General features: G+C 44.9%; 7 protein-coding genes across 26 annotated transcripts in view; 1 reads left to right on the forward strand and 6 right to left on the reverse strand.

Annotated features, from left to right (window-relative positions):
- Positions 1–8,498, reverse strand: part of TSPAN15 (tetraspanin 15) — a 20,124-nt gene extending 11,626 nt beyond the window's left edge. Inside the window, exons 1-2 of the mRNA XM_074924314.1 lie at positions 8,396–8,498; positions 2,868–3,053 (exon numbers count right to left, since the gene is read on the reverse strand). Coding sequence (XP_074780415.1) covers positions 2,868–3,053; positions 8,396–8,491 — 282 coding nt within the window. The 5' untranslated portion in view covers positions 8,492–8,498. The remainder of the gene's footprint in view (positions 1–2,867; positions 3,054–8,395) is intronic.
- A 6,165-nt stretch (positions 8,499–14,663) lies between these two features.
- TACR2 (tachykinin receptor 2) lies at positions 14,664–24,413 on the forward strand. The gene is made up of 5 exons (XM_074924323.1): positions 14,664–15,067; positions 18,532–18,726; positions 21,941–22,097; positions 22,726–22,922; positions 24,218–24,413. The coding sequence occupies exons 1-5, from the start codon at positions 14,664–14,666 to the stop codon at positions 24,411–24,413; spliced, it is 1,149 nt and encodes a 382-aa protein (XP_074780424.1).
- Positions 24,414–26,885: 2,472 nt separating this feature from the next.
- Positions 26,886–75,788, reverse strand: LOC141968932 (hexokinase-1). Of its 11 annotated transcripts, XM_074924194.1 has the most exons (19): positions 75,472–75,788; positions 72,803–72,911; positions 57,859–58,021; positions 52,835–52,983; positions 47,795–47,914; positions 44,998–45,093; positions 43,620–43,719; positions 43,345–43,528; positions 42,976–43,131; positions 40,922–41,155; positions 39,105–39,409; positions 38,400–38,548; positions 38,184–38,303; positions 37,530–37,625; positions 36,523–36,622; positions 34,041–34,224; positions 31,787–31,942; positions 30,842–31,075; positions 26,886–30,106 (listed from the first exon to the last, which is right to left on the reverse strand). In XM_074924194.1, the coding sequence occupies exons 2-19, from the start codon at positions 72,866–72,868 to the stop codon at positions 29,962–29,964; spliced, it is 2,757 nt and encodes a 918-aa protein (XP_074780295.1). In that variant the 5' UTR covers positions 72,869–72,911; positions 75,472–75,788; the 3' UTR covers positions 26,886–29,961. The 11 variants fall into 11 exon arrangements, with proteins under 11 accessions (XP_074780295.1, XP_074780300.1, XP_074780298.1 ...); XM_074924199.1 differs by lacking the exons at positions 72,803–72,911; positions 75,472–75,788 and adding an exon at positions 64,994–65,132 and having other exon boundaries at positions 26,886–30,097; XM_074924197.1 differs by lacking the exons at positions 72,803–72,911; positions 75,472–75,788 and adding an exon at positions 64,994–65,131 and having other exon boundaries at positions 38,187–38,303.
- Positions 75,789–79,292: 3,504 nt separating this feature from the next.
- Positions 79,293–101,940, reverse strand: LOC141968933 (hexokinase HKDC1-like). 8 transcript variants are annotated; one of them, XM_074924207.1, is made up of 18 exons: positions 101,341–101,940; positions 97,304–97,466; positions 94,713–94,861; positions 94,503–94,622; positions 93,605–93,700; positions 92,124–92,223; positions 91,304–91,487; positions 90,580–90,735; positions 89,577–89,810; positions 88,610–88,914; positions 88,157–88,305; positions 87,949–88,068; positions 86,169–86,264; positions 85,978–86,077; positions 84,799–84,982; positions 83,945–84,100; positions 82,956–83,189; positions 79,293–82,307 (listed from the first exon to the last, which is right to left on the reverse strand). In XM_074924207.1, exons 1-18 carry the CDS (start codon positions 101,401–101,403, stop codon positions 82,172–82,174), a joined length of 2,745 nt encoding a protein of 914 aa, XP_074780308.1. In that variant the 5' UTR covers positions 101,404–101,940; the 3' UTR covers positions 79,293–82,171. The 8 variants fall into 8 exon arrangements, with proteins under 8 accessions (XP_074780308.1, XP_074780307.1, XP_074780310.1 ...); XM_074924206.1 differs by having other exon boundaries at positions 79,293–82,316; XM_074924209.1 differs by lacking the exon at positions 94,503–94,622 and having other exon boundaries at positions 79,293–82,316.
- Positions 101,941–107,239: 5,299 nt separating this feature from the next.
- On the reverse strand, positions 107,240–126,098 carry SUPV3L1 (Suv3 like RNA helicase). Of its 3 annotated transcripts, XM_074924259.1 has the most exons (15): positions 125,827–126,098; positions 120,528–120,605; positions 120,153–120,260; positions 118,412–118,526; positions 117,765–117,933; positions 116,162–116,273; positions 115,797–115,874; positions 114,595–114,686; positions 113,559–113,739; positions 113,077–113,170; positions 112,167–112,386; positions 111,731–111,811; positions 110,066–110,242; positions 108,438–108,586; positions 107,240–108,055 (listed from the first exon to the last, which is right to left on the reverse strand). In XM_074924259.1, the coding sequence occupies exons 1-15, from the start codon at positions 126,083–126,085 to the stop codon at positions 107,560–107,562; spliced, it is 2,409 nt and encodes an 802-aa protein (XP_074780360.1). In that variant the 5' UTR covers positions 126,086–126,098; the 3' UTR covers positions 107,240–107,559. The 3 variants fall into 3 exon arrangements, with proteins under 3 accessions (XP_074780360.1, XP_074780361.1, XP_074780362.1); XM_074924260.1 differs by lacking the exon at positions 125,827–126,098 and having other exon boundaries at positions 120,202–120,260; positions 120,528–120,600; XM_074924261.1 differs by lacking the exons at positions 118,412–118,526; positions 120,153–120,260; positions 120,528–120,605; positions 125,827–126,098 and having other exon boundaries at positions 117,776–117,926.
- Positions 126,099–126,252: 154 nt separating this feature from the next.
- On the reverse strand, positions 126,253–139,466 carry VPS26A (VPS26 retromer complex component A). Its single transcript, XM_074924318.1, has 9 exons — positions 139,352–139,466; positions 136,039–136,188; positions 134,267–134,342; positions 131,907–132,063; positions 131,269–131,433; positions 130,698–130,804; positions 129,571–129,639; positions 128,863–129,005; positions 126,253–128,011 (listed from the first exon to the last, which is right to left on the reverse strand). The coding sequence occupies exons 1-9, from the start codon at positions 139,352–139,354 to the stop codon at positions 127,898–127,900; spliced, it is 984 nt and encodes a 327-aa protein (XP_074780419.1). The 5' UTR covers positions 139,355–139,466; the 3' UTR covers positions 126,253–127,897.
- A 663-nt stretch (positions 139,467–140,129) lies between these two features.
- Positions 140,130–142,272, reverse strand: part of SRGN (serglycin) — a 2,940-nt gene continuing 797 nt past the window's right edge. The window contains exons 2-3 of the mRNA XM_074924317.1: positions 140,655–140,802; positions 140,130–140,478 (exon numbers count right to left, since the gene is read on the reverse strand). Coding sequence (XP_074780418.1) covers positions 140,265–140,478; positions 140,655–140,802 — 362 coding nt within the window. The 3' untranslated portion in view covers positions 140,130–140,264. The remainder of the gene's footprint in view (positions 140,479–140,654; positions 140,803–142,272) is intronic.

A 142,272-nucleotide genomic window follows, 5' to 3' on the forward strand; every position in this document is an offset into this window, starting at 1 on the left:
CAGTGTTAAATCAAAGCTGAATTCTGGGCTTGGTACCTTTTCACAGAATCACAGAATTGTTAGGTTGGAAAAGACCTTGAAGATCATCCAGTCCAACCATCAACCTAACAATGACAGTTCCCAACTACCTCCAACAGCTCCCTGGGCAGCCCATTCCAATGCCTAACAACCTGTTCTGTAAAGAAATGCTTCCTAATATCCAGTCTAAACTTTCCCTGGTGCAACTTGAGGCCATTCCCTCTTGTCCTGTCACGCATCACTTGGCCAAAGAGACTCATCCCCCCTCTCTGCCCCCTCCTGGCAGGGAGTTGCAGAGGGCCAGGAGGTCTCCCCTCAGCCTCCTCTTCTCCAGACTGAACCCCCCCAGTTCCCCCAGCCGCTCCCCAGCAGACCTGTGCTCCAGACCCTGCCCCAGCTCTGTTGCCCTTCTCTGGCCACGCTCGAGTCATTCAATGGCCTTTTTGGGGTGAGGGGCCCAAAACTGAACCCACTCAGCGAGGGGCGGCCTCACCAGTGCCGAGCCCAGGGCTCAGATCCCTTCCCTGTCCCTGCTGGCCACGCCAGTGCTGACACAAGCCAGGATGCCATTGGCCTCCTTGGCCCCCTGGGCACACTGCTGGCTCATTCTCAATCCCCCCAGCCCCTCTCTGACTGACAGCTCTCCAGCCACTCCTCCCCAGGCCTGTAGCCCTGCTGGGGGTTGTTGTGGCCCAAGGGCAGCCCCCGGCATTTGCCCTCAATGAAACTCCCCCAGTTGGGCTCAGCCCATGGCTCCAGCCTGTCCAGGTCTCTCTGCAGAGCCTCCCTGCCCTCGAGCAGATCAACACTCCCACCCAACCGGGTGTCATCTGCAAACTGACTGAGGGTGCACTCGATCCCCTCGTCCAGATCATCAATAAAGATGTTAAACAGGAGTGGCACCAAAACCCAGCCCTGGGGGACACCACTCGTGACCGGCCACCAACTGGATTTAACTCCCTTCACCACAACTCTCTGGGCCCGGCCATCCGCCAGTTTTTTACCCAGTGAAGCGTGTGCCCATCCAAGCTGCGAGCAGCCAGTTCTGCCAGCAGAATGCTGTGGGAATTGGTGTCAAAGGCTTTACTGAAGTCAAGATAAACAACAGCCTTTCCCTCATCCAATGAGCAGGTCGTCCTCTTGTAGAACGAGATCAGGTTTGTCAAGCAGGTCCTGCCTTTTAGTGTGTTTCTTCAAAAGAGGGAACAGAGCAGTACTGCGTTACCGAGCCAGCTGAGCGCCGAGGCTGCGTGGTGGGCACTAACAGGATTTACTATGCTCAGTGGTAAGAAAAACTACACCTGCCAGCTCTCATTTTATTTATTATTCGCCTGTGTAGAATATATATATGCTCACACACACGACTATAACATATGCATCTGTGACTACTTATCAAAGCCCATGCAAAATATGAATAATATGAAGAAATCCATAGCAACACCACAAGATAGCTGTGACGTGCCAGTACTCGAAATGTTTTTCCAGCCCAAAGGATTCTTTAGGCATAAAAGATGGCTCTTACACGAATTTAGGTCTGCTTCTTAGCAATTAACTTCATCAGGAGTGAAGTTTTATGATCCCTCATCTGAAAATGATCTCTAATGCTCCACCCTGAAAGATGGTTTAATTTCCACGCTCTCAATACCCGGTATCAGTGTCACAAACTCACTGGACAGATGTCTTTTCTCCCGCTAAATCTGGAACCAGCCCGAGAAGCAGACATCAGGGACTTTCTCCATTTAAATACTCTACCAGGTTTGCTACCACAATGGGAACAGAAAATGTCCTCGGCATCAGATGAGGACGCACCACCATGCTCAGAGTGAAAGAAGGCACCACCGCCTAAGGACAGACTCTTAGTAAAATTCCAGTCTAATTTTAAAATCACAGTTACGTCTTGCTTTGGCCTACGTAACATACCATGTATTTACCATTTCTTTACATTGGCCTGACATGAGGGTGAAAATTGTTTTCATGCTTTACTTTCAATTAGTCGTATATGCAACTTCCATCTGCAACTACAGGAATTTCCCTAAAATTTCCCCTTTCAGAGGCACCAGAGAGAAAAACCTGTGTCCTCATCATTTCATTTTCCCTTGAAGCCCTGCAGTGCTGTACAGCTAACATCACAACACACATCCCTCCACCACCCCCTGACACTCCACATCCCCACCCAGGGCAGACAGACCCCAGCCACCGCAGCCTGACAGACGCCAGCCTGGCCTGGGGTTTCTTTTTCTAGCGGCTTCCTCAGGGTTGAAACAAGGAACATTTGGAGAATCATCTCTGCACTTAATGTCCCAGCAAGCAGGTTCGCAGCTGTAGGAAAGCCCCCGGTAGTGAGCGGGGGAAGCTGCAGGCAGTCGGCCTTTTCCTTCAGCAGCACTGTTTCCTCTTCTCCAACACAGTTCCCCTGAGCAGGGCACAGGCCCATGCTATGGCCAGACTAGAGAAAAAGCAGGCACCGCAGTGCCAGGCTAGCATCAAATTGTATGCCAACAGCTGAGTTTGCACAAGATCCATGCCAGCTGATAATAACTCACATTCCTGGTTGTTTTCCACACAGCCCTTAACTACTGGAACGCTGGTTTTCTCAGCGCCGGGCTCTGACCCACGCCTGTCCTGTCGCCGGCAAGACAAAATACTGCTGCTCCCTGATGGAGGGACATCCACAGACCACAGTTAGGGGACTGCTGCCATAAAGCAGTTTCAGATTTAATTACAATCAAAAAAGCAACTTTATTAAACAATTTTTCAACGCAGACATAGTTATGGGTTTGAATTCAGGTGACGCTGGAAAGCAAAAGCAACGAGCCTTAAAAATTAAGAAGAAAACCCACAACACTTACTGCTTGAAGAAGGCATAAATTGTCTCTTAAAGAAGCCAGCACACCCACAAAAGATACCAGGAACATTATAATGCCCAAAAGTATTAAAATGATTGCTGGGGCTAAAAAGGCACTTTCTAGAGTTTTGTACTTCTGTCTTTCAACTTCTGCATAAATCCCAACAGCGAGGACAAGGGCTCCGATCACCTGAAACAGAAAAAGAGAAGAGCACAGATGTTACTCTTTCTCCCAGTAAACACAGAGATGACATTTTGTGAGTATACATAAACCTGAGACTACTCCCTTCAGAATTAAAACAATGAGATACTAAAATAAGCAGTATGGATTAAAAAAAAAAAAAAAACACAAAACCTTAAGGACTAAAGCAGAAAAGAGCTGAGTTAGAGAAAACCCTCAGATTTGTTCATTTCAAAAATATATTTAATGACGTATTAACATTCTGGGAGTTAAACAAATTGAAACATACATCACTGGTTGAAAAGTAATTTATTATTCATCTGAGATCACGTACATTACATACACTAACAAATGCCACAGCATTAATGTTCCTCCTTCGCATGTCTGTCCATCCTTCCCTCTGTGTATGTATGAATACATATATACATGTGCCTCTAACATAACAGAATTTCTAAGCCGATCTTCAACCAACAGCTTATATGGCCCTTCATATCCATTCCTATTGTATTTAGGCTCAGTAAATACAGCCAGGTGTATCCTATACCTCCACTCCTGTCACCAGGGAAATGCACTGGATTTAAAAAAAAAAACACAAACCAAAAAATGCAAGTTTGAATTTACAGCACTTTCTTGAGCAACTACCAGATAAAGCTGACAAGTGAAGCAAGAAGTGATGCATTCATTTAACAAGGCAAAGATATTTCAATCAAAATGATTACAGCTACATACATTTGGTATTAAACCTATGGTGTGCTGCAAGTCGATTTGAATTACGCTGAATTTGGAAAAAATCAAAATAAAAAAATAGCCCACAACGTTTAATCATGAAAATTGTAGTGGAGAAACTTTACTTCCAACTCCAACAGCCAGGCAGATCCTCAGGGAAGAGCCCAGATTCAAATCAATCATTTTGGCAAGCTGATGAAGGACATTCCCCTTTTCTGACCCAACGTTTCAGCAGTAACCCTGAGTCTGCTCCCGGCACACCAACAGTGAGGAGAGCACGTTTCTTAAATATGAGAAGCTTTTTGATCTCACACAGTATATCCCAGACAAAGGTCTAGACAGACAAACAACATACTTAGTTGCAAGACTGTGAGCCCAACGGTTGAAATATTTTTTAAATTATGGGATATCTTAAATAACAACTCCCTGGAAGTTCTTGATTTTCTACAGGTAAGAATAAAAACCCCAAAGGATGTTATATGAGGAACGGCACCAAGTTCTCATTCCAAAAAGAAAAATTTCAGAAGGGTTCACCCATAAAAATAAATATACTGAAGCTATTTAAAAAGCAACTTAAAAGTTGACATGATCAAATTCAGAGTAACCCTCCCTCTGACAAGTTCAGTAATTGTACTGATTACGGAAGGCAGAAGATAAAACACGGTGGACAAATAATGGGTACCCAAATTATCATTTATATGCTTCTACTGTAAAACTATTACTACGTGGCAAATTTGTCATGTTAGCTTTATTTAAAAAAAAAAAGAGTAATGAAGCATAAATCACTGTTCAAACAGAAGACAAACAAATCAGCTTTAAATTTTTAAACACATAAGAATAAAGAGTCTCAGAATCATACAAAACAATTACAGAATACAAAATTGGTGACTGTACATGTGTATGTGATTCAAAAGTTCTAATATTATTTTTATTTTTAAAAAATGAAAAAATAATTTTTAAAAAAGTAAACAAAAACCTGATACCTTTGTGTCGTGAATGCATTTACCCCGCTCAGAAAGCAGCAGATAATACTATCCTGCTAACACTAAAGCACTGTTAACAAGCTCAACATTTGCCTCGTGGAATCTTTGTTTAGAATTTATTTTTAAAAAAAACCCAAACCATTAGACATAAAACACAGGGATTAAATCTTGACGGGGATTATCTGAATTTCAAAAGCGTATCGTTTCAAGGCTAGAACATTTACTGAAATGTCTTTCTTAGCCAGTTTTCTCATTAAAACATTCAATTTGAGGGGGTCTTTAGTTTTAAAGATTTAAATGTGCCTGTGAGTAGAAAAACAAGACACATTCCCACTTTAAGAGCTTAAGATACACAGACACATAGAGAGGTACCGATACACACTTCTTCATCCTCTTCCACCTGCATTTTGCCCACACACCCTCCAAGACCGCTTCTAGCATTTTAAGTGTACAAGAAACTTCAGTCCTGCTTTTTGTTTTCTTGACACCAGCTTGGCCCACAAACAACCCCAGAATTCACCCCTCAAATTCTGACCCATTACAGCTTTTACTGTCCCAAGGACCAGGGTGGCCAACATCACATCCCAGGCAAATGACAGGATTCAAACCATCTTGTGACCCACGAGAGATAAACAGGGAGCTTCTCACCACTCCTCTGCTCCCTCTAGACGTGCATCAAGCTGCTTGCTCTGGAAGGCTTCAGGATACCCGACATTAAAACGATGTTGCTCCCCAAGAAGAGGGCTACAAAATACCTGCGTAATAAAACTTCCTTGAGCAATCCTACATTAACAGTTCTGCACACAGTGGCACGCAGAGGGCACGTGCCGCAGGGAGGCAGGAAGGCTTCACGCTGCACTTGGCAGCACCACTGCTATGCCGGGGAAAAGCATCAGCTAACAAAAAACTCAGACTGACATGCAGGCATCCCGAGTTTTATACAGGTCTTGAAGCATAAAAAACTACTGAGCAGAAAAAAGCCCACCTAAGTACACTGTTAAAATCTTCATTCCTTGCAAGCAGGATTTATGCTTTCTTTATCTTATATTTTTTTAAGCATTTAATAAAAATCTTTTAAACCTTTAATAGGGTTAAACCCATAGCAGCACTTTTTTAAAAAAAAAATTACTTATTTATATATTAGCACAAGCAGATGTGCTAATATAGCAATCATCCCACCCATGTCTCTTCTGTGGGACTGTGCTCTCCCTTCCTGTGACCAGGAGTGGAAACACAACTTTTACGTAGGTAGCCCACAAATATATATACTGTTTACATCCTGCATCCTTCATAACAGCTCCCAGTTTGGCAATTCATGCTGTGTCCGCAGGAAAAATCGACTGGTCTTGACTCACATTAATAAGTATCCACCAGTAAATACCACGGGCTTTCTCTGGGGCTTTTGCACGCACAGAAGCTGCATTCCCAAGAGAAAGGAAAAGCATTTATTTATAAATAGTGGTTTTAACCCTGTATTTACAATACTTATTCTTAAATAAAGTGCCTGTTCAACAACAGTGCCTTCTCTTTAAAATACTAGATGTTGTTTCAGCCAGGCAACAAAAATTACATTACAGACTCATTTACCAGCAAAACAGTCACCTGAAAAAGTTATAGCGAACAGAAATTTTTAAAAAAGCCCTGGGTGACATGGGAAGACACAGCAGCGACAGGGCCTGTAGCAAACGTCCCCTCCAGCACTCCCAGCAATGCTTTCATTTCCTTTCTGCTTTTGGATAAGGCTGATATTTAGTTCCTGGTGATTTTAAGCTCAAATCCAGTTGTTCATCACTCACAAATGTACCAGAGGAACAGCAACAGCAGAGAGGAAACTGAACGGTCTCAGCATCCTGTACGTCAAAGCCCCAAAAAGCAGCAAAAGGACACAAATTCCCCAAAATTTAAGCAAGCCAATACTCCACAGCCAAATTTCACTCCCATTTCCACCAATTTAAAGAAAAAAAAAAAAAAAAAAAAAGAAGTCAGTAAGACTAACACAGCTGAAAAAAGAATCAGGCCACTGATATTTATGGCTAATGAGATCTGCTTCACTAAGCTAGTATAAAAGAAAATTTCAAGAGAGGAACGCACGCGCCTTCCCTCAGACAATACAGCGTGTGTTGAGGCGGATGGCTGGGAGCACGCTGCCCAGTGCCAGCCCTCCCCAGAGTAAACGCCAGCACCCCCCATCCTTCCCTTCCCGCCGTCCCCATCTCACCCACCGCCCTCTCTCCCTCCCGGGGCAAACCACCTCCCTGGCAGAGCCAACAAAGGGAAACTCTTGATTATAAACAAGGGCAGAGCATTGAAAATCCAGAGCATGCAAATACAAAGAGTAAATGAAATCCTCAGGCTGCTTGAAAGCGGCTTTGTCCTCCAGAGACGCTCAGAGAAACGTTTCAGAAGGGCCCTTTTTCTGCTACCAGATTAATTTTTATATCGCACCAGCAAAGGCCCTTCCTGCCAACGGAAAACGCGGAGTAGACAACGTGCGCGGTCCTTAGTAAAGGACACGCTGGGAAAAAAAAAAAAAAAAAAAACGGTTTGAAAAATAACACAACAAATTTCCCTTTTCTGAAAATTTCACCTACAGAGTATCTGCTGTGGAGTAACGCAGGAAACTCCTCAGGGTCTGAACTCAAGGGTCTTCCTTGGTTGGTATGTCTGCTAAGAAAGGCAAAAGATATCCAGGATCCAAAAAAGTCTGAATTACACCCAAACACTGTGCACTGTAATTTTTGATCATTCTTAAATCATAGCTTTAATCGGACACCTACTGTCAAACCTGGTGGATCTAAACTCACACAGTGTGCCAAAAGCTTTGTGTTCCCACCTTGTAAATACCACATCTACTAAAAGAAGAAACACAGACCAGCAAAACAAAAGCTTCAGCGGTGTTTAAACTGAAAGAGCCAGAAAGAAACCCTGCCTAAGCATCTCATCCATCAGCACAGCCCGGAGCCAGCGCAGCCAGACAGCATCACCCCAGTATCCCGGAGCCTGAAAAAAATCACCTTTTAAAATCACAGTCCTTACGCTAAGCACTGACAGGTCCTTCCAGGCCGGGGGGTGCCTGGTCAGGATAAATGTGCCACATTTGAGAGGTCATCGGCACTAGCCTGGAGTCATCAGCGGGGACTTTATCACTTGCGGGAGACTGCACGTGGGTTTTATCGGACACCTGGCCGAGGACAGCAAGCGTGGCACGCCTGGAAGTTTGAAAGCTTCGAGGTGATGTCACCTAGCCAAGGCTTAGAAAAGGGAACTGTCCTATATACGGCCGGCTGGCTTTGTAGGGCAAAGGCTTTATTTGCCCAGCTCACCTCGGGGAGAAAGGGATTATTTTAATACACGCATAAATTAGTTTACCTGGTGAACTTTCAACCCGTACGAGTCCCCCATCCGCCAAAACCAGTCCGCCGGTCCCCAGGTCGCTACACCCACGGGCACAGGTGTGCCGGGCGCCGGGCTCGCCGCGGGAGCGTTCATCGCCGCCAACCCCCCCGCGCCTCGCCCTGGGGGGGCCCCGCAGCCCGGGACCCCCCGCACACCCCCGGGACCGCACAGTTGTGCACAGCCTGGGGCTGGGGGGGCGCACACACACACACACCCCCCCCACGCGTGGGCAGCCGCCGCCCTCACCCAGAAGGTGGTGGAGTAGGTGATGAGGGTGAGCTTGAGGCAGAGGTAGGAGAGCCGCCCGCAGTACCGCACTTGCTCCGCGTCCCCCGCCGCCATCCTCCTCCTCCCGCCCCGCAGCACCTGCCGCCGCCCGCCCTCCCCCGCTCCGCGCCCCTCCCCTCCGCTTCCCGGCGGCCTGTGCCCGGGGGAGGGAGCGGCCGCCCCGTCGGGCGGGACCGGGGCCGCCGCCGCTTCCGGGAGCGGGACCGGCCGGGGGGGCGTCACACGAGGGGGTGCCCAGGGCTGGCACAGCGCCCGGCGGAGAAACAGCACGGAGGGGGGAGAGAGACGTCGAAAAGCGAAGGGAAAGCGCTGAAATGCTCCCGGCTCCGGCTTTTTTCCTTTTTTTTTTTTTTGCTTTTTTTTCTTATTTCTTTCTTTCCCCTCGAAGTTTCCTTTGCAGATGCCAGGCTGCCGAGGGGCTCGTTCAGGACTAACCCCACAGCGGGAGACATCAGGAGAAAATACGGCGCTGCTCAACCAGCCACTGAACGCTGGTGCTGGAGCCCAGAGCGACACACTGAGCCATAAACCTCAGCAAGTGCCGTTTATTACAGCGTGAGCAACAACCCATAGAACCACACACTGCCTTGGGCTGGAAGGGACCTTAGAGATCCAGTCCAAACCCCCTGCCACGGGCAGGGCCACCTTCCACCAGCCCAGGTTGCCCAAAGCCCCGTCCAACCTGGCCTTGAGCTCTGCCAGGGAGGGGGCAGCCACAGCTTCTCTGGGAAACCTGTGCCAGGGCCTCACCCCCCTCACAGGGGAGAATTTCTTCCTTACATCTAATCTAAATCTGCCCTCTTTCAGTTTAAAACCCTTAGCGTTCATCCTACCCCTACACCCCCTGATGACGAGTCCCTCCCCCCTTTCCTGCAGCCCCTTTCAGCCCTGGGAGGCCGCTCTAAGGTCTCCCCGGAGCCTTCTCTCCTCCAGCTGAACCCCCCAACTCTCTCAGCCTGTCCTCACAGGGGGGGCTCCAGCCCCCCTGAGCATCTTTGTGGCCTCCTCTGGTCCTGCTTGAGCAGGTCCGTGTCCTTCTGCTGTTGGTGCCCCAGAGCTGGACCCAGCCCTGCAGGGGGGTCTCACAGAGCGGAGCAGAGGGGGAGAATCCCCCCCCTCGCCCTGCTGCCCACCCTGCTCTGGGTGCAGCCCAGCACACCGTTGCCTTTCTGGGCTACCAGCACACATTGCTGGCTCACAGGCAGTTTTCCATCCACCAACACCCCCAAGTCCTTCTCCTTGGGGCTGCCCCCCATCCACTGCTCACCCAGCCTGGGTTTGTGCTGGGGATTGCCCCGACCCATGGGCAGGACCTTGCCCTTGGCCTTGTTGAACTCCATGAAGTTTGCATAAATGCGAAGCTGCTGCTTGGCTGCTGGGTTTTTCAGTTAAGTGTATATAAACATTGCAAAGCAGAATCCCTATGCCCTACAGCAGCACAATTAAGCAATACCAGAGCATTTACCTTTCATTATAACACCCAGGCAATTACCCATGCAAAGAGGGTCCAGTCCTGCAAATAACACAGCTCAAGTACAACACTTAATGGACACATTGCACTGGCCCCATTTTCCGCCTGCGCCGATGTTTATCCACGTCCCGCTGCCACGACAGTGGGTCAGTGTTGCATCTTACAGAGCCATCATGAACTGCAAACGCCATTCATGCCTACGAGATGAAATAAACCCTTTCAAGCTGGCAACGCTGCACTCCTCTCCCACAAAGGACTATTTTCCCTGGGGAAAAAAGTCTCATTCAAAGTGGCAGACAACTGTCACAGAGTCGGTCGTTGCATCCTGGCCCAGAACAGAGACAGACGGCATTGAAAATCAGCATCTGGTATCAGAGAAGATGAAGTGCAGCAGCATTTATTCTTAAGTTATCTAGTAAAGAGACTGTGGAAAACCTCTGAGCTGTGTATGGAAAACTAAGTGGTCAGTCGCACATCATTTTGTCAGGTATGTACAACGTACCGGTAGTTCCTAGCAAAACCTCTTTAATAAAGCCTTAAAAATTTTCCTGGATAATTCTGTCATAAAAAGTGTCATTGCTCCTGCATGCAGTGCTAAACTCTGCTTCTGGGAAACAAATAATCCAGCCCAGGTCCCTGCCAGCGACAGAACAGCTCATCACCTCTGACATTTCTGACAATAATATATAATACAGTGTCCTAGAGCGTCCATCTTTTAAAATATCAACAGCTTCAGTTTGGAGACAAATTTGCAAACATTCCTGACACTTACCGATGGTGTGCAGGCTGGAAATCTCATTGCATATCATCTAAGAGCTGGGAATTAGGGTCTACCACATGTTCTTCGTGTCTCACAGGCACCGTTCACATCCAAACACATTCCTGCCACTTACGGTTTTTCCTTTTTTTGTGAATTTAACTAAATTAATAGTTTTGATTTGAGTTCCCTAACACCTTACCTTGTTGCTTGTGCTCTGATTTTCCACAAATAAAATTTCAGGGCACGACCAGCTGGATGGAGAAGCCAATTAAAAAGAGTGTCCATTTTCCTGTTGTCACTCTGAACTGAGCCAATACATCAAAACTGGTTCCTGTTATGAAACTGTATGAAAATAATTGAATAATCCTTTTCTTTTTCTGAATCTCAGACTGTCTAGACAATGAAATGGCAAGATTTCTGGACACAATTAGTATAGTTTATCAGCAAATGATGGTTTAAAGTAAGATATTATGAATTGCCTGTGAGGCTGAGGGTCCTTCTTGCTTGCATGCTCTCCACCTCAGCCCGATGCAGCACCAAGCTGCAGTTTTTCCAGCTGAGAGTTTGGCATCTCTGCCAGCACTGAGGCAGATTGTGCTTTACAGCATCTGCTCCTGAGAGCATCCAGTGACTCAGCTACTGGTGGTTTTGTTCATGTTAAGGATCAGCAACTTCCACATGTCTTCCCTCACCTCCAGGGCTGCCAAGGTTGTTGCAAGTGTGTAGGAGAAATGGTAGATCCCATGGACAGTATTCAAAAGCCACAGTCTGCAGAGCATTTAACCAGGGCTTTAGAAGATCTGCAGAAAAGGAAAGTGAACTTGCAGCCAGCCCTGCACCAAGGAGCGTCAGAAAGACCCAAAGCTTTTCAGAGCTACCAGCAGCATTTTTGCTGCTTTCCTCCAGCGCAAGCCTGGCTGCTGAAGCTGCAGTCTGGCTGCGTGTTGCCCCACCCAAGGTGGAGTTCATGGTCCTCACACCCCGCTCTCAGAGCTATTCCCCTGGACAATGGTCCTTCCTCCCAAAACAGTCCAGCATGCCATACAATTAAAGCCTCTACTGCCTCTATTACTTTGTATTATTTTTCCAAAATATAAAATGCACTTTATTCAGCCTTCCTGGCCTTCCAGACCCACAGCTTTTGTTTGCATCTCTCCCTCTTTGCTCAGGCCCGGGATCAGTGACTCAGCACGGTAACGTTTGGCCTTGAACAATCCTGCCCGTAATAAAAACAACAGTGAACCCAGCCATACCCAAACCCCCTGCTCTCAGGTAGTCCCCTTCCCTGGTATAACTCCAAAACAATTGGAGAGGTGGGTTTTGTCCATAGTCTCAGACAAGTGCAACTTTCCTGAGGAGTTTGGAGCCTGCCTTTTTGCAAAAAATCACTTGTTTGCAAGGCAAAAGGCCAATAGCCCACGCAACATGGCTGGCCAGGCTCCAGGAAGATAACCTCATCAATGCACAGCCAGCAAATGAAGAAAAGGTGTGGGTGTGGATAAAGGAAAGCAAGTCCCTGCTGACTGGTATGATGAAATGTTGACCAAAGGGTGGCTGCTCTCCGATTATCACCTGAGTAACAGAGCAGGGACCAGGGCAGATGTTTCTGAAGGCAGCAATGGTGCTTCCAAGGAAACGTGGGCAACCTGACCGTCTTCAAAGTCAGCCAAGAGAGGTTATAGTTTCACCACTGAAACATCAAAAAGTACAGTCCTCTTTCTAAGTGTTTGCTTATATTCTGCTTTCTATAACAAAGCCTGATAAAGCACTTTAGCTCTGCTCTCAGCTAGGCATACAGAGGTTTTTGCTCATATTCACCTCGGAATTTGAAATGATTTGAGAGAGATGAAAAAAATATGAAGAACACTATTAGCTGTGGAATTCATATTGCAAATCGTGAACAGCCTCCCTGGACTGTATACGGAAAGTGGAAGGTTCATAAGCTGTTTAACGAGGTGTCAGTGGAAGCCTGTCAAGAACAGCCTGGAGCAACTTTGCAGTGCACATGTGAAGATAGGCACAAGTGTATTTTTGCAGTTTCTGGGTAGGGAAGTGCGTGGAATTGCCTGCAGGGAAGTCCATCGTGAGGACAAAGAGATCTTACGTGTAGTACTACAGGTATTAATTGCTAAAAAACAACATTTGGGTAATACCGCATCAGAGAAGACCTGCTTTAAAGAATGGTTAGTTTGAAATTTAAAGTTAGTTTAAAGGTGGTTGGGTGGTGGGTTAACTGAAGGCTGCCTCCAGAATTAATGAAGCAAGGGATGAGTTCAGGCTGAGCTGGTGGAGAGGATCCTGCAGTGATAAATACTGCCCTGTTCCAGGGGAGCCTGGCCTGGCTGCAGCTCCAGCAGCTAGGGGAGCTGGAAAACTACTGCCGTGCCAGTACCACACGCACAGGGGGAGTTTTCTCTTTTATGTTACTTTCTGAATGCTGAAAACAGGTTTGAATGTCTGAAAACAGGTTTTAATACCTGAAATGCTTTCAGCTTCCAGCAGAGCAGGAACCAGCCGGTGCCAAGTACTCTTTGAAATCTCAGCCTCGACATGTTGCTTATGTTTATGTCCTTTACCGCAAAGCTGAGAGCGAGCCCGAGCAGCAGAGACGGCAGTCAGCAGCTCCCCTTTCCTGTGAGGAGCAGATATTCCTTCCTGCATGTGTGAGGTCAGTAAGTTTCTACAGGACATGTTGGGAAATGGGATGCAGAAGGAGGAATGCCCCTCGTTCAGCCCCTCAGCATCACGGAGCGTGAAGGCTGGGAGCTGAGGCTCCTCTGGATGTTTCTGTGCTAGAGCAGCTGAAGAAGGATTTCTGGAGCCCCAGATGAGATCCTGGGTGCCAGCTTTCCTACTGAAGCCTTATTAGAAGTCCCAGATCAGGTCTGGCCTTCACTAATGCCTCTCTCCTGGCATTATTTGCCAGCAACCCTTCAAGCACCAGCAGGACATGTTGCTATAATTTAAATAAATTAAATCATACCAAATCTACTAAATACGGCGGGTCGAGTTGTAATATATAAGGCAGTCACCATTAAGTAAAATATATTAAAAATGCAGAGAAGCTTCCAAAGAGTTGCAGAGAGCAAGACTACCTTGCTAAAATTGTGGTGAATATATTTTGTTTCTTTCTTGCTATGAGAGCTGGCAGGGAGGCAGGGGAGGGTCCTGGAAATGCAGGGATTGTGGGACTGGTAAACCTGGAAAAGTAGTTACCCTTGCATTTAACCCTGAAAAATCCTGATATAGCAGCATGTCCATTTCAGAGGTTATTTTAAAACAAATGGAGAGGTGGGGAAAAAAAAAATTAAAGTTGTTTCAAGTACCACTTTGCCATGTTTCATTTGATGTCAAATTGGTTGTTTAGCTTTTGCCTGCAAGAGACTCCACCTCCTTTCAACGTCCCCTTAAACCCTGTAGAGAATTTATCCCAGTACGGCTCCTGCCTTGCACTTAACGGTTACACAGGCAAAGAAAATCAAATGTCCTCAGTCCTGCTGCAGAGATTCAGATACCTGGTGCCTTGGAAAACTGCTGCCCTGAAAAAGAAGGATTTCCACTTGGACTGAAGTGTTTTCTGGCTTGATACTTCCATTTATATTTTCTTGACCCTAAAAATAATCTAAAGGAAGACATTGCCAGTCAGTGACCTGGAAAACACCTTCCTTCCCTCCCCCCCCTTTTTTTTCCCTTCATTTTTTCTTCCTTTTTTAGAGGAAAAAGAAACTCAAGCGGGAGAGTTGTTCTTTACTTTTTGCTCTTCAGGCACAGGTTAAAATGCCAGGCAAGGAGGAGGCCCTCGATATCACTCATCTCCTCCTGGAACTGCATTGCATCACTTGGAAAACAGGACGAGCGGACATGAGACATGTCATCCCGATGTCTTTTTAACAGCACTTAGTCATATGCATGGGGATTCATAACACCAGCATCCACTGCAAGAAAATGAGCAGATGACAGAAGATTTTATTTTACACTTAGCCGAAGGAAAAACCATGAGCACATTTTCCATTTTAAATGCTAGCAACGTTTCGCAGGCTGATTCCCCGGAGGACAGTGGCAATTGGACGGCAGTAACCCAGTTTACCCAGCCGGGATGGCAAATTGCTTTGTGGGCTATCACCTATTCCTTCATCGTTATCACATCCATCGTTGGCAACATCACCATCATCTGGATTATTCTTGCGCACAGGAGAATGAGGACTGCTACCAATTACTTTATCGTTAATTTGGCTCTTTCGGATTTGCTGATGTCCACTTTCAATACCATCTTCAATTTTATTTACGCCAGTCACAACGTCTGGTATTTTGGCGAGGAATTCTGCAGGTTTCAGAACTGGTTCCCCATCACCGCAATGTTTGTGAGCATTTACTCCATGACAGCTGTGGCTGCAGAGAGGTAAGAGGTGAATGGAGAAGATAAGGTCCGAAACATCCACTGTAAGTGATAAAAAAATTACTGCAATACTTTGTGCAATTGGCTCCCACCTACCGTGTCAAGTGCCTTATCAGCAAAGTGGGAGGAGTGCCAGGCAAATAGACTATGGGGTTAGACGCTAGTTATGGCACGAAAGGAAAGCTTCTCTGTTTTATCCCTGATCTGAGTCACACCCAAATCTGTAATGAGTGGAAATGGATGGTATTTTATTGTTCCCATGTTACTGGTAATAAATTGTTTCCCAGTCATCCTGCAAACTTTTTTTTTTTTTAAACCACAAGAAGGACCCTTCATTTGGACAGAGCTGGAGCAATCTGAATACACTGCAGGATGCTGAAAGTATCAGCATCCACAATCCCAGTTGTGAGTCCAGCAAACCACCAGGAACAGAGGGAAGCAGATCAGAAATGGCAGAGTCTGCTCCAATAGTTCACAAGAATGACTTATTCCAAGAGGGAGGAAAGTAATTACAGTGATTTATTTATTTTTTTTTTACTTCTGAGGTAATTTGGTGTTTTTATAATCTCTTTTCCATATGCCAAGTCTCTTTTACTCAAGCTTAAATTTGTGGAGTCTGTATGTGTCTACAGCTCATTGTTTAGTAGCATGACACTGTTTTTCTTTTTACTAGAAAGTAGCCAAAAGTCCATGGGAATGTCCTCTCGTAAAGGCAATGGTATGTAAAAGAGGTAGAGGAGCTTAAACTCCCTTTTAGGCTATCTGCCCTCTTCCCTTCACCTTCCTGTCTTCCCCCCATTTCTCCCAATCACTCCCTAGTGCTGGGAACATGTGTAACTTCTTCATCCTATGTCCCTGCTGCAACCCCACGGTGAAGGTCTTCCCCCGGGCAGCCAAAACCTGTGTCCAGAAATACCCGGCAGCTCGTTATCAAGCCCTCCTGTTGACTTTGCCGTTTCCTTCAGGTTTCCTCCATTCCTTATCGGGCGCACATATCCAAGAAGGGCCCTTCCAGCTCCCTCGGGAGCAGAGCCAGCGTCCCTCGGGATCTATCCAAAAAGCATTGCTCTGTGAGTCACTGGGTTTGCTCTCATAACTCCCACCCCTGCTCACAGCTCAGGTCACCCCGGCACACCCAGGGAAGCAAGTGATCAAAGGACAAATCAAAGCAGATAAACAAACTAGCAGGAGAAAGGTGGCTTTGCCTGTGTGCATGTAACGCCTGCTGAAACCCACCCCGGAGCTGGGCGGTGGCCCCTGTGGTCCCTGGAAGGATCACCAGGAGGCACAGGGATGAGCGATGTGTTTATCAGCCTGCAGTTGTCCACATGAAAGCAAATCCCTATTTAGAAGCAATGCCAGCTCAGTTTTAGACTCAAATACTCTTTTGCTCTTCCTGGCTTTAAATCAAGGGTTGTTTGTAAATGCTATTTTATAAGTGTGGTCTGCCAAAGAGTTGTTTGGGGGTTTTTTTAAATAAATCCATTTCAGTCTGTCCTCATGTCTCCCTACTCTCGTTCTTTGGGGACTTCTAGTGAAAGTACCTATACAGCCAAAATCTCTTTAGTCACATGGCACAGATCAGAAAGAAAACTTGGCATCTCATTGCTAACCATATTTAGCTATTCTTTGCTTAACCTTAAAATAGATCTTGACACTGTCTCCTGGAAACTCGCAGCTTCCATTTATTGTTATGAGAACTTGTGTCCACTCAGGCTCTGTTGTTTAACTTCGATAAAACAATGTCTTTTGAAGCAGTTTATTGTAAGGAAGGAGGCTAAAAAGTGACAGCTCTGTACATCATCTTTGTCTGCCGTGGAAAAGGCCCTGACAATATTGCTTACCATTGGGTTTAGGATCATTCTGCTTCCCCGTTTCAAGCTGCTCTGTGTGCCAGAGCAGCTGTTTCGACTGCACGCTTTCCACAGCTCTCCAGGCAGAAATGTAGAACTATCAGCTCAAGTTTCATACTCCAGTTGACAAAGTTGCCTAGGCCCTCTCTGGAAAATGTACAAGGGTGTTTGAAATTCAGCTTGTTTTGTCTGCGTGGGACAAGGACTGGAGGAAAGGTGCTGGGAGCATGGTCCCAGCATCCTAGGGCATCACCAGGAGCGGGGCACGGAGAGAGGGCACAGGCAGTCCTGCCACACAGCAAGAGCAGCCAGCAGATCTTAGCAGATTCAGTAAATCTCCCAACTTGCAGGAGTTTGTCTAGGAGCACGCCTCGTCCCAGGGGTACATCCCTGCCTGAGTGGGAAATCCTCCACCCAGCAGCCCCATAATACCTCCAGTATCTGCAGCACAGGCTGCTGCAGCAGCACAGCAGCTGGCACCACTTACACCCGGGACTTGCTGTTCACCAAGACAGATTGTCCATTTGGGCACTTCTGCAGGTAAAATTGTGGAGAATATTCACCACTTGATTCCTCCCTGGCCAGATTAGACCATTGTATGATACTGCCTACGACGAGCTAAAGAAAAGCAAGGTGACATAAAAAATTTATAGCTAAATAAGGCTCTGCTGCCATGCAGCTCTGGCTTACTTACTGTGCTGTCTGTCCTGCAGCCACAGCCGGGCAGCCTGGCCAAGAGACTGCACAGTTTGTCAGATTTTCGATATGAAAACCAGGAGGCAATTGGCATTTTCCACTCTATTTTGCCTTTGTAACAACCATGACAAAGAGTACGGAAAGCATGACAAGAAATGCATAATTGATTAGGTACTCATTACGATACCATGCATTTCTACACAGGGAACTTAAAACCAGAGTGCCCGGGCTTGCAAGTAATCTAATAGTCAGATGTGCCGTGAGGGCTCCGAGCAGGTGTGGGATGGAAGGGTCAGCCTTTCCCTTCCACTGCAAGCACAGTGCTCAAGCATTTACAGGCAGAGGTGGATGGCACAAGACTTTTCCACAGCTGAGAATCAGCGGAGAAAAAGTCAGGGTAAAGGATACTCATGACCCCAGTCTGCTGTTGTGTTAATATGGGTCATCAGAGGAGACTGACATAATTAGGGGGAAACAGTCTTTGAGGGGGTTTTGGTAGAGGAAGGAGAAAAGGGCACGGTATTAAACAGTGCATAACTCTAAGCTAATACAAACAGTTCACAGCATGAAATTTCAGATTGAAAACATAAAGCATTTGAAAAATTAATTTTTTAAAAAAAAGAAAGAAAAATTCAAAGCAAGTGGAATAGTTGCGAAGACCATATGCAGAAGGCATAGATGACTGCTTCCACTCACCAGAAGCATCCGTCCACATGGATTTAACATATTCTGCCCTAAGACTTGCAGTCGTTCTCTTCAGAAAGGATTTACTCCTTCTAATTATTTATAGCCTGGAACCTACCAAAATGTCTCTATAAATAAAGCCCACTATACAGCCCTGGTGAGTTTTTACACTTGCTGTATTTGTTGTATAGTTTAACAATGCAACTGTAAAAGCATTACCTATTTTTCTTGCAGGTACGTGGCAATAATTCATCCCTTCAAGCCCAGGCTCTCTGCTGGAAGCACCAGAGTCATCATAGGGATAATCTGGCTGGTGGCATTTGGGCTCGCCTTCCCACAGTGCTTCTACGCCGAGATCATGACGGACAACGGAACGACGAAATGCATCGTTGTCTGGCCTGATGACGTCGGATCCAAGCACCAGCTCACGTAAGAGAAACGAGAAAACTCCCAATCTGTGTAAAAATTAACTAGGAAATTCATTTCATCTCTAAACTGTCGGCTACAGGCAGTACTGGGAGAGAGGGCAGGGGGGAAACCACACAGCAGGGGAATACGGGTGTGGGGCAGCCCATCTAAGCTCAGCTTAAGCCAGCTGTGCAAAAAGCTACTGGGTGATCTCAGCTCAGGGTAAAGAAGGGTGGTGTGCCATCCTTCCCTGCTTTGAAAACTGGTCATAAAATCTAGGATCCCTAGATACAGGGCTCAGTGGATTTAAGAGAAACCAGTACAAAAAGTCTCTAAAGCAATAAATCTTGGTTCCAAAGATTTTGGATTTTCTCCCTCCATCAGGCAGGAAGAAACTGGGTATGTTTAATGCTGAGAAGCCACATAATTAGCTAAAAATTATGCTGCTCTTGGGAAGGGGGTGGGGTGGGGAAAAGGAGCATGTTTCAAACATCCTAAGGTTTTATAGACTGACTTATCTGGGCACACATCTGCGTTCCCAAAAGCGCCTAACCCTCACAGCAATTTCCTCCTGCTTTAATGCAAGATTGTTCAGACAGATGAAACAAGCCATACCCCGCATTTAGGGGATCTGCTGTGATTAATCATTATTCAAAGCACATGATACACAGAGCAGTCTGAGAAATTTATCAAGGAAAACATATTTATACAGAGTAGTAATGAAAGAACTGCGGAAAAGGAACAAATGGATTAATGAAATGGAAACAATTTTTCAAACCAAACCCAAGTGCTAAGCTCCCCGTATCCATTCTTCGCTGTGAATCTTTTTGCCCAGCTCCATGCACCAGGGACATTTTTCCCTTCTCAGTCTTCATCTCTGGTGGACAGCTGGATGCCTCCTATGGTTAGTTATTACCAAACTGTTTTTCACACTAATACATGCCAAGTTCCAGGAGCTTTATATAAGTTTGGCCAAGTTGCAGCATATTCAGCCTCTGGCGGGGTCAGTGGTCCCCAGTCTCCAGAGTAACCGAAGAGCAAAGGGTAATATCAGGCTCACATCATGTTGGGTGATCTTCCTCCCAGGGCCCTTTGGTTGGCCCCATGGCACATGCTGGGGAACACAGTGTGCCAGGCTCCTGTCGACTGAGAAGGAGGGATAGCAGATAATCACCTGTATACAAGTCACCGATGACTATTTTCATTCGGATGAAAAGCGTAAGGTTTTATTTCTCCCGCATCCACGGTTTGGGAAGGATTGAAACAAGTTTCCCAGCATGCTGACAAAACTTCTGTGGGCTGGAAAGGCTGGTCCTGAATGTGGCAAGTAACAGGGCAAGCTCCTTCTGGGATCCCCAGCTGAAGGGCAGCAGCTCCCAAACACAGTACATCCCTTCACCAGCTCGATCTCCCTGGACAGCCTCAGATTTGCAGGTGTCAGTAGCTCTCCTAGAAGTTGGAAGCAGTGCTCCCCAGAAATCTTGAGTGATGGGACCTCTGTTGGGACAGATGCCTGCAGTACAGACCAGGGAGGAAAAGCCACGTGTGGCCATTCATGTGCTAGTCCAAATACCAAGGAAAAGAAATATTAAGAAACTCAAAAAAAAATCCCAAAGAAATGGAGAACTAGGTTCCTCTGTTGACTGGGGGTCCTCCAAATCCTTCACAGTTGAGTAAAACCAGCCTTGAAGATTTCTAGACTTCAGAACAAAGGAAATTTATTTTCAGCAGGAAAAATCTGTACAATTATGATAGAAACACATGGAAAAAAACCCAAATTATGCACTACTGTGACTGCCAGTGCCTTGAGAAATACTGGATATGAAGGGGCTAAATTTGTAGAAGTTTAATCAAAATAAAGAACCTTAGCCACACAGAGGATTTTTTTTCTGATGACAGGTTAACTTTGCAGCGAAGTAGCAAAACTACAAGACTAAGTTTCTTTTTGCCATGTGCTCAAGCTTAGGCTCTCAGCATCTCCTCTTCCTCCCAGGATGGGATCTCTAAAAGGGCTTTGCCGCGCTTCACACGCGGTATTAGACCTTCAGAAGAGGCACCGCTCTGAGGACAATTGGGAAGGGTGGAAAACAGGCAGGGACAAACTTGCCACATTGCGCGAATACAATATTTTTCTACACGCAGTCACTGCTTTGATATTTGCAACCACCCCAAGGAGCAAACACCACCAAGCGCCCCAACACCCATTTTGACAGCGCTCTGACCTCCTCGCTAATGCGGCGAGTAACTCCAGCGCGTTGTCACCCTGAGAAAGATCATCTGTGCCCAGCCTTTTGTGGTCATTGCCAGCAGCGTGTGCCAGAGCCCTCCCGCCTAATCCTAGTTTTTACACTGTTTATATTAATTTGACAGCTGCTGTAACTGAGTGAGCAGGTTGCTCCCTCCCCATAAATGGTGGTTGCTTAAAATAATCAAACCCCAGCATGGGGGAATCAGCAAAAACTTGTGGGGTAGCATGGAAAGCTCAAAAGGGCTGAGCTAAAATACAGCCAAAGGAGATGCCAACACTTTCAGCTGAAGCAGTAACAAGCAGCCTGTTGGTGATATAGAATTGTGTATGCACAATTAAAATAGGAATATTTAGAAAAAAATAAATAGAAAAACACAAATAAAAACAGTCAGCAACACAAACACCGCAAAGACTACCACTCGCTGCATGCTATAACCAGGCAATATTCCTTCCTTGCTATCTGAGGAGTCTCCCCTGATGACTCTGTGCACCCTGTTAGCAGCCAGCTGTATTTTGCAGTCCATGATCCAGGTTTTTTCACTGTTGCCAAATTAAGCTGTGGGCACTATTACATTCGTCAAGTTACGCCGTACTTTTCAGAATATTCTTTTCCCATATCTGTGATTTAAAGGTTTGTATTTTTACAGTCACAAGTCTCAGATGTCTCTCTCTCTTGACTGCAGTGTGATAGCAAAGTTCAGCGCACGCGGTCATGGACTGTAACTCTCTGATAAAAGTTAAATGATATTACTCCCTCTTGAAAGAGCAGTGAACCCAGTCCAAGGACTAATCATCACAACACAAGAGAGATGAGCTTTTGCTGTTTACAGACATCCCTGTAACGATGTTTGTAGGCAAAATTTCTGCTCTTTATGCTTTGGGGTTGAAGTTAATGGGAGCCAGACGTACATGTCCAAAAGACAATTTCTGAAAGCGCCCTTCAAGAGACATACTGACTATGAAAATGTGCTTCTTGTTCTTTTTCAGGTATCACATTGCAGTGATCGTGTTGATTTATTTACTGCCTTTAATGGTGATGTTTGTTGCATACAGCATTATAGGAATTACTCTGTGGAGCAGTGCAGTTCCAGGCAACCACCTTAACAGAGTCCGCTATGAACACCAAGTTAATGCCAAAAAAAAGGTCAGAAGTGAAACTTAAAAATAATTACCCTCAGCACACCAGCCCTGCTAGCTCCAATTCCAAAACGGAGCTTGCATTTGATACAAAATCTTGTGGGATTGGGCATGAAAGATTGACAAAATATTTTAGGCTGGAGATAAAGGACATCACCCAGCAAGTATGAAAAAAATGGTGAACGACATGCACCAGCCAGCCTCCAGGGAAGAAAGTCTCACATCTGTAGGCAGCGGGCCAGTTCCCAGCAGTCCTTAGAGAGTAAAGCCTGGTGTCCAGTGAATCTGCACGTCACAGGATAGACCAGGGAAAACTCTGGACAGGGTGGAGAGGTTTCATCATAACAGCAGTTACCACATTTCCCTACCACATCTCTCTGATGTAGCTGGAAGCAGTTCCTCTGCAGAAAGTCCACTCAGTGCACTGGGAAACGATTTGCTCTAACTCTCCCCCCGTTCCCAGTTTCCATCATCAGGGCTGGCTTCCTTGCCATAACAGCCCAGGTCTACACACCATACAGAGTGCTCAGTAGGGCAAAACAGACCCCAGAAAAAAGCAGCACTGCCCATTCCCCCAGCAAGCTCAGATGATCGCCTGGGAACCCAGGAATAACATACTGGTTTTGTCTTCCTAGTTTGTGAAGACCATGGTGGTAGTTGTGATAATTTTTGCTGTCTGCTGGCTGCCCTATCACATATACTTCATCCTGGGGAGCTTCAAGGAAGACATCTACCAGCAGAAGTACATTCAGCAGGTTTATCTTGCAATCTTTCTCCTTGCCATGAGTTCGACAATGTACAACCCCATCATATACTGCTGTCTTAACCAAAGGTGAGTAGCATGCACATGTGTGCAGAGAGAAAACAAAAATCTCAGCCTGAGAAAGCATAAATCTCTGGAGGTGAGAACAACTCTGATTTTTCAACTGCAGTCCATAGGCTGAGCAGGAAAGTTAATTTATACTCTGTTAATAATGTGAGATGAGTCACGCTCTGCGAGTCAGATTTTAACTCAACCCTTAAAATTTTCTGCCTCTATCCTGGATAGAGTGCAAGCAGCAGGCGTATGATCAGTGCAGCCACATTTGCACCCATTCCCACACGCAGACTACCTTATTTCCAAGGAAAGAGGAAGGAATCTGTAATCCCTGCAAAGCATCTGCTGACCTAATGCTGCGCTGGCTCGGCCACCACCACCCACCCCAGCACAGCCCTGAGCCCCCCCCCGCAGACACTGGGAAGTAGGAGCAGCCCACGGGGGACTACGGAGAGTCCTGCCTGGGCACGCTGACATGAGTGAGCAGCTGGGAGAGCACAAACCCCATCGTGCCAAGAGATGTCCCTCTTGCTCTGCGCTGAGAACGGGCTGCACTCGGGACGCTGGTGTGGCAGGACGCTGAGTGTGGGGAGCTGCTCTGGCTGCCCTGCAGTTCTTCATGCCAAACCCTGCCTGCACATCCCGCTGCCAAACTTCTCCCTAACCCGCATCTCTCTTCAGCCTAGCTGCGTGCTGAGCCGAGCTTTAAGGGTATGGGCACACCTCCTCCAGCACCTCCAGTGCCGTTTCACTGGGACTCCACCAGCAAAACGCCTAACTCCGGAGTGATGCTCGGAGGCTCACCCCCTGGGAGCATTTCAAACAGCATCCCTCCCGTAAGCTCCCAGAAGAAGGCAGTTTTGCAGCCCATTCAGCCAATCTGCATTTAATGTGAAACACCCAAACACATCCCCCTCTTCCTCTCTCAGAAAACAGAAAGTTTCCTCCTTTAATTATTCATGTTTTTTTAAAAAGCTTCCAGTGAGTAAACACATGTATTTTCCTCAGAATCTCTGCTTCTCACAAATGCTGTTATCAGCATGGTCAGCACCATCTACTGAGCACATCAAACATCCTGCCATTTCACTGATCTTAGATATTTATTTAAAATACATGGAAATCTGATCATAAACTCCTATTGCTTCTCTCTCCATGGTTTTATATATTTAGCTTTTCATCTCACTCCTTTCATTTCAACAGAAACTTTTCATTTCCATAGTAATTCAGAGGTAGAACCAAGTCATGCACCTGCTCTTTCTCTGTGCAATTAAAAAGGTCGTTTTACCATTTGATTTTTCATACATTTACAGGTTTCGTTCTGGCTTCAAATTAGCCTTCCGGTGGTGTCCGTGCATAAAAGCAACTGAGAAAGACAAACTTAAACTTACATCCCCATCTCTTTACCAGACAACCCACAGGAAGTCAAGAACAACAAGTTTCAACACAGAAACTCAATTGAATGAGAAAGAGAAGACATCATTTACCCTCACCCAGCAAACGCTTTGATTTTCTCCTCCCGGTTCTGGCTCCATCTTAATACACCATTTCAAGGCAGCAGATTTGTAGAAGCCTGAGGCAGGTCTTTTTTTTCTGGAGCAACTGTTTCCTACGGGACTTTTTCAGATGCCATCAGCATCAAAAGCAGTCTGCTTATATCCACGTAGGTCCAAATTTCACCCAGCTATGGATGCAAGTTCAGCCCTCCCTTACACCAACAACTGCAATACAGAACAGAGGAATTTTGCCCATGAGGTCAGAAAAGTAGCAAAGCAGACCTGAGGCAGTGCCCATCAGTAGAATATCAATTATTCTCTTCCAGATAGTGATCTCCTGCTTTCTGTTCCACCAAGACACTTAAATGTGGAAAAGAGGTGATGGAGCAGAAAATCTGGGGCACATCTGGCCCAGTTTGGATGGACCCTCAGGGCTGTGTGGGCAGCTAAGTTCCATGGCTCAGCAGACCCAAGGCAGACAAGACCGTGTGGAGCAGAGCTTGTTTACAATAAAGGCAAATACTAATGTATCGAGACTGAAAAGCCTGCCCTGAAAATTTCCTTAATTATGGAATTTTCATGCCTGTAATTTCACCAGCACCATGTCTCATTAGTTCAAAGCGAGGAACGGTTCCTTAAGATGCTGTCATTGCATGGATTTCTATAACCTTGTACCAAAATACGATGTCATTTTCCTATTAAACTGTGCCCAAGTGATTCCTCCAACTTCACACAGTTAATTGTGGTGCTTAATTCAGAAGCGAGGCTCTCTGAAGAGTCAGTAGCAAGGTGTGGGATGCTCACTGGCTTGGTCAGAGCTCATGGGTCTAATCTGAATCCATATCCTTTACCTCCTCTTAGACCTAACCACAGTCTGACCCATCGCTGCCTTTTCCCAGCTGGTCCCTTCATCTTCCCTTTACAGACTTACCCTATATTTATCATCACTGTTCTTCTCAGATGTGAAAATAAAGGCTGAAATACATCATCTTCAAAGCCTGAGGTTTTGCATGGGCAGGCATGCAAAACAGGAGAAGCTGAAATATAAACATTATATAAAAGTAATACAGCATTTAATACTAGTGTGGTAAGTAGCACCTCACATCACCTTCACCTTTCATGACAGGTTTGTATACGATACCACAGAGCCATACCTTAACATAAAAAATGCTCCTACAATGTCGACAAGATCCAGTTATTTGAAATATTCTCCTTTGCTCTGTGAAAGCAAAAGTAGGAAGAGTTGCAAGGCTTAGATTCTGCAGTAAATTCAGACTGAAGATTTGTGGCTTGAACTGAAAGAGTACTCAGGGATATGATTTTCCTAAGTCTGTTTCAATACGGGAAGCAACAGATGTATCTTCCTTCTCCACTTAATCTTCTTCACCTCCTTGGCTGCTGTGGAAAAGGATTATGTTAAACAGAGGCCCAACAAACTTGTCTCGCTAACGGGACAACAGAGCACAGTGCTGTATGCCCTTCTTAAAACATTCATTATTCTAAATCATTACGGCAGGTAGTTTCTAGTCTAGATATTATCTATCTGGCCCTCTTAACTGGCCAGCCTGCTCTCCCCGAGCCTGCACTGCTGGGGTGCACGCAGGGCAGAGGGAGAGCAGTAAGAAGCCTTTACAGACAGCCACCACCAAGTCTTTCTTCTGAAGAGATTCAAAACGATTTGGGAGGGATGTTCTGCAAGGCACACACCTCTGGGATCAGGTTAGAGGTTGCAAGACTCTCGCTCCAAGGAACTGAAGGACACCTACACACGGAGTTCACTATTTCACGTCCACAAGCTGTACCTCTCCCACGCCCAGACAAGTGATTGTAAGACCTTTAAATCCTGTGGCTTTCTAATGCAGGTCTTTTTAGACCAAACAGGCCTAGCTCGAGCAGCCCATCTTCCCCTCACACCTTAGCGGCCAGCCAGAGCCCATTTCAGATGCCCAAGTGTCACACACGTGCTGGCAGTGCCTCCCCTGTGCAGTCCCTGACAGGCACTGATGTTTTCTGGCAGTTCAAGGCACGTTTCTGACAATTCAAGACATGCCTCTCTCTTATTTGAGTGCAGAAAGCAGAGGATGGTTTCTTCAGGTTGCAAGCAAAACTCTCCATGCCCTGGAGGACTCACATTGCAGATCCTGAGAAGCTTCTCCACCAGAAACAGCAACAGTTTAGAAAGCAGAGACGCTCTGAGCCCTTGTTAGGTACTAGAAGAAAAGGCATGCCAAGGCAGACTGCATTATTTCCTGTGATATATGAGGTTACAGGAGCACCGTGCTCCATAGTAAATGCATGCAATTCTTCATATAAATATAGACATGATTAAATATCATGCAGCAGTAAAACACCTCCAGGTCAGCAATAAATTCCTCCTCTGCACAGTTACTCTGAGCAGCAACAGAGCCCCTGCAGTCAGTAAAGAAAAACATTTGAATAATCTCATTTTTATGGCAAAGGAACGAACAAAAAGCACAGACCGGGGTTCAGAAGTTCAGAAACACTTTATTTTGCCTTCTGCTATTTTCTTAAGAAAACAAAACAAAACAAAGTCTGCTTGTTTTAAAACCCATTCAAAAGGCTTCTGAGAGAACCCCCAGAGGAGTAAGGAGCGGATGACATTACAACAGTGGTATGCAAATGGTCTTTTCCCCAGGAAATATAAGATTTTTGTGTTCATTTTGCAGTAATTACAGCTTAACAATTAAGAGGACTATGATTTTATTCACCAAGCCTAAAAGCTTTAAGTAAGACATCTCAGTCATTGCTTGGATAACATTGGAGACATTTCTTCAGACAGTTATAGCTTGTGATTCACTTGGAACAGTTTCCTAGGGGTAAGAATTAATCTGGAAATGGAAATCCCACCAGGTCTCCCTTTGGAAAAAAACTGCTGTGTCTTATCGAGTACATCACCTATGGTCCACAGTAGGAAAAGTTGCGCTGTTAGAAACACAAACTCACTCCCTATTTGTTATGAGCTGGATCCAATAAACAAAACGACCTATGCCAGCATCTCCAAAATTCACAGTCACCCTGAGACCAAGTTTAACTTCCACTTCTTGTTCATCCTCTATCCTGCACTGAGCCTAGCCCTCAAATGCTGAAGAGCTCCAACCCCAGGTCCCCAGGCACGGCTCACACCACCCCTACAGCACTGCCAACGGCAGGCATAAGACTTGCAAATCTTCAAGCAATTAAAATGCAATGTGTCCCCTGTGCCCGAAAAGTTTCTCACCTTCTTCTGTCTCCTATTTGGGGTCATAGCTGCACATCAAGGGTGTCAGAGACTATTCAAGCTGTAACGTAAAATGGGTTATTGGAGAAGCACAACTTTAGTGTATGCAAAAGGGGCTTTCATACACAACTCCAACACAGGATGTGCAAACCAGAGTTGTATGAGCACCTGACACTGCGATTCTGCAAACGTTAACCCTATGCACACAGGGAGCTTACGGACTCTGACACGCACCAGACTTCAGCGGGGACACAGCGGCTGTAACGTATCCATCGCTGTGTATCTGGCAAAGCCTAATATAATCACACTGGCTTTGGGGCAGTGGGCTGAGGTTTTCCTGCACTACAGATCCCCCTGCATGAGACAGGGCATGAGATGCACCCGGACAAGCTACATGCCCCCTAAGATTTGGGCGTTGTCAGCTCTGTGCCTCTGCTGAACTACATTAGGAAACACGAGGCATGGGGACCTGGGTGAAATCCACCCTGTTTGAATCTGACCCCGAATGCCCGGGAATAAAAACACACACACAAAACACAGGCACCACTGGGATTAGGTTGCAGCTCTCCCTACACAATAGCTCTTCCCAAAGCACTAAGCCACCAGCCAACAGCACCTCTTCCAGAAAGAACCACTAAACACCAGTTAACGCACATCAAAAAAGTTTAATATTTTCACAAGTATCACGTAACACTAGTATCGGAGCTACTAGTGTGCAAAGTAAAAAGACTCTCTACCTTTGCAAAACCAGTTAGGCATGCAATTTTTCAGGTAGACACACACTTAAAGCTGCAATGACTGTTTGTGACTCACATGTTACTTTACAACACTCACTCACAGTGCACCATAATGCATATTGAAATGTTATCGATAGGTAGGGCAATCCAAATCTTAAGAGGAGTGGAATGAGGACAAAGAGGAGTAGCCTGCAAATTTCCATCTACTTTCTGCAGGAAAAGGCAGCAGGGAAAACCATGCAGACATCTCAAATTCATTTTTGGTGGAAGAGTGGGAATCAAGGACTACTGTGTGGTCTCCCTCTTTGCAGAAAGTGGCATGACATGCAAACGTTATTCAACATTTGCCTTCGTAACTGCTTCTCAATTTAAGTAATGCAACTGGTATGCAAATATAATAATGGCATCGACTCGACAGAGGACAGGATACACCAAGTGTATATGATCTTATTTGTTGCTTTAGTCCTTGGAATAAGCTGGGTCTGATTTTGGCTTTGTGGTTTGTTTAGTTTATGCACCCGGGTCCTCAAAGGCAAGATGAAAATCAAACCCTCATATTCCTTTCTGATCACTAACTGTAGCTGAGTGTTTGTGTTTCAAGTGGCTGCTTAGCAGTATTAAAGATTAAAGCTTTGTGTGGAAGCAAATACCCATTTAAGGCGAGAGACGGAAGTATAGACATCCGAGTGACACTGTCTAGCTGCAGATTCAGTAGAAGGGCAGCTGCAGTGCCCTGATCTAGACTAACAAGAAGAGATAGAAAATATTTTTTATAAGAACTCTTAAACAGAAGAATACAGCACAGCCCGTGGAGGGACCATAAATCTACTGATTTCCCAGGTCTGGAGATTTGGATTACCCCAATCACCAACCACTTTGTTTTACTCTTTAGGGATTTCTTGCCAAAACGTGACAGATTTCACCCAGTAACACAACACTATTCACAGAAGCAATGGGAAATACCAGTGGAACCAGATTTGTGGGACAAGGGCGTTTACTTTTACCATGACAAAACAGGCATCAAGAAAGCAAGTCGTATTGTCAAGTCCCACTATAGAGTTACGTGCGTGCACAGTGCTGACACACCATAATGTTTTCACAATCGCTTTAGACGAAACAACAGCAGGTAGATATGCAGGAGGGAACTGTTGCTTCCCCTTCACTAAAAGCATCAACACCCAGTCTGGTGGTCAGCGTGCTGGCAGTGCGCTTAACAGGGATGCTGCAAAGAACACATTTGGTACGATGCAACGGTAGCTCTCAACGCACATCACTTGGGGGCAATTTTGTCTCAGACAACAACCGATTTTTGACAGCTGCAGAAATTATAGACTGATTTTTCCATGACCTACAGATGGGGAAGGTACCAACAAGGTGAATAAGAAACATGCAGATTGGGGTCCAGAAACAGGAGATATTATTAACAGCACACATTCTATCTTGTATCCTATTTTTTATGTCATTAGTTGATTTTTTTTTTTTCCCCGATAAAGCAGTGAGTTCTGGGTTTTTACCAGTTCTGACTATGCAGTCGCTGCTTTATGAGAAAGTGCTCACAAGACAGAATCGGGGTGAGGAGGTGGAGTTCAGTTCTGCTCGGCATCGCGAAGCCTGCATCCCACCGCTGTGATGAGCGCTGCCCCTTTCCCGCTGCCGTCCTCCGACAGCAGGAAGGTCACGTCGCAGTTGGGTGCCAGCTCTTTGACCGTTTGGTGCATGATCCTTGAAAAGCTGTGAAAGGAAACAAGGGCAGTGGGTGAGGGAGGTCCCGCAGCACCTGCAGAGCGTAGCACTGCCACGGGCCTTTGTGGTGCTCCCCCTTTCACTGGGGAAAAGAACTAAAATGCTGGAAACTAGGGTGGGTTTGAAGACTTGGAGCAGTGGGAGTTAAAGGAAAAAAGCATTTGCATCCCGCCCCTGCCTCTCTGTCTACGTGTGGTTAACCTGGATTGCTAGTACCACAGCAAAGGGGAGAGGAGAGATGACATAGTTGTTTCCTCCCCATCCATCTCCCTCCAGGCACACCAGAGATGGGCACTAGTCCTCTCCTCCTCCTGGCGTCAATTCTTTTAGATTTCTGCCCTCTCCTGCCATTGCTTCGCAGCAGCCCATCTCCTGCGCACACTGAACAGAAACATCCTCCTCCAAAGAGGCACCAGGCACTTCAGCACTGCTCTGTCATCGCCTTTGCATAGCCAAGAGATCCTTCCCTTGCTGTGCCGTTTCCAACTTGTTCAGCAAGCTGCGTCCCCCTCAGTTTGTCACCGCCCCAAGAATCCTTCACAAGTCCTTCATGATCCTCTCATTGCCCTTTAGAAAGCCCTCACCACCTCTGATTAAGATTTCTTTTCCCTGGCTCGTATCCTGGCAAGTAAGAGAGACTAGTTTGGTGAGTCAAGAGAAAGGACGTACAAGCAACACGCTACAGACTGCAGGCAAACAGATGCTGAAAAGGTGAATACTCACTGTGGATGTAGTTTGTACAGAGTCCCATCCACACCAACCGTTATCTCCAGGTGCTCTAATCCTCTGTTCTCCCTAATTTTATCTACAACCGCAGCCATTCCAGCGCCGCACAACTGAGCTGCTCGCCTCGACACCGCTCCGCACACCGTCTTGACGATGATACTGTCATCGCAGGTGCTGTTGAGCCCCAGCTGCTGGAGGATGGCTCGCACCTGCAGCAAGGCTAACCTGTCACTGCACAAGCAGAAGAGCACAGTGTTAAAGGTTTTCCTCAGTCAAGCCACTGCCACAAACCCCACTGCACTGATGGCTGCCTCCACGCACCTGCACCAGGCAGCAGCCCTTCCTGCCAGCACAAGAGACCTCGAGGAATGCAAATTCCTTCACCCCAGCACCATGCTGCAGTGCAGGAGAGAGGCACAGGCAGCAAGGGAGGCTCCAAGTCCAGCTCTGCGTTGCCTCCCCTTCTCTTTTCTTACCAAAGGGCATTTCCAGAAAATATTTTGATGACCAGCTTGGGGTTTCCCCCCATAAAGACTCAACAAGCTTTGAGACTACTTTAAAATACAGAGTCTGAGCAATAAAGACACAAAAATATCCAGTGAAGAGGTGCTCATTCAGCTAATGTCCATTCAGTTCAACAATTATAGCTAGACACATACAGAAGTGGCACAGGAAAATGGCTTGATTTCCAAGCAAGCAAACAAAATTATACAGGAAGGGAATCCTTGACAGCCCTTCCCATGATTTAGCAGTAAGCATTGCTAGAATTTCAGATGATGTTGTAAAGAGTCCTTCTGCACATGCACAGGCTCTTACTGAAACCAAAATTATCTCTGGAGAACCAAGCAATGCTCTCCAGTTGTCCCTTCCTTCCAGCAGTGTCATCAGATGAGCGTTACCACACTGTTTCACCCTAAACAGCCTCCCGTGCAGTGCTCTTACCTCTCAATCTGAGAAAGGAACTTGGTTTCAAAAATATGTCTGGTCTTCAGCGTCTCTGAAATCTGACCTCTGAAGAGGAAGCCCCGTTTGGTGAAGTCGATCAAAATATTACGGACTATTTCCCCCAGGTACATCCCACTGATCATTTTCTCGTACCTGCAATGGAAGACAGTGTCACAGCTCAGAGGGATGCTGCTCACGTTTGCAAAGGCAGCACCACAGCCGCGTTACCAGCCAAGTGTCCTGCTGCACGCACTGGGGATGTGAAATACACAACCTGATTTACACAGAATGGCCATTTGCTAGAAAAATTGGGCAAGGAAATGCATGAAGACTCAGTGGGAAGCCTTGTGAGCCCATCTACAAACACTTCACCTGTTCCTCACTACCGTGTTCCCCCAGCCACACTGTTGTTAATGATGGCTGGTACTTCTCCCAGATGGAAGAAATTAAAACTTGTCACCGGAGAGCAGAACGGCGCCAAGATGAAAGACAAATTTGCTGTGCATGCCCCCATGATAGCCCTGAGTGGACACCGGGGAAAACTTGTCTCCACTACCCAATATTTGGGAGCCCTCTTGAAGCACGGCTAAGACCTTCAACAGAAAAAGCTCAGCGGCTCCATGCAGCAAAATGACAGGAAAACCACAAGGTACAGCCACTGCGAGTGCAGCATTTTAAGGGAGCCCTGTGCTGCAAAACCCTATGAAAGATAAAAGATGTGAAAAGGTACATCCAGCATGTTCACAGATCACTGACCTGTAAACTAGCAAGCTGGGGACAGGAATTGGGGGGGGGTGGTCCAGGGTTGGTTTATGCTTTTAGTTAACTCCAGCACCTGGCTTCCAGTAAGGAACCAGTTGTCCAAAAACCACAGGGAGGAACCAAGCTGTCTTGAACCCCTCTTGCCCCCCACTTTGCACACAGGACCCAAGTTTCCCACTTGCAGGCCTGCCCCCAGGCTAGAGAGGGGGAGTATTTTCCACCTGCAGACCTCTTCCCAGCACACGACAAGGAGCGGTCCACGAGCAATGCTCAGCACCGGCACAGGGCAGCCCAGTCCGCTTTGCACTTCTTCCCCTCCAGCATAATTCTGGTTTGAATGGAGCATTTTGGGGTCCATGAGCTGTGCCCTTACCAGTGAGAACTGAACACACTTCCATTTCTTGAAAAGTGCATTCGGAGACGCATCCTTTATTTCACCTCCTGAAGCTCTAAAGCAGGGGTTCTGCCCTGGATTGAGCAGAGCCCAGCGCACCATCTCCCTGGAAGCAGGCCACATAGTCCATTTAATACTGTGAGCTCTCTCAGGCTTGTACCCAGCAAGTGTCCTCCCGCTTGAGCGCCTAACTCTCTCTGGAATAAATTATTCCCCCTGGCAGTCTCCGCTACTGCCTTTGGCTACTTACTGCATGCCAGCTCTGCCGCTGCATCAGGCTTGCTCAGCATCTGCCTCGCTGGGTCTGTTTCAGCCCTAACTTCTAAAGAGCCTCTCAGGGGACCTGCCAACTTGTCTGCATCCCCCAGGTTTTCAGGCAAATTTACTCTAGTCACAAAATCTTTTTAAAAGCTCCCAGCATCAAAGCACTGCTGCAGAGAAATTATGAAAAACTATAGTCGGGGCATGCAGCAGTCTAGCCCAGTTTTATCAGTGCTGGGTACATCTCCTTGTCAGGCCTGTCTTGAATGGGACAGGGAAGCACTTGCCCAAACAAGAGCTGGACTGCCAAAAGGGGACCAACTGCCAGGCCCAAGAAAGGCAGGTCCTCTAATGTGACATATTCAATCCAGAAAGTTTCCTGAAATAAGAGCTGGCTGCAGCTGCTAGAAAGTTCCTGACTGCTTTACAGTGAGCAGCTCCAAGCTCCAGCCATGCAGGCTGGTCTAGGCTGAGCATTTCTAGCAGCAGAGCCCTCTACAAAGAGCTAAAAGAGATTAAACTGGGACCAAGAGCAAAAGACTGACAAGTCATCTTAACCCCCTCAGTACAACACAGGATGAGAAAGGGTCTCTTAGTAATTTCAGGACTCTTGAAGTTCTCACCAAAAACCCACAGCAGTCCCACAGCAGCAAATACGTGGCAAAAAAGCAGCAACTGGAAAAAGCACAGAGGAGTGAGATCCCACAGGATAGCAGGGCTGCAGTCATTTTCCACTCTTAACCTCTCCCTTCTCCAACTGGGAGAAATCCAATTCTCTCTTAAAAGCATTTAAGGCAACCTGGCTTATACTTAGCACACCACATGCCCCAGTACCTTTGCTTTCCAGCATTTAGTGAATAGTCATCAACAGCTTTGTCATATATTGTCCTGATATCATCCAGGCATCCATTATCTCCGAACGCTCCCCACTCCGTGTTCACACACATCCGTCCTTGCTCACCATCCACCATCTCTATGTTTCTCATCTCTTCCATGTAACAGGCATTGCTGCCAGTTCCTGAAAGAAGAAAATACCGAAATTACTCTTTGTTTGGAACAAAACAACACTAGAACATGCACGACATCCCTGAAAAAACCTTCGTGGGGGATCCTGAATGGGCTTTTTCCAAGTGATGAAGTCAAATCATCATTTGAAACGTTGCAAAAAAACCCCCGCTCTTGAATAATGCTAAACTGAAGGAGAACATTAGTGCCGTGGTGCTCTGCTCAGGGTGGCTCAGAGAAGAGGCTCACGCAGGCCAGCAGGGTCCCACGCTACAGGGAGGAGCAGCAGTGCAGCACTTTTGGCACACCAACCCTCATGTGCCTCTGAACCCAGAACCGCAGCAAGCAACCAGCTGCATTCCAAAGTTAGGAACCACCTTCCACAAAGCCCATGGACCCACCAAATTATGGGCAAAATCTGCTGAACTGAAAACCTCAGCAAGTTCTGAGGCACCAAGCAATGAAAATCCATGGGGTTTTACCAGCTAATTGCAGGGTATTTTTTAGCTCCTGCTTGTTTTTTTTCTGATTCATATTGCTTAAGTAATTTCTCCAGCAGGACGGTTACTTCCATGTTGAAACAATGCCACATCTGATTCCGCTTAAAGGGGATCCTAAGGAGTGAGGCAATTACAAAATGCTCCATGTACACAGAAGCCTTAGGGAGCAAAGCTTTATTAGCAGAGGCAGCTTTTGCTGCTACCTGGGGCAAAAGTTTTCCTGTAGGTGCCTACCAAACTCTCATTTAACCCTGCATCACAGATTCTACAGCAATTCTATCAGCAAGTCTGCTTTTCTCTACAATTCTTTTATGGCACTGTATCAGTAAAGTCTGAGCACAAATAGATCCTCCCACAGTAACGCCCTGATGCAGGAGAGCTGAGCCCCAGGTTTGGGGAGGAAAGTCTGGGCTTGCAGACCGAGACCCAGGTTTGCAGGATCAAACCAGACCATCAGCACTGGCCAACCTCCCAACACCAAGTCTCATCATCCAGAACGAGCAACGTAAGGGCTGCCTGAATATGTGGACACCTATTAAATACAGGCTGTTTGACAGGCTCGTAGATGCCAGCAGATGAAAAGCAGAGACCCGGTCTCATCAGTGGCAGTTTCCAAGTATTCAGCAGTGGAAACTCAAAGCATCAACTCTGCTGGGCAGGAGAAGTGAACTCACCCTTGCAAGATTATTTTTCCCTGCCAAGCAACAGCGGGAAAGTTCACCCACCTCCCTGCACTGGGGAGAGCAGGGCAGCTGCTGGCTCACGCAGACACCTCAGCGAGCGCTGTCAGCCCGGCCAAGGCCAGTCAGGCAGTGCAGAGGGAGCTCTCATTAGCCCAGATGTACCCAGGCCACCTCCGAGGAGCTGCTCTGCACGCAGAGGCGCTGGCTGGACAGCCTATCGGGCAGGGCTGCAGCAGACGGTCCTCAGAAGATGCTCTCAGCACCCCAAGGACACGCTGTCCTCCCTGCAGGGAACTCTGTCCCTGAAAGCACGCCAGCGACGGAGCTGCACAGACACAGCTTCCTACCCACACTGCACTCTGCTGAGTCATCCTGGACATTTTCCAACTGTCTGGAGGAGAAACTGGTGGCGTTTTATTTTCCTACAACCCCCCCTCACAAGTGAAAGCGCTCCTAAAGCTTGCAAGTGCCTCGTCCCCTTCTCTCCCACTGAAAACTCATTTCTCTGAACAGCTTTGGGAATTCACACCACCCCGTGCCTCAGGCACGCCAAGCGTGGCACTTGCAAAGGCATCAGCAGTCGCCTGTGGAATGATTTCAGCTGTCTCACTGCTGGGAAGGGAGCTGTCAGTCGCTGCGCTTTGTCTATCAGAGCTTTCCATCACATGCCATTCGGGAATTGTGGCTGTGCTTTACAAGTCTATTCTGAGAGACCACATGCTCGAGGGAAGCTGTGGGCTACCTGAACACCCTGACAGGGCAACACTTACAGGCTAAATGAACAGGTACTCTGGGAGCTGGTGAGGCTACCTGAGCCCACGTTTGCTCACTGCGCAAGCAGCAGAGTGCCCTTCCCAGACAAAACAGGCAGGATTTGTTCAGCATTACAGCCTGTGTGTATCTCAACTGACTGCGGGCAGAACTAAGCTGGCTGTTGAATTTTGCTCTTAACTCCTTCACGCAGCTTGCTTCTGAATGGATAGCTGTTAACCTCAGAATCCTCCACTTCTGAACACCCTAGCTGTATTTTCAGGTAACCACAGGGATGTCTCCATGAGAATACAGACAGTTGTGTTGACACACTGTTTAATAAAAAAGTGCCAAATAAAAAGGAGCTCTACCACATACCCACAATGAGTCCGATTTCACAGTTTGGGTCTTCGTAAGCACAAGTCATCATTGTGCCCACCGTATCATTCACCACAGCCACCACATCCAAGTCAAACTCCTTTGGCAGAGAGAAATGCAACAGTGAGAACTCTGGGTTTGGGGCAACCCCTCACAGCAAAGGGGAGACGAAAAGAGCACACCAAAGGGGATGCTGTCAAAACACACTGGAAACAAACAACTGAAAGTACCAGCCTGATTTTACACATGCAAAAATAGGAACTTAATCTATTATCAGGTACCTAAGGCTCCTCACATGCTCTACTTATGATAGACTATGTTGTTAGAAGAAAGGATAATTTCTGACTATTCTCTTTGGCTTAGGTACATTTAAGTACAGATCTTGTGTACAGGCACATGGTAGAGGGCTATGGCCATTCGGTACTGCAACAGTGTGGTAGCAAATCCAGTAGCAAAGGTTTTGAAGACCTCCTTTTCACTTGCTGATAAAAACTCTGCAGAATGAATGCTCTCCACAGGCTATTTTTCTTCCCTTCCTAGAAAGTTTCTGCTAAGCTGCTTGAGGCTTTTTCAAGATCAAGGGTTGGGAGGGGAGAAAACTGTCATTTAGGGTGCACTGAGGTTCATTCCTACAATCACTGTATTGAAAACTCCTGCTTTCTCCAAGCTCTAATGCAGTGAAAACTGCCACAGGGTTTGAAAGAAGCTTTGAAAGTTCTGCCAAATTTAGAAAGTGAGAAGTCTCTGGGGAAAAAAAACAACAAGCAATGAAACAAAATCCCCAGTGTAGCTCATTTGGAGTAGCAACTTCAGTTTGGTGGCTGAACTCTTCCATTTCCACTGTGCACCCTCCAAACACCTTCTGTGCAGGACAGGAGGCGCAGCCCGTGTCTCAAGGCACACAAACCCTGCAAGAGGGAGCCAGCCTGACCCACGAGATTTGTCAAGTCTGGAGGAGAGGGAGAAGTAGGAGGAGAAAAAGAAAACAAAACCAAAAGAAAAATCACCTCTCTTCTTTTAATTCCTTCTCTAAGCAAATATACCACATCTTCTCCCTCGCAGTCTGTAGCTTTGAAGCCTTTTGTCCAGTTGAGAAGGATACCCTAAAAAGAAAGAAAATAGGTTATCAAGTTTCCCAGTGCACTATAGATTGTCCCAGAAATCTTACAGTCCTCTAAGGGACAACCACCGAGCATTTGTATCTGATAACCTCCCTGCATTTGCCCACCTCACCAGCCTTTAAAAGTGCAAAACCACAACACTTCACGCAGGCAACCACAGATTATCTATCACACACTGCAGCTCCAACCCCACGGTCCCAGCAAATGGCCATGAATATTTATGCCAGTCAGTACACAGTCTCATAGGCACCCCTCAGCTCAAGGAGGAGGTTTTCCAGTATTCACCACCACAGGTGCTACATTTTGCTGAACAACCTGTCTTCTCTCTCAGTCACTCTTCAAAGTCTTGACCATGCCTCTACCATCAGCAAGATGACATTTCAGAGCTGGACATTAAATGCTGCTCCTAACATCACTGCCTATTTCCTACTTCCTTATATATTAATATTAATCTTATTTTCACTAAGACTCAAATGTTATTCTGTACACTTGACATTTCATAAGCACAAAAGCAGATTCAAAAGATACTAAAGAACTTACAGCATCCAGACTGGTCTGCTTGCAAGGGAAGGAAAACGTGAAGCCAAGAGGAAGACGTGCTCCTTTTATCCCCATATAATCCAGGAAGTCAGAAATGCAGGTAACAATGTGATCGAACAGCTTGAAAGAGAAAAGTCACACAGTTTAAGTGTACTTGTTACATGCTCTTAGGAAAGTATTTAAAAAGCAGCAGTACTGCAAGAGAAACACAAATACCTCTTCTCCTGTTCCCTGCATCACCTCTATAGGAATGGCATAGATCTTGTTGTGCATCTCAACTGTTCTCCTTTTACCGCTGCGGATTTTCACCAGCAAAACTCTAAAGTTTGTCCCTCCAAGGTCAAGTGCCAGAAAATCTCCATTCTCTGTAAAAGAATACATGTGTATTAAGGAACTATAAGCAAAATCCAAAAAAGTGCTTTCCCCAGGGAGCACTTCGATATAAAACCTCTTAGAAACTCAGTTGGGAAGATCTTCATCAAAGGAGGCTTTTAGATGCTGCTCTGATCATTCCAGTGTGCTTTTTTTTATAGTTTTTGGTTTTGTTTTGTTCTAAACCAACAAGAGAAAGAGGATCCACACAACTGTTCCCTGAGAGAAAGCCGAAATTTGGCCAGCCACCCTGAAATGTAAAAAACCACCCAGATTGTGTGAACAGGTCTCTGATGGGTTTGGGTTATGGGTTCAGCTGTGGTTTTCTCCTGCCAGGCTGTGGCTTGCTTGCACCCTAGGGCAAGGACATAGGGCCAGGCTGCCAGCAACCAGCACAAGGGCAGCACAGGCTGAGATCTCCTCCTTCGCACAACTCAGGAGGCTTATCTTGCACCAGATCTGCTCACCCTCCACCAAACCCCATCGCTGGGAGCCCCTTTCGAGCACCCCACAGCCGAGCAGGTGCCCTCACTCCAGTGAAGCCTCTACCTGTTCCATCCGGCGTGCTGCGAACGAAGGTAGGCAGCATTTTCACTTTGGCAGTTTCATGAGTCTTCTTCTTCAGTCCTGCTTCCATCTCTGCCCTCATCCTCTTCTTCACCTGCAGCAGCTGCTCGTGGGTGAGCTTGAACTCAGCCAGCGTCTCGTCGATGAGCCGGTGCTGTTCCGAGAGCCGATACGCCACCGCCGTCACCATCGCTGCTCCCTTCCCGCTGCCGCTCTCCGACAGCAGGAACCGCACTTCTGAGTCGGGAACCAAGCGCCGGGTGGTTTTGTGCAAGCGCCGGGCGTACCTGGCGGGGAGAGGAGGCTGCAAGCCCACCATCTGCATTGCCTCCCCCACGGACCCCAAAATCTGCACTGCCAACACAGACCGACCACAGGGAGAGCGAGGAGTCTCATCACACCCACGCCAGCCACAGCCTTCCAAGTAGTTAAACTGCTGTTCTTCCCTATGGCCTCTTTCCTCCTGAATTTCTAAGGAAAGCTAGCAAAAAGTGGCAGGGGGCATCAGAGTCTCATCTCCTCAACCTGACTCTAGATGGGAGAAACCCTCTGGCTCCAGTGCGGCTCTGATCCCCTCTCCTGGGGTCATCAAGCTGTCCTCAACTCACTGGTTTAGATGGTGTGCAGAAACAGTTCAGAAACAAAAAATTATCTTAACACACCCTAGACCTGCTCACAAAGAAAACCTACTCAAAATAGCATTCTTGGAAATTTTTTTGTTTGCCAAAATTTTCCAGTTTTCTTTAACTAAGGAACTTTTTCTTTTTTCCAGCAAAATAATGAGAAACTGAAACGAAACGTTAAAACACATTTCTCCTCTCAAAAGTTTCCTCATAAATGATACTCAGGCCTCCCAGGTCCAGTGCCAAGGCACATCCTGTACGCTGTGCTTCGGCTCCCCTTCAGTACCCACAGCTAAATCCTACGGCCCAGACTGGAAGCTGACTTGTTATCACCAGTTATTATTTACTAAACAAAAGCCTTTTACCATGCGTGCATAAACCACACCTGCACACTGCCTATTTCTTCCATTTCTTTATCCTGAACTTGGAAACCCTTACGCAGGCGCTGCTCTCCCAGTGCACACAGGCCAGCAGCCACCCCCAGACATCCACAGCATCAGGGCTTGGGCACTGGGGTTGTTTCTGACACTAAGATTCACACCAAACCCCGTTACCAGGACCAGATGCACCCACAGCAGGAGCTCAAATTCCCCTCTGATTTCTACATAAATCTGTTTGATTAAATATGTAACTTTCAAGATGGGGAAAAACAAGATAAAGCCAGTTTTTAAAAGGCCATGGAAACATAAGCACTAATTTTTTCCCCTCGTTTCCAGCTATGTCCTCAGAAAAGACTGAAAACAACAGGGTTCAGCACAGTCATTTTCAAAAAAAATGAGTTTGAATTGAAAATGAAGGTCAAGGTGCATTAATACAGGTCTCCTCAAAGCCCAATCCACAGACACAAAGTAATTATTTTGTACAAAGCAACTCTCCTTCCAAGAAGTCTATTGAGATCCTTAAGGTCAAACCACCACAGTCTTCGCTGATATTGCAGTATCCATTTACTCAGGGTTTTGTTTATTTTCTTGGTGGTTTTGTTGTTTTTCTAAAATCTCACCTTACTTCTTCACTTAAAGACATCTCCCTTTCACTAAGCCCCCCCATCTCAGAGCAAACCCCCACGCCCACGTTTCAGGTTCCTCATCACCCACAGCCCCAAACCACACGCCTGGGTGACGTCTGGGCGTGCAACCCTTTGAGTTGAGTGTTAAGGGCAGGAGCAGAGGGACTCACTGCGGATGCATCTTGTAGAGGGAGCCATCGACCCCCACGGTGGTCCGGAGGCGGCCGACCCCTTTGTTATCCCGCAGCTGGTTGAGGATGGCACCCAGTGTAGAGGCCACCAGGTTGGCCGAGCGGAAGGACACGATGGTGCAGACGTGCTGGACGGCGATGCAGTCCTCGTGGGATGGCTCCACCCCCAGGCGGGTTAAAATTTCTTTGGCTTTGTTCAAACCTTCTTTGCTCCTACAAAGAGAGAGCAGTAAAGGGGGCTTCTGAGTGGGGGAGCTATACAATGCAGGACTGAGGCACAGCCGACCATGGGCATCCCTGCCCGGGGTTTGAGAAAGGGGTTAGAAGGAAAATTTCTTAGAGAACCGTACTGGGAAGCTCCATGAAGCTTGAAATAAAATGCTCTAAATATTCATTCATTCACAGATAGAAACAGCTTTCCATTAAAGCCTGGTGCAAATATGCCACCTATAAACCACGCAATTCCAGGTACCACAGCAGCCACCCTACGGGCTGGGTTACTCCCCTATGTACCCAAGAGCCTGCCCTCCTTCAAGTTTGCTTCCTACAAGGCAAGAAGAGGTACACGGTGTCACTGGAAACTTGTCCCACAATAATTGTTGCAAGTCTCTCCTTCAGTGCACCCCCAAGAAAATTAGCAACTTCCAAGGACTTAAGGACTTGGAGGAATTAAACACTTTTTCATCAAACTGATGCTTTAAACTTCAAACAGCTTCTCTCTGGAGCAGGAAGCACCAGCCCCACAATTCAGCACAGGCCTGAGTATACACCTAATCCCATGCTCACTCACTCATTTATCTCAATAAATTAAGCCCAGTGTGAAAAACAAAACCCTGAGTGAAGGTTACCTAAGTGATTTCATCCTAATGGGTCTCTTTTCAGGCTTTGACAACCTCACTGAATTTCTGTCTCTTGCACCACATTTTCCCTCCTTAGCACCCAGCCTGAGAGCAAAGTTTCTGGCAAAACTTATCCACGTCCAGCTTGGTCATTTCCCAGACAAAAAAACCCAAGAAGTTTACCTTGTCAGTACTAACTGCACTCTATACATCTTTTTAAGGACCCTTGCATCTTGCTAGCGTCAGCTAGAAATTTGAAGCTGCACAGGGATGTACCCCCTACTTAGAACCAAAGTGCTCTTCAGGAAGTGAGGTGGGATTTCAGGGCAAGTTTTGCTCTTAATATCTGAATTTCTCAATAACTATTTTTCTCATTGTTGTTCAACATTACACTGGTCCATTACACAGACCTCTGTGGTTAAGGCGAATGAACACACACATTTAATGTAAAGCTGTTTAGATAAAATAGTCTGCAGGGACAGGAGTAAAATGGGGCAGGGGGCCACAGGCATTGTAGAAGTTACTGGCTGTTCCCTTGGTGTTGCACTCGCAATCCACAGTACGTGGAAATCCACACACGTGCCCCAAAATCAGCAGCATTTAGAAAAGAAAAACCAGCCCAATGACTACAGTACAAACTATCCCAGTGATGTGAATTTTAAAAACGCTGGGGGGGAGAATCAGTAAGTACTGACCAAAGGGGTGATGACACCATAAGAAACCAACTGGCGCATAGCTCAGAGGTCACCACGTAGCACCCGGCACTGCCTACGAGACTGAATGCTCTGCCTTGTCACGCTTGTTTTCTTTCTGCCCAGCAATCCCGTGGATACAGCAAGGAGCCACACAAGTATTTGCTAGGAGGCACTAAGCCAACTCACTCCCATGTTTAGCTGCAGGGTAGCAACTTCTGAGTTTTTGTGAGCAGGGTGAGAGGTACCACAGCGCATACCCTGTAGCTGCACCGACTGAGAGGCTTTCATTGTTCTTCCCAACACAGAAAAAGGGAGAAATCTTGGGGAGGAGGGCACAGACTGTTTGCTGGGAGTCCCCACATGCCAGCTCTGCAGCTGTGCTGGAGGATGGTGGCCACCCCCAATGCAGCACATCTCCCCACAGTGCAAAAAGAGATCCTAGAATATTAACATTCAGAGTCACTGTGAAACCCAGAGAGTAAAAGGTATAGCCACTCACTTTTCTATGGCAGAAACGTGCTTTGTCTCAAACTTCCCTTTGGTGAGAAGCTCGGGGGTGATTCTCCCCTCAAAGAGCAGACCCTCCTTGGCCATCTTCACCAGGATGAGCCTTACCAGCTCCCCCATGTACAGCCCGCTGACCATCTTCTCAAACCTGCAGGAGAGGACAGCAGCAGTCACCCACCCATTCACAGGCAACACCAGGAGGCAGAGCCCAGCTGTGCCACTGCACCACCCTGCCCAGCCTGCTCTTTGCCTCGCCACAGGCAAAGTTGAGCTCTCTTGAACTGCTGAATTCATAACACAAGAGCATGGAGCAGGAAGAAAAAAAAAAAAAGCAAAGCTCACATATAACTGCCTCACTTACAGCTGCTTGCCAGGATTAAGGGATCCACGGTCGATCTCTCGATCAAACTCAGTCCTGATGTCTTCTAGCGAGCCATCATCTCCAAAGGCCCCCCACTCCGTGTTAATGCACATCCTGCCCTCGTCCCCTTCCACCAGGTCGATGTGCCGCATCTCCTCCATGTAACAGGCGTTGGTGCCAGTGCCTTTAGGGAAAGGACATCAGAAGGTGCTAACCAAACAGGCCAGGCAAAGGGAGAAAAGCCACGTGAATGCTGCAGCAGCAATGTGCGTTACCAATGATCAAGCCAACTTCGCACCGCTGGTCATCAAAACCACAGGTCATCATAGTTCCAACGGTGTCATTCACAACAGCCATGATATCTGCATCGTAGTCCTGATGGAGGAACAAAATGTTACTTGGACAATACGGCTTCTCTGGAAAACGCTGCTTCTGTTTATCACCAGTTTGCTTATACCAGCTAATTTCACAAGGAACAGGAGACAAATGATTTGTCTGAATACCACAGTTCATCTTTTTCAATATCACCTGTTCCCTCTGCCAGTTCCCTATCCCACATGCCCAAGAAGACAGTGACAGCAGTCTAATGCACCAGGCAAATAACAAACCAGCAGTAGCGTAATTCTAGAGAGCAAAGACCCACTCCCACATAAGCACCTTAGGCAGGAAAGAAAAGGCTATATGTAAGGGAGGGGGGAACTCTGCAGTTAAACATCATGGAGTAATTTGATGCAGTTGCTTGACAAGTCAATCTGGAAAATATTCCCAAGTTACATATTTCTCATAGAACTCACTTTAAAAAAATCTAGGAGTTTTATTTCACACGAAGATTTTAATATAAAAATGTATGCAAATAATGCAACTAAATAAGCTATCCAGATGACACACGCTTATTCCTTTCCAGCTTCTTCAGCGTGTTATCCTACCTGATACCAAGTCTGATAGTAGCAACTGACTATAATAATATTGTTCAGTGACAGTAAAACTCAGGTTTGCTTAAGAGTCCACAACTGTCCAAACAGAGCAAATACTGCCCAGTTTCTGATTAATTTGGATGCTGAGTAATCGATGTATCACCTTGGCTGCAAGCATTATGCAAACCCAAATTCACCCCATCTCACAGTCAGTGCCTGTTTTATTTGTTTAAATCAGCAACCTGGTCACCTTCACACTCTATAATGAGAAACTACAAGGAGCAACACAGCTCACTGAACCTGAAATGCCCCTTCTCTTCTACTCTGCTCCTCACCCAGTCCCAAGCAAGGCAGCTGCACAACTCAGCTGAGCCCAGAGCATGAGGCGCAGTGTCTCAGGAATGGGACATGTCAGTACGGCTGAAAAGCTGCGGCACCGACACGCGGCACCCTCTCAGTTTTTGGAGAGCGGTAAAATTGCTGAAGGTTGTCAATGACAAACCACAACACAGTAACTCAGTTTTGTGCTATGAGGAAAATCACAGCTTCCACACAGCAACTCTGATGTCGCTCCATTTTCCAGCAAATGGTAAAACCACACATTTTTGTGCAAGAAAGCAGAGCTGCACCATCATTAAGATCACACCCTTAAGTCAGTGACGTAAAGCGTGGACCCTGACAAAGAAATACCAGTTTTCTGTCATACAGAGTTAAAAAAAAAGAATGAAGTACAATTTACCCCACGTTTCTTGATGGCCTTGTTAAGCAGCCTCACAACATCTGCTCCCTCCACTCCACTTGCTTTGAAGCGCTTCGTCCAGGTTATCAGAATACCCTGATAAAACAAGAGAGCAATATTCAACAGGATGCCACCAGAAGACACAAACTGATTTTTTTTTTTCCCTTAGAAACAAGATTCTATGCTTCAAATGCATCTTCAGGTCTCTCTTCTTATATGACCTAACAACCCAACCTGAGACAACTAATGGTTTTGATTCTCATTACACTAAGCTGAAAGGTGGAAAATTGTTTTACCCTCCCTTGCTAGAAAATGGTTTCTTTGCATTTCGTATTTTCAGCCCACTCTTCTCCCTGTTACTCCTCGACAGTTTTTCTTGGAAAACCATTTAATCCTTTTGGGCCATGGAAATCGACTGCTTTCAGAAAAAGCTGACTGTGCGAGACTGACTAAAGAGAAGGGATATGATGTTTGTACATCCAGGACTTGGCTGCAGCGGGGATCAGACTGATGCACATTTGCTGCCTGAAGTCCCAGCTGTCCGGCCTTGTTTCACTGTGGGATCACGTTTATGGGTTGAGGCAAATGGAAATACTGGGAATGTAGCAATGAACATCCCCGACTTACAGCACAGATCAAAAAGAAATGCCGGTATGGAATTCCTTGTCTGCAAACTGTCATAAAGAGACTGCAAATCCCCCAAGGTAATGACTGCATCTGATTTTTTCCTATTTAGATAATGCCTAGCTGATTCAGAGCATTCAATATATAAGTAAATAATAATAAAAGAAAGAAAAGAGCATCAATAGTAGTCAACAGGAAAGACAACTCAAATCAGCTCAGCTTTTCATACCCACCATTATATTCACATCTATCACAACAAATGTCCAGGAAGCTAAAAACCAGAGAAGCTGAAGCCTATAGGCAGAAGCAGCCTTTCTCAGGTGTATGTTTGCCTACGTCCCAGCTTAAAAGTCAACCATGTGCCTTGTGCACGTTTGCCCTCCCAGCTGGGATAGCTACAGGGGACAGAAGGGTCAGGGCAGCTCTTTCCAGACCAGGAGGTATTCTCCTACCACCAAACCACAAACTCAGTTTGCATCGTTTAGAAACCAAGCAAATCCCCCTGCCGCTGCTCAGGGAAACCATGGGCAAAGCCCACTCTGCAGGCACAACTTAAACGGGCAAAAGGGCCCCTTGTTCCACCAAACTTTTGTCATTCAGAAAACTGGTCAAACCACACTGGCAAAGAGCAGCTCCTCTCAGCGTGACCGGCCGCTGCGCTGGAAGGATTTTTTGCTTCGCCAGCAAGCCCTTGGCAGCAGGGAGGAGCCCTTGGAGTGCAGCAGGGTTGAGCAGGACCCAACCATGCGGTGTCACCTTGTCACCCTTGGAAAAACCAGGGACCACCCTGCCTCCTCCTGCTCACCAAGCACAAGAAAACAGCACCCAGGCAAGCACAGCTTCACAGAAGCCACAATCCAGGAACAAATCTGGCCCGTAGAGTCCAGAAAAACATATTTTTCAAATGGCAAAAATATCACAAAATCTCTCAAGTTTTTTGGTTTTGTGTTTTTTTTTTTTTTCTTTTAAGACACACCCTCTCTTGTCTCTTAACTATTCTCTTCCACTCTGCCGCTTCTTATCTCCAAGTCTCTACAGGTGTCCCCAAGCCATTCCCACATGCTACCTGCCTGCCCCCCTGCCCCACACAAGCATGATTTCATCCCAACTGGCTTAAGCAAACCAGCCCAAGCACAAGTGTCTTTCATCACGCCATCAAACAAATTTTCCAAAGGGCAACTCAACTTCACAACCACATCCCTAGCACAGCTCTGCTGCGGTCAGGAGCCTGAGCTTTGCCATGCACCACGGCCAGACTGGAAAGTTGCACTAAAATCAACTCATCTCTTCTGAACCAATGCAGGAAGAGGCAGCTCTCTGTTCTTAACTACACTCAGGCCCTGAGCTAGTAGGCACCCCTGGTTTCAGCTCTCAGCATCTCTCAAGAAGTACAAAATGTAATAAAAATCATGCCTCACCTGGCCCTCCTCAGCTCCAGCATCTGGGGAGCTGTTGCACCAGGCTAACCTGAAGACTTGCAAGCTAGAAAAGCAGGTCGTGTTTCAGCCGTGCAACCTCTGACGAGTTTTATGCGGATTTAACTTTCCTCATTAACTTACTACACCCGTTGCCATAGCAATGCTGTACCAAGAGGCTGCTGAGTCATTTGTGATATAACGAGCAAAAGAAGGAAAACATCACAGCATCCTTGACATGGGAATCTCATCAGCTACTTCATACAAGGCTGGTTATTTCCTTTCCTTTTTAAAGCAAGTTGCTGCCAGGCAGCCTGCCTGACTGCCCTCAGTGCTGAGCCAGGGGCATGGTTCAGCACTGCTGCTCAGGAGGGAGACCAGGATCCGGATCCGTGCGTGCACTTGGGGAGTTCAGTAAAATCTGAGCAAATGCTGCTGGGCAGGGTCCTTCCCAGCTACAACCCAAGGAGAGGTGAAAAAGGCTGCACAGGAGGCAGGAAAAATTGCTGCCATGTTTACGTGGTAAACCATAATACTGAGGAGCTCAGGCAGAGGCAGTACAAAACATCAGATGCCTCTTAGTCATCTGTTAACAGCTCTTTCAGACGGAAACATAAACACAAACATGAAGTCTGACAATAAAATATAACACTCATTTATCCAGAAAATGAGACCTGTTCGGGATACTGCTTTCATAGCAGTGTTTTAATAACACGGTAGCTCTTCTGCATATTAAGAAAACAGTGAAATCTTCTTACCTCATCTAGTTTGGATTGTCGACACGGAAAAGAAAATGTAAACCCGACTGGTAATTTCTTGTCTTTGATTTGTTGTTTCTCCATAAAGTCTCCCAGGCATTCAGCAACATGATCAAAAAGCTACAAGAAAGAGGAAAGTATAAAACCACCATGATTAGAAATAGAGTTTCAGGGAGAAAATATTTCAAACTGCATATGACAACTGTACTGGGTAAGGGGGAAAGGGGAAAATATTTGCTCCAAATTTTAAAAGATATTTAAATGACAAAACTATAAAAATACTCTCAGGCAGTGTATATTAAAACCTTAAATAATAAATTATGAAATACATTGTCCTTTTACACCCATATAAAATGCTTTTCCTGAAACAAGCGGCTCTTGAGCCTGCCATAACCCTTCTACTTAACATTTGATGAGAACAAAAATGTTCTTTTAACCTTTCAATAACAGGAAGGAGCATCTCAAAAGAACATTTGGGATCCAGTCCCACATGAGGTTGAGCACTTTTACAGCTATGCAGAGAAGATCAACATCTGCTTCACTCAAGCACTGCTGAGATCAGAGAAGCCAGCATTTTGCAGGAGCCACCCAAAAGGACATCCTCTCTCAAATCTATTCCTAAAGCACACAACAAACAAACAAAAAGGAAACCCAGGGGATTTGTCCAAATATTTCACATGTTCTGAGAAACAACATGAAATGGGAACATTTTATGCATTTTTTTTTTTTTTTTAATAAAGCTGAACTAAGCAGGCAGCCTGCACCAGGCTTGCAGGTACCAATTCCCACCTCACCACCTCGATCAGTCCTCACGGTGCCCTGTGACAATGGCACCACATGGTCCTGCCAGCCCAGCTCGGAGCCAGGCTTGCCAGGGAGCATGTGGGCACAAAACCGAGGGATGTTTCTCCCATCAAGCTATTTGGAAAGCCCCTCAGGTAGATTGCAACACTCAAAGCAAAAATCAAGCCCTGGCAATTAAAGCAACAAAAATACACATTTGTATCTACTAGTATCAAAAAGACAGACCTGCCTTGAACTGACCCGTACCAGAAATGGTTGTCAAACCTATTAACAAGTTGCCACCTGCCCCAGAAGATAACTGCTTCACATTTTAACTCCCTGGAAAAAAAAAAAAAAAGAAAAAAAAAAAAAGAAAAAAAAACCCAAACACAAACCCACAACCCTATCTGCATCATTGGTTGGACGATGCCAGGAAAACTGCCCAGAAGACTGGGGATAATTGGGAGGGAGTACAAAAAGATATCTGTTGTTTGCAATTAACCTGCACAGCTTTATTAAGAACAATTTACAGAGTCTCAGAGAGATGGGAAAGCACTACACACAGGCTGCAGCAGTTAAAAAAAAAAAAAAAAAAATGAAGATGGGTATTCTGTTGTTCCAAGCAGATTAAGAAGCAAAGTCTGTAATGTTACAATTCAACAGAAAATCTTAAACTCACTCCTAAAACAAGGTCGGATTTGATTAAGCAGAAGTACAGTAGTTTCCCAGGGAAAATGTCGCCATTCATTGTCCTGGACAAATCAAGGGCATTTCACTGAGCACATGCAGTGAAACAGCATGGGAAAGCAACCTACACTGCTGCACTTCTGTAGGACTATTTTCTGCTGCCCTGATGAGGGAGAGAGGAAAAGGAGTTACAAAAAAAAAAAAAAAAGAACTATAGTACTATAGTTAAGTAATAAAATATGACAACCTCTCCAGGAGGAACAGAGAAATAACGGGAGAATATGTTTTTGTTATGTTTTCCATCTGAAAGTATCTTGCTAACTACTCAATCCACCAAACTTTCAGCTGCTCCCAGGATTACGGATGATAACCAGGGGTCAACCTCAAACCCCTCAGGAATTCAGGAGCAGGAAGCAGAAACACCGACTGTGGGCATTGCTACAAAGACCCTTCTCATGCAACGAGCCACGACCGAGCAGAGACGGGACCCGCTCCACAAGTCCAACTGCAAAAGATCCCTCAAGCTTTGCCAGCGTGCTCTGGAAAGTCCGTGCACCTGCCGGCGTTTGCCCTCGCAGCCCGTGCGTGACCTGCCGAAGCTCGCCCTGGTGGCTAGCACACATGCCTGCTGCGAGCCATGTGCCCTGACTCATTAGGGCTCTGCGCTGGTGGCCGACGCGCCAGCGTAACCATGCCACAGCCTGCACAGGCAAGTGCAGTTAACTATTAGCCACATTCCTGACGCCACGGTAGCAGTGTCTAGTCAGTGATGTACGGTCTGGCTGTGCTACTGCTTTTAATGAAGCACAGAAGGAAGGCACTGCTCAAAAGGAGTAAAGAAAGAGAGAGGCATTTATTAATTTTGCTACCATTGGCAGCAGTAAGATTTTTCCTAAGGAGACTCAAGGAAGCATCTGTATGTGCCCGTGCCCAGATTAACATCCAAACCTTGCAAATGGCCAATAACTCTGACAGGATAGAGGAGAGCCATTACAAAGTACCTGCAGATTTCATTAAAGTCGGGCAGGCAGATTGAGGATAAATCCAAATTCCTGCCCACCCACAGACATGTGGTAGGCAATGGCGTGAGCCCAATATTGTATCAGATGTCAAAGTGACTGACAGAGTGAACACCGCAGCAAAGAGGAAAGGACCTGCCCAGTTTTACACCTTTATAGACCTGAAGTGATAGAACCACGAGACTCTGAGCAATACAGTGTCATCAGGCTTCATTACTTCCTCTGGCCATGAAGTTGCCTGCTCAGGTTGGGCTCCAAGAGATCTCCACAAGGATGCATTTGGCTGGCAGCCAGCAGACTTTGGCAAGCAACAGAAGATCTGAGCTCAAGCCCAAGTCCCTGAATGGGAAAGATTTAAGGAGCAAGGAAACCACAGCTTCAGAGCAGGAGAAGAGCCACAAATCCATAAACCTACCTCCAGTGGCGGCAGAACACAAAAAGCAACACCAGAATAAAGCCTCAGGCATGCTCCCATTCACTGAGTTGACACGGAACACAGGCTTCTCACAAATTTTAGACCTGCTACTACACAGCTGAAGTCAATGAGAGTTTTGCCCCTGACTTTGACAAGGAACCATCTCTGACTGGCAAAGCTGTCAGCCCGTGCCTGACAGATGGGCAAAAATAGAAGTTTGAATGCAATGAAGCAGAAAATATCAAAATAAACCATGCTAGTGAGGCATGAAGCCATAAATCACAACCCCGTCAATAAGCTGATCATGTATTAGGCTTTAAGAGTATAACTCACTGAAGTTAGTGACACAGCTTGCTGAAAAACATATTAGTAGGCTACCCCACACAGGCAGTTTGGTCCAAGTGTTCCACTAATCTGGCTCAAAGGTTCCAGAGAACCTCAACCATACGCATCAGTCACAAGCACCAAATCATCCACCATGCTTCCCTGTGAAGTCTCACGGCGAGCGTTTTAGTCGTGGCTGGATATTGTCATGGGACAACTTCGAACCCAGATGCAATTCTGATGATGCTTCCAGTTCTCCTCTTCTTTTTCTGCTACTTAAATACTGGGAGTGACTGTTCCCCCAGGGTCAGCGGAGGCTTTGCTCGCCTCTTTCTCAGTTTAAAACCCATGCCAAAGCCTATCAGTCCGAGCTCCATGCAACTGTTTCCCAACAGCCAGATGGCCTTTGGATATTTAAAAATTAAAACATAAACATGACAAAGCCCTGGAAAGTATGCAGACCTGGTGTCTCCTTTCCTGGCTTCTCCCTACCAGCCTTATCATGTCTCCATCAAGTCTCACCTTAAACCAGCCTGCCTTGCTCCCCCAGGGACAGACACTTGCCCCCGGGAGTTCGGGCAGCCCTGCTGCTTGTCGGTCTCCAGCTCCCAACACCCCTCAATGGACAAACCACCCCGCGCTCCAAACCTGCCTCCGGGCAGCCCACCCGACTTCCCTGCCTCCACCAGCAACAGGCAGCTCAGCTCAGCTCCCCTCCAAAACCGTTCCGTGGGAAAGCCGCTGCATGACCTTTTGGCCAGATAACAAAGTAATAGTGTTAGGAAAAGTCTTTACAAGAAAGGTATTTTATTGCTGTGGTTCAGATAGCACAGCAATGCTTATATCAGTGCTACTTACAAGTCACGATTGCCATCTTACACTCACTACTGCATAAGAATGCAGCAGCAGTTACTAGATGCAGACATTAAGGGTATTAAGATAACTACAGAAAATATATTAAGGCTAGAAATGCTGTTTGCATAATTTTTCTTTTTTTCCCTTTTATTCTTCTGAAACAAGCTAAAAGTTTCCTGCAGGTCTCATACTCCTAAATAGCACCTCATTCTAGGAAAAAGTAAAAAAAACTTGGCTGCTTCCAACAGTGCAAATTACCTGTTTTGTCTTACACTGACACAGAGACAAATCTGTCAGTAAAATATTCATTGTAATCCACTTCCTGATCATAAAAAGAAAATAAATTCTTCCAAAGAACCCGATCTGAAATCCAAGCAAGTGGATCCAAACATTTTCTACTCTTGGAACATGGGAGACTAAAAAAAACCCCTATCATTTATTCAGCAAAAATTAAGTTGGAAGTTGTGCCAAAACATTCTATCAGCTTCCTGTAATTTTTCTAATGTACTTGTACTTTTCACGAATGCTGAGTTGCTCAGACTGCCAGGACAGATATGTGGCTGTCATGGGTATTTCTGTCCCTCATCTAACATTACAACTGCAGGGTTGGTCGTGCTCGTTGCTTACAAAGACTGAGTTGTTTTCCTGCTGTCCATTCCTACCTGTGGAAAGCCAACTTTCCTATAAAAGCCAGAATTTTTATTTCTAGGTCATTTTCCCCTAACTCAGCCAAAAGTCTCCCACACAATGACAGCAGATTTGCTGCACCCATGTGTGCTCTATTACACTAGCTACTGCTTATTTATTTTCAGTATCAACAAAGAGCTGTAGTCGAGTCTGTGCATGCTGTAGGTGCGACTGTTAAGATGCTAAGGTCATTCTTGAGGTGTTTTTTCTAAAATGGCAGTGTGAAATCAGCTAATCTTTAGAGAGACACATTCAAGAAGAGGTGCTTACCCGTGTTCCGCTGCCGTGCATGATATCTTCGGGCGTATTATAAATTTCACTTTCCATTTGTACCGTCTGCTTTTTTTCATGTGATACCTTCACTCGCAGAATTCGGAAATAAGAACCGCCAAGATCCAATGCAATGAAATCTCCTTTCTCTATGTGTAAAACAAGACACAAGTGATTAAAAATTGCATGCAACACAAATCTGGGAAACATCAAGCTCTATTAAGTATAAAGCATAAACAAATATCCAGTGCCTATGGCAGGGAAGTTCTAGCTGCAGGGCATCAATGTGAAACATCAGTCTGATTCCCTACAATTTAAAATGAAGTTGGTGTGATGACAACACAACTGACACACAGGCAACTGCAATGAGGGTTTATCAAAAAAGAGCAGACTGACAGTGAACAGTCTGTGTCCAGATCTCATGATGAAGCTGGCAAAGCAAGGATCTCAGGAGAAAGACAAAAAGATGTTGAAAATAGAGGCAGTAAAATGAAGGGATGCCAGGCCACTGATGAGCAGTCTTTTGCTGTAAATGAACCTGCAATATTTTGGCAAATAACAGTGAATAGTGGCTGGATTGGGCAATACTCTAAAATCAACAAATTGCACACAGATGTAGTTAAAGCAGGAACCACTTCTTTCACTCCCAGAAGCTGAGATTCACTACAAACCGCAGTCAGATAACAGAATTCAGAGAAACAGTCTGAAAAAATCACAGGGTGGCCCTGCACTGCTGCAGGAGTTACTCAGAAGTTGCGACCCCTTGCACAGAGCTCCTAAGTAACTCCCCAGGAGCCAGGGGAAGAGTTAGGATACCTCCATCTCCCTCTGTGGTGGACAGGGATTTGGATTTCAAAGGTCTGAAGCCAAATCCACTACCCACTCACCTCCAAAGACTTCAGGGTGTAATTCAGGCAACAGAGACACGTGGCCTGGCTATCTGAGGAATGACACTTTCAGCACCCCCTGGAGAGTAAGGCAAATATATTTGACTGAACTGCTTGTTCTATTTGTCCTTATCAAAGAGGGAGCAAACAAAGACAGTGGTTGTTAAAAGTCTGAGAAAAAGATTATAGAGAAACAGTGCGCACAACTTATCACACGGAGTATGTGTCCAGGCTACAGTTAATCACCGAAGCTGCCTGCAAGCATTTGTGTCCGCGCACAGCCCCCCCGGGCTCACCGAGGCTGCTCGGAAGGTGGTGAGGCAGAGGCACACGGGCACTTTCTCGTCCTGGTTTCCTCAGCATTTGTAGCTTTCTGCCGTGTCAGAAGCGCCCATGCCACAGGCAGGACAAGTGCCTCCCCCACAGCTTGCACCACTGATGTGTATTGCCAGTTCCATTCTGCAGTGCTCTTTGGCCTCTTTTCATCCTTCCTTCCAACTTTAAACTGCAACTCTGGGGAGACCATTCCGAACATCATTTTTCCATTTCTACCTAAATTCAACACAGAAAGACCTCTAGCAGTTGGGAAGATGTGTCACCTCAAACTTTGACTCAGCTCTCGGAGCCTTCTGACCCCACACTGTCACCAAAATATCAGATATGCAATTTACCCACGAGGATTTCCAGACCCAGACTTGCCTCTGAGATTACCCTGCCCAATCTCAGATCAAAAGTCCTAAAGTCTGTCTTAGTGGGCTGCTCCTCCTCATTGCTCCACGCACCTCCAGGAGCCCCTTTCTGCTCAGCAAAGCTGATGAGCCGGATGAGGCGTCCCTCGGGACAGGATCTCTAGCAGGAACAGCCTAGGAGAGGCAAAGACACTGCAAAAGCCCTTACAGTTTTCCAAGGCTGCAGTGTAATACAGCAAACAAAACACTGTCATGCAAGAAACCACAAAGAACAATAAAAGCTCCCTACAGGAACACACAGCAGAACAACAGTAGGAGCCCACAACTCCTAACAATCCTTCTCATTTTACTGCATTTTTCTTCCACGCTGCTTAAGACATGGGCAAACTCAGAGTCTGCTGAAATACTGATCTTGCAGCACTTCCCTACCTGCTTCTGAACAGTGACTTTAAACGTCACTTCGCTCCAGTATAAATGTCATTTAAAATGTGAATATATCCAAACCGTAGGTGCATCTCCCTTTACTGGGTTCAGCATAACAAATTCAGTAACTCATAACCCCCTTCACTGCAGCAAGCCCGGAAGCAAAACATTAACCACAAGTGTCTCATTAAGCCAAACACTCGAATAAGCTTTATCATATGAGTATCATTTGTTGAATGCAAGTCATTACCTCCAATAAATAATGGGAAAATCAACACAGGACCAGATGGCCCTTTTCCAAGCCTAAACGCACCTTGGTACATACCTCAAACAAATACTGCACTTCAGAAATATCTTCCCTGGCAGTAAATTAACAGATTAGCGTGTTTGATTTCCAGCACCATCAAGCTCATCACAAGGTAAAATTCATTAAGAAATATCCTTTTCAGTTAAAAAGGAAAAGAGAACTCTGAACTAGAATGTAAAGCTTTCTGTGTGCAAAGTAGCAGTTTCCCTCCAGTGTACTTCAGGAATTAAACCCAAGTAGCAGCGTTTAATCTATGTTTTATAACACCAAGATGCAATCAAACCTGCTGTAAATTAATTTAGGAAGATCCTTTGAAAGCATTTTGAATTAACTTGAGATACCATTCTGGGCACCCTAGACAAAAAACCTTGTGGCTTTCGTAAATTAAGCAACTCTGAACTAAGTAAAACAACCCTGCAAACACCAATGTCTCCAGAGTCTCCAAATTATTACTCAAAAGCTCCTTCTTCATAAAACACACAAGCGCAGATCTGAAACTAAACAACAGTATTTTTCTGAATAGTCAGCTCTCATAATAATAATCAGACTCAGAGGAAAGAGCTTACAAGGCAGTAATTAGAGACAGGCCAGAGAAAAGGGCAGGCTTTCAGCCTCTGGGTTTTACGGAGGGACAGCTGAAGGCAGAAACTGCCATCAGCCGGGAGCTGAACCCACACATCGGGCACAGCAGCAACACGGACACATCCGTGAGGGTCCCCCAGAGCCTTCTGGAGGAAGAGGGAAGGGGGCTCCACGTCTGCCCTGGCTGCATCTGTGTGATGGCTGAGCCAGACGTGGCAGGCACATGGAGGTGAGTCAGGGAAAGAAATGCCATGACACCCACCCACGGCAAATGTTGCTCATACCTGGGGTCAGAACATGCCTTTTCTGGGAAATAATGGAATGGGTTTGCCTGCATTTCCAACAGCTCTGTCAAAGAGACACTTGCAACCTGCATATACAGATATTGTCTGGCTGCAAAGCGCTGCCTTGCTCTATCTGATCCATGCTGCAAAGACACTGCCCACAGCGTGCCTGTCCCAGAGAGGCTGGCAGGAGCCAAACGGGCACAGGATCAAGAGCCGAGCACCTCATACACAACGCACAAGGTTGCTTTTTTAAGTAGGTGTGTAATACATGATCTGAAATGAATGCCTTGACATACAGCCACGGTTACGTTCAGTCCCCTCAGCTATCTCTTGCACCTCTCCTGTCAGGGCACAGATCCCCTTTTCCCTGTGCCATATGGCATCTCAAAGTCTCCCCAGTTTGTGCCATGGAACAGTCTGCAGAATTATTTGACTCAGTGCAAACAGCTCAGATTTGCTAACCTGCAGTGCCTGACAGAGCAGGGTATTGGGGGACAGGTCTATGCTCAACCAAACTCAAACACGGATGAAAGAAAAAACAGGGATTTCAGAGTCAGTAAAAATGCTGGGATTCCACGCAAAAGCCCTCAAGTCACCTCACCTGAAAACCCTTAGAGCAACTCCTGCCTATGACCCAGTTGCATGTGGCAGCTTCTGGCTTTCTCAGCTGCCTGGGAATTTCAACACAACATTTCAACATAACAGCCAGCAGTGCTAAATTAAGGGAAACACAGGATTCAAGTTTGTTCTCCCTTTGGTTGTTTTTTTTATAGACAGAGAATCACACTTCAACTAAAAAGCTTAAAGTGACAGAAAGCAACAGCAAAGCAGAACTATCAAAGATTTCCACCTGCCAGACAGCACCAAGTAACAAAGTACCAGGCTTCATATTCTTTCGCCTGATAAATTATTGATTTTAACTCAAAAAAAGCCTCAAAACTGGTAACCGTGTTATACGGCTCTTGCAACTGTGCAGTTTCTGCACACAGATTCATAATTTGTGGTAGGCACCAAACTACAGTTAACCAACTCATGCTACATGAGAAAGAAATCCAGTGTCACCACTAAATAATAAACACTATAATACACTGTTTATAAATACATTTATATACTCTATATAGTTGGGTGGTTTTTTTAATAAACATTAAAATAAGTAATAGGCATAATCTTGATCTCAAATACCAGCACATCATCTTTTTGTTTTTTGGTAGCTCTTTGTGCCACTTTTATCAGTCACAGTGAGCACAGAAAAACCGAGTCCTACATCTGGATGGAAACAGCACACCAGAGCAGCAGCTTTGAAGCCACACACGCTGCAGCCTCCTTGAGTTCCCCAAGTTTGCCCTAAGACAGTCTGCAAGAGGTAGATACAAAAAGCAAAACAAATGTGAGGAAATTCAAATCCAGCATATAAGGGTTCACACTTCCACTGGGGAAAAAATAAGGAGCAGAAGAGAGGTTGAGTCAAACAGCAAATGACTAAAAGCCACTGTATTTGCTAAGACTCTAGATCACGTGAGTGTGAACTGCACAAATCAAAAACCTTCCTATGTGAAGTATTGATTTTTGGCAGATAAATCTCAGCATAAATGTATTGACTGTTAGTGGGCTGACTGCTAGGAAGGGCCCTTCCATTGTTATCAAAATGGATTTGACACAGGAATCACGAAACCTTCCAGCATCTGTAGGAACAGACCTGCACACAGAGGGGAGGCTGTCTTTGAAATGTTGTCTGGGCTTGCCAGAAAGCAAATGGCTCTTGCTCTTGGTAGCACATTGGTGTACTTCTAACACGTTTCCCATGAAGCACACCATGTTTAATACAGAAAACAGCTACTCGGCTCCTTACCTGAACCATCAGGAATGGACCTCACAAATGTAGGAAGCATCTTCACTGTAGCCGTTGGGTTAAAATCTCTGGAGAGGCCGTTCTTCATCTCTCTCCTGAAGCGAGCCATAATGTCTATCAGCGTTTCGTCAGAGAGCCGCATGGCGTAAAGGTATTTATCAATCTGGGGAAAAACACAAAAACCACCATGGAGTGAAATACTGCCCTGGGGGGTGCGCAGGCACCTCTCTTTAATTGCAAGAATAGCACATAGCCCCAGCTTGGCCCCGGGATCTGGCCAAGCTGACAACACTGCCACACGCTTCTTGTCTTTTGGCTCAAAATCAAAGAAAACGTGCAAGTGCTACAAGCTGAAGCCCACACCATCCTACCACCTTCCCAAGGCGAGACCCCGTCCTGCATCACTCTTTTCCACGCAAAATCATTTGCCCACAGCCTCACACCACTGTCTCCAGCCCTTGCCCCACTTCTCAGCTCTCCGGACTGTCCATAAACTCAACAGCTAAAGCTTGGCACCTTGTCCCAGCTGGGGTGATGTGGATGTTGCTGCAGTCCACAGAGGTGCCTTGTATTTAAAGCCTTTCATCGTGAAGGACTTGCCACAGCGGTTGCAGGGCTACATCCCAGGCTGAGAAATTATTTCTGTGTAGCAGACCATTGTCCCTATCCCACTCCAAAGCTATCACAGCCAGAGGGCCAGGAGAGGCAGAACTCAGCTGTGGGCAGGTAGCATCTTCCTCCTCAAGACAAAACATCAAATTAAAAGTTGTTGACTTCTCCCCTGTGGCTTCCCAAGACAGGAACCTTCATTACCAACCTGGAAAAAGGAGGTGGTTCCAGTTTTCCAATAATACTGCTTTCCATAATATTACACCCATCTTCAGCATCAGGAAGAGTGAGAGATGCTTTGATGCCTCAAAAATACAACTTGGCCTTGGGGGGTTCTTGCTAAACGTGCACATCCCACCCCTTTTACCTCAGCTGCCAGTCCATTCTTGCCTTGTTTCATTATCTGCCTTGGAAATTTGGTTCTGCAAACAGCTCAGACCGAAGCCACGCCTTTGGGATCATTTTTGCTTTCAGCTTAGCAGGACCAAGAAAATAAAACCCTGCCCATGTTTTCTGTCCTCAGCAAAACTGGAAAAGCCACTTCATTTTAAACCCCAGGCCATCTCTGTGCCAAGGCCCTCTGTGTCTCCTTTGCTGTTCTGGAAGCCTCGAGAGCAACTTATCCCATCTCTCAGGTGTCATCATGTCTTACAGGACCAATGACACAATAAAACACCCCATGTGAAACCTACATGTGAGTGCTCCATATACTGGGGACTTTGAGACAGGAAGCGATGAATATTGCCCTTGCAAAGGAAATTCAGACAATCAAAATGTAATTAAACTCTAAACTGGCCGTAAAACCAGGACCAATTTAATTGCTCCTGCGGAAAGTACTTCTGCAGCGCGCAGTCAAGGTCTGCACCAAAGATAATGTATCTCCCCGTGCCAGACGCCCTCCCATCATGACCAAGCATTTACACCACCGTGGCCAAGGGAGGAAGGCATGGACAGTGCTGCTGGGCACAGCTAACCTGCCTGATCCTGCACCACAGGGCTGGGCGCCAGGCAAGCCTGAACCAGGGCGGGCACAGCCAGAGGCTGCACAAGCTGTGAAGGGCTCAGTGCTATTGCTTGCAGAGGAAAACAGTCATTGGACAGATGCTAAGGGGAAGTTACAGTGCAACAATACTGCTCTTAATCAGGGAGTGTATGATAGGACAAGCAGTAACGGTTTTAAACTGAAAGAGGGCGGATTTAGATTAGATATGAGGAAGAAATTCTCCCCTGTGAGGGGGGTGAGGCCCTGGCACAGGTTGCCCAGAGAAGCTGTGGCTGCCCCCTCCCTGGCAGGGTTCAAGGCCAGGTTGGACGGGGCTTTGGGCAACCTGGGCTGGTGGAAGGTGTCCCTGCCCGTGACAGGGGGTTGGGACTAGATGAGCTTCAAGGTCTCTTCCAACCCAAACCAGTCTATGGTTCTATGATGATTCTATGATTTGCCCCACGATCCAGAGAAGCGATGGTGCAGGCACACAGCCAAACTGCAAGAGAGCTGAGCCCAGGTTCTCTGCAACAGAGGCCAAATGCAAGACCCCAGGGCAGCATCCCCACATCCCAGCTGTGTCCTGTGCTTCTCTGATGGGCTGACAGCCCCCTCACAGCGACAACCACAGCCAGCCACTGGTATTATTTCACTGCAAGAACAAAAACCTGGACAGAATGCACCCTCTCTGCAGCCCCAAACACTGCGGGGATGGATGCAGAGGCTGGTGTCAGGCTGAGCAGGAAGGTCTCTCCTCCGTGGCACACCCTGCCATAGTTTTTTTTAGCAGACAGTGTCAAGCCATGATGTCAGAGCATGAGGTTATTCCCTTTTAAAGGGAGGGGAAAGAAAACACCTCTTACTAAGGTTGAGCTTTCAGCAGCCCACGCTGCCACTCAGAGGCCTGATACCCCAAATCTCCCAGTGAAAGCCACACTAACGCATGGTTCACTGTGCAATTAAAATACCCCTCCACTGCATCCTCCTCCCCAAACCAGGGCTGAAGGATTCCTCCCCCACCAAAAGCCCTGTTGTGAACGCAGGTTTTGGCATTTGCACGGTCATGACCAAGCAAGCCTGTTCTCCCCACCTCTGCCCCTGCGCTCCCCCCTCAGCAGAGAGGGAAAACAGGAGGGAGGGCTCTTTTTCCTCCCGTGAAAAACCAATGAGCGCCGTCAGCGCCCTGACACAATTGGGCTGGACCCTCCTGCGTGCAGGGAGCATCGCCTCGCGTAGCATCGCGTTGTGTCGCATCGAGGCCATCTTCACCGCTGAGACTCACGGGGCGGGGAGGCGGGGGAGATGGGGACTAAACCTCGCTTTGGAACAAAATCACTCCTGTGGGTTACAGTTTCCAAAAGTAAAAAAAAAAAAAAAAAAAAAAGGTGTTTTTTTTCTTCCAGGCAGGAAAACGGTTAGTCACTCTGGCAGCCCAGCTGCAAGGGAAAAAGCGCTGCTCTCCTGCGCTGGCAGCACAGGCAGCCCTCCGAGGGACAACCCTCAGCAAATAGCCATAAATAAATGGGGGGGGGGGGCCTGGAGGCTGGATTATGGGATGGAAGATTTTAATAACTCCCTGCTCTGCCTGCAATAAAAGCCGATCAGAAAGCAAATCTCAGCCGTATCCAAAGGGAAGGAGCGGTGGGGCCAGCAGGGACAGGGACAGGAGCTGCCTGCAGCACCCAGCTGGACCCACAGCCCCAGTGAGGCTCCCGTGGCTGCGGCCCTGTGGGAGATGGGTGCCACCCCTTCCCAGGGGATGGCAGAGAGCAGGAGAGATTTCAGGCAGGCAGCTGTGTGGGCAAGGAGCAGAAAACGCTTCTTTATTTAGCTGCCACCTCAGACCCACCCCCTCAGGAAGGGCATCTTCCCCGAGTGCCACAATGGGGGCCCTCCAAGAGCTCAATCACTTTATTTTTCTTTTTTTTTTTTTTTCTTAAAAGAAGACAATCTGTGAGCAATTTTTTAAAAACAGGATTTCATAATCTGAACCATATGCATGTAGTTTTTCTTGGTCACATAGGAAAGAGAATTTTTGTATTTGAAGAAAAAGTTTCTGAAAATCCAGCCATCACAGCAGCCTCCACGGGAAGTTGTGAAGTGCATAATGAAACAGGCAGCACTAAGGGCCATTCCTTAAATGCATGCCTCAGTCCCCGGACACTGCCCACAGTCAGTGGTATCCAAGAAGACAGCACTCCCACAACAATTTCAGAAATCATTAGCACCTATTTTACTGACACAGCCTTTGCACAAAAACCCTTCACCATGTAAACATTTTTCTGCAGAGCTAATCACACTCTATACTCCTTTCAGAATCAGGAAGATTCATCAGGAGCCAAGGCATGTTAAAACAAGCACTTTAGACATCCTGAAACTGTATGTGCTTACTTATGATTTATCAGATTGGTTCCTTAAAAACCTTTATACTGGCAGGTCACCGCTACAGGGATTTTTTTTTTTATCCCAACTGCTACATTTTACACCCCACTCCATCACATTCTTCTCAAGGTCAAACGACATTTAAATGTCACTGTTGGACTGCAAGATTTTTTTTCTTCTCTCCTCAGGTAATAGGACAAAAAGGTATTGCTCCCCTGACAGACAGAAACCAGGCAGCACCTAGAGGCTGCCTTTGCTGGGGCCAGCTACTGCAGGTACAAACCTGTTGGAAACAAAAGGTGCTCAAAGGCACTTTTACAAGAGCTCTCCTGCAAACAGGCCAGTGGCACAGATGCCAGGACGCTCCATGACACCCGTATGCCTGAGGATGGGAGTCAGCCTTTGAGAGAAATCAGGACCTTGGCTGGGGTTGTGCAAAGTCCTCTGTCACAGCCAGGATGCTGAGCTGCAGGATCACAAACATTCAGGGAACAGATGTTTTCAAAAATATCTGGATAATTTATCCTGCTTGGAGTAAAACCACATGCTTATTTATATGGTACAGGGCATCACACATTGCTCCTGCACAGCAGGGTCACGTGCAAGTGCCTGCACAAGTCTTTTCACTGGAAAATGTCCCCTCGCAGGGGCTGCAGGGCCACAGGGCTGCCAGAGCGCGATGAACAAACCCACACCTTCGACACTACATATCCACCCTCCCCATTCCTCCTGCTTGCCACGACTCATCTTGAAAAATGTTCTAAAAACTACAAATTTGAAAAAAAAAAAAATTACTCTCAAACTTAAGGGGGTGTATGAAATCCAGCCAAACCGGTGCAGCAGCACTATTCTTAGACCCAGGGTATCCCGAGGGCCTGAAACTACCAGCCCCATCTGCGCCCCCCCCCGGCAGGGTTCCCACCTGTGCATTAAGTGCCGGGCAGGGATGGGAATCCAAAAAAAAAAGGAAACGGGGTCACAAGGGAAGAAGGATCAACCTTGGTGCAGTGGAGACCCGGTAACAAATCCACTCCCAGGTTCACACCGTCGGTACTTTCAAGCCTTTCACACCCCTCCCGTGGCCCCCAGCAGCATCCTCAAGGTGACCTGACACCTGTGCCGCCCAACGCCGATCGCCGCCGGGAACCGGCGAGGCAGAGGAGCGGCCGCCGGGGCCAGGAGCCCCGCGGGTCAGAGTGGCGAGCGGGGGCAACGCCTCGGTCAGCAGCCCCCGGCCACAAGCACGTACCAGCAGAAAGTGCTGCTCTTCCGGAAGCGGGAGAGGAGAGGGAGGGACCTGAAATGAAACCATGCAGGCACGTATTCCCGAAAGCGGCACGCTGAGATGGAGCACAGACCTCGCAAGCAGCACGCTGGAATGGAGAAAAAAATCCCTTTGCCCCACGGGCAACCAGAGAGCGGAGCCCACTGGCTCCAGGGCAGCAGAGCAGGGGGCAGAGCCTCTGACTGTCGCAGAAACCCTCCCTACAGGACAGTCAAAAGTGAGGGGGGCTCAGTGTCCATTCCCAAAGGATATAAACAGGAAAAGATGTCTTACATCCTCCAAACCCAATAGCCTGCTTGCTTTTTTTTTTTAATCGGATTTCTTTTTTTTTTTTTTCATTTCCTTTTTCGGTCAAAACCAGATTGATCCATAAGAATGCTTCAGAGCTCCCCAGTCCAACGATTTCCCGTGCTGTCAGACAATAGGAGCCTGCTGGTGCCAAACCAGCCTGCAATAAATAACCCCCCAGGAACACCCCAGTTTCCCCCGGTGCCTGCACGCTCCCACCACGCCTCCCTCACACGGCCTTGCTGCAGCTCCCCGGCCAGTTGTGCTTATCTTGGGGTTCTAAATATAGCAGGCACGGCGAGACGGAGAAGGCCTTACCCAGGCATGCACGCCTGGTGCCAGCACCACCACTTACAAATCCTCCGGGAAAAGGAAAAATAAAGGGCCTGGGGAAATGGGAGAGCCACGTTCGTGGGGCCAGAAGGTGCAGATTCAGCTCCTGGCGAGAACCACCGGGTGGAAAAGCGAAATATCTTAAAACCACAGAAAGAGATGGGGGGAAAACGCGGGGGTGCTGTCTCGGATTTTATCCAACAGAGGAGTGGGCACGGGTGAGGGGGGCAGGATGGGTCACCCACACCCAACAGCTGAGGTCTGCCCGGGCAGGGCTGAAGCCCCAGGGAGGAGGAAGGTGGTCTCCTCCTGCCGGGACAAGCCCCGAGACCACCCGGACCAGCTCTGCTAAGGCTGTCGCTGAGCCTCCCCACAAGGTTTCAGGGATGCCTTCGGCAGGCGCCCAGACCCCCCCCTGGTGGGCCGCGCAGCACCGCCGGAGATGGCTGAGGGGAAGCCCGGCTTGGGGATATTTGCAATTATTTTCCCAATTTGTGTCCCCACATCCCTAGCTCCAGGCTCTCCACTGCCTACAGCTCTGCAATATGCTCAGCCGGGACCTAACTGCCATGTTTTTATTTATCCTGTGCTCTGCACCCATTTCCTTGTGGCAGTGCTAAATCACAGGGCTACACCAACCACCCAGCACCAGTCGCCTAACGCTAAAGGAAAAGAAGCCCACAGAAATGCCTCTTTTTAAGCACAACTGACAACCACTTCCTGTAAATTCAGAACCTGCAGTGACACATAATCCAAAAACTACATGCTCTTCATCTTCGTCACCCCCATGCTGGAGTGACAGATGCCCACAGGCACCCTGGGGAAGAAGGGGACACCTCCAGGGATGCTGGTGCCTACTCAAACCCAGAAAAGCCACCATCACACACACCCCCCCACACTGCCAAAGCCCCCCAACTCCTGCCTCATGCCCAGCTCCGTTTCCGCGGCCTGACCCGCAGCGGGCCGGGGTGCATCACCCACACCCGGCAGCCTCACACACCCAAAACCGGCTCCGCTCTCCACCGGGGATGCTTTGGGGGCCCGTCTGGCTGGGCTTAAAAACGAGTGTAGTCCCCTTTCTCCCCACAGCAGGGTCGCTATGGGGACAAAGCAACAAAACCAAACGGGGGGCGGGGGGAAACAAAAAAAAACCAAGACAAAAACAAAAAAAAACAAAACAAAACAAAAAAAATCATAAAAAGCGATCTGGCCCGGGCGCAGGGGGACGCAGCCCTCCACGGGGGATTTCGATCTACCTTTTTGACCTGATCCTCCTTCAGCTCCGTGAAGTAGTAGGCCAGGAGCTGGGCGGCGATCATCCTGCCGGCTGCAGCGGGCGGCTCCGCGCACGCAGCGATGCGGCGCCGGGATGGCCGCGCCGCCGCCGCAGCGCCTCCCCTTCCTCCTCCTCCTCCTCCTCCTCCTCCTCCTCCTTCTCCTCCTCCAGGCCGGCCCCGGCCCCGCCCGCAGCCCCCCGAGGACGTGCCGGCGGGGCGGCACGGAGCGCTCTCGGTGTTAGTTCTGGCAGGCAGAGCTGGGGGGGGGGGGAGAGGAGGAGGAGGAGGAGGAGGAGAGGGGCAATGCTCTGCCGTACCCCAAAAGGTCTTTTCCAGCAGCCTGGGAGACAGGGTGCTGAAGGCTTCCTGCCACTCCTTGAACTCTGCTGTGATACGGGAAGAGCAAGCTGGGGAAAAAAAACCCCACCACACAACAAAGAAAAACCCCAAACCCTAAACTGAAGATGTTTCCAGAAGAGCCTCTGCACTCAGAAATGTTTGAAAAAATAGTAAAACTGCCAGAACTTCCACTAACACCGAGCATCCCCTGCCTGGGTGTGGTGCCTCCTCCAGAGCGAGCAGGACCCAGCTGCTGGTCCCCAAAAAGCACATAATCACTTTCACAGTTGTACTTCTGGGGATCCCACAGTCATAGCCCTTTAGCAAAACCCCCACATCAAACACCTGACAGACAGGACCTCTCCTCCCCGTATGTGCCACCCCCATTTTTGCCACACGAGAGTGCATCCCCCAGCACCCCAAGGAGGCATCCACCACTGTGAAGCCTCCAAGGGCCCCCCATCCACAAAAGCGAAGCACCTACAGACCCCCGCCAAAAGCCAAAGGCCAAACGCAGATGCCAAGGTGACACGTGGCAGCAGCCCGTGGGGTTTTTGGCTGCGCCCTGTCCATCCGCAGGGACAGGAACACACACCCATGCAATCAGTGATGCTGGAGGCGTGATTTGCATAGAGATTGTCTTCCAAAGTCCAAGTGATTAAAAACCTGTTTCTTGAGTTTCCGGCTTCCTTTTCAGTGCTACTTTAATTAAATGGCCACACTGGCCAAAATCATGAGCTGCTTTGGCAGACACATCCTCCTTTAGACTGCCCTAGTCCCTGCAGGCAGGGTGGGCAGGATTTCCTTCTCCATCTCACCACATTAGCTTGAAGCTCATTCTCAGAGAGATTTTCATCAAGAGTTTCACTGATCTGCATGTGCTACTCCTGCTCGTTTGTTTGGCAAACTAAGGAGCAAACAAACGTGCCCGCGCTCCTCTCCTGGACGCGGGCAGGCTGCCTCGCTGCAGGCACCGCAGCATTGCCCTGCGACCGGGCGCCGTCGGAGCTCACGGCAGCACGGAAACATGGGGCTGAGCACCAGCATCCCGACAGCGTCCGGCAACGTCACCCCATCCTTTACACAGGCTGGCCGAGCTCTCACTCAGACGTAATTCGCTGTTCAGCCACGCTCCTCCTCTTCTGACGGTTAGAAACTATCTTTAATTCCCAGCCCAGGCTCGCTCCTGTTTTCAATCCATCTGTCATCTGCTAGACCTTGCCTTTCAGCTGAAATTGCTATCCTCACTCCCGGGTGTTCAGTTTCTATAAATACGGAGGAAAGTAACCACATACATCCTCAGCTTTTGCTTCACTAGGTAAGACAGACCTGGCTGGTTTTTGGTCTCCTTTCCCTGAAAAGCCCAGGCTGGTTTAGTAGCCTTTTCCACACACACTCCAGCCTGAACTCATTTCTATCGCACACGGCAGCTAAAGCCAGGTAGGTTATTTCAGAGAAGGCCAAAACCCCTGGGCTGACATTCTCAGTTCTCCTCTGCCTCATGGATATATGTCACCAAACCCCCTCCCCATTAACAAGCACAAACTGGGACACCAAGATCCCCCCCTCCCCCCGCCATTAGCCACTGCTCCCAGGGAATGGCAGACCTTTCACCCCACACCAAAACCTGTTCCTGCTACCCCAGCATGGCCAATGGTCAGAGATGTCCACACTGAAAAGCTGCCCTGCAGCAGCCCGTGTCAAAATTCAGAAGCAAAAAGTCACTTTCTGCACGTGTGCATTTACATTTGCCTTTTGGTGCTGCATGAACACGGCTTGGCACTGCTCAGTTCCCACAGGCTCTGTGTTCACGGAGCTGCCCTTACACGAGGTTTACAAGTTTTACTCTCTATCCCCTCCAGCTCAGACACCTAAACACCGTTTAAATACACCATACTCCTCTCAGTTACCTTGCTGCAGGAATGCTTACTCACTCCACTAAAACACTTGGACACATACTCAAATTGTTCACAGCTAGTCTTTGACCAAAAGAAAGCAATTCAATTCATCCCCTTTGGCTGTCAGGGAATTTCAATCGGCCAACTAAGAGTCTGGGAGAATCCAAGTATTCAAAGTGGCTATGAATAAGAATGGATCTTCTCTTTAAATGACACCTGTCTTAAGAACATGCAAGAGTAGGGCAACTTTGTTTTCTTCATCTGCCAAAATTGTGATTTAGAAGTGGATTAAAACCGTCACAAATCATTAAGGTGGCTTTTGGCTCCACTGACCATTTATATTACAGAGTATTTCAAAACTCACCAGAAACAACTTCCTCAGGTTTCCTTTAAGCTACAAAAAGCAAGAAGTTCAAAACATCACTGCTCTGAAGCCCTCTTGGTTCTGTGCAATGAAAATAAACCCCACACACATTACAAACCCCCAAATAATTTAAAGAATAAAGTATACACTTAAGCAGGAGGTGGTTCATGTGTCAAAGTCGAAAGCAATTAAGGGGCGGTTAAAAAAGTATTGCAAATAATTTGGTTTGTCTTCCGTTGCTGAGCATGGCATTCAGGAAAAATGAACTCTACAGCCTAAAAGCCGTTAGAGAAAAAGTAACAGTTCATCCAAGGCAAAACAGCGGCAGCGTTTAAAATTCTAGTATTTTTAAACTGTTCCTTGCAAGGATAAGTAAGAGCGCGTGACCAGTTTTGATGCTGTAACCAGCGCTGGGATGAATGAGCTTTCCTCCCACCAGAGAACTGGAAGGCTAAATATCCCCACGGACACCCAAACCATTTGCAAGCCCTCTCTGCATTGCCAGGCCAGCAGTGAGCACACAGGAGTTATTCTGGGGGGGGCTGGGAGGAGCTGTGCACAAGCTGCCCAGCACAAGCAGCCAGCTCTTCGTATCCCTGCCTCTGCCAGTCTCTCGTACTTCCTTACCATCGAGCCCTGGGTTTTCCCTTCTGCTTCACTGGAAGAGATCAATTCAGCAGCCAATTAATTACCAGTATCTAATGTACGCTGCCAGGCAGCTATCAGGCTATTTTGAAAGCCACCGTCCTTTAAGACAAATTACCAGAGGCTGAACGTGACACCCGATGACTTGCTGCTATTTTGATTATGCTCTAATGTTACTGTCCAGGTTTGACTGTACTGAAGTAATTCAGTGCATCAGGTCTGCCAGGTGCGGGGCTTTTTCTGCTTTGCCTATTTCTTCCTTAAAAGTTTACTGCTCTATGCCAGTCTGCATTTAGCTTTGACTCTGAGACAGCGACAGGATTTTGGTTTCAATCATGTCCATCACATAGTTTTGATGCACACAGTTGCCAGATGTTTTCTACTTCTGTAGGGAAATTATGAAGTTGCAGTTGTGTCTGTTGTTCTTTCTTTTAAGTGTCTGAAAACGATCGATCCACTTTTCTCTGTGTTGCATTTTCCTTTCAGTATACTTAAAGCAAAGTGGAAAAAAAACCCAAAGAAATTCATGACAGCGCCTCTGACTAACAAGGGAATGTGTAAGTAGCCTTTGAAGCTCCAGTTCCAGGGTAGGAAACTATGTGTTTGCACAGCAGCGATCATCAGTTCATTTGTGCTGAACTTGGTGCCGAAGCTGCTAAGAAAACCTAAAAGCAGCAGAGATATTGCCTTGATAAGCAATTCAGCGGAACAAGGTTAAAAGCATTATGCAATTTCACCTTGCCAGGAGGCCCAGCAGGCAGGCACTACCCCAGAGCCAGCCACCAGGCTTTCCCTCACATTTCCTCTATTAAGAAACAAGATTAGCTAGGGGTGCCTCGAGGGGAACTGGCTCCTCGCTCAGGGAAGGCCACGCCACGCGCGGACCCAGCAGCACGCACTCAGAAAGTGGTTTTTGTGCTCCGGGTACAGCACGCCAGGAGTATGTTTCCAAAAGATGAACAGTTCCCCCGGGAAACATGGAGCCAGGCGCTGGATAAACAAAGGGCCAGGACAGGCTCGGTGCGTCTCACCGAGCTAACCGCTGTCGCTGCAGGTTTTGCCTGAACCCGAACACGGGCAGGACTCGAAGCCAGGGCCTGCGTAAGACTGCCGGACCCTGCTCTGGCCACTGTGGGCAGAGAGAGGTTGGCCACCTCTGGCCCCTCAGCAGCCCTCCAAAGGCCGAGGACCGTGCTAACAGCTGCTTTTTCTTTTTAATGTATCACTTTGTTTTATATTTGTATACGCATATATTTTATGTGATACACACATAAATCTATTTTTGTATGTTGTCAAAATTAAAAATTATATTTACATTCAAATAATTGAATTAAAAAGCTATCAGCATCTTCCATGCCTGGCAGTACATGGGGCAGCGTCCCCGCCATACACACCCCACTGTTAGCACATGCCACAGCAGCTGGCAGGGCACAGCACACACAGGTCTGTGCCCAGCCCCAGCGCAGTCCTCATCGGGTCCCCCAGGGAGGGGACAGGCTGCAGAGTCCGCACCATCTTCGGGGTAACATAAAAAATCATCCCGCATACTTTGTCCCCTGCCTCTCAGGAGGGTTGCTGCAATACCCAGCCATGTTTTAGGCACAAAGACGAGATTCAGCCCCATTTTGTAGGAGTTGCTTCAGGCAGCGGGCAAGTTATTTTTTAATAAAGTCCCTTCAGAAGGATTTTAGTACCATCCACCAAGCTGAGTATTTGAGGGCCAAATGACACTACGCAGGGCTATGGCTTTCAAGACTTAATCCCAGTGACCTCCAAAGACAAAGCAGTATTTCCATAAGCTGTGTACTACACAACCAAAGATCACAAACTGCCACGGCCATGATGAGGGGAGAGTAGAGAAGGAAGCAAATCCAGCAAAGGAGTGTTGTCTACTGGTTCACACGGGAACAGATGCTCCTGGGGCAGATGGAGATGCTCCATGTCTCAGCTCCCCTCATCTGAGCACCGGGCAGCTGTGTTTGCTTTTATTTCTTTAAAGTAGTTGCTGTTCTTCAGCATCAGAGGGATGCAGAGAACACGACCCCCACAAAACCAAGAGATGCAAACCAGGAAGCAGATAAACACACAAGCTTCATCTTCAGATAAACACAAACTCCAGCTTTAGTTAAGCGATACTTCCAAAAGCTATGGGCTGCATGAGCTACACTGCAAAACACTTCTCTACCCAAATCCTCAGATACATGGGGAAAAGAGGAAACAGCTCCCTGGAGTCACACCATCACAAAACGTGAGCTCTGCTCCTGCATCACACAGCAGAGCTATTCTGTGCAGCTGAGGAAGTTGCTAATAATTCTGTGTTCTTTAGTGGTTTCTTATGCATTGTTTCAAGAGAGAAAAAAAACAATACACATGAGAGGGCACTAAAGGCAGCACAGATGAAGGGTCATGACTTACGGAGAGGATGAGCGGTGCTGTTTGTGTCCAAACCTCCCCTGCTGACTGGAGGTGAAGTGGGACAAGGAGAGGCATTTCCCTACCCTATGGAGAGGAATCTACTCTCTGGTATTTTATAATGTTTGAAAGCAACTTGAAACCCCAAATACCGTCCCATGAGGATTCCTTCCCCTTAGCAGTGTACCTGAGAGCTCCAACATGCAGCAGCTATGACAAAGGGGCGCCTTTGTCACAGTACAGCCTGCTGCAGGCATCCCTGAAAGCAGCACAGGGACTGACTGGAAAAGACAGCCCCTTTTGCTGTGGGGCTCATGGGTAAACCAGGGAACGGTTTCCTCCAAAGCTTCCATTCCCCAGCAGAGAAAGTGAAGTCACTGCTGTGCTAAAATGCTTTGTGGATGATTACAGGCATCTCCCGCCCCCAGAGAAGCGTCCCCAGCCATGACAACATGTCTGGCTCAGTGATAGCTCTAGGGAGTGCAGGCATAAGCCCGTGTCCACCCACATTGCCAACAGCCATGCTGCTGCTACCCATCGATCCCAGCCAAGGAAGTGTGTGGTTAAAGCATGGCAAGTTAACAGTAAGCAGCCAACACAGAATACAACACGTTCCTGTCCATGCAAGGTGCTGGGTCTTGTATTAACACGAGTTACAAGGAATTAAGTCAAGAGGTTTTTCCAACCCACTGCGGTTTTCCAACAAAGATCCAGACTGCTCACACCCCTGGGCACCTGGCATGCAAGTCCACTCACTTTGCTTTTCCCTTACACACTAAAAATGAAATACAAGTGTAACCCATCCAAACTCATCGCTTTCTTCGTTCCCCTCCTGTCCTGCATATTCAGCACAGCAACTTCTCTCTCCCCAGTGACAGAATTACAACTCATTTTACGTCCATGCAAAAGAAAGCAATAACCATCCCAGTTTTCTGACTCAACTTGGGGCCCTGCATTAGTTTAACGTTTTTTCCACTGAGAACTGCTGCATCAAGCAATCACTTTTTCTAGTGCAGTTCATATACATATAAAGCTGACTATACACACACACACACATTTATATGCACACAGAAGCATATCAACAAACTCAGTTTATAAGGCTGGTGGTGTTATGGTGATGAACCACACGTCGATGAGTTACCTTTCCCAACCAGGAGGTGAAGCGTTTGTTTCATTTCATAAAACATCTCTTGACTCCAGCAAACTGAAATGAGCACAAATGCAGATTTCTGATACTCTACTAAGTCTCCAGTGCTAGTGAAAAACTTTAAAAGAAATGACACTGAAAAAAGGACAAAATACAGAGTGCAAACTGGTTGGAAATTTCAGAAGTCAAGTGGTAAGTTTAAAGTATCTGCAGTTGTTCGATTCAAATCTTTTCTCTTGAGAAGAGGCAGTTCAATACCAGTTAAAGGATGCCTGCCTAACCAGCAATTCACTTAAGTGATGAAGCAGTTACAATTACTTAAATTAAGGAAAATATAAGCTAATTTATTGCACTGTAAAGAGACAGCTTTCCTAGATCTGCTTTCAGCTCCTCACAGATCAGAGAGCTCGTTTGTCAAAGTTTAGCTCTAACCCACTCGCTGTGTGAGGAGACTTACAAAAACAAAGCCAATGCTTTATCCTTGCAAAAAGTAGTTAACCGCTGGCAAACAGCTCATTTCTCTGCACTGGTAGCACTCTCCCAAGAACGTTTGAATGGCAGTGTCCAAACCGGTGCCTTTTAACTCTAGTGCATCTTTGCTATGCGAGCAGTAAAACCGTAATGACGAGCTTGTACTTTCGGCATAGAGAACGGGGCCTGCCCCTCTCTCTTTTGGTTATCTACTAACACAAAACAAGGCACTACCTCTCAACCCAGGCTGAGAGGCCACTAAGTATACAACTTTCTCCTCGATCCAGCATTTGATGCCAGTAAAAATCAGTTTGCATCGCAAGTCCCAAACCCACAGGGGTGCAAGCATTAACTGCAGAAGCTTTAGGTTTGTGCTTCTTTTCCAGCAAGACCCAGGGTAAGAGACTCTCCTCCCAGGCCAGGTTAATATCCTCACGATACAGAGCTCTCCCCAGTAGCAAGTCCATGACCCCCACCCTTTAGCCCAGAAGGGCTGTGAAGCAGGTACTTACTTTGCACAACGGGGAGCAGCAGTAGCTTGGCACGTCCAGGGCGTTTGGCTCCTTCCGCGTGGCCATAGCAGGAGCAGCTCTTGCCACGTCACATTGTCATCACAGGGGGCTGTCAACGAGAAAGGAGGCAGGATTGTAGGTTGTCACATCTGTCTCCACAACCTCAGGATGTCTTTGAAATCCCCACACCCCACGGACAGGTGCTCTCTTAAAAACCCACCCAGCAGCTGGGATGCAGCAGATGCAGACCCGTGGTTAGCATCACCCCAAGAGAGAGGGGAAACTGGGGACACGTGGGCAATGGGCCACAAGCGTCACCCAGTGGAAATGGGGAATGTGTTGGCAAAGCACTGGCCCTTGCACGGCTCCAAGTATAGCGGTGCCATGGGACTCCTGCTGTGTGCAGGGAAAGATGGCTTAGCAAGCAAATGTTGTGCGATAAAAAACCTGAATCCTGCTAAGTTTGTTATCCTAATTAAAAGAACGCACCAAGCCTTAAAAATACAAAATATTCACGTTAAAAATCAATACAGCAAGGCGGTCACAGATGCTGGACTTGTAGCTGAGCATCGTCCAGGTGCAGCCACAGGTTTTGAGCTGCTCTGTTGTAATTTGGCGATAACTTTTTTTTTGGCCAAAGTCCAAATCTGGCTCAACAGAGACGGGAAGAAGATACAAGCAGCGCATCCGAGCAAAATTTTGGTTTCTGCAATTTTATAGGCTGTTGTTAGAAAACATTTTAGGGTAGGATCAGAAGCCCAGCGAGGCCAGCCCTGGCCAGGTCCTGGGGCATCCACGTGGCCTCTTCAGGGCCCTCCTCTCTCCCCACCCCAACATTTGTTCCCTCAAGCCACTCTGGCTCTCCCGGGTCTTTCCCAGGTGTACGGGGTGCCTGCACACAGGGGGGCTGAGGGGTCACTGTGAGGAGGGGCTGGGGCTCCCCTGCAGCCCATGGGGAGACTGTGGTGGGACAGATATCCATACTGGTGGATACTGGTGCACACTGGTAACCATTCTACATGGGGGAAGGTGTTGTTTTGTCTTTGTTTCTCACCATCCAAATCTATAATAATCAATTTTCCCTGAGCGGAGTCTGTTTTGCTTGTGGTGGTGACCAGTGAGTGATCACCTGTCCTTGTCTCCACCCACCAGCTTCTTTCTCCTATTTTCTCCCGCACCCTGCTGAGGAAGGAGAGTGAGAGTGGCTGGGTGGGCATCAGGCAGCCAGCCACAGTCAACCCACCATCAACCCACCACACCAGGTCACATACAAACCTAGAAGAGATTCTGGAGCCCTATTTTCATTCTCAGATTTTCACGCAGACAAAAAGTAGAGGAGGAATAAACAATTTTCCAAAATTCACATATGTGTCAGAAAAAAAAATTCTTATTTTGTGATTCAATAGGTTTCTCCATCCCTCTGACCCATTCCTGGTAGTAAATCTGAGAGTCTGGCTTGACATCTCTTTTACAAGAGATGGGTGATGGAGAATCACTTTTTAAAAAATCTAAAACTAGTTTTTCTTGTCATCTCAGTGCTTTAAATAGGTGGCTCAGCTCTATGCGCTTCCTGGTTGACAGCTCTGGCACCAGATTTCAGCAGCAGTCCACAGTACTCGCTGCGGCAATGCGTAACCCCGTCCCACCCGTCTCACCCTCCCTTCCCTGAGGAAGATAGAATTTTTGGCAAAGCAAAAGTATCCTCACAAAAGCCCTGATATGTTCGGCCACTAAAACTCGTCCCCTGCTAGCTTCTTTGACAGCTGCCATGAGTTCCCCGGTCCCGTCCGGGACCTGACCCAGCATCAACAGACCAGTGGTCTCACTCAGGGCACCCCTGTCACCCAGCAGGGTTACAGATATTTCTGCTTTGACATTTGACATCGACACAAGCAAATGTTTTAATCACAACTTTTATCTATAACCATGTTTTGGACAGATAATGGCAACAACAGTCTGTGGCTATCAGTCAACATTCGAGACCCAGAAATACCCTCAGCTGGTTTATTACCTGCCCTTAATATCAGATGCTACTAACTCAGGTCGCCAGCACGAAGCTGCAGGGATGCAGGTAAGGTGTAGGTGAGGAGGTCTCATGCTTTTTGGTATCAGGCTGGTCGACCCCTTCCTTCCCCCTGCACAGCAGTGTCATTGCACGTGGTTTAACAGATGCTGTCCTGGGTGGTGGGATGAGCACCCTCCTTGCAAAGCTTTGTCAGCACCCCAAGTACCCTAAGTGGATTTTTTTTTTTTTTTTGCCTCTCTCTGCAGCACTACATATTCAAAACAACTGGGTTCAACTTGGACTCCTTAAACTTTGACCAGAGCTGGGACAATAAAAATGCAAACGATTTCCAACTGCAAAAGAGGAATTCGCTTAAAAATAAAACTGAATTTTTCACATACCCTTGGCTTTATCTGGAGAGCAGTCTGGACAGTAAGACACAACCACCAGCACAAACAGGATCCCAAATATATTTAAAGACCAGAAGAGCCTCTCTACACTCGGGTGACGATGTGCTTCATTTGGATCTGCTTTCCAAACACTTACACAGCACCCCCTTCCAATCACAACATGCCACTTTGAAATGCCAGTACCACTTAGCTCCTGAGTCTATTAGACCATGAAGCAATAAACCCAGAGAAACAAAAATAACCCAGATACCTACTTTAGCACCCAGTTGAGTTGACAGGTGTTATCCCGAGGGCTCCGTGGCAAAAGCATCCTCAGAAATGCCATACCTTGACCTTTGCACAACAGGCGTCATGAAGCTGATCTCCAAAAACCGTAGTGTCTTCCTAAAAGGTGCTAATATTAACTATAGCCCTTTGTTTCTTTGCACTCAAGGTTTCTCCCCGTCAGCTTTCTGGCATTTGCCAGCGTGGTGCACGCTTTACTGGGCAGATATTGAGCTGCAAATTCCTTCATACTTCTCTATCCACAGCATTCTGCAGCTAAAGCTCTAGCCGGCCAGCAGATGAAAATGCCACTTACTGCTTATTCCTGCTGCAGTTCGTTGAATTAAAACCTCTTTGTTTGCAAGCTGTAAACAAATTCTTCTTAATCTTTCAATAAAAAATGTCAATTATGCTCTCTAACAATGTAACTTCATTGTGATGAAAGAAGGCATTGCTATTGCTCTAATCGTGATAACATATCAGCTGCTTTTAGAGTCAATTCCTTTTTGTGCAAAATTTAATGACCATGCAATTATTCAAATTTCAGACTAACAGACTGGGCTTTAGACCTACAGCGCTGCTCCCTTGCTCTGAAAACACACACTTGAAAGCAACAGAAAAGTCTCTAGAGCAGAATTTCCGAGTTCAGAACGCAAAACACCTTTACAATTCATTCAGCACAGCCGGACTCAGGCCCGCGTTAAACACAGCTACTTCACTGGAGAGCCAAGGAAAGAAAGCCAAGTTCTCGGCACGCTATCGCAGGTGCTTCTCAGGCCCATGGCTTTCATTTGGCTTCACTGGGAACCGTGTTTATGTCCAGCTTCCTCATCTCTCTCTGGTTTCAGTGCATTTCCTGCAGAATCGCTGGCCACAGCAGATGTGCCCTTCAGGCATTTCAACTTTTTTTTTTTTTTTTTTTTTTTTCTCATGCCAGTATTTATCCCATTTGTTTCCAGAATCAGCTGCAGCTCCCAAATCAGCGTCCGTAACTTTCTGCTTTGAAGTATTCAGGACATGCCTGCTAGGAAAGCATCTTCCTTGTTTACCTGCTCAGACCCTCACAGACTTTCCCTCCGTGCCCTTCCGCCATCCATTTTCTCCTCCTGCAGAGAGCTCCCCTCTACGACGAAGTTGTCCATCACCAGCTAATCTGCTCCATTAACCGCTTACGTTCCAATAACCGCTCTCGGCACCCTACCGGGGCTTTATTTATGCTTTCACACAGCCACCGCCAGAGATGGCTGCTGCCCCAGGATCCCAGCTCACCCCATAAGGTGCCTTTCCCCCCCCGCCGAGGGAATGCCTGTGCTAAAACTCAGCCCCGCGGGTCTCATCCCCTCCACACGTCCCTGCTCTCCAACTCTCTGTGGCAGCAGAGGACAGCCTTTTTTCACTCCCAGGAGAGGACGCAGCCTGCAACGATGAGGACAGTCCTCTGCAATGGCCTCGCAGGCAGCGGTCCCAGTCCCACAGCTAAACAGATGGCCCAGCATCACCGTGGGGCTTGGCCTGGCCAAGGGGACCGGGGACTTCCCAGGTGCACAGAAACCCTTGGCAAGCAGAACACCTGCACAGCAAGCAGCAAATTCAGAACAAAACCAACCCTCCAGAAAAGTAAACTGAATCAACAACACTGGTGGTTTTGAGAAGGGAACCCGGGTATTTCTGAAATGCCTGAGGCTGGGGGCTCCATCTCACCTCCAAGCCCAGAGAAAATGGATGCCAGTAAGGTAGCAACCCCATTGCCTCCATCCCCATTTATCCTGTCCACAAACCAATAAAAAACGAACCAGTTTACTGTTACATCCTTGAAGAGTCCTTGTAATTCACTACTTTTAATATATCACACCTTGCATTGCTGTCATCCCTTTTCTCCACTATTACGATTTATTTTAAAGTTGTTCTGATGTGCAATAACGAATTTATGGGGAAGCTTTGACTGTTGATGTGCCAGACTCTTCACACATCTCTCCCCTCCTCTCCAAACAGCCTTTATCCTTCCCAACAAAGAGAAAAGAAAATGTAGTGGCAGCAAAACAGTCTTAGTCCCCCCCATTTTTTTTTTTTTTTTTTAATATAGCTTTGGTCTGTATTTTGTTGGGTTTTAACCTATCCTTTTCCAGACAAAAATAAGAATTCTGAGTTTTGGGGTTTGGGTTTTTTTCTGTCTTTTGTTTTTGTCTAACCAGTCAGGAAAGATCAAGGATGAAAGGACCTTTCACTCCTTCAGCAAGCTCCTGCTTCCTCAAGTTCCCCAGGATTTGGGTCCTCAACTCCTGCACAAGAGACCTCCAGCCTGGAGCCCTTTGTCCATTTTCCTGTAGCAAATTCCTTGTGCCAGTGGCAAGGGTTTTCTGGAGGAACCCATGTTTACCACGTTTCTTACCAAAACTGTTCTCTCTTCACAGCAAGCACCTTTTACCATCTCTAGAGGTGCCTGGGCTGCCTGAGGCCCTTGGACAAAGGGTGTAGACGAAGCATAAGGCAGGGTAGGGGAAGGGACTGGCACCTGGAGGGTGTTAAAAAGTATGCAACAAGACCAAAATTATTTTGGCATTCCCCTCTCAGATAGACATGACCCATCACGTTTACAGCTCCTTCAGTATACACCTGCAATATGATAGTATCAATGAGAGAGGGGAAAATATTAATTAAACTTCTGGTGTTTTTATCTTTACATCAGCTTTACAGAGTGGATGCAGTGCTGGGACAAAGCTGACATTTGATTTCCCTTCCCACTCTCACCCCAACAGGCCATCCATATTCATGTATAGGAATAGGTCTTTTTTTATTATTATTTACAAAAAAAAACCCAAAAAACAAAAAAACATCTATCCCTTGACAAGCTACCCACTTGACAAGTCTGAGAAATGCTCTGGATAAGCCCTCAGTGAGTGCCCAAAGCAGTGGACTTGGACTAGAGAAAGTATAATTTTACCTATAGCTGGACAACATTCACTGAATCTCCCTCATTCCCTGACTGCCTCCCTCCCTCCTCACCTACTGCTACAGTGACACTGTATCTGTGACCCCCCAAAAATGCCAGCCCATTTCACCAAATGCAAAGAAACAAATCACAACACTTTTTTTTTTTTTTTTTCTTTTGTACTTACCTACATTTCAGCCTCCAACTCCTTTACACTGATCTGCTAATCCTATATAATATCGATTTCCCAAGAAGGGAGATTATGTTAATCAGGATTTCTGAAGGATTTACACATGATCCTATATTTACTTTTGAACTTTGTCAGAGTGACAAAGAGAATATGTCACCACTGAGCTGCTACTGCATTTTCTCTGGATTACGAGTCAAGCACCAGCGCTGTCCAAATCTATAGCCACCAAAATGTCTCTCTAGCAGGCAAATCAAAATATTTAGGATCATCTTTTCCCTGCAGATAAAAGGGTAACTGCAACCATCTACTGGGAGTTTCTGAAAAGCACAAACCTTAGTACCTCCACCCTGTAATACTTCTATCACGCCTGTGATTTAAAGATCTTTCAATGTTCCAAATCAAATGTATGTATGACCTAGGTCTGAAAAAGGATGTTCAGGTCTTCAAGAAGTATCAAAACAAAATCAGTAAATTCAAGGAATACTAAACATTGAGAGGAGGGAAGATCCACAAAACACACAGAAATAAAGCATCACAAAGCTATCCAAAAAGCAGTAGAAAAGCACATCTAAGATGTGAAACCAGAAGAATCTCATTTTATTTTAAATTTACTAACAACTTCATATGATGAATTGTACTACATATTTTTCAGCATATCGTATGCTGTGTTACATTTAATGGAAGGCCTCTACTTTTATTTTAAGCCAGAGCTTTAATCTGAATCACCTTATATGATGTGCAGAGAAGGGTTTTGGTCCAGCGGCTTAAAATCTATACAAGGGAGACTGCAAGTTTGCAACAGTCCTTGAGTTTCCACAAGTCGACATAACCAGGAGCATGATGCTGCATCATTACCCAGATGGAGAATGTTCTGGTTTAGAGTCAGCTGAAGCATCTGTGTGTTTATGGAATCCCTGGGAAACTACAAGTGAAGTTTGCGTGCTCGGTAAAATCCCGCAGTAGCCAATCCTTCCCTTCTCCAGGGCTGCCCAGTGAATCTTTGCTCATTCCCTTTCAGAAAGCAGCAGCCTTCCCAGCTTGGATGCCATCTCCTCGCCTGGCAGATGCGTATCAGAGCCGCGTGGGAGCTGCCTGGCTTCAGAGCAAGCCAGCAGCCTGCAGAAAAGGCAAGTGAATGTATGTCCTGGGCATGAGAGACCTCAGCAAGAAGCTGTAGGTCGCAGAGCACTTTGTGAGCAGTTTCAGGTTCATGTGATCGGATTCCACGACACCCACAGACTCACTGGTAAAAAACTGCAGATGCAAAAAAATATTATTGTGTGGGCCTAAACTACTGCAGAAAAAGAATAACTGCAGCTGTGGTGAAAACTGACTCTGTGCAAATATTTAATTGCCAAAGACGACTAAAAAAACAAAGCAATACAGGATTGCTTTCTAAATTTAAAGCGAGGATCCATGCAAGGGGTTTACCTTGTTTTGATATGCATTCAGAACAGACTTTAGGATAAAAGTGCAAAAGATACTCTGCACCATACTCACGTGGCCATCCTGGGGCAAGTCCATGCCACCTCATTCCAGGTACACAGAGACATACTTCATCCACAGGTGCACTTTCGCAGATTAGCACAATCTACTCCCCCAAAAAGGACCCAAAACTACATAGATAGTACAAAATTTCAAAGTGCCAAGGGGAGAAACAGCCAATGCAGAAGAGCTATTCTAGGACCCACATAGCCCCAGGACCTGATGTTTTTTTCTTCTATTACCCAGCCCCTCCAAATTTAGTCCCTTCATCACCAGGAAAAAAAATATCCATTCCAAATAACTCTGCCCCCACTACATAGCAAGCTTTGGTTTCTGTAGCTCTGTGGATTCTGAAATATAAAGAAAAAGTAAGATATTAAGTTTCTTGACAAAAGGAGGAAAACATTAAACGTAATACGAGTTCACAACTTGTCTCTTCCCAATTGTTTAGTATAGCGAGCTCAGTACCATGAGGAATTCCTTCAGAAGTGAAAGTTATTTCCAAGTAATATTTTTTTATCCATCCAGCAACTCCGACACAGACACGGAGTTGTTGACATGTTTCTTTTAAAAACTACAAAATGGGAAGGGTCTGTAGCTTCAAATTTTGAATTTGCTATTGGTAAATTTAAACCCATCAGCCTTGCTACAGATTATTACACAAACCCAACTGCTTATCCCCCTGCACGACAGTTACTTTTGACCTGACTAGGCTTAAAGCACATTTCTTGGCCTCACTTTCTGCTGCCAGTCTGAAAGGAAGCAAATACCCAAGAAGAGAGGATTAAAGGAGATACAGAAATACTTGAAAACAGAGAACAGCAGGCTACAGATCTGCTGCTTCTCTGTACCATATTATTGTTTCAGTTTATTCCAAAATGGGTAAATCACGTGAGGGACATTTGGTCACACAAGGGCATGGGCTCTGTCTGCAAGCCATCTTCATAATAACTGCAATGCTGCTGGGTACTGTTATAGATACGTCTAAAGAAAGCTCCCACTTGTCTGCATGTTCTTCCCACAACTCAGAAGAGACACTAAACAGAGAATCAAAGGCTCACAGCATCACAGATTTATTATCAACAGACTACAGACAGGCAGAGCAGAAAGCAACAGAAAATAAAAAACAAGGATAAACTCCTTTCCACAAAATGAAAACTATCCTCTCATGAACAGGCAAGGAGATAACTGAAGGAAAACAAAGAGAAGAATTCCAGAAATTCAGGTGATTTTTCTTCTCTCTACACAGCTATTTTGGCAGGCCAAAGATGAACAGATTTGATACTTTCTACATAGCCCTGACATAGACACAGCAGACCCTGTAGCTGCTTCTACATTCTCTTTTTCCCCAGTATCAAAAGAATCAGTCACAGTCAGAATCCATCTAGCATTGGTTTAGGTTTATGTGCACTCAGATGCACTAATGTATTTTGACATAAACAGGTGGATTGATTTTGTGGAATCATGTTTTTTTTCCTTTACATTCATCTATTAAACATGCCTCCTGTACTCAGGGAAGTATTACATTACAATACACTTGCAACCAGTGTAGCAGAGGGGGGGAGCATCACTGACCAAAGTCCATTAATTTATTTTACCTGCAAATTTATCGTAAAACCTGTGAAGCATTAAACAAATATGTCCACTAGATAGGTGCAACATCAGGATCTCAATATTCCTTGAGCCAGGCTAAGCCAAAACTAAACCACACACAAATCCTAAGAAACTGGTGATAAACTCAGTTGTGGTGCAGTAGCTTAATTAAGGTATTGTAAAAAGACATATTTGGGGTTGATTTGTTTGTTTGTTTTTGTTTTCACTCTCCCATGTGCATTATAGGTGCATTGCATGAAGTACAGCACTGAGTAGATTGCAGTATGCCAAGACACAATGCCAGTGGGGAGCAGAAACACCTGATCCAAGTTACCAAAGGACAAAAATCCACAATCCTGGTTGGTGAAAAAACAGCTGCTCCCTGAAAACGGGTACCTGTGTACTGGTGTCTGGCAAAGCTATCTTGAATCACCGCTCAGCAAATCTCTAGTGCACACGCCTGGCAGTGCTGAAATGACTTGACCTCTCACTTTTACTTCTGTCCAACATTATGCAATCTTTTTGCTACTGCAGTGATGAGGGCAGCTCCCTTCCCACTTCCGTCTTCAGAAAGCATGAAAGTCACATCACACTGAGGTGCCAGTTCCTTCACTGTTTCCCGCAGGACCCTAGAAAAACTGGAAGGAAAGGGAGAGAAGAACAGAACATTTTATCAACTGCTTTCTGGTCTGAGATCTTTATCTATTAGCAAGGAACCATAACCTCAGTCAACACCTTCCACTGGTTATCCACAGCACCCCTTCCTGTTTGTTTTTCCTCCTATTCATGAAAGAGACAAGTTTCTGTACACAATCAGATTCTAATTTCTATTTCTCCACTTTAATTTTGTTCAATGTGATGCCAGATGCCCCCCTTGCCTTTAGAGATCACAGAGGAGGCTCTCTTCTCCCAACTCAAAAGCTAACGCATCTACTTCTAGAGCTTGATTACAAAATATTGACCCAACTCCAAAAACTCAACACAGTTTTTCATCTGGGACACCCAGATAATGCAGAAATTCCTCCAAACATCAGAAAATAAATGTTAGAAGAGTAAGTCCACTGAAGGCCCCAGATAAAAGAGTTTCCCAGTGGTAGCTGGACTTGACTTTGTAATTTTTGATCCTTTGGATAGGCAAGGGATGGAGGGGAATTCATTAGATCTTTAACCCCTCTCTCACTTTTTATCATCTTGGCAGAAAGCCGGTCCAGCTCAGTATGTTTTTACAGTGGAAACAAGCAAACAGCAAAGGAAAGCGCTACCAAGGTACTACTCACTGTGGATGGAGCTTGTACAAAGTCCCATCTACTCCAACAGTGATTTGCAAGTGCTCCACACCTTGGTTTTCTCTCTTCTTCTCTACAATAGCTGCCAGTCCTGCCCCACAGAGCTGCGCAGCTCTTTTTGAAACAGCTCCACACACCTCTTTCACAATGATGCTGTCTTCACACGTGCTGTCCAGGCCGAGCTGCTGCAGAATTCTCCGGACTTGGAGGAGGGCGAGGCGGTCGCTGCGCAGAGGGAAACACGTGCAGCAGCAAGGGGTTAGAGGCAGCTTTGTCAGGCGTGCAAATGAAAGTCTTACAGCTGAGACTCTGCCACGATTCAAGGGAAATGGGACCACTTCTCCAACTCTAACACTCTCCGATTGTTTTATCGCAGATTCAAGTCTGAACTCAGATTAAAAACTCGCTCCTGGAATGCCCTTTGCTACGTTAGACTGTATTTCCAGAAGGCACAAACTAATTATTCACCTAACTCCCAAAGTCATGAGGCAGCTCAGCCAGATCAGCCAGCTGAAGGTGTTACTGTTGACCTCAAGGATGAGACACTGCCTCCCAAGGTTTTCAACAGTATAAAGGGTTTCCAGTAGCCTGGAAGACCATTGCAATCATGCACAGATATGTAGGTAAGTCTATATTGATGGAGCATTCATGTATCACTGACTTTTTATTTTATAAATAAGTACTATTTTAAGTCCCATAAGAAACACTCCAAGTATAATCATGCTTGATGGTTAAGACAACCAAGATAACACAGCTGCGTGGACAGGAAGTAATTTTTATAATTACAGAATAATTCTGGAACTTCCCCAGTTCTTCAGTTTTGGCTTTTATTCTGGGGATGGATGGGGTGGGGGGAGGTACGCAAAGAAAAAAACTACAATTGACTTCTTGGAAGAAAGGGCTGCACACACTTGCAGAAGATTATTTTCTAGGGCTCCTGGAAGACCTTAAAGATTTAAACCATGGAAATCTAACTTTACCTCTCAATCTGAGACAGGAACTTTGTTTCAAATATGCCTCTTTTCCTGAGTGATTCCGAAATCTGTCCTCTGAACAGCAGTCCTTGTTTGGTTAAGTCAATCAAAATTTGCCTTACTATTTCACCTAGGTACATTCCACTGGTCATTTTTTCATACCTGTTACGTTATAAAAGAAAAATTTTGCTTTTAAAGAGGTGGCATGTTAGATCTGTTTAACACAAGTGGTATGTACATGCCCTATCAACTCTCAAAAAAGCAGTAAAAGCTTTCAGAGCAACAGCCACTGAACTCCATCTTCCAACCATCACAAATCCGTTGCAGTGACTTCAAGTGCAAACATTAATTACAACTTATTTACCTATGTTAAAAGGTAACAGAACTAGAAAAAGCACTTTCAGTATTAAACAGAACAGGACGTTAAAGCCAGAGGCCACACTGAAGTGGAACATTTCCCTGTCCCTGCCATGCATTCACCAGTGAGTCATATGTAATCGATGCTCTCTTTACCAAGCAAAGAATGGTCAAGTTCAGTTGATCCTCTTGCACAAGTGTATTTTACCTTTGAAAAAACACTGCAAGAGGAGGAACGCAACAAGGCCTACACTTTCCAGGGACATCTTTAGAGGTGCACTCTTTGCTAACTGCCCTAAGCTGAAAACAGTGCTGTAGTAACAGAAACAATGTACATCGTTGGGCTTTTCCTGGTATCTGCATTACTTACCATGCAACAAATGACACGTAATATTAAAATTTCCTTTCTGATTATTCAGCCATTAAGCACATTTTTAAAAGCAATCAGCGTGTCTTGGAGACTGACTTCATCAGGCTCTTGGCATCAGGACCATCACATTTACCTCTGTTTCCCTGGGTTTAGTGAACCTTCATCTACTTCTTTATCATATTTTGTTCTGATGTTGTCAATGCAGCCGTTGTCACCAAATCCTCCCCATTCTGTATTAATGCACATTTTTCCTTCATTCCCTTCCACTATTTCTATGTTTTTCATGTCCTCCATGTAGCACACATTGCTGCCTGTTCCTAGGAGGAAAGAAATGACAAGGCTTCAGCCAGAAAAGTGAAGTAGCAGCTGAAACGCGTGGAAGACGATTGCAGCAATCATCTTAAAAGATCTCTTCTCCATATCCCAGATTTCCAAGATCTCTCTGTATCTCACAGAAGCAAGTGCTATGGTCAGTAATTCTAAGAGTGCTGTAATTTATCACAACAGAATGTTACCAAGCAAAATGGGTCCTATGCAGAAAATTTACAGCACAGAGGAATGAAGACTCTCTGTTACAGTCAGAAATGGCTTTGGCAGTTGGTGGCAAGCACTGATCAGTCACTGCTGCCAGTCTGGTTGTAATGCACCACACATCATCTTGCTCCCAAAAGCAAACACTGCCAAAAGCCTCGCAGTTGGTCAAGCAGCTACCGAGTCTGAAATGATTTGGCGAACAGGGCTCACCACTTGCAACATGGGTTACATTAACTAATATAAGGACCAGTTCTCCAAACAAAAATGAAATAGCAGGTGCACTTAGCCAGCCAGAAGAGCCTGTTTTCCAACTGGGGCTTCAGGTCTTACATGCTTAGATGTATTTCTGGCTGAATACCTGCAAGGACCTACTGGGGGAATCATCTAGCAAGCCTAAAGAGAATTAATTCAGGTTTAAAAAAATACGTTCTTGTTCCAAGGCCTATGACCTGACTACACAGTAAATATCAATACACTTGTCAAAACAAGGATTCATGCTCTATCTGCTGTTCTCATATTCTTTTACCATGCATACGCTTGTTAGGCACCATCAGAGGTATGATCAAAAGTTCAACAGATTCAGAATCTATCTGCTACAGCTGTTATTATGTTCTCTGTTGAACACCATAAAAATCTGCCAAGAGCCTCAAGTGACTAGTAACACCATATATCAAATTCAAGTGAAAGGTGTTGTTTAACAAATTCCAAAATAGGGCGTGGAGCCTAGCACCTGCATACAGGCTTTCTTCTTCCAGTGGTCCCTTCAACATCACTGTACCTGCGATAAGGCCAATCTCACAGTTTGGATCCTCGTATCCACATGTCATCATTGTCCCAACGGTGTCATTCACCACTGCTACAATGTCCAAGTCAAACTCCTAAAACACAAATCACAGTCAGTAGCAGGGTCCTGGAGGAAGGGGGAGGGTGCATTAAATACACCAAAAAGAACAGAAAACAATAGCTCACATTTCTTCTCCTGATGGCCTCTCTCAGCATATCAACAACATCCTCCCCCTCACAGTCTGTTGCCTTGAAACCTTTTGTCCATCCCACAAGTGTTCCCTGAAACAGAAGAGGAAGAAAATCATAAGTGAAGATAGAGAGAAGACTGTACATTCCAAGCATCAGTCTTTTCTTGTCTCCAATCATGGCCCTTCTTTTTTTTTTTTTCCTTAAATAATGTATTTCCCCAGACAGGTTACTGTGAGTGTCTAGTGCAGTGTGTGCACGGGTATCTTTGTTACTCAGCTGCTGATGGTAGTGAGTCCAGGTTTACTCAGCTATTTTTCAAGACACTGCCAACTCAGTGCCTTCTAACGCTCATTTGGAAAACCTCATCTCGCCTCCTGTGCACATAGCCATTGCATTATCTGTAGAGGAAAGACTGTAAAAAAATACTTTTGCTGTAAATAATTAGACACCCAACAAACATTAATGAACATCTACTGTTAATTTTTGACTCATTTACTGAAGGACACTACTCCAGGCAACACAGATTTTTTTTCTTTTTGGACAGCAACCTGTCCTGATAGAAGTAGATTTCCAGGTTACATGAAGGAATTAACCTCCCACTCGGTGACTGGCTCTGGACTGTCTGTCCAAGTAAGAAAAAAAGAGGGCAACTGGGAGAAAAAGCTGCCCTTAAAAAACCCCTCAAGTTCTAGTAAAAGACCAAACACACAGGGCAACATACTATGGGACTCTGACACAGATGTGTCTCAGTTTGCCACCACTGCTGTGCAATTTGTTTCCTCATCATTTGTCAAGACCTAAATACTATGCTGTAGGTTTGGAAGGCATATTGAGTGGTGTCCCCACAAAGAACCAAGTCCTGTTGCTATACTCTCAACTGTGACCTGAAAATTGAGACAGAGCAGACTAGCTTCTAGACTTAGAAGCTACTGTGAAACCCACCAGGACATAAAAACATTCAATAAAATAGCAGTCTCTCATTTATCCAATACCCTACGTATTTGACTGGAATTAAGTAGTACAACCTCCCTTGCCCATCCTTAATGCATTGAAATAACTGAAAATTATTTCTTCTTGAACTTGATTTTTTTATTCTATTTTTTTCTTACATCAGATCTGGAAAGATAAAAATATGATACCTGTCAAAAACTCAACCCTTCCAAGCTGAAAAAGCAAGTCCAGTCCTGCCCTCTGACACACAACACAAAGAAACTAAAGTAGTGCAGAAATTATACAGTCAGAGCTGTGCAGCACAGTTAGGAAAACACCCTGGGATTGTAGTTGAGCAAGTAGAAGGAGGTATCTGTTCTCTCTTGCCATTGAAGACTTAAGGCAGCGTAAGAGATTCCTGGGCTATTAAAAATAGGAAGTCATCTATCTAGTCAACTATCCTAAGGGCTTAGTCTTTATAGAATAAAAGCAAGTAACATCCATCTCTCATCAGATACAAGAGGTGAAAGTTCTACCTCCCATAGGCATACAGGATGATAAGTTTCTCATGAAAGACAACTAATTTGCACAGTAATTAAATCCCCATAAAACAGGTGAAAAATTCTCTTCAAAGACTAATTTATACGCACATATATATGTCTATATCTATCTATAGATACAGACGTCTTTTCAACATTGTAAAGCACTACTTGCAAGAAAACATTTAGAAGAACACCTTTTTGCTTGAAATCTCCAAACCAACAAGTGACCCCCACCCACAATGATGTCATTTACCAAGCAGATGCACAGCTGCCATTGGAGCCATTCTTGGTGCAGTTCTTACCTTGTCAATGCTGGCTTGTCTGCACGGGAAGGAGAAGGTGAAGCCCAGAGGCAGTCGAGCACCTTTAATCCCCATATACTCCAGAAAGTCTGCTATGCACTGGACAATATGGTCAAAGAGCTGAAAGGAAAGAAAAGGCATATAAATCTCGCAGTAATCCCATGCAGTGGGCCTTGGCTGGATCAGTTAGACATTCATTAGAGGTTACCTCTTCCCCTGTCCCTTGCATGATCTCCAAAGGAATGGCAAAGATTTTGTTATACATTTGCACTGATCTTCTTCTCCCGCTTCTGATTTTGACCAGCAGAACCCTGAAATTTGTCCCACCGAGATCAAGGGCAAGGAACTTCCCTTTCTCTGTAAGAGAGGAAATATTTCATTTTGGTGCTTCTCAAGGCACGTTTGCCAGACAGAATGGCATACTCTACCACACATCCCCAAGCAACTTCATCCGTGCCAACAACAGCACACTGCTCCCTACGGCATTTATCCCACCAGTCTGCTAGCACGGAGCTGAAGGGCCAGCCAGATAACATTGCAAGAAGCACTGGTTTGCCAACATAAATCTCTGGCATTTCCCAGAATAATTGGCATATTCCCCCCAGAAAACAGACAAGCAGCTTTCCCGAACCACCTCCAGGTGATCAGGAAATTACTTCACCTGTTCCATCTGGTGTCCCACAGACATACGTGGGTAACATCTTCACTGAGGCACTGGCTTGTGTCTCTCGCTTTAGCCCATATTCCAGCTCAGTCCTCATTTTGTTCTTAACTTCTTGGAGGGTCTCCAGGGACAGCAGAAAAGGTGCGAGAGCGGCATCGATTCGCTTGCGCTGAGCGGCCAGCCTGTATGCCACCGCTGTGACCATGGCAGCCCCCTTCCCACTGCCGCTCACAGAGAGGAGGAACCGAACATCACAGTTTGGGACCAGCCTTCTCACCACCTTGTGCAGACGTTTGGCATATCTAGGGGAACAATGAGACTCTGGCAGGCACTTCACACACGGTTTACTGCACATACGCTTCCAACACAGGCACACATCCAACAACACAAGTGCTGAAGCACAGTCAAGAGGAGCACAAGGTCAGAGACCGGCCTAGGAGATGGGTACAATGATCCTGATTTCTGGCTATTCTGCAGAAGCTATATACTTACAGAAAGGTGAAGATACCTCTGAACAAGTGCCAGTGCCAAGGGAGGGGGACACTGGGAAAAAGCCAGACAACAGCGGAGAGTCACAATCACAAACAGAAGTGGGAGTCTAGAGTTCCATCCAGTATAGGAGAATTTCCAGTTCAAAAATGGGGGAGGGGAGGGGGGAGAAAGTAAAGAAAAAACACACAGTGAACTACAAGTGCCCTGGAGGCCCAGGAGTCACTTGAGGAAACGATTGCTCTTCCCCAGACACCATTATCCCACGTGCCATGTTGTTCCCACCCCAAGTTCTAAAGCTCCTGAGACAGCTTTGCAATAACTAAGCCAGTCTGATCCTCCGCACTCCACCAGATCTCAGCCCAACCCTGCAGCAAAACCAGCAGTTCTCTGCAAAGCCACACATATATGCAGATGGAGACTTTGCAACATCAACATGTGGCCAGCGATTACCAAATCCTCTTTAGTTACTTACTGGGGGTGAGTTTTATAGAGTCCCCCATCAATCCCAACCGTGGTTCGCATCCTTAACAGTTTTTTATTCTCTCTCAGTCGGGTCAGGATGGCTGCTAAGGCAGCAGCACAGAGGTTGGCCGAGCGGAAGGAAACGATGGTGCAGACATGCTGCACGGCGATGCAGTCCTCTTCAGAGGGAAACAGGTTCAGCTCTGTAAGGATCTCTTTTGTGTTGCTCAGACCTTCCTTGTATCTACCCCAAAACAAAGAAATACATCATCCAATGCAAGGATATTAAGGCAACATGTAAATCAATATCTGCATGTCAACTCAAAAAGAAATGAGGGAAGGCCAGGGCACAGCCTATCAGACAACATCATAATTGGTTCCCATAAACCAGTAATGTCTTTCCCACACTATTTCCAAAAGTACCCAGGGGAGAGACCAGACTTTTAAGATGCTGCTTCCTGGGGTTCAGTTTTTGGTGAGACGTACCAATTAGCTAGCCAAGAAGAGAACAGGATTAAATATTTAGTCCATAGAAGGAGAGCATAGGAATAGATGTACAGCTTCACTCAATGCAACAAAGAAAATTATTCCTGAAGTAACAATGAGGACCAGGATTCCTCTTCAAAACACCAGAATCTGTCAGATTTCTACATAGTCACCCATTAGCTGACCCAGAGTCTAGACTACACCTTCACAGTATTCCCATATCACAGAAGCTGAAAACTGCAACAGTCATCCCATGTACTCAGGTCTCAGAAAAGGTTATTTAAACAGCCTGCACCTGTGATGGTTAACAAGATATATTTGCCACTGTGGTACTTTGCTACAACTTTATCTTTCACCAATTCCTACTTGCAGAAAGATCAACTTTTCTCCTAGGCAAAAGTAAAAATCAAGTTGGACAGCTCAGGATTCTTCCCAGTACTCACAGATTATAATTACACGTTCATTATCATTGCTGTGCTTGTGAAAGACTAACAGCCACTCTCAAACAACGTATCACCGGTTCTTACTTTTCCATTGCAGACACATGTTTCATTTCGATCTTGCCCTTAGTAAGCAGAGCTGTTGACACTTTCCCATTGAAGAGTAGACCCTCCTTTGTCATTTTTAGGAGAATGAGTCTTACAAGTTCGCCCAAATACAGGCTGCTGATCATCTTCTCAAACCTGGAATGGGGCACAGGAAGGATTACAGGTGTTCACCAGCTAGCCAGAGCTATGAAAAGTTCAGGTGTGAGCATCTTATGTTCTCATGCCAGTTGATCACATTTAAGGATGTACAAAGGCGGTTGAGAGCTATGCTGTAGATGGAATGCCATCCTGAGGTCCTGGGACCCAGCAACAGCCCCTCAAGATAAGTGAGTGATTAAAGAGAATTTTCAAAAGACTTGCAAGCAGCTCAGCCTGTAGAAGCAGTTTTGATGAACTGTGAATAAAATATGCCCTTTGTTTACTTTCCTCCCCTCTCTATCCCTCCACAGCATCATACCAGAGCAACCACTATTTTAACAACACACTAGCAACTGCAGCAGCAATCCCTTGGCCTTTGAGGCATGGAGGTGTGATAGGTACCCACCCTTCCCAGAAAGGAAAGGTCTGGATAGGGCAGGACCAGGTTTAAGTCAACTTAGGTTCATTTAAGATGATTCCTGTTCCAAAGGGGCTTCTGGCATACGCTGGAAATGCACTCTGAGAACTCAGACTGCCGAGATAAATCAGCCAGGGAATCACTTACAATTGTCTTCCAGGATTGAGAGACCCCAGATCAAGCTCCCGATCAAACTCTGTGCGGAGGTCGTCCAAAGCACCATCATCTCCAAAGGCCCCCCACTCTGTGTTAATGCACATCCTGCCTTCATCACCTTCCACCAGATCGATGTGCCTCATTTCCTCCATGTAGCAGGCGTTGGTGCCAGTGCCTGTGTGTGTTGGAGACAGTGCAGATAAATTACCTGTTTGTTCAAGGTTTGCTTTTTATTTAAGTCCATGTGTTTGGGAATAAATCAGTATATTATCTTTGGAAGAAAATATAAATACATAGCTCTGGTACAGGATGCTAATATGAAGCCACCTGCACTTGTTAAATAGTCATTTCACAGTGAGTGAAAAAATTCTGGAAATTAATCTAAGGCTTGACTTGTTTAAAAACATTTTTTCTTTTTCAAATGTACTTCTACGTGCCTTAAAAAAGCCACCACGGTGCATGAAGTGGAGACATTGTGGAAAGCATAGCTGATCCCAACTACCAGACGTGAGAGGAATTCAGCTTTCTCTGGACAGACAGACAGTAATTTTCTATACAGTCAGCAGAAAAGTTTAGTATGCTGGTCACAACTGAACCCAGACAAAATGGGGACTGTGGTATTTGATGGCAATGTGATCAGCATAAAAACAGCTGCTTTACAGAAGGCAGCCAGGCTTGAAAATCTGACCATTGTTTTTTCCATTTTCTTCCTGCTCATTCCTGTACTGGGACAGTCCCTTCTACTCCAGATATGTTAGGATTAAACAAACGAGGGGGAAAAAAACCCTACTTAGTGAACAGAAAAAATTACCAATTATGAGTCCAACTTCACAGCGCTGGTCATCATATCCACAAGTCATCATGGTTCCCACAGTGTCGTTGACCAGTGCCAAAACATCAACGTCTATGTCCTAATAGCATGAAGATGGGTGATTAACAGAAAAAAAAGCTTAGGAAAGCCTCCTGGGTGTTAAAGCAACAGCATGCAGACATACTCCCCAGGTTGTACTTTGAAGGCCTGGCTCAGGAAAGCTCTTCAGCTGAAAGACATGCTGCTTCCTTATATAACACTATCCCCACAACCCTGTAAAGTAAAAAACACCTCCGAATTCTCAGGTGTTTGCCTAGCCAGGACCTTTGCTTGCAGGATGTGTTTTTTCCCCAATCCAACCTCATTTGCCAGAAAAGCAACATATTAATGGTTTGAATTTTGTGATATGTTAGCACCTGTATATCTCTCCTTATGGGCTGCACAGTAGAATAACATCCTACCACCTGAACAGACCCCACCAAATGGTACAGAGAAATGTATGTATAAATGCAGCTATTCAACAATATCACACTTAAGTAAAAAGCCTTTCCATCAGAGCTGTGCAGCTTCCCTTTCACACTGAGATAACCTGATAAAGTAAAACCAAAGTAATCAAAGGATTCTTGTAACTCAGATGCCAACACTAGCAGGGGGCCGGACTTCACCCAGGAAGTCTCCGATCCTTTGTTCCTGCTAACTACAGCAAAACTGATGCAGAGAAAGAACTGAACTAAAATCAAGGCTGGATTTTTACCATGTGAGAAAACAAAAGAATTTCCGCTTTATTAAAAAGATGTCAAGGTATGGAAAGATATTTTGTATTTCTTAGATGGTGTTACCAATAGCACCAAACATGAAAAACAAGGCTTTCCAAAATACTAAAACTTAATGTTATATATTATAACATTGTTATAACATAATAATTATAATATCATTATATATATAATATATATTTTATTCAAAGGTATATGCTAGGTTCAAGGGCAGATTTAATCATGTCTTACTGCCAACCTTAAAAATTACAGCTGATTGCTCCATCCCACAGGTGGGCAAACCCTGGCAGAGTTAGGTGTGCCAATTTGAGATGAGAGCTTCCCCCTCCCAACCTTCATCCCACAGGACAGGCTACAAAACGCAGCGTGTATCCGAATCTTACCAAATAGGTTCACCACAGACCTCCTTTAGCCCAGTAAGGCCATACTGGTCCACTGACACAGCCAGCCTGGTTTATCAGTGGGCAGTTGCCATCACCGTTAGACTGACCCAGGGCAGCACAAGTTGCAACTTCTTGTTCCCTTCCACGGCTTCAGCTCCGAGGGAGAGACAGATCTACTAGATATACAGCCATGTTGGACATTTGTTACCGGCTGTCTTTGACAGATGTCTGCTAACTCCCAAACCAACCCACACACCAAGAGCTGATCTCCCAGGAGGACAATTTGGGGCGACTCAGGTTCAGCTCCTGCAGGTACAAAACTTGCCTTATGTTTCTGGAGGGCCTTGCGCAGAGAGCTGACCACATCTGTATCCTGAACTCCACGGACCTTGAAGTGTTTCGTCCAGGCAAGAAGAACCCCCTGTAAAGTAACAGCCCGGTGACCCAAAAGCTCCAACTTTTGCATACAAACCTGTCACAAAGACAGCCAAGACTAAAGTCTGTGGAGAAGCCCAGTATGTCCCTCCAGACATTAAAATGCAGGCCAAAATAAGTCACAGCAGAACATCTCACCTTGGGGTGCCTGTCAGTACAAACACAAGCAAACAGGTACAGGAATAAAGTCCCAATCCTGCAAATGCTTCTCCCTGTGCTTTGTTTAAAGCACGTGTGGCTTTACTGATGCTCATCACAAACTAATAGCATTAAGCACAAAAGCATTTGCAGGACTGGGACCCAAAGCACAGATCCCTAGAAATAAAAGAGAGGCTAGAATAAGAGGCCACAAAATAATTGCAACCAGCCCTTCATTTCCCCATGCGGCCTCTCAAACAGCTCAGCTCAGGTCTTTCCTGTTTAGAATCAAGTTTAAAAAAGAAATTGAAATCAAGTTAAAAAAAAAAAAACAAACACCCATGCTTCAGGACAAATATGTGTTTTACACTCTAAAAGTCTCCATACAACGGTACATGGTTACTCTGGAACTGGGTACTGATTAAGTAAAACAATAGCTTTAGCTTAAAGATCAGGTGGCCTTGAGATCAGAAATGAGTGTTTGAATGGCAGCCAAGTCTAGTTAAATGCTAATGGTCATCCATGCCTCCTTCCGAGAGCTATGTAAACATGACCCCACAAAAAGGCCACAGGGTAACCCTCCCTTGCAATATCTTCCCTGGCTTCTGCAAGGAGCTAGGCTTGCCAGTAATATTTCTTTTGCATCTTACCTCGTCCAATTTGGTCTGTTTGCATGGAAAAGAAAATGTAAAGCCAAGAGGCAATTTCTTATGCTTCAGGTTTTTGGTCTCCGTGAAGTCTAACAGACACTCAGCAATGTAATCAAAGAGCTGCAGGAGAAAGGAGAGGACAGAGTCAGGCTGTACCTGGCAGGCAGCGTCCAAGCGCAGCACCACCACAGAAGACCCTGCGTGCCCTACCTCAGCTCCGTTCCCCTGTATGACCTCCTTGGGTGTGGGGTAAAACTTGCTCTCCAGCTGGCTGCTCTGCTTCCCGTCATCAAACACCTTCACCTGGTGGGCACGAAACTGGGAGCCACCCAGGTCAACAGCAAGGAAGTCACCCTTCTCTGCAACACAAGCGGGCAACTGTCACCGGTGGTGGCCAAGAAGCATGGCCCAGGTGCCATGCTGAAGGCCAGGGCCACAGCCCAGGGCCCCTGCCTCACCGTGGCCACAGGCTCGCCTGCCCCATCACAGCAGGTCCGTACCCTGTGGGCCTGGGAGCACCACCAGGAAGGCTGAGAGCTGGCAACCCTAAGCAAGGGTATCAGGTCCCTCCTGTTAGCTTGCTATGCGGCAGCTAATTTCATTTTTATTTAGCAGTCTGGTTTTACCCACCCTACTCCTCCCACAACAGCATGTTTTCAAGCTGCAGAGGGATAAGCTTCTCAGCAAGAGAGGCCCAAAGGAACTGCAAAGCCAACCGGAGCACAGAGGGGCCACAAACCCGTACACCTGGTATGTGGGGAAATGAGTTTGAGAGCGTTACCTACATCCAGCAAAGGATGCTGGATTTGCAGTCACATGTTGGCCCTACTGCAGAAGTCAACTGCTAATCTGCCACCCGAAGTCAACCAACACAACAATTTCCAAATGCCTTCCTTTAGGTGTTTCTGTACCGTTCTGTTTCTCAGTTGGCAGCACTTTTAGCTCAGACACGTTCTTCCCTAGCAGACAGCCTCAGACGGAAGAACAGTTTGGCCTCACTGCTACAATAAAACAATTAACTATCTACGCACAGGAGAAGGCCCTTCCCAAAGGAAAATGCAGCGGTACGTGCATAGCCTTGCATGATCTTTGTTCCACAGTCCAAACATCTGACTGAATTTTATCAAATCTGGCCCTGAAAGGAAAGGAAGCAGAAAATTCTTCCTCTAATATCATGGTCAGATATCTGGGTTACTCAGTATACTGTGACATTAGTCAGAGCATTAATCCCTAAATGATTAAAAACTCATGATGCTCCATATGGGTCATTTCAGGTAGCAACACTGAGGGCACTTAAAAATCTGCAAGTTTGTTGCTATTGCAAATGGCAAAATCCAGCCAAGTTTGAGGTGTTTAAACCTGATGGAAGTTTTGTTTGAAAACAAAATAAGGATTTTGCAAGACAACAAAAATAGAAAAATCAACGTGATACTTAAAATAGGCAGTGTATCAGTAAGACTTGACTCTGCAGCATGTCTTTGACCCAGCGGAAAGGTCACGCAGGCCAGGAGAGCATTGTCCGAAGTTGGCCTTGAGGAACATCAAGTCTTCCAACAGTGATGACACTACACACAATTTTCCAAGTCTCCTGACCTCAGGGGCTCCCTGCTATTCCAGGACAGGGTCAGTGCCCTGTGAGACCTTAGGACCAGCTAATACTTCTGGCTTTTTAAATGAAGGTAGCAGCAAAAGGAAAAGTGCCCAGTTCCAGCCAGGCAGTTTGAGGGGACTGTATATGATTGCTCTCAGACATCCCTCATTTCAAGAGACTAGCCTCCAAATGTGTCCTTTATGCCATTAAAGCCGTTATTTCTCATTTAATTGTCGGAAAATTACCTTCAGAGGGAATAAAGTCTTGTGGAAACAAGGTACAAAGCAAACATTTCTTTTAAGCTTTCTGCACAGCTGTTATACACCAAGTCCTGACCTAAGAGTTCTGCACAGACTGAGTTAAACCTGGGAAAAACACAATTTTCTGTCAGCCTGCACTGCCAGGAGCCAGCTGAACCAGGAGAGTTATTTTGGATGTACATACTTCTCCAAACAAGACAGGCTTTTAGATCCTACCTCATCTCACATCCTCCCAGAGGACACCACTGCACTTTCTCCCTCTCTGTTTACGTCTCAGAGGAAACTGGAAACAAGGAGCCAGCTGGAGAAGCAGAGCAGGCTGCTTCCTGGCAGACCCCAAGCAGAAGCAGATTCTCCCAATGCAGAAGGCAGGGAAGGGCAGGAGGGGATCACTTTTTGGGGCAATAGAGAAAGCAGAGCAGAGTGTGCTCTCAGAAGCTGAGAGGAGATCACAGCTCTGAGAATGCAACTTTGCTGCCACTTTGCAATTTGAGGAGCTTCACTGCAGCATCCTGCATTCCCTGCAGCTCCTGCAACGCCAGGGCCGCGGCATTGCCCACATCCCCACACCTGCAGCACACTGCACTGCAGAGTCTGAGCTGTAGAGGCTGCCCTTGCCGTGTCCAGCCACAGCTCCTGCAGCAAGGCCTGCGCTAGGTACAGCAACATTCGCAGATGAAAGAGGCTGTTTTCTGAGCACTTACTAGGTCCTTTCCTCAACCAAGCAGCACTAGGTCAAAATCCACCTGGTGCAGAGAAAAAAACCCTCTGCCAGCACTCCCCCAAGGTGTTGTCTCCTCAATACACACCTGCTTTCTCAACACGAGACAGGCAGTAACCCAAAGCCTCCGGCTGCCCTGCGTCTTCGCTGTGCTGTCCTCCAGTACTGGCAGCAATCACCTGTCATCTTCCTAAAGCAGCACTGCCGTGATGGAGCAGGGGGAACTCACCTGAGCCATCGGGAAGCGAGCGCACAAATGACGGCAGCATTTTAACTGTTGCCGTGGGGTTGGTGTCTCTCCCCAGGCCCTTCACCATCTCGGCCTGGAAGCGAGCCATCACGTCCAGCAAGACATCGTCAGAGAGGCGCATGTGGTACAGGTACCTGTCAACCTGGAAGGATGAAAGGTGTTACTCAAGAGGCCTGTGGGCTCCTCAGTGCTCAGCAGCTGCCTGCGATGTGCACTGCTTTCACGCTACAGAAGGACTCTCCTATGTACTGGGGAGACAAGCAGAGAAAATGCAGGAACTTCCTAGCCACTTGGACTAGTTTTCTAGCCATGAGGGGTGCAGTTTGGCATGAAGGACCTGAAAATCCTGAACTCTAATTCCAGCAGCATCCAGCATTATGCTGGACAAGAATCACTATGCTCATTCCCACCCACCTGATGGACATGAAGCTAAACAGATCCTAAGGAGACAAAAGAATTCCTTCCACATACATAGGAAACTGAAGGTGAGCATACCACCTACACCAACCCTACCGCTCTGATTCTATAAGTTCATTTCATTTTTAACCTCAGCACCTAAATTCCCATGATCATCAGTGCAAGCAAGCTCCATTAAAGCATCATTAGAACATTTACTCTTATAAAAGTTTTGTGATTCACCAGCAGCCTTGGTGAATTACTGTTCAAAAAGTTAGCCATTTTTTCTGATGGCTCAATAACTTGCCAACATACATAAGCCCATGAGAATTGCTTGCGACCCTGGCAAGCTGTTTTTACACCATCCTCTCCTCCTATACATGTAATGAACTACAACTGCAAAGTATCTCGACCTGGTGAGAATTTGACCTCTCTGAGTCAGGTCCAGAAAATGCCATCAGTACCCAAGCGTGTCAGCCACAACCTGAAAACATCTATTCAGCTACTGCTCCACTCCACAGACAATTAGCTTTGTTGGCATGCCAGGCTGGAGCTCAAAGCCTTTTTCTCACTCCAGCTCTGCCCTCCATTCTCTTGTGATTCTACGATTACATCTAAAACACATTTTTGGGTGCAATCAATATCCTTTCTTAAGGGTCTATAACTTGCAGCGTACATGAAAACAGAAGCCCATTCAATTTAAAGGGAACCAAAAACATCTGTCAAGTAGCAGACACTCATTCAGACAAACTGGTAGAGAAGCTGATCAGTGTTTCTGTACAGCTTCATCAGGGCAAAATTTAAGGTTTTCTTCTTCAGAACCACACACTGGTTGGACTGACATTTACCTGCAGGGCTGGATACACAGCTGTGAGTGAGGTGGCCTAGAAACTACATAGCTGGGTACAACAAAGGATTAACACAGCAAAATAAGAATCTGTCAACATCCAAATGCTTTTTCACTGGGGAGCCAGACTTTAGTGCTGTATGAACAAACAGGACACAAGCATAATAATTCTGTGCTCCAAACAGCTGGATGTCCCTTGGAGGGTAATCCATGTTAACAGCCTACTCCCCAGGACACGAGTCTTGGGGCCAGAGGCAGTGGGCAGGGGAGAGATGTGGGACAGCTTCCAACGCTTCGCTAGTACAGACACTCAGCTCTTGCACCATGGGCTACATTATTAGGCTGTTTTATCTGTTCAGAGCATCTCATCAGTTGGGAAGTCTGGAGTGTTGGGAGAACATGCACAAAACAAGTCCCACTGGCACCCAGGCAGGATTTAAAATGCAGCATTGTTTAAACAGAGGAGAGCACAGGCTGTAGATAAATTGGCCTCTTCTGCAATTGGGACTGGCCACCTACATTAATGAGGCACAAACTAATTACCTATTCACAGTCCCAGTCAGCAATGACCCACCTGAGAGAGCAAGGACCCTGAAAGTAAGTCCAGCACTTACCTAAGAGCAAAATACACACACAGAGGAGAAAGTCTTAAACTACAAGATGCAATTGGCAAGAAGCAGCAGCTGCTGTAGGATACAGCTGTGCCATTATTAGAGGTCATTATTTAGATCTTTCTTTGTAGCCCTCATTTACACAAACACTTGATTTCCTCCAAGGCTTTTTTGAGGGCCCATCACTGCCCAAGCACCTTTTTTGAGCATATTAAAAAAAAAAAAAAGCAATGACTGGGGACATACAGCACTCACACACTCTCACACAGACCCAAATAACCTTATGACATAAGTCCCTGTATAAAAAAACCCCTAACCAGTAATAAAAATGACCATGTCTGTTTGCAGAGAACACGCACTAGCTCCTTGCTCCCCACAGAAACTGCATTCCCCACTCTGTTTAATTACAACTATAGAAGGAGACAGTCCTCTCTGAGGAACCAGATAAGGCAGAGCCCAGGGAAGCCTGCTGACTCTACAGCCCGGTTTACAACCAGAGCAAGGGTCTGCTCACATACCATTTGCTTGTAAACACAGGAATGGCCAAGCTGTGCAACACTAAACTACCTCGCTGCCTCCCTCCCACCGCAGAAGGACAGTCCTTGTTTTAAAGTGTCTTGCCTCAGTTAAGGAAACAGCAGTATTTTCATGGGCAAGAGGCTCTTGTTCTTGCCACCAGAGAGCAAATAAGCCTGGGGAGGGAGAGGTGGGAAGGTACTCCCTCTTTCTAATTAGGGAGAAATCAGCTCTGCTCCATACAGCCTACCCTGGGCTCCTTAAGAAACAACTCCAAAGAGCATGTGGTTTCTTGCCTGCAGGTAGGGCTGGTTTGCACCTAGTAGAAAGATTTAGGTTTTTTAATGGCTTCACCAGAATCCCTCTGCCCTCTCCTCTACTGTCCTCACTTCAGGGAAGTTCTCCCTCAACTACACTCTGGAAGTTTCTCTGAAGAGCCCAGTGCACCCAAGGACTGCTCAAGGGCTCTCCCTTTCTTAGTGAAAAGTAAGAAGAAATCGCACTATGTAGATGAGAGATCTTAGATCAGATCCTCACACAAGGAAAGGGCACTGGGGTCCTCTTCTGATCATATGAAACTCTTGGGATAAAGGGGCTAATGACTGAGAGACAGAAGCATCTGACTATTGAGAGACCAGGACCTCTCTTGGAATGCTCTTCAAGGCAGAATTAGTAGAAGCAGTGCCCCTAAGAACAAGCCACTCCACCTTTAAGCAAGGGCACAGAGAAGACAACCCAGTGTTGCTCGCTTTGCTGATGAGCTCAGCGGTGCAGGCGGATCTACCCACCGGGACCTCGGATCTCCCGCACTGCCACGCGTCTGCAGACAGCCCCGCCTCCAGCTGGCTGGAAAACAAGAGGACAGAGCCTGGCAGCAATGGCCACCAGAAAGGATTCAATGGAGACGCCAGGAGAACAGAGGACTCGCAACAGACGTGTCTAGAAACCAGAGGACCTCTGACCCAAGAAGCTTACAGGTCCCACGTGGTCTTATGACGAAGAGCCAAAAGCCCATCGCAGCATGGCAGTGAAAGTAGATTAGGGAAGAGCAGCCATCAGGCAGCTCATTCCCAGTACCGACGGCTTCAGACCTGGGCCATCTTGAGCTTTTCCAACTGCAATTAAAGGTCACATCTACAAACATCAGAGTGATCAGCTGGGTTTGGACAACCAGAGGGAAGGCACAGGTACTGTTCCCACACCAACACTAGTTGGAACTGTCTCTTGAGTCCCAGACCTGGCCCAAAGACCTCAGGAATTTTCCCTACCCCTGCTACAATGTGAGTGACTCCAACTCCTCCTCAGCTTTAGAAATCCCATCCTTCACACTACACTTCCAAGAAGTTCCTTTCTGCCCTCTGGACTACACCACACCATGCCAGATAAAAGTTTAAGCACCGCTTTTCTTTACGGAAGATCATCTGGTCCACTACTGGGAGAGAACTTAAAACTGTGCAGGGAAAAGCACCAACCAGACCTATTTTCACACTCATCAGACTGTTTAGGGTCCAAATACTTCCTACCCCATTTGGCTGTATGGCTTTAGTAGATAACACCAGTATCTAGTCTGCATTACGTGCTGCAGACCCCACAGTATCTGAGTAACACGGTTCTCAAAATAGGAATCAGCTAACGTTGCATCTTACCTTTTTTATTTGATCCTCTTTTAGCTTTGTGAAATGGAAAGCTAGCAAGTGGACGGCAAACATTTTCTTGAAGCGGATGGATGAGTCAGTAGTGACAGAGCTGCTGTAAGTAACTCCAAAGCGACAGGTCTTTATTCACGAAGCTGGAGCTAGAGAAACTTCAGCTGAGGCATTTCCCCCAGCGTGAGATAGTAGAGTTCCTGGGAAATTGAGTCCAGAAATAAATCCATCCAGTGTGATTGGTTCAATGATTAAACTTCTGTCTCTTTGTATCACCCCCCCCACATCAACCCAAAGTCCCTCCCTCCCCAGCTACACACTTCATTGTGCCAGAGCAGGCACCTGGAGAGCTGCCAAGCTGAAGGGGAGAAAAATCGATTTTGTTACTGCCCCACTTGGGAATTGTTACCACTTCGCAATGTAGTTGCTACGCAGCCTGCCCTGCTTCACCCTGCTCTGTTCCCGAGGGGCTGACAAGCTCCCACCAGCACGGCGTGCAACAAAGTGCTGCAGGAAATCTGGAAAGTTAGAGAGGATTTTAGGTTTCTTCCCTCTGCTCAGCACTCCCACTTGCGAGACAAACTCTTCTGCATGAATTAACTCCGCTCTAGTTCCACACAGTGCACCCTTATCTGCAGCTTTTTTCCAATTAAGCTTCAGCAGTGTAAAGGAGCAAACACACAGACCCCTGCCCCCAGCTGAAATGCCTCTTGCGCAATTTCCAGCAGAGAGGTTTTGTACAGATTATTCTCCCTTCACCCCTCCTGAAGACAAGGTTTCAGGCCACTGCTGATCCTCGGTATTGCGAAACCTGGGGAGGGGACAGATTTACCTGGCAGCCAACAGTGCTGATATCAGACTGCCTTATCTGACAAATGCCTTTAACTGGCAGCACAGAGTGCCTGCAGCAAGAGCAGCTTCCTTACACCACCAGAGCTGAACTGGACACAGCCTTTAACTATTACTCTCAAATGTTCATTCTGAATACACAAGTGTTTCCAGGATTTCGTCATTGTATCAAGTGATGTGGACTATGGAAACATCACCCAAAAGGAAACTGGGTGAGATGTTGACATAAAAGGAGAGAAACAAAAAAGAGGGGGGGGGGGGGAGAAAAAAAAGGGCATTCTCATGAGGTAATTAGAGGCTCACTCTCAAACTACACCTATACTCGGTGTGTTTTCCCCTAATTAGTGTTCCATATTTCAGCTGGAACTAAGCACACTTACTGCACTGGTGGTAGACAACTGCCACCCAAAATTCTGCAGAACAAGATTACAATTAACATTGTTTTGATAAATTAGAAAAACAGCCTCGGGGCAGGGGGAGAAGGAGGAGATGGAAGGGGGAAGGGGTGCCAAGTAATGGGAGGAAACACAAAGTACTACCAAGCAGAAGTAGAAATTTGCCTACATGGATCCAGAGCAGGGCAGAAGCCGCCAGTTAGCAGAAAAGGATCTCAGGCTATATCAATTCACAGCCTAAAGTGGACCCAACAATCTCAGACTATTGTAGAAAAACTGCGACTGATCATCATGCTGGGCTGTATGCACGGGAGTATAATCCACAGACACATGAAACAACACTCAGTTCTAATACTCTGCACCAGTCTCAGTCCTGGCAGCTACAGCAGGTCAAGAAGGCATGGAGCAGAAGGAGATCGCTCTGCTGAACATCAGGAGCAGTCACAGGTTACATTTTTTCAGCCTCTGATCACGAGGAAAGAGTGAAAGATCTGAGGGAGGGGAAGGCAACTCCCACTGCAGAGACAGATTATACAGAACCTCTGCTAGGAAAGGTTGAGGTCTTTCTCTTTTTTTTTTTTTTTTTTCTCCTGCCTGGCATCAGGGATGAGCTCTGGACACTGGGAGATCCCGCCAGCTCTATTTATTTTCCACTATTCTAGAACAAGAGTAAAGCAGACAGAGTGGCTGAACAGTCCATAAATAGGGCTTGTTCTAAAATTAGGCCTTTGATCTTCAAGAGAAAGGGAGAAAAGAAAGAAGAAAAAAGCCAGGCTACCAGCCAGAAAGCACGGTTCACTTCTCCTGTATTCATCTTTTAATAACTGCTGGCTCATTAAGTCAGACACTGACTCCCAGAGGGACTGTCTCTTTCCTCATTGTTTACCCATGCCATCCGAGTCACAACCCCTCTGGCCAGCAAAATTGAAAACATCACCTTTCAAGCTCCATCCCACTTTGATCCAGAGCTCATTGTGTCTGTAATACAGTAGATTTATTTTTCATTCTCTCTTTTCTTTCTTTCTCTAACGGATGCCACTGGAAAAGGGTCTCAAAGATCTGAACGTTACTAAACTGGCAGCAAGCTCTGTCAAATACCTGACATGTCAGAATCACTGCGTAACTTGTTCACTCATCCCTGGTGCATCCTAGCTTCGGGCAGGCTGTTGTGCAAGAAAAGAAAAGACATTATCTCATTTCCACGCAGACGGCAGTTCAATGCACTAAGGGCCCAATACCCAAATACGTTACAGCCATTTTGTACATATTCTGGCCAGTACAGGGGAAACAATCCAGGACCAAGTGAACAGATCAGCTCCAACTGCATGCGGCTTGGAGGCTTGAGTCAGTGGTGGTTTTCCCTTTGTTTGAGCTGCACCCCATAAAAGTTAGTCGCAAAGCCTCCCTTCTTCCCCTTTTGCAAGGGCCAGCAAGACTTTAAAATTGTAATACCCCTCTCTTTACTTTTTGCTCCTGCAGTTCTCCCTCCAAACCCTATCTCAAGGCACAATGGAGAATCCTGAAGAGGCTGGTGCTCACGTAGCCCATCCGCCTGCCACAGCCTTGCAGTCAAAGGCCTACAGAGATAAGGAGCTCAGAGCTACAGTGAAGAAATTCAGATAAATGTCTGAGTGCATCACCAGTGACCTCCAGAAAGAGGTACCATATTACTAGGCATTTTATTGCTGGAGAAACACATCTATCTTCGGTGAGGTATCAGGGGCAGTGGCAACACTGGTTGCTGAGTCTGGCACCCAGGTTAACAAGGAGACAGTGGACAAGGCTACAGGTGAGAGTCATCAGGAGAAACCCTTCCTTGTTATAGCTTGTGCTTTCAAGACCAACCCTTAGAACACATTCCCTTCCCAGTAGCAGGAGCTTTGTTCCACATTACATTCTCAAAGCTCAGGACAGAAAGGGGTCCCCGCATCCGTCCCGTGTATGCCCCTCCCAGGGCAACATCAGGCAGTAAAGTAAGGCAGAACACCTGAGTGGACTGACTGGAAAATCCACTCCAAGGATAGACACTATTTAGAAGAGATGGAGACAGCACAGTCAGGAAAGAGCACACTGGCTTAAGAGAAAGAAGGCTTTCTCCAAGTAGTGCTTTTACAATCAGTATTTCACATTTGAAGCCTAACAAGAAAACACACACACACACACACAAATGTGAAATCAATAAACATCCAAACATCTGTAACTTGAATGCTGGAAATTCATCTGGAAATGTGAACATCTGAAACAAACAGTTCTGCAAATGTGATTCCCAGATCCAAGTGAACAATGTTGTTGATGTTTTTTAAAAAGAAAACGTTTCAGCACAGCCCCATGAAGAAGAGCAAGAAGCCGCTCAGTCCTCCCCCAGGGGCTTGCTTGTACAGGGCACATTGAAAACGTGCAGCTGGCAGAGCTCTGCACCACACCGGTCCGGATTGTACCACATGGGACCAATTTGGTAGCCATTCTAATGGGAGTCAATAACAGCCACACCATTAGCTCAGAAGAAAAGAAAACTTTCATAAAAAGTCAGCCTGGAAACGCCTGAATAAACTTCAGAGCTCTTAAAACAGTTACTATGGAGTCACTATGGAAACAAGCAATGAGTTAAGCCAAGTGCTAATCTCAGCAAAATACAAAAAAGAATGCTTATAGTCATTTAGCTTCCTTATTGCAAGGCTTGCTGCTCAAACACAAGGCTGGCTTATACCCGAAGTCCCAGCCACTCTTTCCTAGCTCAAAAATAGACACTAGTACGCAGCTTAGCATACAATTAAAGGATGAATTTATCAAAACAGATTAGAAACAAAGTACAGTAGCAATGTGGGTCTCTTGCAACCCAACCCCACACATACTGGGGGAGAGAAAACAGAGGAGTCATCCTTGTATTAGTGTGGTTTTAAACCGCGGTTTGCAGATTCAGTCAGGAGTTTGCAGTCCAAGGGGTAAGTGGGCAAATGCATGCTGTCAAAACCTGTCTGCAGGCTTGAGCAACTACAGCTTCCCTTCAAGTCTGTCAAGTGCAAAGGACAGGAGGAGGCAATCGATAGCACCCAACCCCGTAATCCACATCACAGAAGCTATCTGACTAGTATCCAGTGGAATACATTTGCAAGGGTTAATTGCAAACTCGCATTCTGTGCAAGTCATGGTGCTGTTAAGCAGCGGCTGTCAGGGCTCTGGGAAAGCAAAGCAGAATTACTCATCCGCAAAGCAGAAAATTCAGGACATTCACATGGCCGTTGCCACACATACAGAGCTGCTTGATTTTTCTTGGGGGAGGAAAAAAGAATGGGCTTTGCAGGGGAAGGACCTAAAGCTTCCCCTTCCCACCAGTTGGGTACTGAAATCAGCAGGAGGATCATGCAGACTAGAAACATTCACACACCGCTCTGCTTTTTAGTAAATAATGGGGGAAGAGAGGATGAAATACACTGAAAACAGCTGTTAAAAACATTATTCAAACTGCTGCAGACTTATTTCTGAACAGCATCTTAGAGGACTGATACTAGGAGGAAACAAAGGGGATTCAGAGCAAACTTTCAACCTGCAGAAATATGCGGTTGATTTTTTTAGAAAGTCAGGTAAAGTGAAATTCAACCTGGCTTTTTCACGAATCCCAACATTAACAGAAGCAGGATCTGCACTTTTATATAGCCAACCCCAGAAATACGGTCGCTGCAGCATTATTCTCCTCAGGCAGCCCCAGAAACACAACCTAGTGCTGAAATCCATTTCTGTGAATACACAGGAGTTTCAGCATCTGATTCTTTCCACTCTCCAGTATCCCTGCTGGGAGCTCAAAAGCTGCTCATGCCAAAAACAAATGACAGAGCATCTGGCACATGTATGAAAGAGGCATAACCTGGTGGTGCACTGTCTTAAACATTATTCATCAGTGAGACTGCATCAGGAAAATAAGTCATTTTCCTGAGAACTTAGTTCCAACAAATTAAACCTTCCTCCAGGTGGCAAGCACCTAACTTTCCCAGTTTATGATAGTCACGATAAAACAGGTATGTGGAAATACTACTGACACAAATGCCAACCCACAAGCTGTTACTTAAACTATAAGCTGTTACGTGAGTTTAAGTCAAATATTTCATGTCTTCTCTCAAAATTTAGGTATCACAAACTGGTATATGAATCAAAAAAGCACTTAAGCAGTGCAACAGAATAAAATAATTTGTATTAAACTGAATTAGAAAAGTCAAGGAGAAACAGACACCTGAATTTCTCAAAAGTAAATAAAACATGCCTACGCCTCTAACATCTCCTCCTCCCGCCCAAAAATCATAAACCAACATTTTTTCTCTCTTCTCCCCCCAAACTTTTCCTCAATCAGTGTGATGAGTTTTTCCTAGGAGAAAGAATACAATTTAAAGCACAAGGACAGATTTTGCTTTGTTTCAGTAATTACCCCTCAGATGACAGAATTGGAATTTACTCAGAAATGCCCATGGCCAGAGTTTCATCATTCCACAACGCATTAACACAAATGCTTTTCCCCTCCTTCCACATTTTCACAGGACACAAAGGTTAGAGGCGCATGACTCCTATCACTATTCTGACCCCATTTCCTGGCAGGTTGTTCATTACTTGTTCATTATCTGTTAAACTCTGCCCTTTGGGAAGGGATAGAATGAGTAGCTAACTCATTACTAGTGAAATATCTGACGTTTATTAATGATGTGAGGATATCTCACAAGAAGACATCAAGTTCAAATTTTCACACAGCAGTAGATAATACACTTAATGCTGAACACCATGACTGAAATAGTGTACAGCTGACTGGTAAAAGCAAACTTATGGCCTCTGAACTTTTAAGAGTCCGTTTCTCTGAGTGCTTCATGTAACTGGTCACAGGAAAAGGAAAAACATCAAGGAGCTGCAGCAGTGTAAACATGAAATGCCAAAGAAGTTATTAAAATAGTATTTTATTTTAGGAATAAAAACTAAACAGAATTAGGACATGGTTCTATTTTTTCTTTTTTCCCGTTTCCTTTGAACTATTCCAATCATCTCTTTTTGAACCAAGGCCATATCTACCATTCTTGTGCTGATCCTGCCACTCACTCTCCAGCTGTCTCAGCATTTCTTGTGTTAGAAGTCCTTCACGCAGCAATCTGTTGGCAAGAGATCCACGTCCATAGCTCTTCAGATCCTCCTGCCTTGCAGCAGACCGATAGGCTTTCAAGTTCTTTGCTCTCCTTTCTCCTGGAACATCCACTGCAATAGAGAGTGCCTCTGTGGCTTTTGCACCATGTTGGTCTGAAACCACCCTGGTAACCCTCTTAGTCCTTGAAAGAGGAAAGTCTTCTGACAGAACTTCTGCTGTGCCTGGAGCAGCTGCAGATTGGGAAGCTCGGATCAGCTTTGTGATGTTGCAGACACCGACTTGTATAATGTTGTCTAGTTTTTTCTGAATATCCCTTACAAGGACAGCATCAGGGAACATATCCATGAAGCGGTAACTGGAGAGGCAAAACAACACACAATTAAACCTTTTCACTAAAGGACTGCTGACTGGGACAAAAATGAGATACATAACGACGTAAAGTAAAAAAAACCCATTACGTGTTGCATGGGAAGGCCACTGTATTTTAATTGGCATCTCAGCTGCTCCAGTCCAGGATCCCCTTGTTTCTAACCTACTGTCAGTCAAACTGTTCTCCGCAGAACCCAGGACTTGCTCCCACAACACAGCTACATCTGCATTTGTCAAGATCCCCTAAGGGGCCAAAGGAGCCCACACTGCACCACATACACATGGGGTTGAAGACACTGCTTTTCTAGGACTTCAAGGCATAAATACTGGGAAAAAACAAAAGCCATTTTCAAGCACAAAGACAATACCTTAACCACAGATAGAGGTCAAAAACATCATGAACAGCTTCAAGGTGTACAAGTTCTTTGATGTTCTTTGGAGCAGGTAGAGGCCACTTGGTGTGCCGACAGAGCCAGTCAAACGTCAGAGGCTCATTTCTACTGAACTGTCTTGCAAACTGAAAAACATGCAGATTCAGTGAAGTCTTCAATCAGGAAAGAAGAAATCCCAAATGAGTTAAATTCTCTTCAGTCTGTATACATAGAATACTCCAGAAAATACCTGCTTTGTTTTACACAGTCCAAATGCCACACATTCTTTTACTTAATTACTCAACACAGGAGTCACCTCTCCTTTCCAGGGCCTCATTAACACAATTTGTCCATGAGCCACACACAGAGTTAAGCAACAGAAGTACAAAGCTATCCAGAAAAGCATAACAGCGAAGGCGTATGATTTCATCTAGCAAAGCAGATGGAATTGTCTTGTTTCAGAATCTCCAGGGTTCAGAAAATGTTCTGTGTGTTCCCTGACTTAAGAAACACACTATTCACAACCCAAACAGATTAATCTGCACTAGAAATCAGCCCTTCTGAAACCTAAACATCTCAGCTTTTTTACTAACAGATAAACAAGCCAAATCAGACAGTTTAGTCTTCATGAGCACTGATGACCTGGATTAACTGCTTCCTAACTGGCTGATAACAGAAGTTGGTTTTTTGCCAAGGAATGGGGCTTAAATTCACACAGACATTCACAACAGCCTACCTCCCTCCGACATCACATTATGTCCCTCTGCACCTTCATTACTTGGGATCTGAACGCTCAGCATTTTCTTAATGAGGCACTTTTTTTTTTTTCCCCAACTCTTTAAATCAATCACTCAATTTTTAAAGGACATTATTAGCCATTTTTGAAAAGCACAGGTCTAGTATCTATGACATGAGCAAACCGCATCAGTTTTATTTTTACTCTAGTTTATTAAAAATGTGTCTCTAAAAGGGGACAAAGGTGATACTGTCTAACAAAGTAAGTCCCAAACAAATTTATTAATCTTGAAAAACTGAAATCAGCTGACTATGAATTCCTCAAAATAATCACTCCAGGGACACAGTGGAAAACTTCATCTAGGCCTGAAAAATGAAACAACGTAAATCTGAGAGCAATTTACAACACTGTATTTTCTGGGGTTTTAATTCTATATAACTGTATATAACATCAGCAATCACACCTAAACCCACATTCTTTTCTTTTGCTGACAAGCTAACGCCTTGAGCCAGTGGTATCTTGGTTTTTAAGGACTACTTTTAGACACACTGTAGTGCAAAACTTAACAGTGTACAAGTAACTACATAACACAGTTGTGATCTCTCCCAGTTCAAAGATCACCTGCAAGGCCAGCAGTAGGTTTCTCTGAGGTAAGCAGCAGAAAAGCCATCCAAACTTTAATTTATATCACAAAACGAGAATCAGTTCTCCGTTTAAATATATATATATATATATGCAGTCATTTTATATTACTACCTGTGAGCACTTCAAGAATGCTCTCAAATGATCTAATGACAAAATCCACAATAAATACAGCAGCAGTATGTACCAAGACCCACTTGCTCCAATATATATACACCATGGGTTTGGGAGGAAAAAAGTAACTGACCTTCAACAGTGTGGTACACACAAAAGGCTCTTTTCTGTTCAAGGGTGCAGTGCAGAAGACATATCGTGATCGCAAATTTAGTGGAATGTGCTGAATCATATCTGCTAGAAATTTAAAGTCATCAATATTGCAGACAAAGTAAAGCCCATCGACTTGTGAGAGACTCACAAAAATATCCTGTGAAAATATAACCAAATGAAGATTATGTTATTACAGAAATGGTTGTTAAACTTTTTATTAGCAAAGCAAAAAATTATTTAGTGTTTCAAAGGCTAGTCATATCGAAAGAACAGTTAGAAAATATCAAACTTGACCACAGTAATAAAAAAGGGGTCAGGGAAGTTCCCTCTACTAACAGGATTTTCATTAAATTCTCTAACACAGAATCAGAAGAGAAGAAACAAAGCACTATGCTTTATTTAAGCATTTTCAATTAGTCTCCTAAGTAACAAATACAGTGTTCTGGAAGTGTACATTTTAGTTACAGATACCATCACAGGAACCAGTTACTACTATGCTTAGAACTTGTTTCAGGTTTTTCACTTCGTATGACCCAAAAAGCTATCTTTACAGCACAAAATTCAACAGTCGAGGTATTTTTAGCCCAATATCAGGAACAGATCTGTTTTAGGAAGAAAGAAATCACAAGATAGATGCAGTATTGCAATAGAGGAGTTCAGAGAATACCTGAAACATAACCAAGGTTTGGAGAAATAGGAGATGTCACTGCACATTGTAGATGCAATTTTTATGGGCCCCCAAAACTATTTCTCTAGTGTAAATCTTTGAAAGATTTTTTTAAAAGATCATTAAAGAAACACTGAGCTTCTTAATTAGCATGTGACCGAATACTTAAGAGATTATTTTTTTTTTTAATCTTAATACCTCTAATGCTAACCCAGAAATTCTCAAGAGTAAAATTTTAAAAGATGTGCTGTTACTCTTCCACCTCAAGTCTTCCAGGAGGTCTCCAAGTATAATCTTTTGCCTCGAGGTTAGATAACATACACTTTGCTACATAGCAGCACATCAGCAGAGAACAATAACATGCATTTAAATCCATGAAAGCTGCTGAGAATTTCTCAGTGTACTAAAAACCATGATACTATTTTTTAAATACAGCACTGGAAGCTTAATTTCTACTTTAAAAGGTTTATGCACTTCCAAATATTTTATCCAGCTAATGATGAGATCAAGTAGATCCTATAAAATCTATTTTCTCAAAGATAAGCAGACACTGATTTACTACAAAGTCCACAGAACCAGGAAAAAAATGACAGGTAGCTCTCAGATGTACAGAAATCTGACATAACCAGCCCAGTTTCCCAAGAATTTTCACATAAATTTATCAAAATTTATATCTCTAATATTTTCAGCCTCCTAGCAAAAATGTCTACATATAAAATACAGGAAAGGTGAAATGAAAAGGTTGTTGCACACATGTGAAAGCTGTTGAAGTGTGTAAATATGTTTACAAGTTTATAACAACATTTAAACGTTAATTTTAAACTTATTTGCAGTCAATGCTGTGGTAGAAAGAAAAATCCAACTGATAAAAGATACACACAAGGTTGCCTGTTAGGTTCCCAAAGCTTCGTACAAAAGCAGTAACTATAAACAATGCTTAATTTTTAAAGCAGAAGCTAATATTTTGATCATTCTTACAATTAGATTGGATAGAGTAGCATCAGGGAGATGATAAGCAAACATTTCTATCTGCTCAGGAGTAGGATGTAGGCCAGCTGCCTAGAGGGGAAATAAAGAAAAAAATTTTCCATTAATTCTCAATATTCTTCTTAAGTTGGTGCATCAGAACCAAAATCTAGAAAGATAAAAAGCAAGAAACCAAAGCAGCCTAGAGTCCAGTTTTATCACACTTATCTGGAACTTAAGAACTGTGTTTGAGCTTTTAATTCTTAAAAGAGCAGCTTCAATATACATGAAATAATCCAAGTCTCCAAACAGAACACAGATTCAAAGTAATGCCAGCATAACATAATCCATTTTTATTATTAACTTGGAAACAGACACAAGGAAAAATCATTTGAGATAGTAAAACAGCTCCAGAGCACATCTGTACAAACTGTACTGAGCCTCTCACCTTCACAGGCTGCACAGGCTCACTCAAAATTTCCTTCAGCTGCACGAGGTCATCACGATGCATTGTAGTGACTTCTCCTTGTTTGAAGGATGAGCCATAACGCCCAGCTCTGCCTGCAATTTGTAGAGCCTGAGAGGTTGTAATGGAGTCTATTTCCTTTTCTCCCTTCTCATTCACAGTTGGCTTTACGATAGAGTTAAAAATTATTCTTTTTATACACCTGAAATATTTGAACAAAAACAAAGAGGAATCCTTTTTTGCAAATGATTTCCAATATACAACCTACCACAGGAGGATTAAAGCCTTTTTTTTTTTTTTTTTCTTCTTTGAGCTTTTTTCCCCCTCTATAAATTAAGGGATCACAGATACTACTTATGGACAAAGCATATTCAAAAGGGCAGCATAAAACTATCAGTTAGTTGCAGGAGAATCATCATCCCTACACACATCAGTCCTGTTCTCATAGGGTCCCAGTCCATTCATCATCATCTGCCTCAGTAGTTTAGAGCAATGCGACTGCATCGCCTTCAGCAACAAAGTACACCTGAAACTGAACTGAACCTGCTCTCCATTTCAGAAATGCAAGAGTCTGATACTCTGACAACCTAGCACATCTGACTCCAGTGAATCGAAAGGATAACAGTGCCTACTATCACACAGAATTAGGCCAAATGAGCTGCTTAATTCTTAGAATCAGTTTTAAAATTAAAGCTTAGTTCTACCCAGTCAAATTGGTCACTACTTCAGAATTAAAATCTATGTACTATGTTATCTAGACACAGCAGATATTTAGCCAAATTAGTCAAGCTGGGGAGAAACAAGTGAGGAAATTAATGAGGTATCAGGTATCACACCAGCAAAAAACACCCCACCAAAAAAACTCCTATCATAACGTGCTCCAAGTACTCACAAATTGAGTCCCATTCCAATTGCATCTGTAGCAACTAAAATTTTGCATGGATCATCAGGATCATTGAATTTCTTTGCCTGTTCAAGTTTTGTTCCTAAAACAGAATGACAAAACACTTCACATAGCAAACTCTTCTTGCAAAACAAAGACAATGTATCGCTAAGGCCAATGCCTTTATAACAGGCAGAGACAAAGAAAAAAAAAATGGTATTTGGCTGTTGTTGGGGGAAGGAAACAGGAGGGATTTAAAACATTCCCAGAGCTGTGGACAGACCTTATTTAATTACACCTATCTGAAGATCACTATTAAGTACATAATAAAGGTCTAATCCCAAGATTAAAACACCAGTCAACAAAAGTTGATTAACTTTCTCCAACTATATAGAGATGGAAAACTAGGAAAACTTGTATTGCTTCATTTTAAGTTTTTCAAAGAAAGCAGCGAGAAGCAGAATGTTCCCTTAAAAATGAAAGTGCTTTACCTGGTGGCAGACTGCCATATATGACAGCACATTCTAATCCTCTGGCTTCAATTTGTCGACTGATAGAATAAATGTCATTCTTACTGAAACAGACAATGCAGTCCCCAGGACGGAGGTTATCTAAAGATTCTAAGGCATAATCCAGCACAGTAAGAGGAGTGAGTCTCTTGTAGTTTCGGACCTAGAATCAAAGGAGTTGTCAAAGACAGTAAGTTCTTAAATGAAGAATATCTCTCGCAGTCCTTAAGGGATAATTACAGAGCAGAAGGTGACATACACCTTATGCACTTGCGTGTCTGCAGCACTTCCCAAGCTGAGAACTATATGGCCTTTTCAAGAAACATAAGAACTATTTATTTTCACATGTGAACTAGATTCAAGAAAAGTAGTACACAGGCTATGTAGCAGTTCTATCAAGAAACGAGAGTCTTGTTTTCACCCAGTCACCTGAATGCCATAACTGGTCCCCTTTCAGAATCACATGCCCCACCACAGACAGATACATAAAGCTACAGCTAGTTCACCAAGAAATTATTCAGGCTCGACTTTCTTAGGACCGTATTTTATGTTTTTTAATAATTTTTCACAAAGGAATCTTCCCAAGTAAAATAAAATATTTATTATTGTAAAGTTCAGTGTCAGAGGTCTTTCAGTCACTTTTTTCTGGAGATAATCAGCTCTTTTAACTCCTTTCTTCATTGTATGGAGAATAACTATCAACAGATCCAGTAACCTCAGCAGATTTGAGGGCACTGTGCCCTTCAGGAAGAACAGAACTGTGAAGAAAGCCCATACATTAGGATTCCCTGAGGGCAACTCAAAGAACTGATCTTCTTTAGCAAAACAGCACTCTTAAAAATGAAACAACTTTGCAACATCTCCTTTGGTTTACAGTAATTGAGAAACTTTTTAACAAGAACTCATGCAAGAATAACTTTAATCAGTTAGTACCCCTAAAGACCCTAAATGTTTTCCTGTTTTCCAGCAAGGTGAGACTGAGGTTCTGTCTGTAACTTTACAGAATTAAAAAGCTTACTTCAACTTCCTCCCCTGTAGTGTACATGAGCTCTGTCACCAAGTCAACAGCAGCAGCTTCTCCACAAATGTGGATTTCTTCCGCACAGAGTCCTGAACAAGATCCAATGAAATAAAATGCAAAATGTTACATATTTATAGACAACAGTAGCTTTATCTGACTTTTAAGTTACCCAAAAATTACATTTTGCTTGCTAAACACATCAATGAGGACTGTAATTCACCTCCTTCAACATGCCAGATCAGTATCTAAAGCCTCTTCCACAATACGCTACTTCCTCAGAGCTGCTCTTGATGCCTGGAAACCATCAGTATGATAATCAGAGCAGCTAATACCTTGTTGCACCCAAAAGCAAAACAGCCAAAACAGGAGGTACCCTCAACCACCGAACAAATGGAACAAAGCTTTGAGCATGTTTTACTTAGTACTATTGTTTTACTAACTCTCAAATCACTGCAGAACAAGCTTTGTTTTCTGCATGACCACCTAAAATTATGAATACGTCTCTAATGCAGTCAGAATAGAAAACAGGAAAAAAATAGGAGGTAGTAGAAGTGTGACAAATTATCCTTTTAAACTCAGCATCAAAAGCAGGGAAGAGAAGGGCGGGGGGGAATCAGATTCCAAACTTCTGTTTAAAATCTGAAGAAAAACAAGTTTCAAAAATTGCTCTCAAAAAATTCTAAAATCATCAAAAGAAGCATTCTTCTAAGAATTTAACAGAACAACACAGTTCTATAAATGAGCCATTTGAAATGAACACTATAAAATATTTGATGTATGGAACCATGGCAAACATCTAACAGTATCTCTTCATAACAAATCTCTGAAAAATCGTGTGGTTTTAATTTAACAAAAAAACCACACTTCTAGAAAATAATCAATGTAAAAGGACAGCACAGTGTAACAACACAAAGACTCCATGTTATCCATGGAAGCAAAACTGAAAGAGGCATCTGTATACTTTAGAGAATATTATTTTTAAAAATCATTAAGTAAAACATGACAGGTGACTTGCTGCCATACAGAGAAATCCTCTGAGGCAGAGTATCTCTCTAACTTGCTGTGATAAGACATATGAAGAAAAATACTTTGCATCACATATTGTCACCACTGACAAATATACTGACTGCCAAGCTTGAATTTAACATGCCGTTTACAGCCACATTATAGTAGTTAATTCTCAACACGAACAGGCTTACCTAGAAGGGCTCTTGTCCAAGCCCACCCTCTAGAAGGATCTCTGATCATTTGAATTTCATCAATCACAGCAACTTCATCTTAAAACAAAAAAGAAAACTATGATGCACCAAAGACAAGCATCTAGAACAGTAATACAACACAGAAAGGAACTCTAAAGTTTTGTAAAAAAGGCTGCTCCAATCAAGTTAATCCCTCTACCACCAAAAAGCTATTCTGGGATGATCCACGTTTCATTAACTGCTCTAACATAGTTCAGAAATAATTAAAGGAAGAGTGAAAAGGAATAGCTCAGCTACTTCAGAGTCCAAGCAATACAACACATAAAGATAGCACAGATATGACTGAAACAATTATGTATACATACAAGGTGTATTAGTGCTGCACATTTCAATGGTACAAGCAATATGAGGAGCTTGTCTGGCATCTTCATTGGCATACACACGCTCTTCTCCTGTCACCAAGTCACATGGCACATTCTAAAGGAATTCAGATAACTCATGTTAAATTTAATATAACAGAATCCCCTTTCCAAAGGGAAAAAAAACCACAACAGTTTCTTAAAGTAGCTTCTAAGACAGCATAACGAAAGCTATCTAGAAAATAACTACTCAGCCTTCTTTTAAGGCTGTATTTAAGTCCTATCATACCAAAGGATACAAGGAAGAGGCACTATCTGTTATTAGATGCCCTCCCCTACTCCTACAGGAGATTACATCTTCCTCTGAGCATTTCAGAGCTGTCACATCTGCAACAAAAGAACTGCCAGAAGAGCTGTAGTACAAGGGGCTCATAAAGTAAGGCCCAGCAGTGAAGGAGCCCAGCAATCTCCAGTCTCTTCCAGTTCATTTGGTGATTGCCCTGTTGGGTGTCTCACCTGCTGCCTTATACTCACCCAGCAAGGGTGCACAAGCACCAGCTGTGAGAGACAGCAGGGCCACCACCCTCTGTCAGCTCTACACTTGCTGAATGTCAGGCAGATGCCTGCTCCTTCCATATCTACAGCCATCTGCAGAGCCAGGCAGGAAGCCCTGTTTAAGCCTCAAGGGATACGTATGATCCACAAGCTGCCAAGTGAAGAGTTCTCACACACTAAACACATGGTAAAAAGTGCAATAACTCTACTAACAAGGAACATCATAACATAGAATCCACATTCACTATGCAGTATGCATTACAGATATCTCCCAGGACAGGCCAATCTTTCTTATGTGTTGCTTTTCATAAACCAGTAACAGGAATTACAAATTCTAAACCACAGACTTAGCAAAAAGAGAAAGCACAACATCATCTGGTAAACACTACTGTACATACACACTATGCTGCTCACTATGTGAGGTGTTACTGTATTGCTTCAGAACTGGTGTGGTTCTGGGGAGCTGGAAAGACACTGGTGAGGAGCCTTCAAAAAGATGCTGGAAGCAATAAAAAAAAGTACTAATGAAAGCTTGAAAGCTTCCTTTAGGGACCTGATCTAGGGCACTGCTCTTCAACACAATGCATCTGAAGCTGCTGTACTTTTTATGAGATGGTTGAGTGAAATACATTTAAACATTGAAGCAGAAGGTTATGGGGAGTTAAGCAAGGGTGATTTCTTGCATACAAGCTAAAATAAAGGTCGTGGGCAAAAGACGCCAGAGTTTCCACACTGAAAAAGTTAATAGTAGAACCTGGCTAAACCCAGCAGGGGAAAAATTACAGGAAAATGGAGGCAGGTTACAGTGATGATTGCACAGCGTGTGCTTTGGGGAAAGTGGTGTTCCATTTGGGGAAATGATGTTCTGTTCTGCACACCTAAAGCAGCAACACACAACTGGTATTCACATGAGCTGCCACTGCTGCGAAGCAAAGGCACCCGTCCAGGCACACTGCTTCATGGACTACCTTAAGCAACTACAGCACTTGACAAACATGCATTCACAAGACTGTTCCAGTACTAAGGAGGTAGGTAAGTAATATAACATACTGACAGCATCATTACTCTTTTGGAAGATCTCATGAGCCAGAAGTTTTAGTGGACCGCAGTATATTCCAGATTTTGCTGACAAAAATCTCTGGATAGCATGGTAAGTTTTCCCACTGTTTGTAGGACCAGCATGGAATATTATTTTTCTCTGAATAGCCCTGGCATCTGGATACCTAAAACATACACAAACAAGCAGATCTGTTGAACGTTTATCTGGTGTTCTGGATACTGATTCAGGGGAAATTGCAAATCGGCTTAAGCATTTGCTTATTTTAATGTGTTTTGAAAGCAGATCAAGTTCTTAAATAGAGACAGTATAAAGAGGTTACTATGTCTTATACATTTATCTTCTGAATCATACAACACTTCTCAAGATTTAGAGTGGAATTCACACATACAGGTACAGCCAGAAGACAGCCTTCCAGAAAGGCAATACCAACTCAGTGACTTTCATAGCCAATACAATCTTATTTTCCTTTTGATTGATTGCAATACATTTTGTAACAGAGTTCCTGACGTGAATTATTGTAAAAAGAGAGAAATGGGGCTGAAAATATAGTGCAACTATACTTCATAAAACTTAAGTCCACAGACTGTGAAATTCTGTGGCACTAAGAAATTAAAACACTGCAACCTCTTAAAGACACTGACCAGTTGGGTGGCAATCTTAAGTCACTGATCTTGCGCAGATCATCCATACAGTCCAGCATGGGAAAGATCTGCTTTGCATGCCTCAGGAAAAATGGGAAAAGATCATCCACGTGACCTGGAAGACAAATCATTTTAAGAAAGTTTGCATGCTTTTCTGAAGGTCTGTAACTTCACAATAAACTTCTAAAAAAAATTTCTACTACTTCCACCACACACTGATGTAATTCTTTCAACTTCTGGCTCTCTACAAAGTTCCATAATTATCTCAGTGGCAGAAAGATAAACTAACATGAGTACATGGACTCACTAAGCAACATAATACAAATACAATAGTATGGGAAAAAAAATCTCATTTCAGTACATTCACTCTGGTTATCTTACATGTCTAGAGAACTTCTAAATAAAATGAGAAGCTATGGAAAAGCAGGATGAGTAATAGCTTTTCTGTCCTAAGAAAATTTTAGCCTTTTCTTCCTGAATCCATACGCTGCCTTTGAATAAAACAAACTAAAAGCTTCGAAAATGCTTTTATGATTAAACAAAAAAACACAGAATAGTTTGCAGCTTCCTTAAGCTACTAAAACTTGGGATGCTGGTTCAAAATCGTGAGTCTCCAATCCCTAGGTGAGAAAACAAAAATAGAAAAATCCACTCAGAGGAGACATCCAGTTTCACTCTTTGGCATGTCTGCAGAGTAGACATATGGCCTTAAAGGTCCCATTTCAGGTCACACTCCCAATCGTCCAGCTCTCTTAGAATTTCAAAGAACTATCTGCATCTAAAAAACTATTATTATAACACACACACACAAAAAAGCAGTGTTTTGGTTTGTTGGGGGTTTTTTAAAATTGAGAATTAGTATTCAATGAATCAAAACTATTGTGAAAATTTAAGGAACTTAAAAAACTCTAGTATTTTCAATTATCATCTCTGGATATTCAAAACTCGACTAAAAAACTTCAAAACTACCGCAAAAACCAACCCTTTGCACTCCTATATATGTGAGTTTTAAGGCATATATAAACAATGACTATATATAACTAAATAAGGAGTGGAAGTGAGGAAATCATGTGGAAGATTTTATGCACAACTAATATAAGAAGACAGTTGAAATTTCCTAAGACGTTAAACATTTAAAATCCGCACAGTTACATTTAAAGACAAAAATAAAGGCCACTATAATCTTTAAATTACCATCATTAGAAACACACATACTATGCCAAAATTCTGCAGCTCAAGCTGTGGAGAAGGCTGTTTCGGCTGTTACCAGCTAGCACCACCTCTTAGTTCTAAGTGCCGTTAAAGACAAGACACGATGCACTCAGCAAGGAAACACCACCCACTTCTGTTCGTGGCACATGGAAACAGAGCACTGGCACAGGGCTGTATTCCCAAGTACTTAAAGCCACCTGGCCAGGAGAAAGCTCTCAAAGTGCCCCCTAGTGACTACTGAATTTTTAAGAGAGGAAAAAATGGAACAGTACTCTTCATTTCAGCAATGAAGAGATGCTATAAAACAACAGGCTGCTTCTTGCTAAGACTTCCACCTCTTTCGTTTCCACTTCAGAAGATTTAAGGACAGAACACTCCATAGGATGGGCACAAGTGTTTCTGACGAGAAAGCAGTAATTTTTAACCTCTTTTACAGCATAATAGGGGGGCCCCAGGTACGTAGATAAGTATACAGGTCAAAACCAAGAAAAATTGCATATTTTATTATACAAGCACCCCAGATACTTGCCTGCACCACAGCATATATCATTGAGAATAATATGCAAATCAGCACTCACAGAACTGGATTCCATGATATACTTCCTAAAGCTTATAAAGGCTTGGTGAAACAGGCGAGCTGCAAGAAAAAAGGAGCACAGTGAATGTGACTGGGATCACAAAACCATATTTGTAAACACCCACTAAAACATTGAAGTAGACCATTAAAAACCTATGAATTCATATGAAATATTACAAGTAAATATAAAGGTCATTTGAACTGAGTGACGGACAAACTAAACAAGCAGTGTTGTGAGATTCATAAAAGATCAGATCTACCCAATACCATATCTGAATAAAAACACATTTCACGTTAAAAAAAAAGAATCTCAAAACATTTTCTTACCATCTAATCCATTTTCTGATCCTAGTCTTTGGATTTCTTTTCTTTTGTAGAACTTATTTAAGCTTTTTAGAACTTCACCTGAAGAAAAAGAGTAATTTTTTTTTTAATTTGCTCAAAATTAAACCACATTCTCCTGGCCCAAAGATCATGGCTCATACTCTGGAGAGGGGGAATATTTGCCATGCCAAACAGACTCAAATGATTTCTCCCTAAATTAAACACAATCAGTGATTAATCCTATTGTGGAAAAGGACAATCTCAAACTGCAGCAGAGTAAGAACTGCCATGAAGAGGAGGTCAGTATTTGAGACACACTTTCCCTAGTACTTGATAGGAAAGCATAAAGGTGGGAACCTGCAGCCAACACGTTATGGAACAAACTAATTAAGGTTTTGGGGTGGTTTCTGTTTGCTTTTTATCAGCACTTATCAGGAAACAGCAGGTTTGAATATGAAAAGTAAATCTGTTTAAACTACTCGGTGACAGCTTTTTATTAAACATCCTGAGACCTTCTTCCCTCCACACTGCTTCCAAGACACAGTCTCCAGAAAGATCAGGCAAACCAGATGCAGTATTCTTCCTATTTCTCAGGTTAAATAGAGGGAAGAAGAAAACTTAACAGAGTTTCTTCATATATATCACAAATTACTCAGATTTGTTTGTATAAAATAACTTATTATAAAGTTATTAATAAACACTTTTCCTCCCCTCAAAGAGGCAAGTTCAGAGTTGCAACAAAACTGTATTTACTAATATACGCTCTGAATTTAGTTCATTAAATGTGAGTCAAATCACAGTGGCAAAAATGTGTCCCCTCTCCATCTACAATAGATCACAAATTCACAAAAATCTAGCAAATATCATGAGGACCTATTCATAAACTTATTCTTAAAATTCAAGTCTACAAACTCTGTATATAAAATGCTAGGACTGACACATGATGCAGCACACCCCTGGTTTGCCTGCACAAGTCACTGAACACAACACCACCAAGCTCTGCTCCCTGCAACTAACTCTGTCACTCTTTGAAGTCTCTGCCGTGACACAGAAAGGTTCCCATGAGATCAACCTTAAATTACGGAAAGATCACCTCTTTCTAAAAAACTATACTCTAGAACAGAGATAATCCACTTTGCATAATGAAAATAATCAGGTGACGAGAATATGGCAAAGTTCAACTGCAGGCAAAGCCAGAAGCACAACAGCAGTGGCTACATCCCATACCTCGTTGCATGGTTACAGCAGTGTATTGACAGATTAACTCACAGTCTGAAATGTTCACAAAGGTAACTAAGAAAGATTGTCAGCAGGCTTACATTAACCACAAAGGCATTCACACCCTCATCAGAAAATTTTTAAGGGCCTGAAAATCAAAGACAGATTGGAAAACACTGCACTAACAGAAAGCACATGGCTAAATTCTCTTCAGAGCTTCCCTGAGAAGTTGTAAAACATAACACATCATCAGCCATGTAGCTAAATTCACAACCTACTGGCCTTACTACAAGATGAAAAGGTCAATGCCAGAACATTTGTTACTATCCAAGGCAACATGACATTGGGACCACTGCAGCCCTCAACACCCAAGGTCATGATCCTTCCTACGCTCTAATACTTCTCTTAACAATAAGGTATAACAAAACAAAACAAAGCTGGCATTGCAACCAAGCGAGACATGTCCACATGAGCTTAATCTAACTGCACATAGTACTATGCCTACAGCAGCAGCTAGCGATTAGGGTACATACTAAGGAGATATGTGTCCTGCCTCTACCATTACCCTTTTTATCACTCACTCCTGTTTTAAGATTTTCCTTTCTTTACCATTTCCTCATTCTTGAACAGTATTTTAGCTCTTACTCCTCAATTGCTTTGACTTCTCAGCAGCATTTTTTAAGGTTCTGTGTAAAAAGACCACCTGACTCTGCAGTTAAGTTCAGAAATAACGCAGTTAGCCTCCAATGTATCAGATTCATTTAGATGTTTTAGCCCTATTTGCAGGAAGACTTTTCAGTCATTTTCCTGCATCTGAGACGACAACAGTCCACTTCATTAAGCCTGTATGCTACCACTGCAGCAGCTGAACCGCTTTATTGTAGAATTCCTCCAGAACTATTAGACTTCTATTGTCCAGCCCAAGTGACCTTGTAACTAATTCACCTGTTCAGGCACCTCCTCTTCCTGACGCATAAACTCCTGACAATACCTCGTCTTCCCTCACTTACATTTCTCACCAGTAAGCACGGAACTGACATTCAATATGACAACTGAGCATTAGGGCTCCAAATCAACAACCATATCAAGGATTCCATGAAGTCACACGGCACAAAGTGCTGATTTTTCACACAGTAGATTTTTGTTTATATTTATTTTAAAATGGATAATGAATCAGCTCAATACCGGAAGGCCCACAGACAAACCAAACCTAGTTTGTGCTGCCCACTGACTTGGCAACATTCAGTCCTGGTACTGAAGTTCATGAAGCCAGGTACCAATCTTTCTCTCCCTGTATTGATAGCAGATCACCTACCTTTATGCCATCCCTATCTTCTCTCACTGTTCTTTACACTCATTTCTTTTGATACTACAAGCATGAGCAGACCTCTTGTTCCCTTTCACCCTCCTAAATTTAACATCAGTTTCTTTTTTTTGCTTCTACTTGGTTTTTTTTTTACATAACCACTCCTTAGATATTTCACTATAACGTGTTCATGTGCTACCTAGTCATTCAACAATTAGCTTGTTCGATAAGGCAATCAATCATACAAGGGGTTCAGGAAACACCTATTTCGATCTTAAATCATTGCATCATACAGCAAGTTCATCCTGTTCTATTGTTTCCCGTAACTGTTCATTTGGGCCTTTCACAAGGAAGACATCATCATCACGCAAATATATCAGAAATCTTACTGATGTAAAAGCAATGAAGGACTACATATTCTCCCGTAATCTCTGTGAGAAAAGCTCAAAAGCAAAGCTCCTTCTAAATGTAACCTACTCGATACACCAAAATGGAAGGCATACATTCTCACTAAGGATTCACTTCCTATTAAGTCGTAGAAGAGATGCAGCCATGAATGAATTCCACCACAGGCTGTGAAGTGACAGGTTTGTTACAAAGGTTTTGGAAAACTGGGTTTGCAAAAGTAAGCTTCTCAAAAGACTTCTGCTATACTGACAGCATTTGACTAGCGTGAAAACTATGATCCCTGTCTCACTTCAGCAAGTAACAAGCTAATCAGATGATTCACACTGGAATTATGACCACTGTAACAAAGTTTCTTCACAAGCTGTAACCAGAAAGCCTGTAAATATAAATTTTGCTTTACTGAATCTAGTTCAGTATTTAACAGCAGAATCTGACAGAGCATCTCCATTCAAAATATAAAAAAAAACAGATGCACAACACTGTGTGTGGTCAGAATCTAAGGAAGGGAAGCAGAGGAAGACTATTTCATAATAAGAGTGGATGATTTTGCCAAGGAAGGTCTAGTTCAGTTTCCTCTTTAAACTTATTGATGGGTTTCAAAATACAAAATTACTGACAGCAACAGAGAGCCCACCACAGGCCAACAAACCAGACAAGCACCATACTGGTCACCTGGTTGGTATTCCTTGCAAGTCTCACGTGGAAGAACTTCAGGCTGTTTGAAGCAGTTTATTTGCACCCGTGTGAACATAAGGAACTTTAGCCAATCTATTCTCTCTCAACACGTTAGCAGAGACCAAACAGAATTTATACATATTTTCCAAGAGAATTTTAGTTGTACCTTTGAAGAAATCCAACACAATCGCTTATCTAATAAATGAGACAAGAAGGAATGTACAAGTAAGATGCCACCATTCATATTTATTGACACACAAGGAATGCACTACTAATACAAACAACACCCAAAGACAAGTCTGAAAACAACACAGAATTTTTGCTTGACAGCTGTTTGGGGATTTTCCTCCTAGCTAGGTTTTTTAGCTGTCAGAGCCAAGTATTCTTTTCTGAAGGGCTCTGACAAAATTAAGATTGTTTTCCCATGCTTCCTATACCTGCAGTTAATATGAATAATATGTCATCATAACACTTAATTAGGAGAACATATGAAGAAAAAATGTTTCCATTTACACCCTCAGTGCTTTGGCATCACCAAACATCAAAAGGAACAAGAACTTGTTTCTTATTTATCAAATCTTTAAAGATAGTGTGCTGGCACAGCAAGATAAAATAAGACCTTTCCTGATCAGAAGACTGAACATGGATGAAGAATGAAGAGGATGTACCATTCATAATTAAAGGAAAGGAAAACACTGAAAAAGCAGTTACCACTCAGTCCAGTGGTTCTTGAGATATAATTACATGTAAAGACATCAATGAACAGAAGTGCAGAGCATCTAAAGGTCAACAACAGAATTTCTTCTGTTTCCATATAAATGTGTCAAGTAAAATGACAGGATATATACCTAGCAGAGAGATAAAAGAGAAACATAAAACACTGAGAAAGATATCGTTTTACTTAAAGATTGAAGTTCAAACTCCTGTTCTGCTTCTGACACACTCAGCAGCTCTCTAACAGAGAGGGCACTGAAGCATCGCTCTTGACACAGCTTTCCCAGCTGACACACAGAAATCTACACTTCACGTTTACTTGCTCATACGTTTATACAAACCCAAGAACACTCAGACAGACCTGCACTGTTCTAATTGAAAGTTAAACTTCAGTTTCTGATGGCCAATAACTGGAAATACTGAATGCTTTGCCCGATTTTGATCTAGGCACATTCACACACAGACGATGCTCTTCTGTCTGTAACACCAATATTTGAGAAAACTGCGACTTTTAAGTTCAGATACAGTTATAGTTTTAGAATTAAATTTAGATTCCAATTTAGCTGTAGGACCTGCCAAGCACCTTTATCCTGACTGCGACGAAACAGGGAGTGGAGGAACTAGGCCAGGAGATTTTTCCTCCCCACAGGGCACGCCTAATGGGTAAAAACCTCACTATCGGCCGTATTACCTCACCCGACAGCCTTTATCCCACTTTTGCCTTCGCAGGCACGTGCAGCCACAGCGGCGTGACAAGCCGAAAGGAAAGAGCCCCCGATCTCCGGAGACAAAACCCCGGGAAACCACCGGAAGGGAGGGGCGGGCCCGTCCGAGGAGGCCGGGGGACGCCCGCCCACAGAGCTCAGGAGACCGCCGGTGGGTCCCGCCAATTCCTCTCAGCCCCGCAGGCCGGGGCAGAGGGGCTGCACCCTCCGGTCCCGGCGGGAAGAGGACGGGCACGGCGCGGGCCGCCGCACTCACCCTTGTCGAGGGGCCGCGTGAGCTCGGCGCCCACGTCTTCGTCGGCCGCGTCGCCGGCGGGCTTCAGCGGCACGGGCACGAAGAGAGAGGTGTCGGGCGCCCGGGAGCTGCCCTCCCCGCCCACCGAGGAGGAGGAGGAGGAGGAGGAGGAGGAGGAGGATGCGGCGGGGCGCAGGCGGGCGGCGGCGGCGCCCCCATGGCGGAGGACGAGCCCCGCGCGCGCCGGGAGCCGCAGCAGCGGCCACGCGCACCGCCTCATCGGCAGCCAAGGGCAGCGGCGGCGGCGCACGCCCCGCGCGTCATCGCCCCGCGACAGCGCGCCCCGCCCCGCGCATGCGCAGCGCCGCCCCCGCGGGCCCGGCGCCGGACGGGGCGCTGCAGGGCGGGAGCGGCGGCGGCGGCCAATCAACAAAGACGACCCAGGTGTTAGTGAGAATACAGCTGTTTTAATAAATCAAATAGCAGCTCAGGATGTTTCCCCTTTATTATACATGGTTGCACAATCTGAGGCTGGTTAAATACAATCAAGTTTTCAAAATCTCTTGGAATCATTTCCAGATTACAACATGCAAGTGACCATGAAAATATTTGGCTTTTTAATTAATTCTTTAAATTTCTGAACAGGCACTTACATGAGGGAGTTAAATTTGCTCTCATTCAAAGATATCCGCGGTAGAAGTATCCTAACATAAAGTACACAGAGTCTTTGTCTGCTTTATCAAAGTGCCACAGTAATAAAACAGTTCTTACAGAAATGTAATTCGATTATTTACTTACTCATAAAGTAAGGTTACCAATGACACTTGCACTGGAGTTGAGCAGTCTTGGTTTAAAGGCCAAGTGAACTACAAGCGCAAGTAGCCTTCCACACAGCAGGCTTTGCTTTATGCCCAAGCCACACGTCTGATAACAGACTACATGGTCAGTTGTGAATAGATGAAAGCTAACTCCTTTAAGCTATTTCTTCAAACACTTAAATGCATATGAGATGATTAAGACAAGTGATCTGCTGTGCCAGACAAGCTTCTAACAGTTCTAAGGCTCGCCTGGCTTCAAGATACTTTTCCGTAATACCACAAAAAGCTTGTTTGCCCTCATAACAGGCCCAGATGGACTTTGAGGACGTTTTGCCTCTCCTGTCAGGACAGTGAGGAGACAGACTGTGAAGACAGTGGAAGCACAAAGCCAGGAGGAACCACCCAGTTACATGTATTTGTGAAATAACGTTACCAGCATTTATTTAATTGATAAGAGATAATTAGGTTAAAATACTTTACCCACTCATCACCTGAAGGTGAAATCATGACAACATCGCTATAGTCACCAGTTAACTGGGCAACGAACCCCCAAACACCAGGAGTGACTCACATAAAAAGCTTAGAGATGTATGATAGGGAGAGAACTGGGGGAGGGAAGGCAAAGATGTTTCCTAACATTCTTTGCTACTGACAGATTCAAAACTTCTTAGCAACCTTGGTAAGGTGTCTGAAGGCTCCACAGTTATCATAGGCATAGTGCATATACATGCAGTTTCAGTTAAGCCCTGTTTAACATAGTAATTAGAAGTCTTAGGACAAATTCACCATGAACTTCAATTTTTAGTGTGATTTAGTCAACTGTGTCTTACTGTAGTTTCAGAACAAAACAAATGCAAATAAGCAACATTGGAAAGAAACATGCAATAAACAACATGAGAGAAGGGAAATGCTTTAGTCTACACTGTATAGGTGGTCAGCAAAAAAAAAAAAATCAAATATACCAGCCTACCATGCATGGAAATAACTAGATTTAAGCTTATGCATAGCCAAGTGCATATAACATTATCAAATAAAAGTAAATGTGCAGTATAAAATAGTAGCTTAAGAAAGTTCCAGTGTTTGAGAAAGCACTTTATTTTAAATGTATATACATACTTGAATGTTTAACTGAAGAACGCTTTAGTAGTATGGTAAATGCAGCACTGCAAGATGAAGGAAGACAGTTGTAATGGGAATTTTGGCCTTCTTTTCCCACAGGCTGCTGCCATCTTTAACCTGCTGAAGCATCGCAAAGTTTTTCACCTTATACCAGTTCACATTTCAGGTTGCTCAGCAGATGCTTGTGATTCTGGAGATTCAAATCGCTGGTGGAAGTTTGTTCGTTGTTTCCTCAGCTTCTCAGGAGCTTTTCTCCATAAAATTATTTCCTGTTTGAGGAAGCAAACGCTTTTGAAACCACCATTAAGTCAGCAGCGTCAAGTACCTTAAATTCCTGACAGCCAAAGACTTTGGAAAAAAAAAAACCACCACACACAAAACCCCCACACCCCCCACAAAAAACTCTGCATCCCCATTACTTATAGAACAGTGCAGTACGTATGGAATGTAACAGAAAGTTGACACAACTTTACATATTTAGTTACTGCCTGAACACTTTCATCAATCTTGAGCAGTCTCCTCTTCCTTAACAATCCTACTTGCAACTTTAAGAGTATTAAAGGGTTCAAGAAGTTTTTCTTCCTCCTTCTCTCAAAATCCAAAGCCCATCATAGCTACTGTATGCTCCAGTTACCTTTTGTTTTCCATGTTTAATTATACTGCTTTGTCTATTCTTTAAAAAATTCTGATCTAAGCCACATGCCTTCAATTGCAGTGACCCTTTCCACTATTCCTTTCCTCAGCGTGACCACAACTTGTGTTAGGTTTTGCAATTTTGAACCTGGGCTAACACTTGGAGGGAACTCTATCTGCAGCAGTTTTAGAAAGCAAGCAAACAAACGCACCTGTAGCTCATTTTACTCACAAAGTGTTTTGTCTGAATATTCACAATGCAAGGTTGTTCTATGGCACTGAGCATCCTGTCCTTGCTGAAATAGTATCCATCATCCCCCTGACTCCTTTTTGCAAGCTAACATTTTCCATACAGTTTTCAATACACTCACCAGCAGAAATGCTTATGCCATACAAGAAGCACAGGTGGCTTCTAATGTGCTGAACATTCAAAGCAGCACGTATAACAGCCCAGATAACTCTGCAACAAGATTCCAACAGACCATACCTGCTGTTTGAAGTATCGTCTGTCTTCTTCATCCACAAGCACTAGATTTAAGAAGTACCTCACTGAAAATTTTTTGTTCACATCCCTCATTGTTGGAGTTGGGTCATAGCCTGCTAAGAACAGTCTTATAGGAATCGATTCACCTTAAAAAAAAAAAGTTTCAATTAGTTCCTTAAAATGGGATGTCATTAATGCAGCTTCAGAAGACACACAAAATAAAGGCAGTTTCCCAAGCACTGTCTGTGCCCCTTCCTTGGTTAAAGAAAAAAAAAAAAAAAAAACCACAAACCACCAAACAAGGAACACCAAAAAACATTACAAAAACATAACACCAAGCACTGAGGCAAGTGTGAAACCAAAAATGGGAACGCTTTCTCAGGGGAAGCGTGGTAGCCAGGCAAGACAAAAGGATCAGTATCTTGAACTCTTTAGAGCTGGTCTACACCCTGGAGCCAGGCTTGAACCAAAGTGCTAAAAGATCAGTCATAGAATTTCCAATGGTAAGTAAGGGTAAGAATTACTAGGATCCCGAGTGAAATGTCCTAAGTCAGTAAGAACGTCTGCTTTGAAGAGGAAAATCCACTATCATGAATAGTTTATATCCACTATCATGGAAAGTTTATACAAGTCATCTCTTCTCCTCCAGAATTTTTTTAAATACAGCTTTAACTCAAAATGCTACCCTTTTAAACATGCACAGTTATTTACCTTTAACTGGTGCACCATCCATTATTTCATACTTTGCAATGGTTTCAGTCTCTGTTGTGGTACTGGGTCCTGGCGAAACAAGTTTTCACTGTGAGAACATGTGCTTCAGTTTTCAACACTTACAAAGCTTTATCACAGGAATTTCTACTCTGCAGCATTTAATTTACACAACACTGCATTTTTTTGCCTTTGTCTTGCATGTAAGTTACACACAGCTAAAGCAAGCAAAACCCTCCCCCAGGCAGAGCATCTATTTCTTACTCTCTCCTCCCCACAGACACAGGAGAGGCAGTTCCCTGGGTATGCAGGCTTTAAATAAGGGACAAGCATGCCGGATTGGACTTGTGAAACAGTTCTGTTTGTGGGCAGTGCTAGTGACAGACACTGCTAGGCCATGATCAGCCTAGAAAACTGAAGGGTTATCGCCCAGCACAAGAGCCACATTTCTCTTTTTTATGTAATTTAACCACAAAAGCCAACAACAAAGCAGAGCTTTCTGCCCTTCCTCTACTGCTACAGAAGCATTCTCATTCTCCACACAAGCAGCTCACTAGGGCCCCAGACACTGGGGAATGAAGTCATGAGCCACAGCCTCTTACTGCCTTCCTAGCTCCAAGGTATACAAGCCTGATCTGCAATAACCAAGCTGTTTCTGCTTCAGAGCCTCTTGATATTTCCATCATATCAGTTTTAGGCCGACTAAAAATGACACATTTCTAGAACATGAGAGACTCACCCTGATCTTTACCCAACCCACTTTACCAGCTAATCTCTGTAGAGGCAAGAGAGTCTTCAGGATGCATTTTATACCTTTTCCCTTGTTCATTACCCATCAAGGCTGATTAAGCTGCTGCATATCTATGCCCAAGTTCCATTTACAAGGGTTCCCATCTGTGAAGCTAGCCCAACAGTCAACAATCCCAGAACAATGCTACAGACTGACAGTGTTGACTACTAAGTAGGATTACCAAAGCGCAAAATGCAAATGGTAGTCAGACACCAGCGAGAAAGAAACACACGGAGCATTAGTTTAGCCAAAGTTACAACTATTGACTTCACTCTCCAGGTTTGCATAAGGTTCAAACAGCATACAAGTTGCCATTTCTTTTGGACTTTGTTTCTCTTACCAATTCCAGTAATCTCCTTTTTGATCAGCTGCAACTCCATGTGCTGAATTTTTATTCTCACTAAGAGGAAATAAATTTTTCCAACAATCACATCCTTTAAGTGATACCTTTAAAAGAACAGAACAAGGGTTTTCATTAAAAGACTAAATGTAACTTTTTCACATTCCTGAATACAAGTTATGCAGGCAGTTACCTTATTTGCCTGTTAACTACTAGCACTTACCTCCCCTCTGAGCTAAGCATCTCAGACCACTGCAATTAATACCTCCCCATCATTGCAGTATTACTAAAGGAAGTATTATAGCTATATTGAAAAAGCGTAAGTGCAGAAATCAAGTCTTAAATATTTGCTAGTGACCTTCCTATTAGGACTGAAAGCAGAACAGACAAGTATTTCTCAAAAAAGGCCATTGTGTAATTAGTAAACAAACAGCTCAACACAACAGTAATTGAAAATGTCGCTTTACATTTTAAGTCTCCAGTTGCCAAGACTGTTCATCAAATATTACAAAATCTACCATTTTATCCCAAGATATTTCCCTGAACGTGTTTTGTTCTAAGTGACACTTACTTTGACTTATTGTATTCAAATTCTATATGAAGACAATCTTCAATGCCTACTTCCATTTTAATGGAGTTGTTTACATCTGGGTATGTAGCAAGCTGGTGAACAATCAGATCATATTCTTTCACCAAGTCTGACAGTCGTCTCACTATTGTCACTTTTAGAAAATACCTAGGAAAAAAGTTATCCATAATTAGTCAGAATTGCGTATGTAAAAGCCCTTATGTTCTGAGGTACAGCTATCCTTTGAAAGACAGGAGCACATTCTCATAAGACTAAGCAGAAAAGAATAAGACACCAAAATACAAACCGAAACACTTACAGGTAGAAAAGCGGGGGTGTTTTGTAGTTTTGTTTTGGTTGGTTGTTGTTTTGGGGGTATTTTTAAGAGAGACATGGACTGTCTTCGCTTGATTCAACTGAAAATTTTATCTATACAAACAATACTGAGGGGTTCCAAATAAAGTAGAAAGGGCTACATTATAACACATTCTCAACAATTCCAATCAAGGCACACTATCTATTGGCTGTGACATGTCTGATCTGAAATTCAAAAGGAGGAAGGAAGGGGACGCACGTAGCATAATTGCTGAATGATTAATTTTCTGCAGGGAAGGAGAGAAGAGAAGGCTTAAATTTCAAACCTCAGTCTGACGTTGGCACCAATGTAGGATTCGTATGGCTTTTCAACCTGCATGAATTCAAAGTCATAGCTTCTGTGTTGGGTCAGTTCTCCGGGTAAGGCCAGTTCTTTCACTAAGTTTACAAATTCATGGGTATTGCTTTTGTCATTGAAGAGTTCTGAAGTTGAGGAAGTCAAAGAAAAATACGTTTCAGTGTTAATTTGGCAGGATCAGGTGGAAGAGGACAACAGAAGCAATTATTTTAAGTTACACATATTTGACCAAATGTTTTACCCAGTTTTTCAAAGTTATCTTCAGTTTCAGCAGCCTACAGTAAGCATTCCTAAAGAGCTAACTGCAATGAACAAAACACAAATTTGAAGATTCGCTAGCACGGCATCTTTTTATAATGACAGTTTAGCTAGCTTTAATAAGTACTTATTGCCTTGCATCCTCTGTAATTAGCACTGCACAATTTTGGCTTCCAGAATTTATTGCTGAAGGGACAAAACCTAAGCAACATCAAGACTGGCTCATTTAGGCCAGTGATCCCAGCTGGTCTCCCACAGATTAACACCACCTATCAAATGGTTTATTATTACTACTGGTCTACAATCAGATGGCTTAGCATGACCACTGCTCTAAGTTAGTCATTTGGACAGAAGTTCTTGATACATAAGCACAGACACACCAGTTTCACAGCAACAGCATCTCCTGTACCCAGATCAGTGTTGTTACTGTTCACCCCTAGATCTATGTCATGCAGTTCTCACCAAGATAAAAACTTCAAAAGTTATAAAAAATGAACATTGCCATAAAAAAATCCAAACACTTTAGTATACAAAAGCAAGCTTCTCTATAATTCACAAGTGAAAATATCAGTTAAGAACATCAATAGTAGATGGCTTTACAGACTGAAGCTTTTCAGAAGAGAATAAGCAAACTAAACACACCAACTCCACAGTTTATCATTGCCAATTTGGTAGAAATGTACACTGATTATTAACTGCTTTTTTCCTAATATGTCTACAAATTATCTAAGGTGTACTTTGGTTGCCATGACAAGCATTTGCATAATATAAAGTTCATTTAATGTTGTATATCCAATACCTTTTGTGTCAGTCAGAAAAGCTATGCTCTGAAGATATGGTTTAAGATAAGGACTTGACATGCAGCTGGAGCTAGTCTCCAAGTAGTGCAGAGACAGATCACACTACTAGGATGCTTTTTGTATTACTATAATTAAAACTTGAAAGGATGCATGAAAACACAGACAAATACAAAAAGCTGTAGCTTAAACCACTTCTGTGTAACTCTTGTGGACTTCTAAATGGTAGCACAATGGAAAGTCCCAGAAATACACATAATTCCTGAAACATTACAAAGTAAAGTCATTTAGAGAGTAAAATTTATACATCAGAGTAGATGAAGAACAGCCTGTAAAGCTATTAGAAGACCACAGACTAAATGAAGCTGACGTATGTGAGCTCTATTTTTTTCCTGCCTCTAAATGCCTCATTCACATCACACTGCTGCTTTATTCTAAAAGCTTGCTTGTACAGCCCCACTGATCAAACCCTCAAAGCATAAAGCAGCAGGTGTCACAACTCAGTCATGTCTGCTACAGAACAGTTCAGACATGGGGTACTGGAACCTACTGATCAGAAATAGAATTTGTGAAATTCCAATCAAAGTCGATTGCATGAGGGTGAAACTTGAAGAATTACTTCCAAGGGGGACAATAATGCAAAAGGCCCTCTAACAGAGAGGGAAGGAATTTTAGCATCAGCCTAAGGGTGCAGAGATATTACCTTGACTGGCAAGAAGTTAGACGTGATCAAGATTCTTCATAGTTCAAATCTAACCAGATTTAGATACAGTTATAAGAAAATAATTTTTCATGTCAATACTGTATTATCATGCTAAAAAGCACAGAGAACCTCCAAAGCATCAATGCTGCTTTACAATAACAATGTAAAACTAATTTTTAGAAAACCAACCACCAAAGAATTTTTAGAAATATTTTGCTATAGGCTTCCCCATCATTTCTTTTCTGTGCCTCTTCCCTTTCAGAGACAGACTTAAAGACCCCAAGTTTAGTTCTCAGAAATCTCTAGTAGTTCTTAATCAAACTTAACAAGTCTGAGACAGACAAAGTACCCACCATCCCAGTTCTCCCTCACAGGTACATAGCTTCCCTTCCAATGACTTTATGACTAGCACAAATTAGTACATCACTTGCATCAAAAAAAGGAAGATACAGTCTTCCTTTGGCACTAACCCATTCAGGTTGCAACCTTTAGGCCAAACTGCTGACAGTCACGAGTGCCAAGTTCTATAAACCACATGCACCTAACATTCCCTTTATAGGTTAAACTCACCAATTTGTCCTACAAATTCAATTCTAATTCCTTGGTGCTCTAGTCTCTTCACATGCTGCTTAAAGGAGACGTTCACCTACCAAGGCAAAAAAACAACACCAGTTAAATTTTTTTCAACACCTTCATTCTAATACATGATCTCAGAAAAAGGAAAACATATTACTACATGCCTATGAAAACTAAGACCTCTTCTCAACAGCACTACTTGAGCTTGAAGGGAAGCAAATCAAACAGCTGATTATGAAATTAAGCATTACCAAGGCAACACTAAAGCATTTAAGAAAAATCTAATCATCCATAAAACTGAATTTAATAACTAAGCTTGAAACTTCTGAGTCCCGAGATTAAGAATCCAAGCCAGATCTTAAGAAGAGTTCACATAAGACAGTCACGACCCTCTTGCCATCTTTGAAGGCAGAGAGCTTCAAAGGATCTTCTGACAGTCACATTTGGAAGTCAAAAAAAAAACTTCCATGAGATGCATTCCTTTCAAGTCAAGTGAACTTAAGTCCCTTCCTCAGCAGATAGCTAAGTACTGGTGTTAGAGAAGTCAGGGAAAATTCACGGATAATGAGACCTACTATGAAGATGTTCATTTCTGAATTTGATTCTCACAGACCTCACCTCACAAGAAAAGATTCCACAAGGTTACTTTCTATGGAAATATGCAAGTATTAAGCATATATGTTTTCTTACGAGGTAGTGATGACCAGAGGAATTCCTGTACCTTTAAATCCAGTACACTGTCAGTATCTGCATAGGAACTAAACCACTTGAATAATCTCTGTGGTGAAAAGGATAAGAGAGATAGAGGGAAGTTGCCCAGTAAATTACTTGTCTTCCAGACCTCCTCATCCCCCTGTGCCTGCGTTAGCCAAAACTCATCTGACACTTCTCAGGCATCACCGATACAAGTTGAGTATCAGGCCAGTGAACATACTAAAGCTGGTTTCCCGAGTTTGAGGCCCATCTTGTGAGAGCTTCACATCCCTGAAAGGATCTTTCTAGAGAACCAGGATCTTAGTGTGGAAAGATATCTTAAGAGCAGGGAGATGTCCAGTGACAATAGGTCCATCAAGATCAAAGTAGGTATTTAGAAGTCAATCACAGAACCCAATACCTGGGTCAACTTTTTTTGGACGAAAAGTAAATCGTAACAGAAATACTCAAGAGCGAGAATGGCTCCAGTAAAACCAGAGCAATGGCAAGGCATTCCTAGGTGCAATACTGAAAGTAGAGAAATCCCTCTGGCAAGCTCAACTTTTTTTTTTCCCCCAATGAGAACTCTTGTTGACTCAGCAGCCAGCTGAACTTCACATGTTGCTCCTCTGATGCAATTCCAGAAACCACTTCAGGGCATGAAACGCAAGGCTTTGCTTCAGGGTACGCAACACAAGTTGGCTGAGCCAGCCAAAAATTACTGTTATGCATGTTGGGTTGTGGATTTTGGAGTTCAAGAGGAAAGGGAAGCAGAAGGATACAGATTGAAAGAGTTTTCTCAGAAGTAACAATACGATTGCACAAAAAGTTTATTCATAAATACAAGGTGACTGGAAACAAATAGCTACTATTCAAAACATTCAGTTTTATCAGCTGCCTGAATGACTATGGTTAAAAAGACCACACAGAGGAAAACACTTTCCTTTTTGAATAACAACACAAGTTGAAATTGCAGCTCTTTCTTACATAATTTTTTCCACTTACCTTCCCATTTTTTGCATGCCAAAATCAGTATGGTAATTAACAGTCACTTTAAAAAAAATATAATTTACCTTTCCCGAAACAGATTCTCCATCATAGAAGAGAAAATGCTTTTCTACTTTACCATCTTCTGTTTTGATTTCTGCTGTTTTTCGTGTTTCAGCATCATTAAGAATAACATCAATCTCACAAACACGACCGAAAATGCCTCCAAGAAAACTCTGAAATAAAAAGAATTAAATAAATTACTATACAGTGGACACTCCATTTTAAATGTGGTATTTACTTGCAGCTGTATACTATACATTGGGGAAAAACATTTGTGCTCCATGAAGTTACAAAGCCGTTACGTATTAGACCCCCAAGAAATAGTGATGACAAGAGACAGTTGTTCATCTAGCAAATACCTGAAATCAGGTCAGTAACAAGCAGTGACAGCTTCTACAAAATAAAATGTTTATAAAAAAGTACACACCTTAATTACCATTATTACTACAACACCAAAATACTAACAAATAGTTAAGACATTATTGTTGCAAACACAACTTTGATTTCTGTCACTGCAAAGCTTCCAAACACTGATTTCACTTTAAAAAAAAAATCATTTTTTAAACCACACTTCAAAAAAAAATCTTAACAAATTTATTCCACCTGGTTTAGGATTTAAGATATTATGCCATAAACACTATGTATTGCTTTATACCCACTATAACTTACTGCACGAAGAGCAGTAACAAGGACGATCAGAAATACAAGGACTAACAGGAAAGCAGGGTGAAAAGAAATGAGGGGTTTAATAGAAAGCCTAAAGCATCCCCCTGCTTGGTGAAGGGGAACAGGGACTTTTATTTGCTGCCTCTTCCTACGCCCCATAGTTCTCTTAGCAAATGAGGAGAGCACTAGCAGGGTCAAGAGGCAGCAGTTCTTCACACAATCAGCCTTAGCTACACAACGCTGCCATCAGATAGAGCGGATCTTACAAGCCAACCCATAATACTGCTCCAGGCACCAAGCCATTATAAGCATCAAACGTTTGTCCTCACCTTACAACAGCATTGCCTAGGCATGAACTTCTGACCAGTACCAAACACAAGCAACTAGGAGGGATCATCCTTTGGCCTTGCACAAGTATTTCTTACAAGAAGCTGCAAAACGTGTTAGCGGCTCTATGGGAAACTCAACAAGATTAGTACAAAAGCCAACATTTTCTCCTAAGAATTAGGCACTAATCTGCTTTGATGTACTAAAACAGACGACACTTCAGTAATTCAGGGTGACTTTTGGGCTTTTTGGAGAAATTACCCTAAATTCTCAACAAGAACATCCACCTCAACTAGAGGAATTTGTTAAACATGGTACAGTCATTCTCACTTCCCCAATATCAAAAATTCATTAAACACATTTCAAGACATTGTGTGGACCTGAAGTTTGAAATGTAGCATTAATAACAAAAAGTCTAGAAGAAAGTTTGATCTGAATGCTACTGCTTAACAGTAGGAACACTGAGTGACTTTTTGCTTACCCCTACAAGTCTGGGCTATAAAACAGCTATTCACACAAGACTAAACCAACTTTGTATTTGTTCAGCTAGCAAGCAGCTGTAGTTCAATCCACAAAGATGCATGTAACTAACTGAAACCTAGTTATATCTACTTCATGTTCTGAGAGGAAAGCAGAAGCAAACGACCAACACAGCAGTCAAATGTAAGACCGAACTGTCTTCCAAGTGTCTGACAAGCACATATTCACATTACCTGCTGAAATAACAATTTTTAAAAAATTTTTTAAATGACTGCACACTAGAATCATTCTTGATTTTTGGCTCCTGGGGATGGGTGAGAGAAAGAAAAAAGTTTCAGCACGTATTCTAAATCTTTATTTTACACTGTTACACAAGTTAGTTTTGAGCGTGCCCGTATTTTTTCCTTAGAAACTGGACTCGCTTTCCAGATTAGTCTTAATACTTTCCCCCCCCAATTAAACAAGGAAGCACATTACCTTTAAGTAAACACACCAGATGCTCTCACAGTATCTTCCAAATTAAGAAGCTGTTACCATCATTTAAGTCAGCCAGACCTAACATTGGTAACACACCACTTCTCAAGACACTGCATGTGAATATTTCAACGGTAACCCATAGAGATTAGCCGTGATCTTACCCAGGGAGGACAAGAACATATGGAAAAAATAAATCAACAGCTGGTATCTCCTCCAGTTGCTGTCGAAGATATTGCTGCAGGGAAACTATGCAAAACAAGAAGTATTTTAAGAAGCCATCATATGGCTTATTACGTTACAGCTTAAGAAAATGAAGACATAGAACCAAGGTTTTCAGAAGCTGGCCAGAATGCTAGACTATGTTCTTGATTTCATGCAAAAGACACACGTTGAAGGTTTTGCTACATGTGGAACAAACCCAGTCTGCATTCAGCCCTCATATGTTACAGCTGGACTCCCAGCAACCGATACACTGTGCAGAAATCCCAGCCTCAGCTGCATGCAGAGCTCTAAAAACCTTCTGCATGTCTCACGGAGACACACGTTAAGGAATCCACACACTTCAGAAACCCGAAGCGCGCTAATCTAGCTGTTTCTTTAAAAAAGCTTTTTTTTTTTTTCCCAATCTACCCATCACAGCACACCGAGCACTTTGCCTAGGCCAAGCCTGCTAAGCACAAAGCGGCCGCTGTTTCACCAGCCCTGAGGGGTTACTACCAACTGCTATCATTTTAAGCGCAGCCTTACGGGACCGCTGAAAGATTTACTGACGTCTCCGGGACTATCACATGCACTTTCCCCAAAGCCTCCCCGACAGCAGCTGCGGGGGAAAAATGGAAGCTGAGTTTCACGACTAAACCCCGTATTGGCGAGGCCACACGGAGGAGCAGCAGGGGAACACCCCAAACCTTCACCTGTAAATTATAATTAAAACACCCCAAACCTTTGGTTCTCGCCATCCCGGCCCCTACTGTTGTTCCCGCTCCCGCGGGGACACCGCCTCCGCCTCCCCCCTCCCCGGGTCGACGCCCCCCCTGTGCGGAGAGGCCGCCGCCAGGCCCGGCCGCGTGACGCAGGCCGGGGAGGGGGCGGTGTGGTGGGGGGGGGTGTATCACCGGGCGCTGCGCGGCCGGGACGCGGGTGAGGGACAACCGGCGGCGCCGGAGAGCAAGCCGCGCCCGGCGGGGCGGCTCTCCTCCCGCACAGCCCGGAGCTACAGGTGGGGAAGGAGGGAGGGAGGAGGGGAGGCACCGCCCGGCCCGGCCCTGCCCAGGCCGCCGCCACCGCCTCAGGCGGCGGGCGGGCGCGCTCGCGGCGCGCCGGTTGGCGGGTACCGGGGCGGGTACCGGCCCCCCACCGCGCGGTCCCGGCCGCCGCCGCACTCACCATGGCGCGTGACCCCTCCGCGGCCGACTCCCGCCCCGCGCGCCACCAGCACCAGCCGCCCCGGCCCGCGCCCCTGTCATGTGACCTTACAGCCCGCCAGGCCACGCCCCCCCCGCCGCACGTGACCGCCCCCCCTTCTTCCGCCTTCCCGCCGCCGCCGCCGCCCGCTCCGTTGCCCGCCGAGGGCCGGGCGCGGGGCGGGGCGGGGCCCAGGCGGCGGCGGTGGCGCATGCGCGGCGCGCGGGGAGGGCGCTCCCTAGCGGGCAGGCGGTGCGGGTGCGGGTGCGGGTGCGGGTGCGGGTGCGGGTGCGGGTGCGGGTGCGGGTGCTGTGTGTCGCTGACAGGAAATAACCGTCGTGGTCCCAAAACGTTTTTCTCTCTTACAGCAGAGTGTAGGAGGAAGCTGGAAGTCATCTGATACATAATGGAAATATACAGAGCAATAGGGAAGGGTAATTACAGAATGATATCCCCAAGAAACCAAGAAAAAAAAGCTTTTTTAGGTGCTTTTTAGGGGAACGCGAGGCAGCCAGGTGCGAGGCAGGTGCTCGGGCGGATTTTGCGTGATCAGCTGAGATTTGTAAAAGTGCAGGCGGCTCCCACCACCCGCAGGTTTTTAATTTATGACCCCTGGAGCACGGTAACATCCCCGCGGATCACGCAGGGCCCCCGAAACCTGTTTTCCCCTGCTTGGGATGGCAGCCCCACCCGCAAAAATCAAGGAGAGTGTTCAGACCGAAAACAAAGTTTTTTGTTGCGAGGGAAAGCAATAAAGAGCTTAAGGCAAAGTTTTTATTGGTTTGGAGTTGGTTTAAAACTGCTTCGTGGCCGTCGCATCGGGTCAGGCACTAGGCCAGGGGTGTGGGGGGTGAGGGAGGCTGCCGCTGGCACGAGGAGGCCGATGTCCGCAGCCCTACAGCAGTAAATCCTCCTCCGTTAGCTTTTGCTTCAGCTTGCCGCCTCGCGGGCCCGCTAGGAAAACGGGCAGCTTCGCCTCGGAGAAGCTGTCACCGTCACCGAGCCCCGACCCGGAGGCTGGCTCCGCTTCCATCACAGCGTCAGAGCCAGAGCCGGACTCCTCATCCGAGAGGGGAAATACGTCACCCAGCTCCTGGTATTGCTGCATCCTGAAATGCAGAGCAACATCTAGTTTATTCCAGATTTATTATATTAGTATCTCTTAACATACTGAAGCCTCACGTTCCCATGGGTGACCCACACTGTGACAGGACTATCGAGACGGGAATACTGGACATTTTTTAGGTGCTGGCATTAACGACAAACGTGTGGCAAAGGAACTTACAGGGACGGGTCTGCCATGGGAGGAAGGATCCTGTTGGCTCCACCGGTGGGCATGTAAAACAAGGGCCCCTCCTCTTCGATGCAGTTAGCGGACCAGGCGTCGGGTCGGCACCTCACTCTCTTGTACCTCGCCTTCTGCATCGGAGCACCTGATTGAATCAGCCGTCTGTTATTCACCAGGACCAGGACGTTACTCACCAGGACCTATTAACTTTATGAGCACCTAGTAAAGCTTAAAGGAGTGGAAAAAAATAATTTGTGTGGCCCTGATTGCTCAACTGCTGAAAATTAAACCCTGAAGACTTTTTTTAAATGGCTATTGATATCTTAAGGGACATCTTTGCTATCAGAGACATCGGGTGCAACTTGCACACAGCACTGGGAAGTCCAAGGGAATTAGAAACGGAAACCCCGTGGGAAACCACTGCTTTGTACCGACGTCACAGCAGGGCTCACCCCCAGCTCGAGGCATGGCACAGGGGACCTGCAGGCACCTGCAGCTCTCCCCAAAGCTGGTGGAGGTATCTCAAAATCTCCTGGGGACAACACTGGCTCCTGCGCCCTCCCTTTCTCTGTTGCCTCCAGCGAGGCTCAGAGCCAACTCTGCTTTCGCTTCGTGTGCCTCAGCTCAGCTCCTTCGAGCTCAGTGGGATGAGTTTTGGTGGGGAGATCAGAAACTGAAGGCGTGCCAAGAGCTGCCTGCCATGGGAGCAGATTTGGGGATTACGTGGGCTCTTGGAGCACATCGCTGGTGGAGAGACTACTCAGCCATCTCTCAGACACAACTCAGGGTTATGTAAATCCACAGTTTCAGTTCTGGTGCCCCCCAGGTGTCTGATTGGGGCTGGCACCAAAAAGCGGGTCTTCAAAAAATACCAAAAGGAGAAAATAACAACTGCATAGTAAAGTTAAAAATGGCAGCATTTTGTCCTTCCTCTTGGTCTCGTGTAATTAATTTGTTCTGAAGCCTCCTGGTGCATTCTCCCTCTGTTGGAACTTTATCTATTTTTTCTTGGTTTCTTGGGAATATCTTTCTGTAATTACACTTCTCTATTGCCCTGTATATTTCCATAATGTACTAGATGACTTTCAGCTACCTCCTACACTCTTCTGTAAGAGAAAAAAGATCTCACGGGTATAATTTCCTGCTTATTTTACAGCATATTCCCTTTCCATACTTATTTTCTTCTCTTAGCATGTTATTAAGAAGGTTTTTAACAATAATAGTGGTAACAAAATAAACAGCTGCAGCGGAATAATTTGCAGATAAACAGCATATGAAAAACGGGCCTTAATCCCTCAAAGACCAGCCTCCGAGTGATAGATACATAATGAAAACCTATCACTATCACAGCCTTGGTTTGGGGACAGATTATACTCTACATGCTTGAAAAGCGCTTCTCTCTCGCAAGAAACAAATCCACAGGGCACATGTCATCATGAATCAACATTTCCTTTTAGTTGTTTTAGTGCTGCATGTTGCAATATTGTACCGAATAAACCGTTTAATTTCCTCATACTTACAACTAGTTTCCTTTCCTGCCCCCCAAGAAAGTAGATCATAGCAGTTACGGCATGGGAACTGTGACATACTTTGTCTGTAACTACATAACTGAATA

This window comes from Athene noctua, chromosome 21 (genome assembly GCF_965140245.1).
Source record: "Athene noctua chromosome 21, bAthNoc1.hap1.1, whole genome shotgun sequence".
NCBI lineage: Eukaryota > Metazoa > Chordata > Aves > Strigiformes > Strigidae > Athene > Athene noctua.

Coding starts and splice junctions, on each gene's coding strand:
- TACR2 (XM_074924323.1), top strand. CDS start 14,664: ATGAGCACATTTTCCATTTTAAATGCTAGCAACGTTTCGCAGGCTGAT. Junction 15,068..18,531: donor ACAGCTGTGGCTGCAGAGAG/GTAAGAGGTGAA, acceptor TTTTTCTTGCAG/GTACGTGGCAATAATTCATC. Junction 22,923..24,217: donor TACTGCTGTCTTAACCAAAG/GTGAGTAGCATG, acceptor ATACATTTACAG/GTTTCGTTCTGGCTTCAAAT.
- LOC141968932 (XM_074924194.1), bottom strand. CDS start 72,868: ATGGCCACGCGGAAGGAGCCAAACGCCCTGGACGTGCCAAGCTACTGC. Junction 52,984..57,858: donor GTCCATTCCTGATGGTTCAG/GTAAGGAGCCGA, acceptor TTTTACACATAG/AGAAAGGAGATTTCATTGCA. Junction 34,225..36,522: donor TGAAATCGGACTCATTGTGG/GTATGTGGTAGA, acceptor TTCTTCTTTCAG/GAACTGGCAGCAATGCCTGT.
- LOC141968933 (XM_074924206.1), bottom strand. CDS start 101,403: ATGTTTGCCGTCCACTTGCTAGCTTTCCATTTCACAAAGCTAAAAGAG. Junction 86,265..87,948: donor GACAAGCCAGCATTGACAAG/GTAAGAACTGCA, acceptor CTTCTGTTTCAG/GGAACACTTGTGGGATGGAC. Junction 84,101..84,798: donor CTAAACCCAGGGAAACAGAG/GTAAATGTGATG, acceptor ATAACGTAACAG/GTATGAAAAAATGACCAGTG.
- SUPV3L1 (XM_074924259.1), bottom strand. CDS start 126,085: ATGAGGCGGTGCGCGTGGCCGCTGCTGCGGCTCCCGGCGCGCGCGGGG. Junction 118,527..120,152: donor TGATATATGCTGTGGTGCAG/GCAAGTATCTGG, acceptor TTTGTCTTCCAG/GTCACGTGGATGATCTTTTC. Junction 113,740..114,594: donor CTACAGGGGAGGAAGTTGAA/GTAAGCTTTTTA, acceptor CTTTGATTCTAG/GTCCGAAACTACAAGAGACT.
- VPS26A (XM_074924318.1), bottom strand. Junction 132,064..134,266: donor TGAATTTGTAGGACAAATTG/GTGAGTTTAACC, acceptor CCTCAACTTCAG/AACTCTTCAATGACAAAAGC. Junction 128,012..128,862: donor GACGATACTTCAAACAGCAG/GTATGGTCTGTT, acceptor TTCCTCAAACAG/GAAATAATTTTATGGAGAAA.